This window comes from Ambystoma mexicanum, chromosome 2q (genome assembly GCF_040938575.1).
Source record: "Ambystoma mexicanum isolate Mex_15411 chromosome 2q, UKY_AmexF1_1, whole genome shotgun sequence".
In the NCBI taxonomy this organism is placed as follows: Eukaryota; Metazoa; Chordata; class Amphibia; order Caudata; family Ambystomatidae; genus Ambystoma; species Ambystoma mexicanum.
The window spans coordinates 167277027-167421205 of NC_090924.1; positions in this window are offsets into that span (position 1 = coordinate 167277027).

Consider the following 144179-nt stretch of genomic DNA (forward strand, 5'->3'; position numbering starts at 1 on the left):
TGCCACAGCACACAAACACCTGGCCCTGCCACCCTCATGACAACTCATCAACAAACGCCCTACAGAGACAGTCTCCCTCACAAGTATGACCCCACAACCAGTGCCACCCTGATTGTCTTGAGAATAGAGCATGCATAGACATACCAGCCTGCCATCACCATGTGTCACATGCACCCATGAAGCCGGACCCACCCACCTCAATACAAGTAAAAGAAAAACAACTGCACATAGTGCCAGACTCCCTGCCACTTACCACAACACAAGTTCCACCCTGAGCGCCCTTCACTGACCTGCTTAGGGTACCCACCTGACTTGCATTTGCTGCATCCCACCTGAAAAAAACATTTTGAAATTGCAAAGACATGCAGTGCATGAGCATAAATGTACTGGACATCGATTACAACTCCTCTATGGGACAAGGAAATAGGCATGGATCACCCACTGTCGAAGGATGACAGGGAGCAAGAGGGAGACAGGACACAGAGTGACAAATGCCTAGCACTGGAGTGGAGAGTTTTGATTCTCCTCTGACTTCCAAGATGTGTTCTCTCTTTGGAATGCTTAGGGCAGCACTCAGAGCATTGTTTTGTAAGATTTGAAGTGTATTAGTGATCTGTTTGATCGCTCCTGCATAGAGGGTGTTGCAATAGTCGAGTTTCAACAATATTAAGGCTCTAGCTAGGCTTATGCAGCTTTTGTTGGAGAGGTATGGTTTGCAAGAGTGAATCAGTTTGCATGTGTATGCTGTTGCGGACGACGTGGCATTGACTTGCTTTCTCATGTTCAGGTTGGTTTTGGTCTCTTTAGTCACTTTAATGGTAATACCATCAATCATTGAACACGGAATATTGAGCATTAAGTTTGTTAATATGTACTGGAGCCCCTAGAATTAGGAGTTCTGTCTTCTCGTCATTCAGGCAGAGGCCATGGGCCGCAATCCATGCCTGAATGACTAGGTATATTTTGTTCAGGAGTGCTATATATGCGACATAGTCTCCATAGAGGGGCAGCAGTATCTGGGTGTCATCTACGTAGTTGGTGTAGTTGACACCCAGGTGGTCCAGCCTGTCAAATAGAGGCTTAGCGAATATATTGTACATGGTTGGAGACACCATGAGCCCTGCGGTACTCCACATGTAATTGGGGATGGATCAGCGGCTGCCGACTGAGAGAAAACCCTCACTGACCTATTGTTAAGGAAGGAGCGAATCCAATCGGCAGCTTCTTGAGAGAAGTTAGCCGCAGAGGAAAGGTGCTTGCAAAGGATTGTTTGGTGCACCAGATAGAAGGTGGCCGAAAGGTCTAATAGTAGAAGCAAGGCGCACTGCCTTTTTTTCCTTGAGTACGCCAATTTGCGTTTTCAGATATATCAAAGCTGTTTTGGTACCATGAAGTGGTCTGAAGCCGGATTGTCTTAGTCCTAGGAGGTTGTTGGTCTCGAGATATTGTTGGATTTGGAAGTATGCCGCCTTATCTAGTATTTTAAGAAGGAAAGGGACCATTGTGATAGGACGGTAGTTAGTTGGCATAATTGGGTCTAGTGATGCTTTCTTTAGTAGGGGTAGGACCCAGGTGTCCTTTATGTTTATTGGGACACTGCAAGTACGAAATTAGGCATTTATCAATTTGGTAATGAAAGGAGCCAAGTCTTTGGTGGCTTCTTTAACCATTTGGGCAGGACATATATCATCTTGGCATCATGAAGGCTTGAGTGATGTAATCATTTTTTCCACCTCCACAGTGGAAACCTGTGAGAAACTGAATTTAGGGGGTTGGTTCGTGGGGATTTCCTCTGGTTCCAAGTTAGACTCTGGATTGTTGATGGTGAGTCTTTTGGCTTTGATTTTATTTTGAAGGGTGACAATTTTGTTTGGCAGGGCATTTTGTATGTCCGTACACCATGCTTTGTCCTTTGTGCAGGGATCTTTGGGAGCTATGGGGGTTTCCAGTTCTCTTAGTATCACAAAGAGCTCCTTAGTACTAGAGCTGGCTTTGTTAATCATGTTGTTGTATGTTTCTCCTTTGATCTGTAAAATTTCAGTTTTGTATTTGTTGGATATTTCGCTAAGGTTGAGTTTATTTTCTTTAGAAGGGTGGTTTCTCCATAGAACTTCTAGTTTTCTTTTTTCTGCCTGCATGATTTTTAACTGTGGGGTGAACCACGTGTTAAGGTGAGCTATTGGTTTGCTTTTTCGCATTTTTAGAGGCACAATGTTGTCTAAGGCTAGAGTCATAGTGGAGTTATATAATTCAACTAGCTCAGCTGGGTCTGCTAGTTCTGGATAAGGCATTAAACGTTGGTATGTATGGTACCCTGTGTGAGACTGTCCCGGTAAGTGAGCATGGATCCCAGGGTGCACGCGCAACTCACACAGGGACAACAGATGGATATAAGCTGTGGGCAGTGGACGATGTAAAACATGCATGGGCCCACAATGTGTGCACACACTGTGCACTCACTCACAGTGCCGGATGATATGAACATGTAATGCAAAGAAACAAAAAATATGCAACACATCCTGGTGTAGATAACCTACAGAAACAAATAATGTTTTAACTTTCCTTCATGGTTATTCGCCTGCCATTTATTGCCACGAATTGTGATCGAAATTGAGATGACCTGTAGATTTTTAGGAATATTTTTGAAATATTTAAGGAAATGTTTTAAAATACTCTTAGGCTATATTATTTAACATCATATTTGTTTAAAGGTTATTTTAAACAATTGCACTAGTATCCTGCAAGTGTTACCTGTGTATCTTTTCACAGAAGTGTTGATTACTTGTTTCTGAGTGCGCAAACTAGAAACTGCATCTAACTTGTATTTCTTGTGCATTTAACAGACGACATCAGATGCGTCATATCCGGTATGTCTAAGCCAGTTTCTGCCGGTTCGTGTACAGCAGTTAGGGGAGTTGTTACCTACCGCACGTAGGCTTTTTTGTTCAGTCACTATTGTGGTAAGTGATCTTTAGCTTTGTGCTTAATTTATGACCCGTCTTAATGATTTATTTGAATCTCTGCGTGCGCGTAGACGAAATGTACTTCCGAATAGTTATCGCAATACAAGTTCAAGCATTCAGGCACGGTACTCTACCAGTGAATATACTGGTTCCGTAATGGACTATGGTGCTATTTGGAATACTGGAGTGGTGAAGACTACCCCTGATACCATGCCACGTACTACTGTGAAAAATACTGCACCTGCCCCCGCAATTACTCTGATGGTGACTATTTGCCTTAGTGCCCAGAGTATGTTAGTGTCAGAACCACGTGCCTAACGGGCATGGGGTACTCTTGAACTCGTAGTGAAGAAATGAGTTCTTCCCACCAATGCAATACTCAGTTGTACTTAAGAACAGTGCTGAGCGTTTAATTGGTTAAAAGAGTGATTGACGATGGCTGGACACGCTGGACCCCAAATGGCAGCAAAGAAAACACTGGGTTAGCAACTGGTATAAGGACAGTACTCAGTACCATAAATGACAATCGGTAACCCACCTAACTATAACCAAAATGTCTCCTGGGGTAGCGAGTACGAAATGGCCAGCACTGGAGTCAGATAGTGAATCTATAGTAAACACAACACATCACAGGTAAGCCTAGGAATGGAAATAGAATCGGATAGAAATAACCAGGCAATAATACCCTTTGCTTACCTATGTGTCCAAAAGCAGGACCCCTTTTGTAGCACCAGCACAGCAAGACGTAAACTTGAAAAGCGAATAGTTCCAAATTCCACAATGAAGCAAGAACTCCACCTGTACCGCCGAAACGAGGATGCCTAGATTTAACAAGTGTTGCAGGCAGCCTCTAGTCCAACACAGTAGTTCCAAAGTGCTGCAGGAAGTCTCTAGTCCAGCACAGAAATCAACACCCTATTCCTGCCGGCACGAGTACGCCTAGGAGATGATATTTCCAGCGCAGCTCCTTGTAGATGTGTTTAAACAATGTCCATAAAGCAAGGCATTCCGTAAGCAGTCCAGGTCCTCAAACCACAAACAACAAGAAGAAGTGAAATCACAAGACAAAAGCACAGCCAGTTACGCAGTCCGGGTCGTAGCAGTTCAAGAAGGCTTAGACAGAAGGGCAAGACAAAACGAAGTCCAAAAAACAAGCAAGGGTCAGAACCCAGGAGTTCAGTAGTACATAAGCACTGCTGTTGAAGTCTGAAGAGAAAACAATCAGAAGCGCCGGGGGAATGAGGGGGCATGACTATATCGGCGCTGCTGCGGCATGGGAATCATGTGAGCGGAAAGCAGATGGGAACGTGACTGCAGCCGTGTCAAGTGCCAGCGTCTCCATGGCAACCCCCAATGCCTTCGAAATAGTCCATTGTGCAATCGCCTGTCTGTATGTGAAATTGTTTGTTTAATAGCACAAGGTGAGCGAGGGGAACGTGCCGGCGATTGCAACCTGACAGTACCCTCCCCTAAAGGCGCCTCCAGACCCCGGGAGGCAAGAAAGCGGGACAATAAGGCGGGAGCATGGATGTTGGACTCAGGCTCCCAGGTGCGATCCTCAGGACCGTAACCTTTCCAATCCACCAAGAACAAACGCACTCCACGAGAGAGTTTGGTGTTGAGGATTGCGCTGACCTCATACTCCTCTACCCCTTGTCCTAATAAAGGTGGAGGACGGAGAGGCAGTCTGGTTTGCTCAGTACATGGCTTAACCAAGGAAATATGAAAAACTGGATGTACTTTCCACATCTGAGTCAACTCCAATTTGACCACAAGATGACTAAGTACCTCCTTAATACCATAGGGACCTACAAAGCGAGGCAAGAGGCTCCTACGCCCAGGAATAGGGAGATGCTTGGCTGAAAGCCAGACACGCATACCAGGAGTGTAAAGCGGGGCCAGCCTGCGATGATGATCTGCATATTTCTTCGCCTGTCCCTGGGCATGAGTCAGATGCTCCGTAAAACTGGTACATAGTGAGGATAAATCCCTGATACAGGATCGAACTGCCAGACAATACGAGGATGAGTTAATGTCTAAGGGAAAGAACGAGGGTGTTGTCCATACATGGCATAAAAAGGAGAGACCCCAGTGGAGGAATGAACCAAGTTATTGTAGGCGAACTCTGCCATGGACAGGACTGAGAGCCGGGTCTCCTGATGTTGCAGAATAAGGCATCTCAAGTATTGTTCCATTGTGGCATTTAGTCGCTCAGTTTGTCCATCCGTCTGGGGGTGGTAGGCAGTAGAATACCTCTCATCAATTCCCATCGATTGAGTAAGATGTCTCCAAAAACGGGAGGTAAATTGCACACCCCTATCAGATACTATGATGTCAGGGAGGCCAAAGAAACGGAAAACATTCCGTAAGGACAAATCAGCCAGAATGGGAGCAGAGGGGAGACCCTGACGTGGCAAAAAGAGAGCTAACTTAGTGAAGCTGTCCACCACTACCCAAAATGGTGTCAAAACCTCTAACAAGAGGTAATTCCACTACAAAATCCATTGTGATCATAGCCCAGGGTCGAGCGGGTACGGATCAGGGTTGCAGTAGGCCCATGGGTTAGGCTGGGGAGGTCTCACATAGGGCACAAACAGCGCAAGTTGCAATGTACTGTATTATATCTTTAGACATGGAAGGCCACCAACACCAGCGTTTAAGTAATTCCAATGTCTTTCTAGGGTCAGGGTGTGCTGCCAACAATAAGTTATGACATCAGGACATGGCGATACATCGTGTATTTGAATCTGGTATGTAAATTTTGCCTTGAACATACGGCAAGGACTGGACCACATCCAGATTATAGTGATCCAGCTCTGGAGGACCCCTGAGTACCCACTGTTGGATGGCAGATTTTAAGGAGGGTTGCAACGTAAAACCGCATATAGCACTTGGTTAGGTAGAAGTAGAGTACCGTCTTCCAACCGGGGTTTGGGTTCTCCATGTAACCGAGATAAAGCATTGGAATGCATAAACCCAGGACGGTAAGACAAGACAAAGTTGTACATGGAAAATAACTCATGCCAGCGTGCATGATGTGCTGTGGTGCATTGCAGAGATTGAAGAGCTAGAAGTTTCCTATGGTCAGTGTACACCTGAATTGGGGTTTCCATTCCCAAAAGGTGATGCCTCCAAACCTTAAATGCGTCACGAACCGCCAGAAGTCCACATTCTGTAATGGTATAGTTTACCACATAGGGAGTGAGTTTGCGGGAGTGAAAGGCAACCTGGTGTAAGACCGCGGTCTCCGGACAGGGTTGGGACAAAACCGCCCCTACCGCAACGTTGGATGCATCTGCCTCCACAACAAACAGTTGTTTGACATTAGGGTGTTGTAGCACCGGAGCTGAGGTAAAGGCTTCCTTAAGGACATCAAAAGATCTTTGTGCTTCCGGGTTCCATAGGAAAGGACGCTTGTTACTTGTTAGTGCCGTGAGAGAGGAGCCACAATGTTGGAGAAGTGTCTAATAAAGCGATGATAAAAGTTCTCAAATGCCAGGAAGGACTGCAAGGCTTTCACCATAGCAAGTACTGGCCAGTCCAATACTGCCATGACTTTCGCTTGGCTCATCTGTACACCATGGCTAGTGATGCCATACCTCAAAAACTCCTCTTCAGAAGTATGGAAGGTACACTTCTCTAATTTTGCATATAAGTTGTTATCACGCAATGTTGTAGGACGTCCGTAACATGTTGTACCTGAAGGTCATGAGAAGGGGAATAGATCAGAAAATAATCTAAATAGACGATCAAAAAACGGTCAATCATGTCTCGAAAAATGTCATTGACAAAATGTTGGAATGTGACAGGGGCGTTAAAGAGCCCGAATGGCATAACCAAATACTCAAACAGACCATATTTGGTTTTGAAAGCCATTTTCCATTCATCCCCCTCTCATATTCTCACTAGGTTATATGCCCCCCCGAGGTCCAGTTTACTGAAAATCACTGAGGTTCCCAATTGATCCAAAAGAACAGAAATCAGTGTTAGGGGATATTGGTTCTGCACAGTTATGGTATTGAGTTCCCGATAATTTATACATGGTCTGAGGTCTCCCTCCTTTTTGGGAACAAAAAACAAAGGAGAGGCCGCAGGAGAAATGGAGCGACGGATAAGGCCAGAAGCCAAGGCTTTATCCAAATACTCCTTCAATACTGCATCCTCTTTCACAGTGAGCGAGTATATTTTCACAGAAGGAATCTTCGCTCCCTCCTTGAGATCTATTGGATAATAATATGGGCAATGGGGTGGGAGTTTTTCTGCCTGGCCCTTATCAAAAACATCCTTAAACTCCATATATTGTGGGGGTATGGTGGTATTGAGGACGCCACCGACCACTGAAGAATTTTCCAATAGAGCTTGACATGGGTTATCTGGCACAATGCTTGATGTACTACAATGATCCAGACAATGCGGTGACACAAAAGAAACAGAACCGGTAACCCATTTAACAATAGGGTTGTTGAGTCTAAGCCAGGGTAGGCCTAAAAGGAGGCGAAATTGGGGTGCAGCAATAACATCAAATGAAATAAGTTTGCTATGGAAGCTGTCAACAATCAAGGTTGGAGGCACAGTGGATTTGGTTACTAGCCCGGAAAGAGGTGTAGTGCCATCTACCGCATTGACCACTTCGGGATGTTCTTTGGGTACAAGTGATATTTGCCAATCCTGGACATACTGGCTATCAATATAATTACCAGTTGCTCTGGAATCCAAAACAGCTTCGGTAGACCAGGGCTGTCTTTCCAGGCATGCAATGGTGACTTTAATCGTGAATGGGACAGAGAAACTGGAGCCCTGAACATTAGTGCTTGGCACAGGGGCTCCGTCTATTGCCGGGCATTGGCGTTTCCCGATTTCACTGGTTTCCTGGGACATGAGCGTAAAAATGGTCAGATGAACCACAGTAAAAACATAAGTTGTTTTTCTTTCGGTTCTCTCTTTCTTCTCTGGACAATGGTCCCCTTACCGCCCCTATTTGCATAGGTTCTCCATTCTCAGGGACCAAGCTCGCAAGATTGACTGGAACCGGAGGCAGTGTCCATTTTTCTCCCTTCCTTTCTGATTTCCAAGCATCGATATGGAGAACCAGATCCAAAAAATCAGGAAAAGAGGCTGGTACCACAGTTACCGTGGCTATGGTGTCTTTGAGTGAATCCGAAAGGCCTTGGTAAAACAAAGCCGCCTTCTTTTCATCTGGCCAGTTAGTCTCAGCCACGAGCTGATTAAATTTAGCGAGGTATGTCAATAAGGGGGTATCACCTTGCTGAAGATTTAGTAGCTCTAGGTCGGTGGCTTGAGATTTATATCTGGTGTCAAAGACCCGTGTAAGTGCCTCTATAAGGGCATCGCAATCGAATAACAAATGACTACCCTGTTCCAAAAGGGGATTTGCCCAAACTGCAGCAGTACCACCCTAATTAGACAGGACAAAGGCAGCCTTGGTAGTCGAGTCAGGAAATGATGATGGTCTGCATAAAAAGTTCAGTCTGCATTGGTTTATAAACGTTCTAAAGGTTTTGGGATCGCCCAAGAATCGTTCCGGAGGGGCCAATGGGACCTTTGCTGCCATATAGACAGGTACCGTTTCTGAGCGTGGCTGGGCTCCAGGCGTACCGGAACCGGTTGCCACAGTAACTGGTGGAGGCCCAGTGACACCGGTTCTCAATCCCGCCTGAATGTTATCAATGGGGCGATGAGTGGCGTTGTGAGCTGTCTGCATATCAGCACGCAAATCAGCCACCAACTGAACCAATGTCGCCAAGGGATCACTAGCTTTGTCCATTATAAGGCTTCTGATTCTGTCAGAACCACGTGCCTAACGGGCATGGGGTACTCTTGAACTCGTAGTGAAGAAATGAGTTCTTCCCACCAATGCAATACTCAGTTGTACTTAAGAACTGTGCTGAGCGTTTAATTGGTTGAAAGAGTGATTGACAATGGCTGGACACGCTGGACCCCAAATGGCTGCAAAGAAAACACTGGGTTAGCAACTGGTATAAGGACGGTACTCAGTAACATAAATGACAATCGGTAACCCACCTGACTATAACCAAGATGTCTCCTGGGATAGCGGGTACGAAATGGCCAGCAGTGGAGTCAGATAGCGAATCTATAGTAAGCACAACACATCACAGGTAAGCCTAGGACTGGAAATAGAATCGGATAGAAATAACCAGGCAATAATACCCTTTGCTTACCTATGTGTCCAAAAGCAGGACCCCTTTTGTAGCACCAGCACAGCAAAACGTAAACTTGAAAAGCGAATAGTTCCAAATTCCACAATGAAGCAAGAACTCCACCTGTACCGCCGAAACGAGGATGCCTAGATTTAACAAGTGTTGCAGGCAGCCTCTAGTCCAACACAGTAGTTCCAAAGTGCTGCAGGAAGTCTCTAGTCCAGCACAGAAATCAACACCCTATTCCCGCCGGCACGAGTACGCCTAGGAGATGATATTTCCAGTGCAGCTCCTTGTAGAGGTGTTTAAACAATGTCCATAAAGCAAGGCATTCCGTAAGCAGTCCAGGTCCTCAATCCACAAACAACAAGAAGAAGTGAAATCACAAGACAAAAGCACAGCCAGTTACACAGTCCGGGTCGTAGCAGTTCAAGAAGGCTTAGACAGAAGGGCAAGACAAAACAAAGTCCAAAAAACAAGCAAGGGTCAGAAACCAGGAGTTCAGTAGTACAAAAGCGCTGCTGTTGAAGTCCGAAGAGAAAACAATCAGAAGCTCCGGGGGAAGGAGGGGCGTGACTATATCGGCGTTGCTGCGGCGTGGGAGTCATGTGAGCGGAAAGCAGACGGTAACGTGACTGCAGCCGTGTCAAGTGCCAGCGTCGCCATGGCAACCCCCAATGCCTTCGAAATAGTCCATTGTGCAATCGCCTGCCCGTATGTGAAATTGTTCGTTTAATAGCACCAGGTGAGCGAGGGGAACGTGACGGCGATTGCAACCTGACAGTTAGAACATAATTGTGCACCTGACCCTCTATCTAATATGGTGGCTACTGACTCTATTATTCAGCCTTGTCAATACAGAGCTCCCCCATGTATCCAATCTGCACATTTAAAAATGGCACATTTGAATACTCGTTCTTTAGTTCAGCATAGGGCTGAAGTGGAAGACTATCTAAGAACCTTTGATATACATATCTTGCCTTTAAGTGAAACATGGTTGCATGACGCAGCCAATATGGCAGTGTCTTCTTCTGTCCCACCAAACTATAATATCTTATGAACTGATTGCCTAATACAGAGTGAGGGGGTGGCAAATGGTATTAAGAAAAAATCTTGATGACCATATCCTCAAACCCCAGGCATAGAAGGCTGTGAGAGTCTATTTGTTAAAATAAAGACACATCGCAAAAATTCCATGACTATTAGTGCTATCTACATGCCTCCGAAAGATATGCCTTTCTTTGAAGAGCCATTTGAGTCGAATTTGACAACGTGGCATGGTTGGCTTCTCATTTATCTTTCGCCATTTTCTCTGCTACTGATATATTAGCCCAGAAGAAATTAAAGTCATTAAGTCTGAGACTAAAAAATACTTGGTTCAATGATAACGTCCTCAGATTTACATCAATGAAATGAACATTAGAGAGAGAATTACCCTTGATAATTATAAGAACGCAGTAAATAACTTTAAATTAGTCATTGTGCAAGAAAAATCTAATTATTTAACACCAGAATAGGCAGCGCCAAATCAACAGTGGGCAAATTGTTCAAGGTGTTAAAGGATGTTGAGGGTAAACACTCCGACAACCATGACATCAAGCATGATGCTGCTTGGTGTCAGATGATCCAAGAAGAATGTTCTAGCAAAATCATTGGCCATCAGAAAGCCATTCATATAAAACAACAACTTGGCTTAAATTGAAACATGCAGGAAGCTCGAGCTTTGCCACTGGTAATCCACTACTGGCTGCGTTCAACTTTAAGTAGTGTTTTGAGACACAGATTTTCAATATAGCCACTAATCTGAAACCAACATCCTGCAAGTTTGCACTGATTGTCTCGATAACTTGCGCTACACCCTAGTATTTGAACATTGTGTTAATAGGCCATTCAATGATTTGCACAGTCCAGTGCATCAGTGCTTTTTTATTATTGTGCTCAGTAACAGACGGTACATGTCTCGACTCTAGGTGGTTCTCGAGGCTGTTCAATATACGATCAGAAAAACAGTAAAAAGCATATCAATTCCACACAGTGCATATTGTGTAACAAATACATTCATATTGTACCAAGAAATGTACATTCATTGTGTGAGTTTTACATACCCATGATGGATCAATAGTTGGGGAACATAAACAAAGGAAACAGACATGGGGTAATTCCATTAGCAAAATGTCATATCATTTGACTGTGATATTAATAGTGTTTCACAATCTTATCGTGCCCTTCTTGCTCCTATCACTTGTCCTTAATGATACACCAATTGTGCCGGATAAACCGATACTACTGGGGTGAGTGCCCTAATATCCCCTTATGGTTCCATGCCATTATATTAGTATGTGTGTTAGAAGGTGACAGTATGGAGTAAATTGATATTCCAATAAGGCATGCAGGTGGCCGTAGTTAATTAATTACCCATGATTAAGTGCCGAGTTGTTTAGGGCCACCATTACTTTAAGATTCACGTGATCTATTGATGTTAAGTAAATGTATGGGTCCTTACCAATTCTTGTAATTCACGATTTGTCTCCTTAAATAATGGTCATGTGCTCAGCGTTTGCGATCTTAGCCAGTATCTTTTCTTTACTTTTTTGTGTCACCAAAATATTATACTGGAAAGGCAAATGAAAGAATACATACTATGAGGGCTGTTACCCAAATGGGTAAGTTAGATAAGAGTTGTCATGGATCCCCAAATGTGGCAAAGGATTGCTTACCTATTAGGGTCTTGCAACATTTACATTTGGTCTCTGAGATTCCTTCAGTTAAAGTATATATAGCAATGCTCAATTCCGTACCTGTGGTTATAATATCCAAGTCATTTTGGTTAGAGAAGGTAAATAGTTAATAATTGCCCTGGTTGGGCAGTAGCTCATCAAAATACTCAAAAGACCACTAGTGCCCACAGCACTAGTAAGAGTATCATGGATTCAATTACAAGAAACCCCAAGAAATGGGTCAGTGATCCTAATTCTTACCTTGTTAGGTTTGAAAAATGCATGGCAATAATTCCCACTTCGCGTACGATTTTTCGCGTGCTGCGCCATTTTGGATGAATTGTTTATTTATGCTCATTTGGAGCATGCGACATCATGCATTGGTGTGCGTGGCGTCACCGGCTGTAGCCGTGATTCAGCCTCGGTACCTTGGTAAGTGCTGCAGAGCATTTAGTAAAGGATGTTGTGCTAGTGGATTGCCACTACCAAATGAAAGAGCGCCCCAATAAAGATATTTAAAGTAGTACTATTGTTTGATAATTAATTACATGAACGTGTCATGCTCAATTAGCCAGCAACCAGACACTGATAGTCTGGGCAGGGTCATAGTGATTGGGGGATGGAGTCCCTGAGAAATCAGACCAAACATACACTTTGTGATTAGAGGTTAAGGGAATTCCTTTAAGTGTTGATACTACTGCTGAACACAGATTATTCATTAACGGCCTTAGCGCACTGATTTATAGTTCAAACCCCTACATATATCGCAACATCCTGCAAGGGCGATATATGCCCTGCAGTTATTACTAAGGAATCCATTCTATTTCTCAGTCCATGGATCACTAAAATGGTTAATTTATCGTTTAGCGAAAGTGTGGTTCCATCCTCTCTCAAGGAAGTATGGATAACCCCCCTCTTGAAAAATAGTTCACTGGATCCTACTATGGCTAAGAATCATCGCCCCATCAATAATGTCCCTATTTTGCTCAATATCCTGGACAAAGTCACCTATCTGCAATTCCAAGATTTTCTGGAAAAGAATAAAATCTGATGCATTCACCAGTCTGGATTTAGAGCATCCCATGGGACAGAGACAGCCCTTTTAGACCTTAAGTATACTCTGTCCAGCATAGTGGAAAGGGGTCATCCAGAACTGTTGATGCTCCTGGACCATTCTGCGGCCTTCGACCTGGTCGACCATTCCATTCTGGTTGACAGATTGAAGTGTCAGGTGGGTTGTTCAAAGGGAGCATTGAAGTGGCTTGCCTCCTTTCCTGGGCCTAGAGTCTCCAGAGTAGCAGTAAAGGATGCTCAATCTTCTCCTAGTTTTTGCTGGATTCCTGCAGGGCTCCTGCATTTCACCCTCACTCTTCATAAGGCCTCTGCTAGACTTGTTAGACCATCTGGTTGTCCGTTATACCAACTATGCAGATGATACTGAGGTGATCCTTGAGCTATCTGGTGACCATGCACAGGATTCTGTGATGCACAACAGTGTGTTTTGAGCAATTCAGTCATGAATGCGGTCCAATTCCTTGGCTCTAAATGACAAAAAGACAGTGCTTCTGGTTGTGGCGATGGATCAGCATCTCTCACTCAACTTGATGCCTCCTATGAAAGCTTTAATATTTCTAAAAGACAAATTGTGGTGTCAGACTGTGTAAAAACTGTGGGAGTCTATTTAGATGCAGAATTGAACATGAAGGCCCAGGTGTCTCATATCTGTTCTTCTTGTAGTTTTGGGGTCAGACTGTTGAATAAAATCAGGCCATTTTTTTCGACCCTTGAAAGCAGAGCCATTCTTGCCTCGGTTCTAGTATACATGAGGCTTGATTATTGCAACAACCCGTTGTCTGGTACGACACAGGCTAATCTTCAGTCTCTGCAGACGGCCCACAATGGTGCTGTGCATGCAGTTCTTGGGCTGCGTAGACAATCCCATGTTACAGACTCCAGAAGGACTTTGCCTGTCAAACACATGATCCGACACAAGATCTTGTTGCTTAATTATAAGTGCTGGACACTAACCGCACCTCAACTTGACTAACCAATTGATCATTGATCTTCCTCTTCGGTCGCTTCGGTCTAGCGATGGCTTCAAATTTAAACAGCCTTGATTTAAAGTTGTAAAGCTTGGTGGCAGCAGCTTTAGAGTGCAGGCCTCCAAAGAATTGAATGTGCTTCCACTGCCTGTGAGAGCAGGTAATTCCCTATCTGCTTTTAAGAGTGAGGTTAAAACACATTTATGTAATCAATAATTGAGCTCTAGAGTGCTTTTTGGCTCTCCCTTTTGTCTGTCCTGTGTTGGTTCTTTTTAGTATTTGTGTGCCCTGAGTCCTAAGGGGATGTGGACATAACACGAAGTAAATAATAATAATAATGATGTACATGCACATATCTGTACAACCCTACATGCATCAAGTGTGACAAACCTATCCTGTGGAGTCAATGTACAGAAATGACCAGAACTGTGTCACCAGAGGCAAATAACAAGGGGGTCCTGGTAGGCCCTCTACCAGACAATAGTCCTGGTAACGAGAGCCTTACCCAGAGTCTTTAGCTCACTATCTTTCACTGAGGAGAAATATCCAAAACATATCAGTCTTTGTCCTGCCCTGGGGCAGTCCAGCATCAAAATGCTAGGCAATTCTCCTCTGAACAAAAGTACCAATGGCAACACCAGACACGTGTTTCGGTCTGGTTGGACCTCATCATTAGAGTGGAGCTGTGCCTCTCTACGAATAGTGAGCAAGGGGTCCACGTCTGGATTCCCCTAGTAACTTAGGGTGAGACCCAAAATTACTTAAAATATGCAAATAACAAGGGGATCCTACCTGCCAATACCCCATGGATGCCGGCAGCATTCGCAGGGGCACACTGTGACAAACTCTTCCTTCCCAAACAGAACAACACTCCTACCCACCATGTCCACACAGATGCTGGCAGCATTCACAGAGGTACACAATATCAAACTATCGTCCTCTCCTCAACCCCCACCACATCATCACTCCAGGCCCCTCTCCCAATGCTCAGACTTTCGTTCCAGGGAGACCGCAAATAGCGAGAGCAGCCAATCACACCGGACCAAGAAAAAGAACACTGCAGTTGAATTACAGCCAAGCCTACGGTACGTATACTTTACACCGCGTCTATGGACACAGGCCACAGGCACGGCCACCTATCCGTGCACCCTAGAATGTTGCTAGTACTTTGCTATTCCAGTCTAGCATCACCCATAGCCATCCACACTGAAACCCCTGAAATATTTCAAAACATACCTGACATACCTCAACACCTCTGCCATTAGTATACAGTGACAACCAATGAAAAAAAGATTCAGTCTAGCTGGGCACCCATTGAATCTTCAGCACAAGAACTCTATCCAAAACCACCAAGAGCACCCACCCACATTCCTGAACTCCGGGCTGCTTACTGGAACCTAGCTAGCCCACCTAAATCCTAACCCGACATAAATGCACACACACATCTTTAATTTAAACCCTTAGAACTGTGGGATGTCTTAACCCACTAATCCAAGCCCTGCAACATCACTGTGCATTGCTGGCACCGGAAACATCATAATGGCCGCCGGAAAGCATGCTGCTCGCCAGAAATGACCAGGAAGTGCGCAGTGAAAACCTGAAAAATAGGCCACCATCTACTTTTGCCTATGTCAGTGGTAACACAGGAGACCACTGCCAAAACCCATCCTTTGGCTGCTCACACAGCAAAATCATTGCTAAAGAAACACAGCTGTTTCAAAAATCCTTTTTATTTGGTGTCAAAGGTGCAAAAATCATGGCTCACAAACCACCCAAAAAGATCCAACCTTCTTGTTGGGGGTGGCAACATCATTCTCCTTCAAGAAACTACATAAATATAAGGTCCACAGAAGTGTATTTATATCTGAACAAAGTATACTTTTGAGGAATGCTTGCTGGAAGAAATCTGTCAAAAATGGGTGTAATACAGTTACTCACCTCTACCAGAAGCCGGCGTTTTAAAACCATCTTGTGTAAAGTTGAACATTGATCTCAAACTATGCCAAAGAAAGACTTGCTATCAGAAGCCTAAGAGGTGGATGCAATTTAAAACTATATTCTGAAAGGCTTGAAGTAAGAAATTGTTTAATGTGTGTGTTAAAAATGTGAGTTATATTATAAGAAATGGCAATTTTTAGACATTGGGTTAAGAGTTAAAGTTTCCCTCACTGTGCTTTAAACAGATTCCACCTCCTCCCTGGACAAAGGAGACTTCCCCCTGCCCTTGGCTAAGAGATTGACAGGCTGTTGTGAAAGGGAACTAGGAGGGACACCCTGGCCTGTTGCTCTGAGTGCAGACAAATGAGTCCTTGGGCTGAATAGCAATGCTAATTCGGGTGTGACTGACAACAAACTGCTGGCAGGAAGAAGAACATGTGACCCTCTGAGTCAGCCCAGCTCTAGGGGCGGACCAGACTGGGATGTGGATTTAACATTGGATTAAATATATGTTTAAGGAAAATGCTTCTAAAATATTGTAACAAACTGACAAAAATGTGAAACTTTGAGATTGTTAAAATGAAAAATTCACTCACAGTTAAAGACTAAGCTGGAGTCCGTGCGATGTTCTGAGACCAAACCCTGGAATTATTCATATTGTAGCTACTGTGTTTATGGCAGGAACCTGAAAAATTGTGCCCAGATGGGGTGTACATGCATGGATAAAAACTAATATTGAGAAACCCACTAAAAGCGCGAAAAAGTTGTCATTTCTGAACCAAAGCTTTTAGGAAGATGAGAGTTGAACAGAGATGTGCCTTAATTAATATGTCATGTAATTTATGTAGTATTAACAAGTGGTGCACCTTGTAAATATGTGTTTTATGAAAAATAAGATATGCTGTACAGAGACAAAGAGGAGTGTTTTCTCCTAAGCCATAAAGATGACACAGGATGACACGCTGATCCTTTCTCCAATCAGGGGATAGGAAGTTCCATGACCTATTAGATCCTTAGAGGACAGACAAGGCACACACTTTTCCACTACTCAACTGATCAGCACCCTGCAAGAAGATCCAGACCAGATCCAGACAATATCCAGATAGAGACTCTAGAACCAAACTCTAGAACCTTGAAGCAGACAGGCCTAACCCAAAAGCTGAACCTTTCTCAGAAGGCCTGCAGAACCTTGCAACCTGATTCTAAACCCTAAACTTCCAAGGGGCATCTATAAATCCAACAGCCTGGCTGAGCTGTTTTGCTGTTCTAGCTAAGAACCCTGTACTAGAACCAAGATCCAGACCCGCAGAGCAGCGCTGTAACCCAGAACCCGTCAGATCCAGTCCAAGAGGCCATGCAGACCGCAGTGCCGTGCTGAGTCCAGGGTGCCTGAGACCTGGCCGGTGGCGAGAGAGAATCCCAGCCAAACCCTTGACCAGATATTTGACGGGGCCCACTCCATTCCAAAGCCGTAGGAGTGAGTATCTAGTCTAGAACTGTACATAACCAATCCTCTCAGTTTAAAGTAATCCTATTCCATACATTTCAATCTTTCCAGAACTGCATTACAGAACCTCTGTTGTCTATCTTAAATTCTTCTCTCCTCCACATAATCCTTGATAATTGTAGTAAATCTGTTCTCTCTAAACTTGCTGGGGGAACTGGGATTGAACTGCATTATTGATTGTATTCCTGAAACCTGTGTGCCCTCATTTCCATCTCTTCATATTGCATAGTGGGGGGAGTGAGCAGTCACAGGGGAAAACGTGATTATATTCTCTTTTGATTTAAATCATATCAAGTTTATTTCTGTTACATTCTTTCCCATCATTGCATGTCCTTGAATCATACAAAGTATTCTCTGCTACCCTATTTTCCTATTCCTACTCCTAACTGATTAAAGAGATTGTTGATATTGTAATATTACCCATTGCTGATCGCCGTTCATATTCATAAGTGTGCTATTCAGATATTATTCCTATTCATAAAAGTATGATATATATATTGTTCAATTCTTCAATAAACCTTTTAATTTGCAAAACAACCCTACTTCTTGGCTCAGTGAGGTCGGGGAGATTCAAAGAGAGGGGCGTTATATAAGGGTTCATCATCCAGATTTAAAGAACTTTGACATACAAATATATAAATAAGGGCTTCCATTGGGCATCCCATACTAGGCATTGACTTAGTTGGAGTGCTGGATTGAAGTCACCTACAGATTGTGGGCTTGTAGCAGGACTTCTGGATTAGGTCTACCACTTGTGCAGCTTAATACAGTGTGCTAACTAATAGGATGCATAAATCCTGTTGGGCTACCGCACTGTGTTACGCTGTAAAAGCACCCCTCAAAAGGAAACGGTCTGTTTTGCAAAATAAAATAATAATCTTCTGTAAGTCAGGAAGGAAATCAATTTCCAGAATGACGACTTTGGTAAACATCAAGATAGCTAGAGAGCACCTTTTACATAAGCTATTTGTGAGAGGTGAGTGGACTGAGCAGGACCAGAATGTGTGGTTGCAGGCGATCACACAACAGGTCACTGCAACTTGGTTAGATACCTGGAGAGATCAGGGTCCATTACATGTGGCCCTGAGTGAATTATATATGGCTTCTAAGGCCAAGGATGAGCACAACAAGATTGCCAGGGTAGCGGCATATTTATATTTATCTATGGGAGCAAAACAGGACAAATGTGCTGAAGGCCAAGATCTGGCAAGTAGGCAACTGATGGCATTAGAGAAGGCCCAATCTGATCTGGACTCTTCTGAGCACAGGCTGCAGAGGAGCCAGGAGTCAGAAAACAAAAGTAGGCAGTATCTAGTTAAGATCAATGAAGATATGGGTATCGTGCAACAGGAAAGGGAAGACCAGGATACCAGAATTCTGGCCTTGCAGAAGGAGTACCAAGAAGGTTTGGACTCCCTACTGGAGAGCCAGAAAAAGCTGGAGCAACAACTGGATTTCAATAGGGTATGCGCAGAGCAGGTAGTCACCCTGCAAAGCAACCTGGATAGAGAGAAGGCAGAGTGCAACAAATTATTTCTGAAAGACCTGGCACCCAAAGAGAATTTGAGGAAGAGCGCCAGAAAGCTGGCCCCCTTCAAAGGCAGAGGGACGACCTGGCGGCACAGAGGCAGGCTCTTGCTCAGAAAAGGGATACCTCAGCCCAGGAAGTCTGTCACTTAAAAGTGAAACTGGAAGAAAATCACCTGGCCCTCCAGGGACTGGGTGACCTCCAAAAAGAGCATCAAAATTTGTTAGAGGACACCAGGAGGGTGGAAGATGCTCTGGCAAGAAAGGAGCAGGCCAGTAGGGATGGGACTCAGGAGGTAACCCTCCTGCAGCAAAGACTGGCCCAGTACTCCAAGACAAGCCAGAAAGCACAGAGAGAGAATGAGGCTCGCTGTCAGCACAATGATAAGCTCCAGCGATAGTTAGCCATCCAAGAGAGACTGATAGAGTCTAGTAAGGCCTTGATTGAGGAACTGAAAGCTCAGGCTATTGCACTGCAACAGGGAGCAGGGGCTGATAGAGAGGAGGTTTGCTGGGAAAGGGAAACACCTGAACATAACCTCAGGAGCCCTAGTACCAGAGGCCTCCATCTCTCCCAGTCCCTCGACTCTGCCACCCCCATGTCCCCTGGCACACATGAGCCCAGGGCCACGGGGATGGCAGATTACTATCCAGTCAGAAGTATGGGGCTCATATGCTAGTACCTCCCAGGAATGGATAAGTGGGCATCCGGGTATGGGCACCCAAGTACAGAGCAATTTAGTGGGGAACCCCAGGAGAGTAGTCCCACTAAGGGCATACTAAAGACCTCTGCCCAGCTAGGTCAGTGGGTGGGGTACCCATCAAATCCTGGGAGCAAGGAGGAATCAGAAGACTCCTCTGAGCGTCCCAGGACACAGGAGACTAGGTCCCCACATTATGCCAGCCATTCCCAGGCTCGCAGAATCCGGGAAAACCTGGAAGATCAGATGGGCACCTCTGGGAGCAGTGCCTCTGAGTCAGAGGATGAATGGACCAGGGTTACCCGAACCAAGAAGGCCAATAAGGCAAAAAGGGCCTTGCTTAAGAACAGATTAAGGCAATAAGGAGTGTCATCACGCCTTATCACAAGAACGCCAAGTATTCTGTGTGGAACACTTGGAGCTCTTTGAGCAAATTATGGAGACTTTCCATTTGAAAGACAGCAGTAGCTGCATGCAGTACGTCAAATGGACATTCTCCCCTGAATACTCCAGTTTCTTTGCGGGGCTGGAGGACCAAAATCATGCAAGATGGTCCAACTACAGGGCGGCCATCTTAAAGCACTTTTCTGTTCACAGAAATCCCCAAGAGGCTCGCAAGGCAGCCTACAATTTGCAATGTGGGGAGGATCAGGCCCCACAAGAATTTGTGCAGGAATTGAAGCGTGCCTTTGCGCAGACTACCAAAAGGGTGCGCACGGACAGCAAAGAATTTGTTAACACTTTTTTCCATGCCTTGCCCAAATACATCATGACCCAGCTAGTGAGAGATTTTCATGAGAAAAGGGCACTAGACTGGGTCATTGAGCAGGCCACCCGAATCTATGAGGTGCAGAAGCCCATAGAAAATAAAAATAATGCTCAGAAGAGCCCCAAACCAACCAGCACCCCTGCCGCTGCTAAGGTGGCAGAGGTAAAGGTTGCCCCCATTTTAGATTTGGAGATGGGGGGGCCTAAAAACTTGCTTGCACAGAATAATTCCAAGCCCAGAAGGCCCTCGGGCCAGTCACAGACAGGGAGTCAAGGAGGTAGTCCACCAATGGGATCCCTCACTCCCCAGACTATGTAAGTCCCCGCTACAAGGGGAACCGACCCATCCCGGGTTATGTGTGGACTCCTCCAGCACAAGGGCGAGATCCAACCAACCACCTAACCCAGGGAACTTCCCTCCTAACTTCCCCCAGGAGGGCAGAAATTCCCCAAATCCTGGGCAGAAATTTTTCCCCAGGAACCCACAGAATTTCCAGCCCCAAAATCATCCATCCTTCTTTCCCCACTTTCCTGAGCCCAGACAACCTAATCCGGGAGAGGGGAGGCCAAGGGTGGAGGGGTACCCAAATCTTCCCAACCCAGGGTACTTCCAGAGAAGGGATAGCTACCCTTCCCGGGATCAGCCCAGGGGAGAAAACAGAACCCTGTATCAGCCTGAGCGGGTTTCCCAGCTTGAGCGCCAGGATCTGGGTCGCATCCTGAGGGCTCAGCAGAACCCTCAGATGACCATGCCGGCACAGAATGCCCCAAACTCTGGACCTGGTGCTCCAGAACAATGACGGGGAAGCACCCGGATAACCCACCGGTTCCCAGGGAGGAGGCACAAGGGAAAAGGGGGTGTAAAGCCTTGGAGGAAGCTTCCTTCCCCACTTGTAAACAGCCCCTGGAAACCCAGGAACCGGAAACAAAATCTCCTACCCCTGAAAGCCTGCCACCCAAGGAGCAGAGGGGGGGTAAGAGAAACAAAGGACCCAAACAGATCCATTTTGAGGAGGGGCTCCAGATCTTCCAATATGAAGGAGAGGGATCCCCAGATGATCCTGGGAAAAGGATCTTCTCCTTCAGAGATGTGGGAACTCCTCCCAAAGAAAAATGGGTCCAAAGGGATTCAAATTCAGACTGGGTAGATGTGGGGACTGAGCTAGCGCCACCCATCATCCCATCCCAGAACCAACAGCATCAACATCCCCTTGATCAAACCCATCCTGGTGACTGCCTCCAAAAAGAGGGGGGCGGCCCAGAACCGGAACCAGGGGAACTCAAAACTTCTCCTATCTCCAGTTGCCAACTCTTTCTTTCAGATTCCCAAGGCTCCCCACAGAATTCTGTCCAAATCTCTTCTCTCTCCATGTCCAAAACAAAAAAAATAGCCTACCAGTTGTCCAAAAATGTGCATTATCTCTGCCCCCTTGCGGAGAAGGAGGGAAGATACTATGCCCCGGTTCAAGTACAGGGACAGGGTACAATTTTGGCACTGGTGGACACTGGATCCCAAGCTACCCTTCTGTCAAAAAAGGCCTTTGATGAACTGAATTCAGGAAGGGGGGAGAAATACCAAATTCCTCTCACCTCTCTTCCTGGACAACTTCAGAACTTTGACGGGAAGGAAATTCCCATCGAGGGGACTGCGGATTTGGACATTAAAATTGGGCGACACAAGGTGAAACAGCCGGTCATAGTAGGACTCCAGAGGGCATCCCTTGTTTACTAGGGAATGATCTGCTGAGAAGGTTGTCACCCCTAATAGACTGTGTAAACAAGGACCTCTGGACCCAGACTAGCCGACCCATAAAATTGAAACAGAGTGTCAAACATGTTAGTTTAAACGGCACATGCCACATGGTTGAACAAAAATATGACCAAGTAGAATTTCACTTCCAGAACAACCAAATTCCATATGTGACAGTAATAGCAGTATGACAACAGACTGGTGATGGGGGGTCCTCTCTATTTCTGAAAATCAACCTTCCTTTCAGTTTAAGGTGGTATTCCACACTAGAAGGAAACACTCTGAAATTCTTTAACGATCCACAATCAGACATTCCCACTCCTATAGTCCAGAAAGATGTGAAATCAGCTCAAAGCCTGGCTGATTTTCAGCAAATTGGAGAGCAGTTGTTCATCCAATTCAGTTAAATGAAGGGAAGGACTCTGTTCTCGCCCGAGTATGTGTGAACAACGGTACGAGCTTCATCAGCAAAGCCATGTTCTGCCAACTCCCAAACGATCCAGCCATTCCCACATTTAGACTCATAGACAAATGGGAAATGGATCTGGAAACCCCCAATTCCAAACATCTCCTGCCAAGCAGGTGTATGCTCAAAATCTCCATTGGCAACAAGAGCATAGTCCACAATTGTTGGGTCGTGCGAGACGTCTCTGCCGCCTATTACTTAGGCATTGACATTCTCAATCGCTTTGCCATTAGTTTGGACCTAATAAACTTCAAAGCTTGGTCGTGATTAGCGGATAATCCCATGGGCTTTGATAATCCAGGGAAAGCATTTAGGTCAGCTCAATTGCTGCCTTATGCAGTTGAAATTCTGATTGGAGAGCAAGTCACCATCCCAAAAAGGACTTGATAATTCTCCCTGGAAGTGAAAGTTAAAAGAGGACAGAAATTGAAAAATCCTGATGCTTATTTTCATCTAAATGCTTCTCTCCAACAGCAAGGGTTGGGGGTAAACCCAACACCATTAGTCAATGTAGAACATGACACCATTCCAATACAGGGGGATAACAGTGATTTAAAGAGTATCACTATAGCCGCAGGCACCATTATTGGAATGGCGGTTGATGACTGACATTTTTCCATTGATTTAGGGAATTAACTGTTAGGACCAATCCCCAAGGACTGTTTTGACAGTGACGACAATACAACACCAGACAGGATCTTTACCCGGCATGGGGGGAACTTGCTGGTGTACACTTCCTGCCCTTATGGCAAGGAAGATGTGACTTGTGACTTCAGGAGGGATGAGGTGATTTTTCAGGTCCATGAGGGCTGCCTTTCCCACCTGAAGCCACCAGTCCAAATCAGCAATCTGACCAGGGACTTCTCCACCGAGCTGGAGGAGGCTGCTGAGATAGCAAAACCAGAAGTCTTTCCAAGCTTCAGGCAGATGGTTTATGCCGGTGAGACTCTGGAGCAGAAGCAAAAGTTGAAACAAGTTTTCTTGGATTTTCAGGATCTCTTTGCAGTGGACTCATATGACTGTGGTCGCACGACATCCACATAACAATTCCCACGGACCCTGGTATGACTCCAGTGTTTGTGAAGCAATATCGCTTGCCTCTCGCATCAAAGGAGTCCCTTACTGAAATAATTAAGAACCTGGAGTTCCGTGGGATAATCAATCCAGTCCATAGCACCTTCAATAATCCGGTGCTGGGGATATTGAAGCCAAACGGCCAGTGGAGACTCTGCGCCGACCTTAGGGAGCTCAACAAACGGGTCCATACTTCCCGATGGCCTCTTCCCTACATTGACCAAGGGCTGGTCCAGATCCAGGGGTCACGGGTATTCACTGCAATAGACCTGACCAATGGATACTGGACTGTACCTGTCAGTAGGGAGGACCAATACAAGCTGGCTTTTACCTTTGGGGGCCAGCAGTACAAATGGACCCGGACTCCCTTCAGATACCTCAACTCCGGCAATTAATTCAACATTTTCCTACATAAGGCCATGCCCCACCTGGGTGAAAGGGGTAACCTGGCTTATGTAGATGATGTCCTCATCAAAAGCCCAACTGTGGAGGAACACATAGCGGAGATCCGTTATGTTCTGACACAGTTGAGGGCCGCCGGAGCAAAACTTTCCTTTCAAAAAGCACAGTGGTGTATAACCCGTGTTAATTTCTTGGGGCATGAGATTACTTCTCAGGGTCTCTGTTCCCAGGAAAAGAAAGTGGAAGCACTCCAGAAATTGAAGGACCCCACAACTCTGCGGGAACTAAGGAGCCTCCTTGGACTGACTAATTACACCAAAAAGTTAATTCAGGGCTACGCAGAGATTGCCAGACCCCTGATTCATCTCTTGAAGGGGGGGGTCAAGTGGGAATGGGGTCCAGAACAATCCGAGGCAGTAAGACATTTCAAAAGATGCCTCTCACAAGCGCCTTGCCTAGCTTAGCCTGTCAGAAACAAGGAGTTTTTCTTGGAGACAGGGTTCTCTAACACCTGCTTGACTGCAGTATTATACCAAAAGCATTACAAGGTCAATAACTTAATCTCCTATGCGAGTAAAACTTTATCATCTGTGGAGGAAAAATTCAACGATTGTGAGAAGGCACTCCTAGCAACGGTGTGGGCATTGAAGAATTACCACCCGTTCATGCAGGGGAAACACATCATAGTGGAGACTCCATACCAGACTCTGCAATATCTCCAAAGTGACAGAATCCGGGCCGGAAATGTGAGTAATTCCCGAATTACTTTCTGGATTCTATCAATGCAAGGCTTTCCTGTGGAGGCCAGATATGGCCAAAACAAGATGAGTCCCCTCACGCAAGGTCTGGCTGACTTGCATGATTGTGCCAGAGAAAACTGTCTCGAGGACGAAAGTCTAAAAATCAAGGACACCATGGAGGCATACCTCAATTCCCCACACAAATTCTTTGAAGAAGACAAGTGTGAGGGAATGCCCACTGTCTATGTGGATGGATGCTCTTACCATGTTGACAACAAAGGGGAAAAAGAACTTGTGGCCGGCGTAGGGAATGCATGGGTGAATGAGTCCCCAGAACCCACCGCTGGGTACAAGATTGGTCCCCGAAGTAGTCAAGTGGCAGAGTTGATGGCTGTGCATCAAGACATCCTCACTGCTGTCCAATATCAACTCCACAAACTGGTCGTAATCACAAATTTGGATTATGTACGGAACGCGTTTGTGGAGCACCTGGTAAATTGGAAAACCAGAGGCATGCTATGTGCTAATAACAAACCCTTGAAACATGGGAAGTTAATTCAAAATATTGACGATCTGGTCACCTCAAATGGAATGACCATCTACTGGAAAACGATAAAGTCATTCCAAAGTAGAGGGAACAGACAAAACTGGAAATGACTTAGCTGATCAGCTGGCCAAAACCGGGGCCATCCAAGGGGATCTAATAGAGATCGAGTCCCTGTTGGGGGAAATCCAGGTCACTGCTATCACTAGGTCCCAGACAAATGCTCACAATGATCTTTCAACTGCACAATGGAGTAAGGAGACCCGAGATGCTGATTTGATTACGGCTCAAAAAGGGGATCCAATAATTGGTAAGTTTTATCCAAACATTGAGGACCCTGAGAATTTTCCCCTGACGGATACCGATTACATTGTGAAAGAGGACCTCAGAGTGTTGATGAAATGTCAAAAAATGTTCCGAATCCAAGACGGTTTGTTGGTGAGGAAATCCCTAGCTGGCCATGATCAGTGGGTGGTTCCTACCTCATTCCGAAGCCTGATGTTAAGTCACGCCCATGATGCGGCCACAGCCGGTCATAGGGGGTTTCATACAACACTTGAAATCTTAAGAGAGCTTGCATACTGGCCACACATGGGGCAGGACCTCGACCAATACTTGAAGGGGTGTCTTTTGTGTGCACAATTTCAGCCAACATCCGTCACACACTGTGCGCCTCTCCAAAAGAGGGGGATGACACTGCCATGGTCAGATTTGCAAGTAGATTTCACTGGGCCCGTGATTCGCTCCTCTAGGGGGAATAAGTACATGTTGACCGTGACATGCTTGTTTACTAAATGGGTGGAATGTCTCCCGGCCCCAAACTGCAAGGCAGAAACAGCAGCTGCCTTGATGATCAACCACATCTTTTCGCGTTTTGGTCTACCCCAAAGGATTGAGTCAGACAGAGGTAGCCATTTCACCAGCGAAGTAATGATAAAGATGTGGGAGATACTTGGGGTTAAAAGGAAGGTACATATTGCTTACCGGCAGCCTCTAGTGGTGCAGTAGAAAGATACAACAAAACCATTGTGAGCATATTAAAGAAATTTGTGGCAGATTCTGGGCCAAGTTAGGATATTCGATTACCTCTTCTCCTAATGGCCATCAGATCTACCCCTTCATCTGCAACTAAAATGTCACTGTTTGAGCTGATGACTGGACGCAGGGTGGTGCTTCCCCAGCACCTGCTCTACAGGACCCAAGAGCAGACATTGATCAATGCCTCCACAACTCATGAGTATGTTCAAAATGTAAGAAAACACCTTCAACATGCTTTTGCCTATGCTCAGCAAAATCTAGAAAGATCAGCCGACAGCATGAAGACCCACAATGACTTAAAGACTACCAGAAAGGAATACAATGTAGCAGACCGGGTAAATCTATACAATTTCCAAAGGAACCAGGCCAAACAGCAGAAATTTCTGCCTACCTGGAAGGGACCTTTTGAAATTGTAGACAAGATTTCACCAGTCGCCTACAAGATCTGCATCCCCAAAGGCAGTTTGGCAGAAGGGGAAGACAAGTGGGTCCAAATTAATCAGCTAAAGTGTTGCCATCCTAGGCACACTCTGCAGCAACTGGAGGAGTCTTCTGGAACCCCAGAGGGGGGAACTCCAGATCCATAAATTCCAACCCTAAAATATTCCACATATAATCTATAAAATACAATCATGCAAATGTCTCCTGATTTATAAGATGTATATGTCCGCCCCACTACATTAATAGTGGTGGGGAAATGTCTACAAATATGTTTTTTTGCTTTGTTATCATGGGAGAGAGAGACAAACCATGGAGACTAACCAAGGAGGACGACCCGGGGACTGGGAGCAAAGATCCGAGGGGCCCGGAGTATCGCTCCATACTCCCATCAGGACTGGCGAGGAGAACCGATCGATCCACCCCTGATGGAGGAAAAGATGCTGAACTTTGCCATTTGTGGAATCCGGAGAGATGAGGCTGACATCCCAGTCTTGCGAATTTCCATTGATGGAAGATCAATGGCCATCGCAAGAGGGAGGTTTGTGGGATGTCTTAACCCACTAATCCAAGCCCTGCAACATCACTGCGCATTGCTGGCAGCAGAAACATCATAATGGCCGCCGGAAAGCATGCTGCTCGCCAGAAATCACCAGGAAGTGCGCAGTGAAAACCTGAAAAATAGGCCACTATCTAGTTTTGCCTATGTCAGAGGTAACACAGGAGACCACTGCCAAAACCCATCCTTTGGCTGCTCACAGAGCAAAATCATTGCAAAAGAAACAGAGCTGTTTCAAAAATCCTTTTTATTTGGTGTCAAAGGTGCAAAAATCATGGCTCACAAACCACCCAAAAAGATCCAACCTCCTTGTTGGGGGGGGCAACATCATTCTCCTTCAAGAATCTACATAAATATAAGGTCCACAGAAGTGTATCTATATTTGAACAAAGTATACTTTTGAGGATTGCTTGCTGGAAGAAATCTGTCAAAAATGGGTGTAATACCGATACTCACCTCTACCAGAAGCTTATTTTAATGTATGTGTTAAAAGTATGAGTTATATTATAAGAAAAGACATTTTTTAGACATTGGGTTAAGAGTTAAAGTTTCCCACACTGTGCATCAAACAGATTCCACCTCCTCCCTGAACAAAGGAGACTTCCCCCTGCCCTTTGCTAAGAGATTAACAGGCTGTTGTGAAAGGGAACTAGGAGGGGCACCCTGGCCTGTTGCTCTGAGTGCAGACAAAGGAGTCCTTGGGGTGAATAGCAATACTAATTAGGGTGGGACTGACAACAAACTGCTGGTAGTAAAATGGACATGTGACTCTCTGAGTCAGCCTTGCTCTGGGGGTGGACCAGACTGGGATGTGGATTTAACATTGGATTAAATATATGTTTAAGGAAAATGCTTCTAAAATATTGTAACAAACTGACAAAAATGTGAAACTTTGAGATTGTTAAAATGAAAAATTCACTCACAGTTAAAGACTAAGCTGGAGTCCGTGCGATGTTCTGAGACCAAACCCTGGAATTATTCATATTGTAGCTACTGTGTTTATGCCTGGAACCTGAAAAATTACAGAAATGTGCCCAGATGGGGTGTGCATGCATGGATAAAAATTGGTGCAGAACTAATATTGAGAAACCCACTAAAAGCGTGACAAATGTGTCATTTCTGAATCAAAGCACTTAGGAAGATGAGAGTTGAACAGAAATGTACCTTAATTAATCTGTCATGTAGTATTAACAAGTGGTGCACCTTGTAAATATGTGTTTTATGAAAAATAAGATATACTGTACAGAGACAAACAGGTGTGTTTTCCCCTAAGCCATAAAGATGACACAAGATGACACGCTGATCCTTTCTCCAATCAGGGGATAGGAAGTTCTGTGACCTATTAGATCCTTAGGGGGTTGGGCATTGTAGAATTAGCCTCCCCACCCACTTTGGAAATACATAAATAGGGACTGCTGAGGACATACAAGGCACACACTTTTCCACTACTCAACTGATTTATTGGTGCAGCACCCTGCAAGAAGATCCAGACCAGATCCAGACAATATCCAGACAGAGACTCTAGAACCACACTCTAGAACCCTGAAGCAGACAGGCCTAACACCAAAAAATGAACCTTTCTCAGCAGGCCTGCAGAACCTAGCAACCTGATTCTAACCCCTAAACTTCCAAGGGGCATCTAAAAATACAACATCCTGGCTGAGATGTTTTGCTGTTCTAGCTGTTCTAGCTAAGAACCCTGTGCTAAAACCAAGATCCAGACCTGCAGAGCAGAGCTGAAACCCATAACCCATCAGATCCAGTCCAAGAGGCTGCGCAGACCGCAGTGCCGTGCTGAGTGCCTGAGACTTGTCCGGTGGCGAGAGAGAATCCCAGCCAAACCCATGACCAGATCTTTGATGGGGCCCACTCCATTCCAAAGCCATAGGAGTGAGTATCTAGTCTAGAACTGTACATAACCAATCCTCTTAGTTTAAAGTAATCCTATTCCATGCATTTCAATCTGTCCAGAACTGCATTACAGAACCTCTTTTGTCTATCCAAAATTCTTCTCTCCTCCACATAATCCTTGATAATTGTAGTAATAATCATCTTGGCGCTAATATATATTTTCTGGAGAAAGGCAATTGTCTTGTTCAGATAGAAACCATCCGGAGGCGCCTCTGGATAGGTGGCTGGGCTGTCGTGTAGTTTGAGACCCACACTTCCTAGAACCGAAATGTAACTGTCATTTTGGAGCTAAGATCCTTAGCTTTCCAACAAACCCAAAACATTCCAATTCCCTATAGTTTTTCCGTAATCGCGTTTCACACACGCGGATAATTTGCTGCAAATTGCAATTTAGCTCCATTTCACCACATGTCAAAATAGCTGTTTCTTGTTTTCACCTACTGAAATTCGTTTTCAATCTGATAATCATTCCTGAATCATTGCTAGTGTTGACCTGAACCAATCCAAAGTAACTATCACTTATCCTTAATCTCCTTTACTGAATTAAAATCATTTTAGCATATTTTCCCTTACATTGCAATCATATTCAAGAGCATTTTTGACCTGTTTAAAATCAAATCTGTTCTTTCTAAGCTTGCTGGGGGAACTGGGATTTAACTGCATTCTTGATTGTATTCCTGAAACCTGTGTGCCCTCATTTCCATCTCTTCATGTTGCATAGTGGGGGGGGTGAGTAGTCACAGGGGAAAAAGTGATTATATTCTCTTTTGATTGAAATCATATCAAGTTTATTTCTGTGTTGCATTTTTTCCCATCATTGCATTTCCTTGAATCACACAAAGTATTCTCTGCTACCTTATTCTCCTATTCATACTCCTAACTGATTAAAGCGATTGTTGATATTGTAATATTACCCATTGCTGATCACTGTTCATATTCATAAGTGTGTTATTCAGATATTATTCCTATTCATAAAAGTGTGATATATAAACAAAAACAACCCTACTTCTTGGCTCAGTGAGGTCGGGGAGATTCAAAGAGAGGTGCGTTATAGAAGGGTTCATCATCCAGATTTGAAGAACTTTGACATAAAAATATATAAATAAGGGCTTCCATTGGGAATCCCATACTAGGCATTGACTTAGTTGGAGTGCTAGATTGAAGTCACTTACAGAACCTCCTGCGCCAGGACTGCGATCACTGAGGACGTTCCAAACCCAAACACATTGATGCCATTCAAATGGGGAAAGGGCGTATATACATAACTTATACAATACAATACAATACAATACAATACAATACTTTCATTCATTGCATCAATTGTGAAAGAGCATCCACCAAAACAATGCACCCGCATAGAAGTGTAACTGCACATACACACACATGCATGTGGACAGACACACATCTGCACAGACATTTACTGTGACACGAGGATTACACTCCCAGCTATTAGAAATGTGCTATGCATGCAAAGACCATGGTGACCAATAATAGAGACACAATATGAGGTACAGTGCCCATGCTGTGGCATGATATGATTCCCTCATCACCTCCACCGGAAACTGTACCTCCAAATTCGTAAAAGGAGGGACAGTGCCTAGCAGAAGGAATGGGGGCTAGGTACGTGAAAGGGTGCATGGTGAACCTCCCATGGAGTACAGTCGCCGGAGGAGTCAGGATCACTGCAACAACATGGGACATATCGTTTCAACAGCCATAGTTGACAATCATGTATACAGCACATATGTGCCATGATTTCCTCCACCCATTGTTACCTGCACATGCCATCCTGTCGACCTCAAGGCAGCCATGGCAGTTGACACCACTGTTCATTGCTGCATGTCCACAACTGCAATCATCATGCCTTTGAGAGGGCAACAGCACATCTCAGGAAAAAAAGAAAAGCAAAAGAGTGCACCTCGGAAAGCGATAAAAAACAACACATGCAACCATCCTGGCCGTAGGTATTGAAAAACAAGGAAAAAGTGTCCATGTTGAATCAAGGGGTAACAAAAAAAAGAATCTGACCACACTGGTCATATCTGAATGAAAAAAAAGTCCATCCTTGACTTGGGGAATGGGGGAATCCACCCTGGGGGGGGGGGGCATGGGGAGGGGGCATGTCAATATCCATCTGAGTGGGAAAAAAATAAAAATAAAAATAAATCCCCTCCATGGTCTCATGGACCTCACGACAACAATGGCCCAAGAGGATGGTCTTTGCTGGGACCTCCGTCCTGTAGTTGATATGCAGGTGGTTGGGGTGATGGACCCACACCACGCAGTGCCAATGCCTGGTCTTCATTGGCCAGGGCCAGCCGTGACATGGTTGAATGCACGAGCACAGTAAGGGTGGTGAGGTCTCCATGCCTCACTGATGGGCGCACAGTCTGTATGCGCACTCAACTGTGATGCATTGAGTTGCTCGGACAGTGTCTGCCTGAAGGTATCCATCTGCTCATGTAGCACTGTCCTTGTGTCTGAGAGTTCTTCATGATTGCAGTCCTCAGGACCTGCATCTCACACCTCAAGGCCTCCCTGTGTGCCTGAGCATCTGCATGCAGGGACTCCCACAGACACCTCAGATCAGCCCATCGGCCCTTGATGTTCACCTCCTTGCGCAGTCTGTGGGAGCAGCATGAGGACCGCATGACCTGCAGCTGTGGCTCTACCTGAGCCGCTAGTGGGGTTATGGTCATGGCCTTCTTATCCATGCCCTCCAAAATCTTTTCCAACACATTGCCATGTTGGATGGTGGCACGCAACATCTTCTGCTCCCTCATTGTCTCCCCAACCTGCACACATCCACCACGTGTGCAAGGCCCATGGCAGCCTGATCGAAAGGACCATGTCTGTTGCTATGGTGCCCCTGTCATACCCAGCAGGTCTGCAACCCTCAGTAGGACATAAGCCCCAGAAGCTAACGCCAATTCATGGGAGGGTGGCCTTGCAGCCATAACCACTGCAGACGGGGGGCCCACCACTGACTAGCCTTGTGAAGCCAGCTGCACCGCTGAAGACTCATGGTCCCCAGTCCCCATCTGATATGCCCCTTGGGGCACTCACCATCACCCTCTTTGAGGCATACAGATGTGGTTCAGCATCAAAGTCAGCTGAGACCGAAGAGTTCTCATGGCGTACAAAACCAAGTCCTTCACTGGTGGTCTGACGCACCACACATTCTTCTTCTTCCACCTCCTCCTCCGCATCTGGTGCATCCTCACCTGTAAATGGACAGAGAACGACATTTTGAGTCATGTGCCTCTAGACACAAATGCACATTAGCATCAAAGTGCACTGAAACACTAAATGGCAGTACACGCACACATCATACATTGTGCATTCCCACACTATGAGCTTTAAGCCTTGGATCTATGGCATTTGCTGACTAGTGTCCCACCCCTCCCGCTCCTGTCCATGCCGACAGTGGACACATTGATGTATAAAAGTGGCGTGAACATTCAATGATGGGCCATGCAACTGCCATGTCAGGCATACCAGTGAAAAGTACTGCACATGTGTCATTGTAATGCAGAAAGACATCATATGGCATCAGTCAGCCACCCATATCCACAGACACTAGCACGGTCAACACATGACACACAATTCTGGATTGGAACAGAGAACTGGAGACATTGATGTCCTGGGGAATGATGAGGAAAGAGAAAATGTCTTTGATGAGGTGCAGCTGAAAGTGGGCCTTCTAGCCAAGGTCTGTGATGATAAGAGAGAAGGAGAAAGGATTCGGAGATGAAAACAAGGTCAATTGACCCACACAAGGGTGAGGGGAGTGGGCCCATTGAGTGCGGCCAGAGTGTGGGAGGGAAAGAGGGACAGGGGTCCCAATGCATAGGCTCTCTGTGTCACTGGCAATGAGGCAGATATTGGTAGCAGTACACCATTCCTGTATAGCAAACAGGCAGTCAAGAATGAGAGAGGATGAGGGGAGGGCAGAGGAGTGAGGCTTGGTTGAGAGCTGTACATCATCCGCATTACAATGGCATGGCCCTGTGCTGTTGCCCCAGCTCCAACCATGCTGATGGGAAGGCTTTGTATGTGCAAATGTGGAGCGCATATCACATATCCTGAGACACAGTTGTTGGACATAGTGTTGAAGGTCATACAAGGTCTATGAGTGGCATGTATGTGCAACAATCAATCCCTAAAGCAATACCTCTGGTATAAGTGTCCTCGTTTGTAATGCAGTCCCTGCTTCTGAACATCACCCCATGATGATGGGTCAAAGGTTCATGGCTGTGCATGTTCCGACTACGAACCAGCACCACCTCAAATACCTATCACATTACACATGAAGCAACAGAGCCATCATGCCACATCTGTGTGGGCGATGTAGCTGGCAAGTTTGACCTTACCAGACAGATGACACAGGAATGAGGAAGTGTGCATATATTCAGTTCACAGATAGGCCAAATTCTGTGCAGCTGCACAGCACAATGGTGGCAGTGACAAGGCATGTGCCTGTCAAGTAGCAGCTGGCGAACATATACATGCCTTTGATGTTGGACAGGTGCTTCAAATTTTAATTTTATTTATATATTTATTGTTCACTTGTTAGGCGCTTATACAGGAAGCAAATACTGTTTCAAAGCGCCCACAAGGCAACAGGGAGGGCACAGAGGATGATAGAAAATGAAATTACAACAATGTTAAATAAATAATTAAAAACAACAATATAACAGACAACGGGGAGGGGCAGATGGACCTACAATGCATTGTGAGTGTTCAGAAGAACGTGCAAGTGAAGAGGGGAGAGGGGTACGAGATAAGTGCTTTGGTGCTCATGGAGAGCAGTAGGTGAAGTGCTATGAAGAAAGGTAAGTGCACCCTCCAGTGGTGGAGGGTAATCCGAGGCAAGTGCAGAGGATAGACAGCAGCAGCAATGATAATATGTGGGAGGTCAGCACCCCGAGGATGCATAAGGGCTCTGCACACCAATCAATCTACTTTACGATTAGCAGGGGAGAGAGGGAGGGAAGGAAGAGGTAACGAGGAAGGCCTTGAGGCTTTTCCGGAAGTTAAGAATGTCCTGCTCAAGATGAAGGGGGATGGGGAGGGTGTTCCAAAGAAGGGAGCTCACTGAGGAAAGCAATTGACCACCTGCTCCCTTTACAAGCAAACCGCTTTACACACAAGGAGGTGGTGTCAGAGGAACGTAGGCATCTGGAGGGGAAATATTTAGTCACAAAGAGGTGCAGATAGAATGGTCCCTGGCCCCAGACAGCCTTCTGGATGATGAAGAGGGATTTTAATTGAATCTGTGTTGCGATCAGGAACCAGTGAAGACCTTTTAGGGCAGAAGAGATGCAGTCCCTGGGCTCGAGGCCACAGACAAGTCTTACTACCCTATTCTGGATTAGCTGGAGGGGTCGCAGAGTGGATGAAGGTAGATTAAGGAGGAGGCTATTGCAATATTTTTTTATTTATTTCGTTATTTATTTGTATAGCGCCGAACTGCCCGCAGGCATCGGGGCGCTTACATGGAGACAAGGACGGACGTAAAAAAAACGCAGACATGAGACAGGACAAGACACATAAGATTAGTCGTTAACTGGTTCGAGACGGTCTAGATGGTGGGTTACTTGAAAAGCTCAGTTTTGAGTTTTTTGCGAAAGACCAAAAGGTTGGTCTCCAACCTAAGACATTTCGGCAGTTTGTTCCAGTTAGCTGCCGCTCGGTTAGGGAAAGCTCTGCCCACACCGAGTTCCCTTTTGTGTTTCAGGGGAGTTATACGTCCATTGGCTTCTAATCTTAATGCCCTGGGGGGATTGTAGAGAGTGAGTTTGGACTTCAGATAGGCTTGTGCCTTGCCGTATAGGCTTGTGTGAGTTAGGCACATAGGGCCTGATCACGACCTCGGCGGTAACGCTAACGCTATTAGCGCGACCGCCATAGCCCCCGGTGCTAATAGCGCGGGATCACGAGTTGGGCGGACTTGCAAGTCCCCATTCCCCATTGAGCCCATTCGGGATTGCCCCATTCCCCACTGGGCTCAATGGGGAAAATTTGCGCTCTTACCGCCGGCGGATTTCCCGCCGGCGGTAATAGCGCAAATTTTCAGTGGATTTCCCCCCAGCCAAGAGCTGGGGCAAAATCCGCCGAAGCCCTGATTCTGCGGACCCTTAAATCTGGCAGTAACAGCGCTACCGCCGGATTTAAGGGTTACCGCCGAGGTCGTGATGAGGCCCATAGACTTAAATTGTATGCAATCCTCCATTCTCAGCCAGTGGAGATCCCGTCTAGCTTCACTGATGTGTTCGCTTCTTGCTTTTTTTTTAACCATTCTGTTCGCATTATTTTGGACCAGCAGGAATTTTTGGATGCTTTGCTTGCTTGCTCCTGCCAGGAGTGCGTTTCCATAGTCCAGACGCGACAGGATGGTGGCTCTGGCTATTGTGGCGCAATTCTTCCCGCTCAGCAAGGGTCTAATTGCTTTGAGGAGTCTGATGTAATAGTTACAGTTTTTGCTAACATACATAGCTTGGGCATCTGCATTAAGGGAGGCTTCCAACGTTATGCCAAGCGTTTTAACCTTATCTGCCACTGTAATACAGGTTTCTTTAATTTGGAAAGCCTGATAGTCAGCAGCAAGTTTGGCACGAGCCTGGATGGAGCCAAAGACAATTAATTAGGTCTTATTGCCATTCAGGCACATCCAGGTATTGTCCATCCAATCTTCGATATTTTCGTAGAGTGTGTTTAATGTCATACTATCCTTAGTGTAGTCCCCGCTCAATTCCAGGACCAGCTGAGTATCGTCAGCGTAGTTGGTAGAAAACACCTGTAGCTGTTGTAGTAACTCACATAGGAAACAGATGTACAAGTTGAAGAGCAGTGGGGACAGACTAGCTCCCTGTGGTACCCCACAGAAGATGTTAAATTCAGAGGAGAATTTGTCACCCCATTGTACTCGGGATATTCTGTTTTCGAGGAAGAACGATAACCAACTTATTGCTTCCTTGGAGCAGTTGGCGACCTTCTCAAGTGCTTGCTGTAGGAGCTGATGGTCTAGCAGGTCGAAAGCGGCGCTCAGATCCAAAAGGACTAGTAGGCCAGCTTTTCCCTTGTCCATCATTTCCAGCATTCTGGTCTGTAGGTCCAAAATAGTCAATAGTCAAGCCTAGAAAGAACCAGAGCATGGGTAACATTGAGTCTCTTGGGGAAGGTGAGGAAAGGAAGAATTCCTTTCAGAAAGAAAATCTGAAAGTGAACTTCTTAGCAATGTCCTTAGTATGGAGGAGGAAGGAGAGAGGGGAGTGGAAGATGACTGCAAGGTTTCTGGCTTCCGAAGAGGGAGCAGGGGGAGAACCCATGGAAGAAGGCCAGAGTGAAGGAAAGAAGTCGAGTGTCGGGGTCCCAATAGGGAGGATCTCTGTTGCCGGTATTGAGGCAGAGATTATTAGAAGCACACCAGGCCTCGATGGCTGATAGGCAGTCGGGGATGATGGAGGGTGCAAGGGCGTCTGTAGGAAGTTTGAAAAAGAGTTGCGTCTTGTCACCATAGCACTGGAAGTTGGGGGAGAAGGAGGAAATGAGGCATGCCAGCAGAGTAAGATAGATGTTAAAGAGCCGCGGTGAAGGAATGGAGCCCTGGAGGATGCCACAAGTGGAGAAAGGAGTAGGGGAGGAGAAGGTGCTCAGTATGACTTTGAAAGAGCGGTCATTTAGGAAGGAGGTAAGCCAGTTTAGTGCCCGCTCCAAGATACTAATGGTGTCATGGAGCATTTTTATGAGTATGGAGTGGTTCACTGTGTCAAATGCAGGTGAGAGATCAAGGAGGATGAGGACAACAGGGCAGTTGGAATCAAGGGATGCAAGTAGTTCTTCACAGCAACAAGCACTGACCAATAAGGTTACCATGCTTCAAAAGAAAATTGCGGCCAAGAAAGCCACCCTTAATCAACTGCCAATACCTAACACTAACCCACCCCCACTGGAACCACAAAATACAACTATCCAGTTTAGATTCACCAAAACATCTATCCTGGAGGTGGAGAAAAGTATCCTCTCTCTTAAGCCCTCCAATTGCCAAGGAGACCTATGCCCCGGCACAACTCATAAAAGAAGCCGCCAGAGAACTTTCTCCTTTCATTTCTATGCTCGTGAATGCCTCATTCACTTCAGGCATTGTGCCATCCAATCTGAAACAATCATGGGTACTGCCTCTACTAAAAAAACAATCCCTTGACCCCCTTATCCCTACTAACTACCGCCCGATAACAACAGTCCCCTTCTTGCTAAAAATCCTGGACAAGATAGCATATACCCAAATCCAAACATTTCTAGAACACCATAAGCTCCTAGGTACAAGGCAGTCCGGCTTCCGTCCACGACATGGGACCGAAACCGCTCTCACCGACCTGAAGGCCCAAATTGATGAGTTAAGAGACAAAGGACAAACAGCACTCCTCCTACTTTTGGATCTCTCGGCCACCTTTGACCTTGTAGATCACAAAGTCCTCAGCAACCACCTTAACTCTGCTGCATACTTCTTCAAAGAAGCCATATTATGGGTCGAATCTTTCCTTAATGAAAGGGCCATGAGGATGTTCTCCCCTTCAGATGCAGCAGACCCCATCCCCATCCTGTGCGGCATTCCCTAAGGCTCCTGTGTGTCTCCGACACTATACAACATATTTACTAAGCCCCTTTTTGATGATCTGGACCGTCTGGGTATCACCTACACTAACTATGCAGATGATACCCAGATCCTCCTCCCACTTTCTGGGGATTACAACAAGGATTTGGCCTTGGTAAATAAGGTGTATCTCATCATCCAGGCATGGATGGCAACTCACGGTCTATGCCTGAATGATGACAAAACAGAGCTAATCATTCTGGGTACACACTCCAACCTCAAAAAGCTAGGCCAGGAATACCATGCCTTTGAGATTGATGGTAATATTATCAAGCTGGCCAAGGAAGTGAAGACTCTTGGCTTCTACTTGGATGCCACCCTCTCCTTCAACAAACAGGTGAATTCCCTGGCCTCAGCCACAGCTTACACATGTAAGCTTTTCAGAGCTGGTAAACACGTCATCTCCACTGACAACTGCATGATTATAGCTAGAGCTCTCATCCTATCTAGACTCGATTATTGTAATGCTCTATATATTGGGGCTAACAAATACATCCCACATAGAATACAAATTCTACAAAACAATGCCCTGAGAGCAGCTCTAGGCATCTCTAAACGATCCCATATCTACAAGATAAGGCGGAATAACAACTGGTTGTCAACCCAAGACAAAATCTTATTGAAAGTTGCCTCCCTCACTCACAACGCTCTGAACAATGCGGCTCCTCCATATCTCTCTGATAGATTTATAGAAAGAAGATCATCCAGACCCTCAAGAATCACCTATGCCAACACACTCATCATTCCGAGATTCAAACTGACTAAGGCGGGAGGTTCCAGCTTCCCCGTCCGGGCTGCCCAAGTATGGAACTCACTACCCCAAACCATATGTGCTGAGAAATCCTACCTTAAATTCAGAGCCAATTATATCAACCATCTGAAGCAATAGATCAGCCAGCCAGCGCCCCTTGCCATCCTCCTGCCTTACTAAAGATACAGCCTGTACACTGTAATTTGTTCTGGATTGCACTGCCCTGATGTTACACTACCGGCAATCTCCTGTATATAACCTACTGCATAATGACCTGTATATAATTTACTGTATTACTGCCTTTCCTGTTTTATATTTTTAACATATTGTAAATTGTAATTGTAACTTTTGTAACCCATGTAAACTTTTCATAAACTGTACTGCTGCGCCCTCTTACCCTCGGGTCTGGTGCACATTATAAAAGAATAAAACAAACAAACAAACCAACAGGTGTTCAGAAGAGCAGTTTCCATGCCTATAGATGCTCGGAATCCAGATTAATGGTCAGGGAGACCGCCAACAAGTTCAGTTTGGCAATTAAGTTGCGGCAGTGCCAGCTACTCAAGCAGTTTCGCCAGGAAAGGGGTGATGGAGATGGGGCGATAGTTGGCTGGGCAGGAAGGGTCGGCTGACGGTTTTTTAAGGAGAGGGCGCACAAGGGAGTGCTTGAGGGAGGATTGAAAAGAACCAGTACTAAAGGAGTGGTTACAAAAATTAGCGAGAGCAGGGGCGAGAGAGGAAATGTTGTCCTTGATGGTTTTGGGTGAGCAAGGGGCAACCTGTTTGGAAGAGACATTCATGGAGTTGACAAATCATGTGACTTCTTCCGTAGAGACACAGGCAAAGGAGGAAAAGGAGGAAGGAGGAGGGAGAGAGGTTAGCGGAGGCAAGGGGCAGGGGTGGGTTGGAAGCGTATGTGACAAGGCTGTTCAGTATGTCCTGGGTTTTGGTGGTGAAGTGAGTGGTCAGAGGATACTGCAGACGGGATGACAAGTTCTCTGAAGATTTTGAAGAGGTCAGCTGCATTGTTGGATGCGCCAGATTCTCGTGCCTGAATGTGGACCCTTTTTTGTCATCAATAGAGAGTCTGTTATGCCTTTGGGCCAGCGGCAGGCCAGTTTGTCAAAGGGTGAACCTCAGGTTTTCCACTTCCGTTCTGCAACCCTGCACTTACGTTTCAGGTCTGCAAGTTCTGAGTCATACCAGGTGTTATGCTTGGAAGCAGGTTTCAGGCAGATCCTCATTACTGGGGCAAGGATGTCAAGGGTGTTGGTAATGGAGAGATAGAGGTTGCTGAGAGCAGAGTCGGAGGTAGAGCCTGAATTGGGTGGTCGTGGGCGAATGAAGGTGGAAGTGAAGGCAGCAGCTGACACTCGTTTCATTGGATGGATGTTCGTAAACGAGGTTGGCAGGGCTTTTGGAGGAGTTGTCACAAGGCCATAGGGACCTAGGTGGGAGGAGAGAAGAGACCCAGGTGTTCTTTTCTAATATCACTGGGACGAACAAGAGGAGGATGAAGATTACCAACCGGGAACCACAGACACAGAAACCAGACTCTCCCTTTTCTATAGCAGACTGTCCCATTAACAAAAAGGTCAGGCCTCCCTTTACAACTATGCACACCTGAACCTAATCACCACTCCCATAAAGTATAAAATGCGGAGCAGGAGAGCACACTTTGAGCGAGTTGGGGATGCTGGAAGGTGCAGGAAAGCAGGAGAAAAACCTAGTGAGCTGCAGAGACCCTGGGAGGCCTGGAGGAGGAGAAACCCACCCAAACACTGGCCCTGCTACTTTAGAGGCGACTGCAGTGTGGAGGAGAGAACTGAACCTCTAGAAGGCAAGACCAGGGGCAGTTGGGGTTGCCTGGTGGTACCCACAGCAAAATTGCTCCCCTGGGCCAGGCAGGCGAACCCAGATCTGTGAGGGGCAGGTGGAGAGACCCCTGATTAACAATCTCTTTTAGCACCTGCAGCTCCCAATGCCAGAAAATGCCATTTCAGGGAGCTGTGAAGTGGGAGCGAAATTAGCCCAGTACATTCTGGGACTAGAAGTTCCAAGACTTTTTCTATGAATTGTGAATTTTGAAGGGAGGCTTGAGCCCGGCTGAGGGAAGCCTTCTATGTGAATCATAAATCGTGGAAGGAGGCTTGATCCCAACTGAGGGAAGCCTTTGAGGTGAACTGTGCTGCAAGAGAGAAGGCTCCAGCCCGGCTGAGGGAAGCTTTCATTTGTGAACCTTGAGAACTGGAAAGGAGGTGAACCACATTTGACTGAAAACCTTGCCCAAAAAAGCGGCAGTGGTAAAGTCAACAAAGCCGGTGAGTCGGAAAGACTGATAGCAGACCGGTCTGTGGTAGGAACAAGGTTGCAAGCAGCAGCATTGTATGAAGAAATCTGCAAGAACAGAGTTTAAGGACTATGTGAGGAGTGAGGTGAATGCAATTGAATATCCAAGGAGTGAGTGAACCTTTGGAAACCAAAGTGGATTCCACATACAGAGTGGTCCGGTGCCAGGTGTGTGCTCATTTGAAAGGTCTCTGTTAGGTATCTAACTGAGAGTGTAAAATTGTAAACTGTGAAATTAAAGTGGTCCTGCAATGGGTCAAGCATAGTTAATGGTGAGGGAATAGTGAGGAAAGAGAAAAATCTGGGAAGGTTAGAGGAGTCATGTAGATGAATGTCCATATGGAAAGTGACAGCAGTGTATGGAATTGTGTCAGCAATAAGTGCAGACTGTCCAGAGGCTGAGGTAGATACAGGGGCAGTGCCATTCTCAGCATCTGACACATAGAGCCAGTGGTGGTGGGAGGATTCAGGTGCTAGACTTTGCTCCAAACTGAATAACAGTAGTGGTAGTGGTGATGACAGTGGTAGTGGCAACTGTCACCTGAAGGGCAGCAGTAGTGATGTTGCTGGTAGTTTGAGAAACAGGGTCCCTGATGTCTGAGGTGTAGATGGTGATGGTGGCCACTGGGTCCATTGGCTCTGTGCATATGGAGGTGGTGGCTTCATGCAAGGAGTTGCAGGAGCAGACTTAATTGATGATTTCTGGTGACAGCAAAAACCTCACCTTGCATCCTCTGAGGTGTGAGCGAATGATGGCACTGGGGTGTGTCAAGGGTTTTGACCCATGCTGAATCAATAGACTGGGTAGATGTGGAGATGAGCTGTCGCCGCCCATGATTCTATCCCAGAACACCCTAAATCAATAGACTGGGTAGATGTGGGGATGAGCTGTCGCCGCCCACATTCACGCCAGAATCCAGGAGAACCGCGCAGTTTGCGCACACCAAAATGGTCACCTAATCTGCCACCCACCAGTGCAAAGAAAGATGGTTCTGTTCAAAATCCGTTTTTATTGATGTCAAAAAGTTGCTAAAATCATGGGCACAAGACCACTCTAAAGATACAACCTTCTTGTGGGGGGTTCCACATCACCACCCTACTGTAAGGATGCCATCAAAAGAATGTTAAGCAAGGATCCTATACTATCAAGCAAAAGACCACTCTATTGAAATGCATTAATTGAAGACAGATCCCAAAAATGGGTGCAGTATCAGCTTTGTCCACAAACCGGCGCTAGCGGTCTAAACTCTGACAGGAGAACTGCTACTTCAGAAGCTAATCAGCCTCCTGAGACAGCTGGAAACCTTCAAAGGCTGGCTGGTTAATTAAAACTCTTAACCACCTGCTGTTCCCAGAGACAATCTGATTGCATTAACAGGCCAAGTGGCTGGGAAACCTTCTCACCTCAGAGACCCACACAACAGCCCAGGAGATCACATGGACATGCTAACCAAATGCAGAGTGGCCCCCTGGCCTGCTGACCTCAGCCGACACAGTAGACCCTTGCACTTGAATGGGGTATGTTGATTTTCAGTGTGGACTGTAAACAGAGCCCTGCGTGGGAGAGGAGAGACATGTGGTACTCCCAAGTTTCTGGGTGAAGGGACCCAGACACTTTTGTGGGATCATATTGCAGCAAATATATGTTTAAGTTAAATGCTTCTAAAATATTGTATTAAGCTTACAAAAATGTGCAATTTGGAGAACCTCAATCTTAGAAATGTACCCACAATTCAAGACTTGATTCAACTTTGTACCATGTTCTGAGGCAAAACCCTGCTATTTATTGATATTACGGACACCGGGTTTATGCTAGAAATCTAGTAAATTACTGGAATGTGTGTAGAAGGAGGGTGTACATTTGTGTAATTTTTGATACAGATTTAACATTGGTAAACTAACTAAAAACGAAAATAAGTTGTCATTTTCTAATGCAAGCCCCCAGGAAGATCAGAGTCGGACAAGCAGGGACCATAAGGAATCTGTAATATGTATATGTAATTTCAACAAATTGTGTATCTGGGAAATATGTATTTGGATCAGAAATAGATTGTGTGCACATTGACAAGGGGAGTGTCTTTCTGTAAGGCATAAAGATGACACACAACCCAGCTCCCCAATCAAGGGAGAGAGGAGGACGTGGCCAATGATAGATTGCGAGGGGCCGGCTAGGTTATGTCCATGCACACACCCACTTGTAGAAAACATAAAAAGAGACTGCTGGGACAGGTAGAGGGACTCAATTCCCATTTTCTGCGGAGCATTTTGACAGACAACTCTACATCCTGATTCAGACTTCACATCCAGAAACTCCAAGAACTCTAAACCACAATCTGAGTTCTCTTCAGCAGGCCTCAAAACCAACCAAACTATTCAACAGCCGGGCGAGCTGTTTGAATTCTTTGCCAAGAACTTTTGCAAGAACCTGTAGCAGTATCCAGAAAGCAGTGCTGTATCCGGAACCAGAGAGAACCGGTGCCTGACCAACCCAGAGAGCAGAGCTGACCCAGATAGCCGGGACTTCAGAACCACCCGCCAGAAGTCTCGTTCAACCTGACCGGACTTTGACGGATTATTTCAAAAATATAGTGTGAGTATTCACTGTGCAAAAACAATCTCTTAGTTAAAATAATATAATCCAAACTATTTTAGCCTATTTAGAACTGCCTCCTAGAATCGTGTCATTCTGTCATTTTTAAAACTGAAAACTGTCATCTGTCATTCGGAGCTTTCAAATTTCAAATCCGAAAAACTACCTTTACTAAATCGTCCGTATCTCCAGAACTGTTTGTGCTAGGAGCGAGTTTTAACTGTCATCTTAAAGCTAAGATTCTAAGCTTTCCCTTATATTGCCTCCGTAATTGCGCTCGACGCACGCGACTAAATTTGCCGCGATTTGACATTTCGCTTAATTTCAGCCACGTGTAAAAATATTTGGCCTTGCTTTCCTTTGATGAAATTCGTTTGCAACCTGACAATCATTCATAGAGCATTGCTAAAGTGATCCTGAACTAATACAAAGTAGCTGTCACCCACCCTGAACCTTTAGAGGGAATTAAAATCATTTTAGCATATTTTACACTTCATTGCCACCACATTTAAAAGGATTTTGCCTGTGTTTAAAACTCCTACCTGTTTTCCTCTAAGCTTGCTAGGGGGGAACTGAATTATATTTGAATGCATTCCTGAGAACTGTGTGCTTTTTCTTCCATCTCTTTACATTGCATAAAGGGGGGGGGGTGAATTGCTACCAGGGGGAAAAGTGATTACATTGTCTTTTGTTGAAGTCATATCAAGTTTATTTTCTGTACTGCATTTTCATTCATCATTGCATTGTCCTTGAAGCCATAAAAGCATTCTTAGCTACTTTATCCTCTCTATATCACTTCTAAGCCATCAAGAAGAGTGTACCACTGTAACATTATCCATTGTTGATCACTATTATCTTCACAAGTGTGCTATCAAATATTAATTTATTATAAAAGTGTGATATATATATATATATATATATATATATATATATATATATATATATATATATATATATATTGTTTAATTTTCAAATAAACCTTTTAATTTGCAAAACAAACCTACTTCTTGGCTCAGTGGGGCCAGGGGGATTCTAAGAGAGGGGTGTTATATAAGGGTTGTCATCCAGAGTAAACGAACTGGACATAAAAATAGATCAATAAGGGCTTCCACCAGCATCCCAGACTAGGCATTGACTTAGCTGTAGTGTTGAATTGAAGTCGCTTACAGGTGGAGGTAGGAGACACTATCATGGAGTCTGTGTTTTGCTCATCACCTCCTGCTAAGCTGCCTTGTGTGTCTGAGTGGAGAAAAATAATTTATAAAGAAAAAATGTGTTTGACTTAATTTCATTTAAAGGAATACATTTTATGATTTATGTTCCATAAACCACAACTGGACATTTATACTTATATTGTCCAAAGATATTTAAAACCAAGTGTAAAATGATAAAATATAATAGTGCATTCATCTATTCAGCCCTGCAAAATATTAAATAAGTTCTCATTCTTTAAAACAATAACAACTTCAATGACCCAACATATAACGAAACACATTCCTGTCACATTCACTCTCTGAAATCATAACATATCAATTGTTTCATCTATTCTGAAAAGTATTCATAACATTCAGATTCTTAATAATACAAATATGCATTCATCCAAACCTCAACTTGATTAACATCCAGAAAACCATTGCATGTAAATAGTTTCAAGTGTATATGAATTCCAAATGAATCTATTGCATTAAAGCGATTATAACCATATAGAAATTCCCAAAAATTATCTGCCTTTTTAGAACCATACATTGCAACAATTTCTTTGCAAAGCAATGAGGAGGACTACTTCAGGATCATATATTTCATAACACTGTAGGGTAAGGCCCTAAAACAGTATTAAAAAAAATCCAATGAGCCAAAAACATGCACGCAAGCAAGAAAAACAAACCTTTATTGCATGCAACTGCAGCTGAGAACAATTCACCAATCATTCAACATTACCTCAATAAATGGCGGTTTATATAGTGAGAAGTGGAGTTGATTCTTACACAATGTTTGAAGATGCCTGTAAAATTCACATTCTCTGATTGGACAGTCTTGGTTTTGCTATGGGCGATTCTATATAATACCTAGCCCTATTGGACCATCCTATCTGTTGTTACCATTCTAATGACTACCTCATGGAAAATATCTGATGCTGGGGTCATCCAATTTTACACATTTGTAATTGGACAGTTGACAAGTAAAAATGTTTCAAATACAACATGGTTGCTCATTGGCTATGTCTGTTCGAATGTTCTAGGGTGGGTTCTTCATGCTTAGCCAATGTTATAATGGGGTGAACATAGTGCAGCAACAAAAAACAATACTACACATCCTTTCTCATGGGAAGCAGAGGTTGGCACTGACTTACCGTTTTCACCCTTGTGTTCAATTGCCCGGTAGTATTGCGACTTCTCCTTGGAAACATGTTACCCTTCTCCTTCCTTTCTCATGATGTGTCTACAAGACTTCATGGGGCATGCTTCTTAGCCTCTTGCTATGGAACCATATGCACATATAGTGTATTTGTATATGCATGAAAGTGAATGGCCCTATTACTTACAAATACCTATAATTCAGGGATTGCAAGGAACCAATATGCACTCTTTAATATGCCCCCTATTATGTAAAAGTAATCTTGGTTTCTCTTGGTCCTGAAAACCGGTCTGTTTTTCGGTTGGAGTGCGCACAATGTTCTGTATTTGTAATTCCACTCCTAAGTGGATGTTTTCCTAAAGGGGGCAGTATTTGCCTTCTCCTTGATCAACTTGTCTCGTGCACCCTTATGCTCACTTTCATATTCTCAACAGCTCTGACCTTCATCTTGATAGTTTCTAAAGCACTGGATAGGCATATTACCTATGACATGTTTCATTTACCCCAGGCCTGGGAACCAGCTGTCCTTCTGCTCCTAGCCCATCCCCTGTGAATCACTTACACCCTTGCTCATGTGCTCTTCGCAACACCTGATTAACTCACTGCTCCTCGTCCACAGCCTTGGAGTGAGTTTTGCCTCTCTGTTCTGGCCAATCACATAGCGACTTTAAACCCTGTCCATTGCTGCTGACTTTCCGTGTATGTTTCTCTAGTGTGAGCTGAAACTGGATGCATTTTACTGTGTGGAATAATCCATGTATTTCTGAGGCCTTTTAAAACTAAATGGCCTACAAAACTACCTTTATTCTGAGGCCTACTCTATGTGTTACACACCTAAAGGATCTCAGATGTACTTATGTCAGGTTTTATATTGTCTACCTTTAAATGTTTCTAATGTGTGCTTATATTGCCACTTGAAGTACTTCTTGTGTCTTTGTCCTACTCACTTGTGTGTGCTTGTGTGTATGTCTGGTTAAACCTAATGTTTGCTCACGTTTTGCATCTCTGCCATCATCTTACATGAACTAAATCCTAAGTGTATGTGCATGTGTATTGCTGGATACTGTCTATCTTACGTCCATGAGGGGTCTCGAAAATAAGGCTATTCTCGTGTCAATTTCACCTATTCTTGTGCGTTACGCATGTTGTCTGGGCCTCTGGCCTTCCGTGTGATTTCAGTCTCGTGTTTTATGTGCTTCCTAAGTTTGTATTTTCTCTCACTTTTGGGACTTTGAGCTAATAATATCCTCGAACATGACAATGTAGAGGGCAGATTATTTTTTACTTTTGGTTGTGGTTCAAATATTGTCCAATCTTACTGTTTACACTGCTTGTCATACTGTCAACATTTCTCAAGATTAGGATAATGTAACTTCTACAGAATTTAAAATATAGGTAGGGTTAACTGAATCTCAAGTTATCAACATGAAACTTCTACATATTCCTTAAATAAAAGTCCTTTAACTGTTGTTGGTTGCACCAACCAGCGTAAGCTATTGCAATGTAGGATTATTATTTGTCCTACAATGGTGGAATTATTATATTCATGACTACAGGTGCCAATAATGTCTTCTGAATTTTCATAAATAGATTTCTTCATAAATATATGTATCTTACTTTAATAAAGTTACCTGTTTTTAAGGAAATTATTAAGTATAGTGACATCTTCCAAACAATGATTTTTCAAGAACTCATATGTAATAACCACAACCTAACCTGCTCAAATCTTATATACAGAGCACTATTGAGGATAACAGAATAACTTCATGAATTTACTGTTACACATTGCTACTAGATCCGTAAGATTCTCACCAGAATTGTGTATGGATGCATCATTCATTTTTAACGAACTGAGAAGCCAACTGGAATAACTGACTGCAGCCATGATGAAGACCTTCAAGTGTTGGCTGTTTACACGTCTGAGTTGTCTGATCACATTTGGTACAAATCCTATGAAAAGAATTGATTAACAGACATCCAGCACAATATTTGCTTGAATTTAATTAGCAGTTTGTTTTGAGCGCATTGCGGTCCAGACAAGGTTACATGCATAACTCAGTTGTTTGTGGTCCCAGGGCTAGTACTACACAATGTCCTGGACCTTTTCAGCTTACTTAGCAACGTATTAACAACTTACATTAGCTTGAACCCCAGTATAGCTCCTCTCCAGCGAGTATTGACTTCTCATTAACTCTGAGATTGAGCTCCTTTTTATCCAGGTTCTCTACATTAAATTTTGTGTATGGCATTTTGTGTATGGCGGCCATGTGTACAGTACCACTTTTTGATATTTAAGTATTGATTGTGATATCATGATGCTATGTGCCACATGAATTTAAGGATGTCAGTGCGTCCACACGTTGACATAGTTACACATGTCATCCATCTTCATTTTTTTCTTTTTTTGACTGTGTTGGTGGAATTGCATCATTTGTGTGCATTTTTAAAACAAATTATTTATGCAATTGTGTTTTGTGTAATTACCTCAAATGTTTTTGAAATTCATCACGTTGATAGTCGGTGAATGCTTTTGAAAAACTGTCATAATAGGTAACAAAGAGGCTTCAAAACAGGTGAAAGTTGTAAATTAAAGTGTGAATTACTTTAATAAAATTACTTTAATAAAATGACATTCAATCATTTCATTCAGGCCAGAAATGTTTGTTTTAATTTGAGGATCTAGAGTTATTTTTTTTATACTAAGAAGATTGTTCACACTTTTCTTGTAAAAAGTGAGTGAACAAAAAAGGCAAGAAAAGATGGGTAACCTTTTTAAAGTGAGATATATATATATATATATATATATATATATATATATATATATATATATATATATATATATATATACATATATATATATATATATATATTCAAAACAAAAGGAAAAGATAATTCCACTTTTCCAACGAGGACGGCACTCGAAGCTGGTCAGGACATCAAAGATAATCTTCAAAATAAATCCACCATTCGCCAACAAGGTTACTTATGCCATATCCAGTTTTATTAAGGGCATAACAGAGCTGACGCGTTTCACAACGATCCCGATCATATAAAATGAGTGATTTGCACAGCGTTTAAATACAATCAGAGAAGAAAGTTTCAAACTCTATGGTTTTGCCCAATACAATTAGTCCCTTTTCTCTTTTGACTTTTCCCCAATCCATGTAGATTCTCTCCTGTGTAACTGCAGGGGGCCATTTTAAAGTGTATTTCAAGTCATTCTCGTTATGTTTGATGTGAAAAAGTTTTTTGGTAAGCCGGCAGTTTTTGTTAATGGTGTTAACAGAAATATTGTGACACTGGTGGGCAAAGCACGAAATACTGCGTACTCGGCATCAATATACCTTATTAACTCTCTTACTGGCAAACCAACTCGATTTCCCCATCTTAATGAAAGATAAAATGAATAAGCTTCTGTTTCAAATTCAATTAGAGATCTCTTTTTCTTTAAGCACATTGTCCCGTAAATATAAGAAAATAAAGAGGAAACATAATGATTGAAAGTGCATAGTGCTGTAAACATTGGTTCTAAGTAAAACCAGAAATGTATAAAGTGTATAGTGCCATCATTATTCCTCATATACGGGCAATAGCTTGGTTGTCGATTAACTCATTAATTGTACAAGCAAAAAATATTCTCAATAAAGTGCATAGTGCTGTAAACATTCATTGCCACTGTAGATCAGTGTGCAATATGGGTTGTAATAAAACCAGAATTTGGGGAAATACATGCCGGATTTTAAACGAAAGGGGAAGTATAGAGAGAGAGGGGATAAAAAGAGCTGTGCAATTTTCACTAAAAAGGTCAATACACATACAACAAAATTTATACAATTTACAAAATATTAGAAAATGTTAAAATGAGCTCATGTATCAAAAATATTAAGCAAAGCATTGCCATTGGTGGTGTGCTACAAAAAACTTGTCAGAGTTGAAATGGGAAAGGTGCACCATGTTCCAAGGAAAGTATACAGTTCTTCATCCAGATTGTGTCCTCCTGGTTTTTTGGTCTGAAAGTCCAAAATGCAGCGTGTTTTCATCTGTCGCAGTGCAAGCTCCCGGTTACCACCACGTGGATTGAGTTTAATGTGGTGCACACCAAAAAATCGGAAACTGTCCAACTTGCTCTGGTGTTGATCTCTAAAGTGTACTGCCATAGGGTATGAGGCATCTACGTTCTTTATGGCACGCATATGCTGCAAGATCCTTAATTTCAGCTTGCCAATGGTGCTGCCTTAATACCTACATACCAAAGATTGCATGAGCATACTAAGACATATACCACAAATTCGGTGTTGCATGTGATTTTAGTTTTAATTTCAACATCATGTCCCAGTATCGGATGTATATAACTGGTTTTGTTAAGGGCAAATTGGCAGGCTTTGCATTTGGTGCATTTCAGAAAACCAGTATTTCTCTTACTCAGCCATGTGGGTTCCGCTTGCATTGCATTTTTTTGTGCATTTTTTTGTGCCATGAAACTTGTTACTAATGCGTCTTTGATGGAAATTGACTTTCGGTAGGTTATATTGGCACGTTGCCCCATAAAGGGAGATAGAGCTTCATCGGTTTTCAGGACATGCCAGTGTTTTTGTAATATTTGCCTTATTATTTTAGCATGTGAACCATAGGTGAGTATCAGTCTTACATCATCAGTTTCAGATGGTTGTTCAGGTATTCGATTAGTGGAGAGCAATAGTGGAGAGCAATACTGCTCGATCTAAATTTCGGGCTTTGATATAAGCTCTTTCATATATATATATCAATCTCTTTTGGAAAATTCAAAAGACAATACTGTCACCAACATTACAGGGCCTGCGGTAGTGGCCCTGTGTTATGGTTAAGCTGTTCAACCCATAAGAAGAGCTTTATTTGGGCCGCTTATAACTTTGCCCCCCCTCATGAAACCTTGCAAAGAAAGTATATGGCCTTGTCAAATTGATTCTGCAAAGGTTAGTGAGGTGTTGTTAAGGGGGGAAAATTTATAGGGGATTCCAAAATGTGCGGGTTTTCCCATAGATGCAATGGAAAAAATGTTTTGCTCATACCTACAGCTTAAACCGCTAGACGGATTATCACTGTGGCAGGAGCAGCAGATTGTTCCGAAAGCGTGCTTTTGTAAATTTGGTGTAAAGCCATCCAGTAGTTTTAAAATTAGTGATATCTGGGTTCGGTCCGCAGACACACTTCCCTGTTCGCTCAGCAGATGGGCCTACGATTGGTGTAGAGGATGATGTGATGTCCATGGACATCGGAAGTGTCCGCTGATTGGATGGTGAAAAGCATGAGGTGCGCCATATTTTTGGAAATGCCTGCCATGTTGGATCCGCAGACAGTCGCTAGTGTCCGCGCACAGCGCGGTGAGGGGCAAGACTGGAAAACACATTTTGAGTTATTTGGTGGAGACAGAGCAGTTGGGAAGGGTGGGAGAGTGGAAAAAAGATGATTTGGGGCTATTTTTGTATGTTGAAAAAAGTCAGGCATGTGTCGTAGTTGTCCGTGGACACCACAATATTTTGTGGAGTATGCCGTGAATGGAAAGCTTGGAAAAGACGTTTGGAGTTATTTGATGGCTAACAGAGGGCATAGAAAGGGTGAGGAAGTGGAATTAAGGTAATGTGCAGCTGTTTTTGATAGGTGAAAGGGTTTACCAAGGGTTTGGAAATGCTGCAGTCAATTTCGGTGTACGGTGGTCATGGTGAGTTTTATCAGTTGATGGTGTATGGTACGTGGTTGTTATATAGTTAATTGTATTGTGGTCGTTGTGGCCAGTGTCCAGATTCTGAGGGGCATAGCCGTAGTAATATTTGTATAGTAATTGCTATGGTTGTTTAGTTTTATAGCATTATGATGCTGGAATCTCTGGTTTATATTGAGTGGAAAACACAGAATAATTTCTTAAGCAGGATAGTTTAAAGGCTCTAGAGGCATACAATTTTACATATACATTTTTTCGACCCTCATAAACAGTACATTTTAAGTACTATGTTTGCTTCAACATTGGTGTATGAGACACTGATGTTGTTTTGACATTAAATAATCATTGGGTCATTGGGAAAAAAATCCGTACTGGATTAAAAAAAAAACCTGATTGCAGTTACATGAGTGTAAGGGTGATAGTATGTTTGTTTGACGTATGTTGTGATTAAGGGAATGCGTGAAGTAGTTAGATACCTGTGGGCCTATTCTAACTACATTACAGGTTAGAAGATGACGTATTTGATGTGTTTTGGAATGAAGGGTATTTTTAAAGTAGTTAGATGCCTGTTGGCGTATTATAACTAGATTGACTTTCAAAAGTACTATTGTAGTATTATTGATGTAGTTAGAGACCTACTTGTGTATTCTAACTGTTAATTGTGGTATAGTTTAGAGTCTACATTTGGGTTGAAGGAATATTAAGTAGGCATTTGTTAAATTTGCTGGTAACCTATTTTTGGAGTAACGGAGGGATAGTTACATTCAAACCAAGCACTTATTTTTTTGACGTACGCAGTGCAGTGCCCTGAAGTGGTTTTGGCACTAGTGTGGTATACAACCATTGTTTTCTTTCCAAGAGATACTTGGTTGTGTTGAAGCCTGTAAGTGCACAGTTGTTATTGGTACCATCAGCATTGTACCGTAGAAGCCTTAGTGTGACATGATGGTTATGTGAGTTTATTTGCATGGTGGAATGATTGTCTGAATGTCAAAATGGGCATACTATGCCATGATTTGCATTCTGTAGAAGCTGGTGAAATGGAATGGAATCACAATTTGGTATGGATACATATACAAATCGTTCATTAGGGATGTGTTCTTGTGAAACATGTTTGCAGAGAGTGCATGTATGTTTCCACGCATATGAACTATGGAAGATTTCATTTATAGGGATTTTGTTGGTTTTCAGTACTTGTAGTAAGTACATTAGTAATATTTGTGGATTTTTTCCTGTGTTTGTTAGTGATAAATTGTACCATTACTGCACAGTAGTCCAATTCTTGCCTTATACCTGAGACACTGTAAATGTTGTTAGGATTATTTGTGGAATTTCTGTGAAGGAGAAGCATTTGCAAACACAACTGGTCTGAGCTGAGTAAATATTGTGAACAATTGGTGGCAATTGAAAGAGAAGATTAAACGTCAGATTAGCATAACAATATACTCCATTTGTGTTGCTGAATTTAAATTGACAAGAGAGTTATGTTTGTGTATCTATCAATGGGCCTGCAGATCTTTCTCGAGAAGAGGTGTTTGTGTCTTTCTTTTCTGATGGACATGCAGTTGACTCTGAACTAGAAAGTTTTTTGGTTGCATTGTTTGATGCAGATGGTGTTGGTAGTTGTTTTTAAGAGGGATTGTTGGGAGATCTGCTATAGCTTCTGTTTGTAGTACTTGTCTTTTTAAAGGTTTCATTTTTTGGGGTAGAGGGTACATCTCTAGATCGGGTGTAGTGCCCGTAACTTGTTATATGCCTGGATGCAAGGAATGTCAGCGTTGACTTTCTTTGAATCAAAGTTAACTAGGAATATATCATTCAGTGTATGCAGATGTGAAAGTGCTACATAACTAATGCCTTCTTCAAAGACTGTGCTGCCATTGTCAATCAGTGCTTGATCATGACAGCATATGCAAGAGATAGAGAAAATTGCTCTCTGCATACATACATGTTTTTGAAAAGAAGGAAGCATGCTAATGTCCGGCCAATTTGTTTAACTTCTGCAGGTTTGTCAAATTGGATGCTGACAAACTGAATGTGGTTGTCATGAGGGGATATTTGGAAGCTAACAACTGTACCAATAGCTCCATTGACTAAACCTTATTCTACATCAATGTTATGCTTTAGAATTATTCTGCTGTTTAGACACAAAGTCAATATTTGCTCCAATCCAGCTGTGTTGGAGATTCAGTTTTCTAAGCTATTTAGTTGTGCTGTTGCTTGTTCACACATAGGAAGTGTCATGCTGTGCACTTCTGGTTTGTCTGTGGAGCTGACATGCATTTCTTTTTTCAACGTTGTCTTGTTGATTTGAATACAGCTTGCAATGGTTGGCATTAAGGGCATACATTTTAGATTTTGTTGAGTTAATTGCTCTATGACATCGGGAGCAGATGTGTTTTGTCCACATAGCTCATGGATTAGTATACTATTTAAGATGGATTTTGCATCTCTAGTAAGCAGACCTGTTCTAATGCTTTTTAAAATGTAAGCATAGGGGAGGACTGCAGACTGGTGCATGTTCTGAGTTAGCTCTCTGTAGTATAAATGTTGCCAGAGATTTACATTTCCAATGCTGCCGAGGGTATTGCAGTATTGTTTGTGTCCTAATGTTCTGAAAATAGGTTTACCATTCACTGGTGTTAACTGTAGGAAGTCTCGAAAACAATAACATGTTTTCCTCCAAACAATTCTTCGTAGTTGGTTTTTAGGATGTCTTGAATTCTGAAAAGAATTAAAACCAGGATGAGGTTGGACAGCATGCTTACTTCATCTACCAGGAGCACTTTCATTTGTTTTAGAATTCTGTGTATTTCAGTAGCAGATTCTGCTGATATTTTGTATTGTTCTAATTTGTTTTGGAGTTCTACACGGAGGAGCAGTAGTCAGTGTAAAGTTACACCTCCTCCTCCTATGTTTTATGCAGCTAAACCTGTGGGGGCTGTTACTACAGCCGAAAGGTTATTTGTTATGTTGTGTAGAAATGTGCTGATTATTTTAATTAAGAATGTTTACCAAAAAAATGTCACCACTTACATACAGGCGCAGAGGTTTAGAATGTTTACAGCTACAGATTTTTGTTTCATGTTTAAAACCATGTTCAATTTCTTAAGTGACTTCTCGAAAATGGTGAGTTGTTCATCAATTAGCTGTGATTCCAGCATTGACAAGACTTCCTCAGATTGTTTATATTGATACTTGGTCTTTTCTACCTCAGTCATGGCTAGTTCTGCTTCATTTAGAATGAGTGGTTCTCCAAGTGATTCTTGGCTTCTTGTAAGGGATGGATGACTGCTTACAGGAGTGTCTTTGACTAGTTGAAGTGCAATTTCTTCCTCTTTTTGACTTTCATTGTAGAAAATTTGTTTTTATTGTTTGAAATTGTCATTTGTTATACTGCTTTCATTTGTTTTGAATGCTGCTTCAAATGTGTCATAGTCACCTAATCATTCTTTTTCTTTTCTCCAAATATAAAAAAGTTGTATTTGGGCCATGCAATTCAGATCTTTATGTTGTGGAGATTTAAATGATAACTTTATATGATTAATTAGACTGTGTTTGGTGAGTTTCCCCAGGCTTCCTTCACAAGTTGAGATGGAATATTTGCCAGTTGCGTTATTTGGTGTGACATTGTTTTTGTAGGTTTAGTTTTGAGCAATGTCGTACAGACACATGCTTTTTGAAGCAGGACTTTTGTTTGGGTAGTTTGTGTCAATTCAAGTGTTTTTTTAAAATGTCCTGGCTTTTGGAATCATTTGTGGCAATGGTTTCTATCTCTTGGTAGGATTTTAGTACTCTTTTTCGGGATGAAGCTGGTCCAAGGTTCAGCCAGACAATGTGTTTAGATTTGCCATATAAGACTGTACCTGTTAAACGGTCTGCAGCTTCGTAACACCCGCATTCTCTATGGGAGAGCATCTTTATACCAAAGCTGTAGAATTTTTGTGATCGTTTTTTGTCAGATGATATGTTATCCCAAGGGTCTTTTAGCTCTGTTTTCTCAGCTTTGGTGAGATAGGCTGTGACATATTTTACAACTGTAGTGGAATTGTCTGCAATGTATTGTATGTCTATGTTTGCATTCCATAAGAGGTCAATGATTGCATTGTAATCATTGATGTACTTGGATGCTTTGTCCCTTTTAATATTGTATTTGTTTTTAGGGGATTTACCTTGTATGCTGTTTCTAATGGAAAACATCAAGCTATTTACTTGTCCTTTTTTGCAAACTGGTCCAGGGAAGCCAAAGCGACATTTGGTATAGTTTGTGCCTTTGTTTTTATATCTACATCAGCAGTATTTGCCACATTTATGTTTTTGGAAGTGTAGGACTTGTGTATGTAGGTCACTATCTGTGGTTTCTGAAGGGATGTTGCAGGTAATGTATTTTCATAAACTCTAAAACAGTGGCATTACTATCATGGCCACATTTAAGAGCATCTTTTATCCACACAAATATGTGGATGTGTAATGCTCTTCCGGATTTATATTCTTTTCTCCAAAAGAAGTGTTGCACTTTTCTGAGCGGATGGGTTGTTTTATTGAAGATAAAATGCAGCCTGGCAATGAAGCAATGGTGAAAGTACATTGACACATTGACAGAGTCAAGAGAACAGAGTTTTCCTGATGTTTTTATATCTATTCCATCTTCATGTTGGTTTGTGGTGCGTAAGAAGTCATGCAAGTCATCCCATTAATACTCTGTGCAACTTAAAGGAATGAAACATGTGGCTGGGCCTTAGTTTCCTTAGCATACAACATACATCAGTGGGACATCAGAATCAGTATTCTTTTGTACCACAGATGTTTGTCAAGAGATTTGTGATACTTGACTGCAAAATTTCATCTATGTCTTTTATTCTTTTAAGCAGTTGAGTAGCCGCTATGTTTAAAAATATAGAGCCTATTTTGAATGTGTGTGTGCAACTCCATAACATAGAGTTTCTAGCTCACTTTTGAAGAGTAGGGGGAAAATGTATTCGACATTTTGCCTGAATCTCGGGTCTTCGAAATACATTCTTAAAGAGCGATATTCTGATGCACTAATTTGCATGGACCTTTCATTATATCTTCCTCATATTCCTGTAGGAAAGAGCAGAGGAAAAGAACGTGCTTCTACACTTTTTTCCCTATATGCTCCTTGGGGATCCTTTGGCTTGATGCATTTGATATATTTCTAAAGCATCATTAATTGTGTCGTTGGAGTGTAATGGGTGAATTGTATACTGGTCTAAAATGTTTGCTGCAATAACAAGAGGTACACAGGTACATTGGCCAGTTGCTGGTGAGTCTTGAATAATGTGGGGGGTTTCTCTTATGTTTTCCTCTATGTTTATATCTGTGTAGTATTCATTGTGTTCTTTTAGATATTGTAGGGCTTGAATAACTTTGTGTAAGTCAATTAGTTGCTGCCACATTTTTTGGTCTTTTCTTGGCACACCATTAACTAGTACAATCAAAGATTGATCTATTGGCCGTTGTACTTCTAGAGTTTGTACATTTTCATTTAGATCTAATGGCATATATATGACTTTGCCTCAGGTGCCCTTTAGTAACTCGGGTGGAGGTAATTTGGTTGATTTCGGTTAGAGGCATATTGTAGCTTGAAATGGGTGCACTGTTTGTATTCTAATGCACTCGTACAAGTTAAGCTGTTGGAGAGCTTTGTAAGTTATTATTGATAGCACGTGATGGCATTTGGTTATTGTCAATCTTTGTGTTGCAGTACGTGCAAACTGTTGAGGGGTCACTTATTTTGTATTTAATTTCAGCTGTTGAATATAAAGCTAATTGGAAACATTGGGATTCTTCATTGTCTTCTATTTTGTAAGCTAGATCTACTATTTTTATGCTCTTTTTATTAAATGTTTTGTGACAACAGAAACATATTTGTTCTGGTATTTCAACAGATGTGTTTTGAAACGTAGCTATTTCTTTTTTCTTTGTCTTTATTAGGATATTGGTGTATATGAGGTTTTCGGTAATGTTTTCTATAGGTACAGAATTTTCTAAGTCACCTCCAGTTCCGAAGTATTTACGGTGAATGTGCTCTATTTCTTGAAGCAGTTCTTTGGCTGTTCCATGTAGGAGAATGCTAGAGCAGGAATATTTGCATAGAATAGTCAATGCACAAGATTCTGTATAGTAGAATGGTGTGTTGCTAACATTTTGATGTGGTGGAAAGAGCTTTTGCAAGCAGTTCCTAAAATGCAGTGTAATGAATATCCTCGCAGACCAGGGTGGCTGCACTCTGGACCGGAGTCTATGGTTTGTAATGTTTTAATTTAACTTTTGTCTTTTAGTTTCACATAGTGATTGAGGAATTGTTGTAAAGATTTAATGGATTGTTGGCATACATTGCACGTTGAGCTGCATGTCCCTTTGTACACGGGATGGTTTGTTTGGGTAAAAGGAGCACTTGGTTCAAATTTGTTGCAGATATTTTTTCTATAAGGGTTTCTTTTGCCATAATGGTGTGTCCCACCATTTCATACCATCGACCATTATTGTCTATGGCAATTGTTTTTTGTTTTTCTTTTTTATAAGCTTCTTCATAGAAGTATGGTTCTGTGCTGATTGTGTGAAACCATTCACCATCACAGAATTTTGAAAAGGTCTCCATATTGACATTGTACATGATTAGAAGTATTTGTAATGTATTAATTAATTCAGTTAGTGGTTTTATTCTGTTTAGAATTAACATAAACAATGTTCTCTGTAGTAGAAAAGGGCTATCTATTAGAGCTTTGATGATTAGACTCCTGCGGTAGTTTCAGATGTTTTTATAAGATTGTGAAGAACTCTATGGTGGAACATTTTCGACAACATAATTTTATTGGATTGATTTACTACTTGTAGATAGAGGGTTAGGTTTTTAGTAGGTTTGCTTTTCTTTGTACATCATTTGTTACTTTTAGTTTTTGCAAGAGGGGCGTTACTTTTTTTTAGTCATGACTGGATTAGTTCTGTTGAGTGAGGTTACTAGATCTTTTGTTTGAATGTTTTCTATACGTTGCTTTAGAGGTGGATTATTATATGGTGTAGTATATTCTTTTCTGCTCTATTTTTGCTTTCTTTTCTACAGAGTTGATTTTTGGTAGGCATTTTGTTGTATGTGTTGGGAAAAGAGACATCTTCCATTGGAAAGTAGTGCAATGTGCATGCATGCATGGTTCATGGGTTTGGTTGTGATTGTAGAGATGTATAGAGTGCTGTTTGAGTGTGAGGTGGTATATTAGGTGCGGTTGCTAAGGTTCTGAGAGTAAGAGTCTGCCTAGGTGTGGTAGTGTTGGGTTAGTGATTAAGGAAGTGGTGGTGTGATGGAATCTGTAGGGTGTTTGGGCTGTTTTGAGCAACAGAGTTGGTGTTGCAATGGTGGTGTATAGATTAGAATACTAAGAGTGTGAATGGTGGAATGTAATGGGCTAGAGTGAAAGAAATGTGGTATTGAAAAGAGTAGTCTGGGGTATCCTATAGTGGAACTGTGCTGCTGTAATTATGTACATATACATAGTACATTAATGTACTTACTTTGTTTGATGCGAAGGGAATACATTTGTGTGTTGTTGATTTCAGTGATGTGCTTCTTTGTAATTGTAAAAAAATGTTAGCGGGGATATGTGGTAATGACAAAGTACTTTTCGTGAGCAAGGTTCATATTTATAAAGGAAGGGGGAGTGGTGGGGAAAACAGTTAATACAAATGGTGGACGGTTATAAATTCTTGCTTTTATCAGCATTTTCATGGAAGTTAAGACATGTCTATGTGAATTTATAGAAGCTCTGTAACGTTTTGTAAAAGAGAAGAAAAGTTGATGAGAAAATTTGTAGTATACTTTTAAATGGCAGTTGGTGTGTGGAAGTTTAACATGTTAGGAGTATATACAACATGATGCATTCTAATCTGTAGGTATTTATGTAGTCCTAGATTTTTTGTTTGCATTTTGGGTCCTGTAATTCCACTTTTCCCATTGTGAAAGTTGCAGTAAAAGTCACAGAATGTAGAGAAAAAAGTAAGACTGCATAAGCAGCTGAATATTCGAATGGATTATGTTAGGAATTGTACATGTACTGTCAAAATATTATACTGGTACACACTGAGTGCAAATTACAAATGGTGTACGAATCTATTTTTATCTGCTTTCACTTTCTTTTATGAAAGGTGACACAGTGCTGCTGTGAATGCATATATGCATTTTGTTTACTTTCTTCAAAATGCTTCCCAACAAATATTTTGAAAAGTAGAGCATTTTATATGTTTATTTGAAATATGTGTCACAGTTTTGAATCTTGAAGTTCACTCATGTTTGTTTCTTTGCATTCTGGGATTTGTAGTTTGAGTTTTATAATGGGAGAAGTGGAATTGGAAGTGACAGAATGCAAAGGAAAAAAGAAAGACTTAATAAGCACCTATAGATTGGAATGGGTGATGTTGTGATGTATGCATGTGCTGCCAACATATTAAACTGGCAAACACTAAATGTGACTTAAAAATCTATTTGATCTGTTTTCCCTTTATTTTATGAAATAGTGACACAGTGCTGCTACAAAAGCACCTATGCATGTTTTAACTTTCATCACAATGATTTGTAAATAGAACATTTTGAAGTGCACAGCATTGAAATTGTTTGCTGCTTCATGTGAGCAGGTGATGAATGCTGCAATGCATAGCACTTGCTAGAGTGGTTACAAAAGAGAATATGCTTATTGAGAAGCTTATTGCAGGGAAAGTATCAGGAACCCTCTACATACATATATTTGTGAAAGAGTTGAAGAAATCATTTTTTAAATATAAACATACCTGTACTGTGTTTTGTTAGATACAGATATTTTTGAATCTATTAATAGGACTATTGGACAGTTACACAGTAGTTTTGGATACAAATCCCTTTCATTAACAGGAGATATGTACTCTGAGAGTTCAAGTGTACATTTGAAGTGCTGAAATGAGATGACAGGGTTAGTTGTAGTGGTTGTGGATATGATTGGTGGATGGATGTTTGACTCTTTGAAAGCAGCCAATGAGGAAGTGTTGAGAGCATGGAAGTGGAAAGGGTAGAAGGGATGACCATATGCTACGGGCTTCGCAGACACTGCAGTAGTGCGTGGACAGCACATGCCACATCCGGGTCTTTTGTGATTTCCTGGCATGGAAAGGGGACTGTGGGGATTAGCCAATCAGGTTTGCTGGGTGTTGTGTACAGGAAGAGAGGGTGGCAGGAGTTTAGTTTGCAGGAGTTCTGGGAGCACTGACAATGGCTATGTGTTTGAGAAGGCAGATGGTGTTAATTCTCGGGGACTCTTCAATTCAGTCATTGAAGGTGGATGTTGAAATTTGTGGCATCCTTGGAAATATTGGATTGGTAGAGGTTGAATTTTTGTGGCATGCAGTGTGTGGCTTAAACTGGGCAAGCTTGTTTTCATTCTTTGAGAGTATTGCTCAATTTAAATGTTCAGACATTGGGATTGTGCATTGTAGAGGGGACAGTTTGGGGGTTGTGACTCCAGTGCCTTTGCAGGTTGCCCTGAAGGATTTCTTGAAAGGCCTAATGCAATTGTTTCCTGCTGCTATAATTATTTTTTCTGAAATAGAAAATAGGTCTGAGGCAACCATGGAGATGTCCAACAAACTTTTTCAGTGAACAATGTTTTTAATTTCTTTTCATTTATTTAGTGTATGGTCAATCAGACCTTTACCCTATTAGCATACACAAGTAAACAAATTACAACATTTTCAGTTTGTAAAATTACACTAAAAAACCATTTCATTTACATCATTGATCATAAAACCAATTCTTTAGCAGATAAAACTTGTTCATAAAACAATCAATTGCATCAGTGATAGATAGATAGATAGATAGATAGATAGATAGATAGATAGATAGATAGATAGATAGATAGATAGATAAATAGATAGATAGACAGACAGATAGATAGATAGAGCAGTGCTTTAAAATGCTAACCCAAAGGCAGGTCTGATATACAAACACAAGGTGGCTCACTAGTCCAATTTCCCACCAAGTATGCATCGCCATATGTAAAAGGATCACAATGTAGCCAGATATTTCCCCACCCGCTGCCATATGTGCAGTGCAGCAGCAGTTGCTACCAAAATTGGTCTGAGGTGTGATCCACATAGTTGTGATATCCCTTCTCACAGAGGGGGGCTAACCAATACATTGGGTAATTATATGTCTAGCCGATTCCACTGATGAATTACAGATACAACAAAGTCGGTCACCACGTGCCAATCCAATCCACGCCCCTGTATTCTCGTATACCGGTAGGGTTTTGAGGCATAACGAGGTAAGGAAATGCACCAGTTTTGGCGAGTAGCTTTTTATCAGATAGTCACAAGGTTTATATATGTTCATCCTCTGTGTAGAGTACATATTATATCTTCTTTTGTTAGCTAAGGAGTCAATGGACACCCTACGATCATGGTCCTTCAACTTTCTTTTATAGACCAAGGCATATACTTCTCCCAGTGAAGCTGGGAGTCCCTCCATGCCAATCATCATGCAGTGATTTACAACAAATATTTGAATATTGGCAAACCAGACACTGCGGCCACAGTGTAACATGTGAGACATGATTATATTTGAAGGTCTATTCTTGTCACTAAAGTAAATGGTGCCCCACCACTTGCTAACAGCCAACTGCCAGAGGACATGTAAGGATGGCAAGCTCAATTCTAAGTGCATGCTTCAGCAGCAACTGATTTTGGTAGGCACAGCATCAATCTCAATATTTTTCCCTCCAGTTTAAGCAGCCAAAGAACTGATCCCAGTGGCAACCTCTCCAATGTGTATAGAATCCCAGGTACTACAGAAGATCTATATGCATTAAGTTTAACGTCTATGGAACGGCCCCCCTGCCTATCAATCACGTTTTTTAAAGGCAGCCATTTAGTCCATGCTGAGGCAGTGACCTCCCTCACTTGTTGTGTGCTATTCAGGTTGTGTACTATGTGTATAGCTAAATATTTATAGGCATCAACCTGTTCTAAGATTTGTCCACCCAGTCGCCACCCTGTCGCCATGTAAAACTCTCGCCCCAATATGCTCCCTTCCCTATTGCCATGACCTTTGTCTTCCCTGTATTTAATCACAGGCAATTTGACTCTGCATATTTTAATAAGGCATTAAGCAAGCACTGAAGACCTATGGGAGTGGGATCAAATATGACAGTATTGTCTGCATGTGTAACAATACTTACCTTTTTACCCCTAAGGACGGAGGAAAGTTGAGTACTGCTTCAAGAATTTGGGCAAAATCTTCTGCATACAGATTATATAAAAATGGAGCAAGTACGCAACCCTGCTTGACGCCAACATTAGTATAAAATGGTTTTGTGAGGGAGTCATCCTGTGCTAACCTGACTCACTGCAGTATCCTCATGCAACTGTCTTATAAAATAGAGCACTGATTCATTGAAGACCCAACCTGACAACGTATCCCAGGGTCGACCTCTGTCTACCGTATCAAAGGCTGAGGAATAACCCACACACCACATGTAGAGACTGGTGCCGGGATTTTCGAGTGTATCAGATATCAAAGTAAGGAGCGTTCATATGGCATGTTCAGTACTATACCCTGTCCTAGAACCCATCTGCGTAGGGTTCAATATTTGTTTTGCACATTCCCATGTGGTAAGTAGTACCAACAACAATCAAGAGAAAATCTTGGAGCTAGTGACCTACATGGCTAGTAGTCTGTAGTTATGCGGGTTCTTTTGTAAGTCCCTCAGTCAACAAATTGATTAATCAAGGCAGCTGTATATGCTGCAGGAATGTCATCGTTTAACAATGACAATATAAGTTCTCACGGGGTACATTTTTTTGTCAAGATGGAGTTTACTTCACAGATGTTTGAAATGCAATTTTCCTTTACAAAGATAGGAATGCATTGAAAAGGTTCCTGTAAGGAAATTGTAAAGGAAGATGTAGAGTGTACGGGACTACTGTACATAAAAGCAATACAAAGGAAAAAAATGTGTTGTTAACAAACCCCCAAAAAAGGTTCTTTTTAGAGCCACCACTAAAGATTAAATAACTTAAATTGTGTTTAATTTTCCCCCCGCCCCTTTGAGTGGCCCCAACTTCTGCAGACACTGCGGTAGTCTGCGGAAGTCTATAGCCACATCCAGGTCTTTCAAGGATGCCTGGCATGGAGAGGGGACTGTGAGGATTAGCCAATGAGGTCTTCTGGTTGTGGCTTACAGGAAGAGAGGGTAGTACATGTTTTGATTGTTGTGTGTAAGGAAGATGGATGTGGCTATTGCTAAGAAAAAGCTCACTGTGTGGATGTTGGGAGATTGTTGGATGAATAATTTGAAAAGGTACACTGAGTTGTGTGGCATCTCTGGTATTATTGGTTAGGAGGCAGGGGAGGTTTGGTGGTATACAGTGTCAAGGCTAAACTGGGTGAGTTTACTATCATTTTGCAAGACTATGGCTCACTTTCTATGCCCAGATATTATTGTTGTTCATTGTGGAGGAAATAGTTTGGGCTACATTAATCCACTATATTTGCAGGTTGCATTAAAAGATATGTTCTTAGGTTTAATGGAACTATTTCCATGTGCACAGATTATTTTTTTCACGAATACATCCAAGGGAAGTATGGAGATGCCCAAAAGTGTTTTGTGCACAACTAGAACAAGGTAGGCAGCTTGTTAATAAAGATGTGTGTGCTTTATGAATGGTGTAGGCATGGTATCCTTTGAAAATGAAAACATCAAGTTGGATGGTGCATCTTTTTTTGGAGTGATGGAGTGAATTTTACTGATTTTGGGAATCAGATGTTTCTTGTAAATATTAAAAATGCTGTCAGCCTTTGAGGACTGAACCTCCCCCAACTCCTACTTTTCCTCTTTTTCCTCCTCCTCACCTGATGAATAGTCTTGAATTGAAGATATCTGAGGTCTTCTAGCGCAGTAATCCTTCTCTTTCTTCTTCCTTTCTTTTTTTTCTGGGTAAACGTCTCTCTCACGAAAGGAAGCCACAGTGTATTGCTAATAACAAGCTCTACATGTGGCCCCTCTTCTGAAAAGGACAGAATGGGGAAAAAGCCCGCCGGCCCAAAAAAACACATTAGTAGAATGGCAATAGCAGAGATCAGCCTTGATAATGCTGGATGGAATGTGGTCTCCGATGGACTCCGGAGGAAGTAACTCTTTGGAAGAGTGGAGCGTCCGGAACAGGAGCAAGGTAGGTCAGAAGAGAGTCTATGCTGAGGAAAGTCAGCAGAAACCCTAGCACTGAACTGTAAACCAGAAAGAGAGAGAAACACAGAACGTAAACAACCGCCGAGAGCGCCGGAGAGAGAGATTGAGCCCTGAAGGAAGACAAGAAATTAGAGGAAGAAACAGCCCCGAGCAGGTAGCAGAGAACACAGAGGGGAGCGGCCCCAAGGAGGCAGCAGCAAAGAGGGAAAGCAGAAAAAGTTTAGAGAAAGAACTAGCGTACAGCAACCGGAAAAACACAGCCGCGAGAGAGCTGACCGAAGTGGGTTGCAACGCACTGTGAACAGGGAGGGTATGGCTGATAAGCCTCCTTGTACACAGTTCTAGGAAGACTAGACCGCTGAAAGCGACATCAGGAAAGGCGATGGGATGCCTCAATGGCGGCCTGCCAGCCACGATCGGTACCACAGAGTCCAAGGAAGGCGGCGCATGACAAATGCATTGACAATGTGTATGTGAAAAAGATGTATAGTGCATAGGAAAACATTTGTAAGTAGTTTTAGGAATTAAAAATCAGAAAAGCAAAAAAAATAAAAACTGAAAAAAACTGCTCTTTTAAGAGCCACCATTGTACAATAAATTGTTTAAATTAAGTGTAAACCTCCCACTCCATCTAATTGGATGATCTTTCTGTGGACACCGTGATAATCCACAGACGGCACTTGTCACATCCAGGTGTTTTAAGGTTGCCTGGCATGGAAAGGGGACTGCGGAGACCCGGACAGTCATGGGTGTACCCTGACATCAGGGGATCAGCCACTCAGGTTTCCTGGGTGTGGTGAACATGAAGAGAGGGTAGCAGGAGTTGTGTTAGTAGGAGTTGTGAGAGGATTGACAATGACCATGGCAATGTCTATCAACAGGCAGAGTGTTTGGATTGGGACTCTTGGGTCCATTGGTTGAAGGTGCATGCTGAGCATTGTGGAATAGCCAGAAATGTTGGATTCACTGAATTAGAAGTGTTCTGGTATGGAGTGCAAGACATGAAGTGGGTGCACTTGCTTCCATTTTGTAGAAATATGGTTGAATTGAAACATTCAGACATTATTAGTATTCATTGTGGCGGGAATAGTCTGGGGAACGTGACTGGAATTTCTTTGCAGTTTGCAATGAAGGGGACATTAGGAAAGTTGAAGGACATGTTCCCTAATGCAAAAATAATGTTTTCACTCTTTGCCAAGAGACAGATGTGGATGAGTTTCAGTTCATTTGGTCCGCAAATGGAAAAAGCGAGGTGCAATGTCAATAAACCTGTGTGTGCTTTTGTTCAAGATGTTGGCATAACATAACATCGGTTCATAATGAGAATATTAAATTTATAGGGCCAACATTTTTCATCGAGATGGAGTCCATCTAACTGATGTGGGTGATCAGATTTTTGTGGAAAAAATTCAAAATGCTTTGAAGCAGATTTGATCAAAGTGAGAAGAAATAATTGCATTCAGTGAAATGTTTTCTTAGTTCATTTTGTAAAATCAAAAACATGATTTTTCACATACTGTAAAAGTTCTTTGAAATCATTAAAAACTTCATCTAATTTGTTGGACAAGTTCATGATTTGATTATTTACAGTTGGGGATTGGGCTTCCGTCTGTGATTCTGGGGATTGGGTCTAAATAAACTGGGGTGTGGTTACTTCATGAAAACTATGTGCTGTAAGAAAAATAGAAATTATTATTTTAGTAAAGTGTGTACAAAATACATTATTTGTTTACATTAAAATATCTATTGTATACCATTGGAGATGTTATCCTTGCTCATTTCTTCTTTTGGGAAGTTCTCCTCTAAACATTCAAGTCTGCTTGCCATTTCTGTGAGAAAAAAAGTGCTTCTGTCTTATAGACACATGTTGATAAAATGAATGCTAATAATAGAGAAATACATACAATGCACTTACTATTTAATGAGAACGTATTGTCCAATAAGAACCTGGTGTTTCTCAATCTGTATGCAGAGTTGTAGTGATGAGATTATATGAAGTGAGAGTTATGGTTTGTGATTGGTGCATTCCATTGTAATGGGTGTTAAATAAATAAATAATTAGTATTTTTTAACGTGTTTGGACAAAAATGTATATTTGCATGTTGTAGTTGTGATTTTATGTACATCTATTTGTTGGTTGCTGGGTACATCTTTGTTTGGTTCTCCCCTATGATTCTGAGCCTTGTAAATGCCGCCCGATGTCCACAGACTCCATATCTGACAAATTTGGGGGACAGCATGTAATATAAGGAACTTGTAGCAGATTAAAAGTGCACTAGTAAAAACCCATGAAATTCACTGAAAAAACTTTTTTCAAGGAACGTTATGGTTAAGTTGCACTAACAAAAAACCATGAAATTCAGTGAATAAACTTTGTTAAAGGGACTTTATGGTTACAAGTAAAACTGAAAAACCCTTGAAATTTGTCAGTTATGGTACGCTTGGCAACCATAACTCACACCACCTCCATGCACTGCTAAGACTAACACCCAGGACATCAAAGATGACATCACAAGTTTTTTTCAGTGAATATATATAGATATAGATATATAAATGCATATGTATATATTCAATCATACGACCATTGTAGCAAGGATACATTACAATAATTGATGATAGTTGTTACAACTTATATTGAGAACAGTTAAAGGACTAAGGTTAGCATTTAATACATTAATGAAAATTAGAAGTTTTTCTGTTGAAATTTTGAAATTCAGCTAACCATACCAATATTTAAATTCTGGAGTAGTTACATAATTATAATCTTCAGAAACGTTGACAGTATAATGAGCAGTGTAAATAATATAATTAGACAATATTTCAACCACAAACAAAAATTCAAAACTAATCTTAGTACACAATTGATATGTTGGAGGATGTTAACAGATCAATTTATTGAAACATGGCAAAAGGACTTACTAAGACAGGCCAGTATATGGAAAGATGATCTGATAAACCTGACATATTATTACAAGAATTTACTTTAGGAGTACAATTTTAAGATATTAGGACTAATGGGCAAACCTCCATAATATATGGTATTATAAATAATATGATACTGAAGAAGACCTAATCGCATTGTAAAGAAATTGTCAATATGCATAAGTCAAAACATGTCTATCTTTTTTTTAGAATTTGTATACGTTTATCATCACTTTAATAGAATAGATGTCTTTGCAATGCATCGGGTCACAGCTCCTCGAATCCCCCACCCATCGATTCCCATCCACTGAATCCTGCTGATCAAAATCACTCTCCATTGGTCCCACCAGCCAAATCCTTTTTTGTGCCCCCATATCAATCCCCATTTCGCCCCATTAATAGTAAAATTCCCAACCATTGCCCCATTCACCCACTCCCACTATCTGTGCACTGAATGGGGGTCTCTCCCACCCATGAACATATGCTGAGACCCAGGTTGCCCAATGTCTTGTGATCCACTCCCCCACTTCACCCAACATGGCCACAAAACCAACTACCCACCTCATCCCACAATCCCCTATCCACTCTGCCCATTCCCAATCCCCTTGATCACCTCACCACAAAGTGAACACTGGCTATAGAAAGTAGACAACACTTTCACTGATGCTGTGTTTGCTGTCAGGAAACTACTTTGGTCCCGACACTTGGGCAAAACTAAAACTCATTTACGGGCTAGGTTTCCTATCCATAGCTCCCCCTCTCGTTTGCACTCTCAGGTAACTATGCCAAGTACTTCTAACTCCATGAACATCCGCCGTTTAGCAGTTAAACGGCGTTGGAAGTTGCCACTGAAATGAGGTCCTTCCACGTTCATTCAATCACGTGTCTTTTCACGTTAAGCCTTGTTTCACCCTGTCACATGATTCATGGTTCCTACTTATTCCCTGCCCGTCCTGAAATCACTGATTCTGAATTTGTTTTCTACGTCCATTGAAACTTTGTTTGGAACTGCTTTCTTGGTTACCTACCCCGCTATGCCCCACGGAACCTTCTTGTCCTGCTCTTTGTCTGTCTGTTCTTGAAATCCAGTTTAGAACCTTCAAACGTTTTTTGACCCGCTACACCTGCTGATTCTGTACTTCTTTCTGCCCGCACGGATACTGACCGGGAACTCTTGACCATTCTTCTTGCTCACTCAGCGCACTGTTCATGCACTACCTTACCTTGTGACTGTCTTCATCAAAGGGAGATAGGAGGTTATCGGACTTTGGCCCAAAGGTATGGAACCAACTACCATTGACTATCCGTTCTTGTCCATCATTGAAAAGCTTTAGAAAAGCACTAAAAACCTTTCTATTTAAGTGAACCTGGGTGATCTATATCACAGTCGCTACATGTTGATCAAGGTACAAACCATAGTTAACATCTGCGCCCGAATGCAGTTCATTCTGCCTGGTGCACGTAATAAATATTCAAAATCAAAATCAAAAATCAAAAATCGCGTGTACCTGGACTGCCTTCAGGAAATACAATAGGCGTCCTCGTGCCGACGGGTGTTAGGATGAGCATTTCTTCGCTGTACTGGAACTTAGACTGCTTCCTGGGAACTCTGCTAGGCGTCCTCGTGCCGGCGGGTGTTAGGTGGATTTTCTTCACTTCAATCGACCCGGGACTGCCTTCTGGAACTTGCTCGGCGTCCTCGTGCCGGCAGGTGATAGGAGGATCATTTCTTCACCTCATTGGTACAAGGACTGTGTAACAGAGGGTAGGTCTTCCCATCTTCCATTCCTCTCAGAGCCTACTCCAATCTGCAGAACCCCCACCCTTGGACATATGGTAAGAGGTGTTGTCTTGTTTTTTTCATTCTGCTAATCTCCTTGGTTGATTCAACCCATTTATTATACTGTTATCCATTTCAGAGGATACGCCTGTTCCTTATCATCAGGAACATAGACCTTAGTACTGGAACATTACCTGCTAACCCCAAAGGTACTATTTCCTTGACATTGCCCTGTCATTTCTTCATGTGAATACGTTGGTATTAATCTTGACCTTCCTTTACAGGTCAGCGGTATCCTGTGGCGTCCATCCATCTTTGGGTCAATTAACCCCTCAGGTAATTGTTTTTTCATCCCTGAACGGTACATTGGCAGAAAGAACTTGTCGGCTACACGACGGGTTCAACTGCCGGAGCAGAACTCCAACCAGGAATCCTTCAGAGTTCTGACAGTTTTCTGTGTTTACTAGTCAGTGGGCAGTGGATTTGGTTGCCCTATTCGTCAAAAATGGATTTACATACAGCTACTGTCACTTGAAAAGTACTTACAGGAATTATTGTGCAATACAGTCAGGCTCATATTGTGTGCCTTGATATCACTGATGTAGGAAAAGGGAGTCTGTGTCTTGCAACCTCGCCCATAGGCATCCCATGAAGTGCATGTTGTTGCATGTGGACAGGTATTTGGTGCTAATTTGGGAAGATGATTTTTGACCTGCTTATGGCTGTGTGGCTGTGTGGACCAGATGTGCTAGTCAGAGAGCATCATGTTTTATGTCTGCATGTGAGTGAGTGGGTGAAGCTATGGTGGTTCGGGCAGGACCGGAGTCCTTACGAACACTCCACGTCAAATGGCGCACAATGTTAAACACCTGTTTCGTACATTTCATACATACATGATTTTGTACGCTGCATGTCCTAGTCTAATCATTTTAGGTTCTTTGGGCCCTCATTGCTTGGGCCAAGAAATTGCTTGTGACCATTGAGGTTGTGCATTGTGGTCCACTGTCTGCATGATGACAGGGATTGTATGGCTTTCTATTGGATATAGATAATGCCACAGGCAAATTGTCATTCATCTTATCACCATGGTCTGCTTGGCTGCCACTTTTGTTCTCAACGACACTAATGCCCCTCAGAAAAACATGTGAAGGGTAGTGCTGACCGTCTACTCCGATGAGGTCAGCTTGGGAACCCAGTTATGCCTCTTCTTGTGGCTGCTGCCTTCCTGGAGTTGTCTGCCATCATTGTGCAGACCCTGGACTTTAGGTAATTCTTACTTTTGTGTCATTAATGACCCAAAGCACGTTCCCAATTGCCACCACCTTGTCCTGCACCTCATTCGAGGTGGTTGTCTACCATTGGAGTGAGAGTTTCCTGTTCTCAGCCCCAAAGAACTCTTCTAAATGGGCAAAAACAACAAACTCTTCCATGACATTCAGATTTACTGGCATGGATCTTTAGCATCCTGTTCCTCATTTCTGGAACTTTGCTCTTTTCTTTTATACATAACATTCCTCCACCCTCCTTCACCCTTGGATCGCAACATGAAATGGAACATTTCAAAAGGATTAATTTCTTCTACGCTTCCTGTTTTTGTTTTAAAACTACTCCTAGCTTGGAGTAATTTCCCCATATTCTGGAGGAAATACAAAACAGTAATTCAGCGCATTACAATTGGCGATAAGAGTAATGCTGCATAGGTTTGGTTGATTTGCTGAGCGGCAACGTGTAGCATTAAATCCTCATTATGGAATTACTGTAAACAACAGGCCAGTTTCTGCATATCCATGGACTCAAAAGAAGGTGGTAATTCGTCCAGCACTCTGGCCATACATATGTATGAAGGAATTTCCACCATTTGTACTGCAAAACTTGTAATGAGGCCCATAGTCTTTGAGCATATTCTCCAACACCATGCACACCCTTGTTTTTAATTAAATACACATGGAGCTGACAAAATAGGAGGTCCAATGTTGGATATTCTTTTTATGTTATGTATCTGCACTCAGGTGCTCAACTTCAGTCTTGTCCAGGGTGCAATTTCCCCACTCCAAGGCGGGCCTAGCTTTGCCTAGGTTGTACAGCAGTAGGTTGTGTGTGTCTCTCAAAAGCAGGAACCCCAACTATTTTACTTGAAACCTGTTTCCACCTCAATGGGGAGCCATTATAGTTGTACTTGCAAAGCATCATTTCAATGGCCATCATGCTCCACTTATTCCAATTAATCCTATTCACAGAAATTTCACAAACTTCTTAAATGCTCTGGTTGGCTCTGCAGACACCAGACAGTTTCCGAGATTAGCAGTAGCATGTCATCAATAACAAAACCTTATCTACACAGTCAGGCATTGGAATTACTTTGAGGCTAATGTACTCCCTTATTGCAATTACCAATGGGTCTAATGCGATGTCAAAGAGGACAGGCGACCGCCAGCAGCCTTGTCCATTTTGCTAAGGGGACTTGATTTGATAGGACCTAATTTCATTAACCTTTGTTGCTGCACGGAGAGGGCTGTATTTTCATGCAGACGATCTCTCCAGAGAGCTGTATTTTCATGCAGAAGATCTCTCCAGAGGGCTGTATTGTCATGCAGAAGATCTCTCCAGAGGGCTGTATTTTCATGCAGAAGATCTCTCCAGAGGGCTGTATTTTCATGCAGAAGATCTCTCCAGAGGGCTGTATTTTCATGCAGAAGATCTCTCCAGAGGGCTGTATTGTCATGCAGAAGATCTCTCCAGAGGGCTGTATTGTCATGCAGAAGATCTCTCCAGAGGGCTGTATTTTCATGCAGAAGATCTCTCCAGAGGGCTGTATTTTCATGCAGAAGATCTCTCCAGAGGGCTGTATTTTCATGCAGAAGATCTCTCCAGAGGGCTGTATTTTCATGCAGAAGATCTCTCCAGAGGGCTGTATTTTCATGCAGAAGATCTCTCCAAGGGGTATCCTTTCTATGGCAGCAATACTCATCTAGTGACATACACATGCCCATCCTGCACATGACATGTCTGTTTCTCTTTCATTATAAAACATTTCAATAATGGTCCACAGTTAAGTAATCTATGCATTGCGGATAAACTGGTAAAGCAAGCATGGACAAAGCCTATAGTTTGAGCTTGTCTATGTATATTGGACAGGCGTTAGTCAAGCTTTCCACATTTCCAAGTGATTTCATTATATACTCCTGTCATTTGCAAGGGATTGTGAAGCTCTGCTTGGATGTAAAAAAAAAAAACAAAACACGCTCAGAACTGCACTGTGCCCTCAAGTTTTATGCTGTAAGGACACACAAGACTCTTCCGTGCTCCCAAGAGCATGCACTCTACAGATAGCATTCCATGCTGTGAGATTTTGCAACGCCGTACATTGACCATGGAATAGTTCACACAGCATGAACGTTTTGGCATGCTGCATTCGCCCCAGCTCTCTTCCAGGGTGATGACAACAGCTGGCAAATTGGCTAACATTGAAAATGATGATTATTATATGTTTTTTTTTTTTTAACAAGAGTTCCTGTTTAACAGCAGGAATAGCTAGGGTAAATCATGGTCAATTTCTATTTTTTCCACCAGGATAACAACAGACATTAAAACCATGTTCTCATCTCAATAAGCGTAACACTTAATGATTGCACCAGGCATAACAATATGAAAAACAGAAGAAATCCAAAAATGTGCTATATTTATGTGTGAAGCCGCAAACTAGCAATGTTGCTAATGGATATTTGTCTGGAACGTAACATACAGCGGAATCGGGTGACAGTTGCCATGGATTTACTAAACGTTTGGCTGAATCTATGCAAAATCCTTCACTCAAATGGACCAGAAAATCTGTTTTCCCAAAATGCCAGCTCTGCAGAGCGAAAGACGTCTGGCATGAAAATGGTGCAAATCCGGATGAACCCCAGGCAACTGTTAATCCTGCAGCTAATCCACTTTACAAGCCACTCATGCTAAATAAATTGCGACAGGTCTTAGGAAAGCAGCACAGCACCCATTTAGGGCATTAGTTTGAGCGTGTTTTTCATACACTCAGACACACTCATTTCTGTGTCCCGTGTTGACTCACCAGTACATAGGCACTCAGTTCAAGACAGCTTACATCACCTAGAAAGCGGTCACAACGGAAACACTCCTCTACCTTGCAAAGATCTCACCAGTTGAGGAGGACAACTTATCACCTGACGTCACAACATCACCGGAAGAGAAACAAAGGACTGCAAAAAGGAAACATCTCCTCCTACATAGCGTTTATCTGGAACAATGTACCAATGCAGAAAAGACTGGCACCTCCTTCTTATAATGCAGGGTTCCATTGCATCCCAGCTAGCTTTGCACTTTACAAATCCTACACATGCATAAAACATAGAGAGGTGCAGAGTGCAGGCTCACGTTAGGTAACAAGGAATGTAGTGTAGAGTTTTCCAACTGATCTGTGTGAAAATGTCGAATCCATTACTGCTAACCCGAAAATGATTGTTTTATAGCCTATTTGTCCACATGTATATGCGAGTGGGGGAGACCCCATGCAGCCTCTATCCATTCCCCCCACATTTGTTATTAACTTAACCCATCACCCCACATATGTATGTGGTGAAACAGCACTAAAAATTGGTGTTTTGGGCTTTAAAGTGACAGTCTTCGATATTTTTTTAGAAATACCCTTTGCACCACTGTGCTTACACAAAGCAGATACGTAAATTACCTGTAGGTCCTTTAAAAAAAATAAAAAAAGGAAATGCACCATGACGTAAAATGTCCATTCCAAGATGTTCGCCTCTCCTTCACAAATTGTTTTTCAATCTGTTGTTGCCAAAGCAGCATGGGAGGCAACAAACAGTGGGAGTTTCCAAGAAACAATTGTGGTTGTAGTCGGTTCTTGGCTTGGTGGCCTCGCTGCTGCTTTAATTTAAATTACCTGGAGGGATGCCTGAGCAAGGACCGGTGACCCCCTAGCAACAATTGCAGGGGTAGCTGGTCTTACCCTGATGATCCCTGCTACTGCTTTTTGTTTTTAATGAGTGGGGGGGCCACTTGTCCAATTCCCGGCAGCCCCTCAATAAAAATTGTGGGAGAAGCCGGGTCTTGCCTTTGTACCGCCTGCAGTTGCATTAAAAATACAATTAGTGGAAGGTTCTCCAGGGCTAGCAACGGAGAACCCCCAGGAACAATTTTGGGAGTCGCCTTGGTCTTGCCTTGTAGGCCCCCGCAGCTGCATTGCTTCTTTCAACGGGTGGGTTGGAGCTACCAGGGCAAAGTCCAATGATACCTCCAATAAAAATTGCGGGTGTCACCGGGTCTTGCCTTGGTGGCTTATACAGCAACAATTGTGGGGGTTGCCTGGTCTTGCCGTGGCTGCACCGTGGCTGTATTTCTGATAAAACGAACAGGGGAGACACTAGGGCATGGTACCGCGGCCCCCACCCAACGATTGCGGGAGTCACTGGGGCTTGCCCGGATGGCAGCCACAACAACAATTGCGGGGGTCACCAGATTTGTCCTAGCAGTCCTTGCTGCTGCTTTTTCTTTAAATCAGTGGGTAACTGCCAGAGCGATGTCCGGTAACCCCCTCCCAGCAACAATTGAGGGAGTTGCCGGTTCTTGTGGTGGAGTCACCCGCAGCTGCATGTTTCTTTTTAAATGAGTGGGGGGTCATCAGGGAAATGCCCGGTGACTCCTCAGCAACAATTGTGGGAGTAACCAGGTCTGTCCTAGTGGCTCTGAAGCTGCATTTCTTTTTTTAAATGAGCGGGGTAGCATCTAGGGCCAAAGCTCATTGAACCCCCTGCAACATTTTGAGGGGTCAACGGGTCTTGCCCTGGCTGCCGCTACCGTTGCATTGTTTTTTTAATCAAGCAGGTTGGAGCTGCCAGGGTAAAGTCCAGCGACCCCCACAGCAGCAATAGTGGAGGTCGGCAGGTCTGTTGGCCCCCACTGTTTTTTTAACCAACATGAACAGAGTGGACCTGCTAATTGCAGGTCCACTCTTGCCCTGGTGGCCACCGCAGCTATATTTATTTTTAAACACAAGTGGGGTGGAGTCTCCAGGTCAAAGCCTGCCAACCGCTACAGCAGCAATTGCGGATATCGCCAGGTCTTGCCCTGGTGGCTGCAACAACAACAATTGCAAGGGTTGCAGGGTCTTGCCCTACTGGCCCATGCAGCTCAATTTAATTTTTAAACACGGAAGAGTGAGGCCAGTGCAAGGCATGATGACCCCGAAGCAACAATTGCCAGAGTCACTGGGTCTTTCCCTGGCAGCCCCCATAGCTGCATCCTTTTTTTGAATATGCAGAGGCCACCAGGGCAAGGCCCAGCGACCACCCCAGTAACTATTGTGGAGTCGCTGCGTCTTCCCCCTGCAGCGCCTGCAGGTAATTTATTTTAATAAAACTAGTGGGGGAGCATCTACTGAATGAATCACCTGGTCTTGTCCTATTAACTCCCACAACAAAAACTGCTGGGGCCACCGGATTGTGCTCTCGTAGCCCTCACTGCTGATTTTGAGAAAATGAGTGGGGGCTGTGAGAGCAAGGCACGGTGACCCCCCAGCAACACTTGCGGGAGTTACCAGGTCTTGCAGTGGCAGTCCCCGCATTGTTTTTTTTAAGGAGAGGGGGGGGGGCAGCGACCACACAAGCAACAATTGTGGGAGTCACTGGTTCTGACAATGGCAGACCCGTCAGTTGCATTTTATTTTTAAATGAGTGAGGGAGCAACTAGGGGCTAGGCCCCGTAACCTTCACAACCCAGAAACAAATGCATGGGTCACTGGGACTTGCCTTTGCCACCCCTGCAGCCGAATATGTTTTTCAATGATCGGGGATGATCTGACAGAGCAGAGCCTGACAAACCCCTCTACCCCCCAGTAACAATTGCAAGGGTCTCAGGGTCCTGCCCTAGTGGCCCATGCAGCTCAATTTAATTTTTAAACAAGAAGGGTGAGGCCAATGCAAGGCATGGTGACCCCAAAGCAACAATTGCCAGAGTCACTGGGCCCAGCGACCACACCAGTAACAATTGTGGGAATCACTGTGTCTTCCCCTGGCAGCTCCTGCAGGTACATTTTTATTATAAAACTAGTGGGGGGGCAACTAGGGTAAGGCCACGTGATCCGCCCTCCCCCACCCCCCGCAACTACTGAAGGATTCACCTGGTCTTGACCTGAAAAGTCCCACAACAACAACTGCTGGGGTCACCAGATTGTGCTCTCGTAGCCCTCACTGCTGATTTTAAAAAAAATGAGTGGGGGCTGTGAGAGCATGGGGCAACTAAGGGCAAGGCCCCATAACCTCCACACCCAGAAACAAATGCATAGGTCCCTGGGACTTGCCCTTGCAGCCCCTGCAGCTGAATATGTTTTTCAATGATCGGGGATGGTCCGACAGAGCAAAGCCTGGCGAACCCCTCTCCCCTCCAGTAACAATTGCAAGGGTCACAGGGTCTTGCCCTAGTGGACCACTTAGCTGAATTTTCTTTATAAATGAGTGCCGGGGCTGGGGTGGGGGGTGCCTGGGCAAGTCCCAGCAGCCACGCAGCAAACATTTTGGAGTCACTGAGTCTGACCCTGGTGGACTGGCTATTGAACTGTTTTTTTTAAACGAGTGCCAGAGCAACAAGGTGCAAGCCCTGTAACATACCCAACCCAGAAACAAATGCAGGGGTCGCTGGGATGCATCCTGGCAGCCCCCACAGCTGCATTTATTTTTCAAATTAGTGGGGTGAGCTGCCAGGGCAAAGCCTGGCAACCCCCCAACCCTGAGCAGCAATTGTGGTGTTGACTGGATCTTGCCCTGATAGACCCCTTAGCTGCATTTCCTTTAAAAATGAGTAGGGGGGGGGGGACCACAGCTGGTCCTAGCGACTGCCAAGCAACTATAGTGGAAGTCGACTGGTGTTGCTATGATGGTTGCAGCAACAACAATTGCAGGGGTGACCGGGTGTTGCCCCAACGACCCTTGCTGCTGTTTTTTTTAATGAGTGGGGGACTGCCAGGGCAATGCCAGGTGAGCCCCTAGCAACAATTAAGGGAGTCAGAGAGTCTTGGGGTGGCGCCCCCCGTAGCTGCATTTTCTTTCAAACTGAGTGGGGGGGGGCATGCAAGGCCCAGTGACTCCTCATCAATAACTGAGGTAGTCACCGGGTCTGGCCCTGGCAGCCCCCACAGCTGCATTCTTTTATTTTGTCATTATATTTTTTATCAACTGTATCCATAATAACAGTACTAAAAAGGTCCATTACAATACATTCATGACAGTAACGTTTATAGCAACAACAATCACCTCACAGTACATTAAGCATACAATACCCTCCCTGAAATTCTCTTCCTCCCACCCATCAAGTACAGTTGCTTGTGCCAAGTCCTTGACACAATTAGTGCCACAGTTCATTGGTAGAGCCCCAGTGTATCATGTGGCATAATTGATTTAATTTAATTAGTTTAAATAAATCTAATTAAATGAAAATTAAGATTTTTCTATTTGATTTAACTTAGTTCAATATGATCTTGTAAATTCTTGAGACCCATAACTTCCGCCCAGGTCTAATGCCACTGCAATCTACTGGTCCTCTGCCTGTTAGCTCCATCCTTTCGCCCCTTCTGTGTCCTTCCTTGCCGTTTCCCCTGGGCTCCATTTGTTAGGTATCAAGTGGCCTCCATGGCCTCAGCATTCCTGTCCTCCCGTCCCAGGGTTGGGCCCACTCTGTTGACCTACCCTACCCACCTTCCCCCAATGTTTACTTATTCACTTGTCAAACACTAGCAAACACCCTGGCGCTCGGTAAGGAGCTGCTCTGTGTACTACCGTGAAGGTGATAACTGCAACCTTTTAAAAGCACTCTGCTGAACCACAACCCCAACACTGCTAAAAACGTATGAAACAAAACAAACAAAGAACTTGTAACCTCGGCATGGTCGACTGGTCCCTCTACAAACTGCTATCTGTTTTCTCCTAATGAACCCTCAGGTGACGTTTCCAATGATTCTTCCTATCTGCACTCATCCCGATTAGACCTCTCACCTCGTGTCACTCCAAAATTGCTCAGGTGCCCCATAGAAACTTGTCCCAGGTTAACTGGTAGTCGACTTCTCTGTCTCTAGCTCTATGTATAAGCAACTCGTATGAGGCTACTTTGACCATTTCCTGTTCCCAAGCACTCGCTGCTGGAACTAAGTCTGACTACCAGAGCCTTAATATTATCTGTTTTGCTACCATAAGCACTGTAATCAGCCACTTCTCATCCTCCCTGGCAATGTTCGGTTCTTGTGACATGTCCTGCAAGAAAGTATGGGACCAATGGAGGAAGAATCAACTCTTTTCCCATGTGAAATCCTGAAAGTATACACCTCCCAAGATGGCCGCTGCCGTGGGATGTCTAACTAGATGGGAGATTTCAGTCTAGCTGCAGTGAAGCCGATGTCGAAACATCGAACTGCCTTCTACTTCAGGCCTCAATTCATGCAACACCTTGCGTTGCTACTCCTTTTCTCCCAGCATTTTACACTCCGGTCCGCCGCTAGTGGCATCATCGGGTATTCCCCGCTTCGCCGCACTCCTTGCACTCTCTCATTGCCTCTAAGCACATCTCCTCCTCTACTCAGCACCCTTCGCACTGATCCTTCCTTTCCCATCTACCCAGTGCCTCCTGAGTTCTATGCCTCCAGCACTCGCCTTCCTTTCTTTTCTCACCAACATTCACTCTGCTATCCTCGTGCTCCTCGCTTAGCAGCACAGATAATTCTTACAAAGCAGCATATTACTTGACTATTCTGCAGCTTGTCCTCCATGCTGCCACCTGCCTCAGACTTACCTTCCTCAGCACTCTACACGCTACTTCCACAGTACACTCATCTCTACTCACATAAGGAACTCTAGCTACTCACCTACCTCTGATCAAGAGCACACTTCCAGGTTTTTTTTCCCATTCAGAGGGTTTCCCAATTTTGCATATCCTCCTGTATGACTTCAAGAGGATGGACATAGTTGCGGATTTCCTTGGTATCTTCCAACAGAACAGACAACTGATACAGGATAGTGGAAATCGTGATAACTTGATGACATAGCCTCAGATTCCCCTGGGTACTTCATCCTAGAGTCCTCTTTATCACCTCCCACATGCTTGCCCAGTAAACCTGTACTCTTGGGCAGTACCACAGGATGTGCCCCAGGTCCCCCCCACTGTTACCACACCTGCAGCAACTATCATCCTGCGTGAGCTGGGCGGCCCCAAGCCTATATGTGTGTCCAATAGCATCCTTATAATATCTTGTATTGCATTAACTTTAGCCTCTTCTCAAGGTTTTGAAATATGCAGTGGATTTTTTCCTCTGAGAACTGCTCCCCCAAAACCTTCTGCCATCTGTCCATGACCACCTTCCTACTGCTGTTCGTGTATAGCAAGTCTATGATCTCTGTGTAGAACCTGCCCACTAGGCCCTTGCCCCAATTCCACTTCACTAGTAAGCTTGTTATAGGTGAGCTACAGGTCTCCCCGTGGTTTTCTTTAGCGACCTTTTGCATGCAGTGTGTCATCTGGCTGTTCCTCCATTCTTCCTCTGCCCCCAACTTCCATCATCATTAAATGTGGTGCAGCGGCTCACCCTCAGAATGTCCTGCACTTGCTGTATACCCACATCCACCCATATTTTCCACTAGACATGGCCTTCCCCTTTCTTTATCCTACTATTGCACCAGTTCGAAGCCTCTAAGTGCCAATGGCCATCCAGTCTGAGGCAGGTATGGGCCCTTTCCCATGCTAGAATATTTGTGCTGAGTATCGGGTGCACTTTGTCTCTCTCCTCCGCTTCAAACATGACCCCAGGCCCTCCTTCTGGGTGATTTTCTGATCTTATTCCACCAGTGCTGGTTTTTGCGCCTCGCCCTGAAATTATACTGCTACTTGGCACAGCTTCTGGGCCACGTTGTATACATCCATCTGAAGCAGCCTGAGCCCCAATGCTCTCGTTTATGCATATAGCTTTTTGGCTTTCAGAGGTGGTCTCTGGCTCCCCCAAACAAATGTTTTGATACCCTGCATTATTTTCTTCATCAATTTGGCCGGCACTTTCTGGGGTAGCATGCCAAATATGTAGTTCAGCAGCTTCCCCCATGCTGGTTCCACGTTATCCCTTATCATATTTGTCAAGCCTTTGTTTCAGTATATTCCTATGTACTTAAGATGCTCACTCACCCATCACAGCTGGAAGAATGAAGAGAAGATGCCAATCATCCGTATCAGCTCCTTCACCAAGAAACACCGGCACTGGGTCATTTGGAAAAAAGCCGGACCACTGCAGCAAACTCATGCTCTAACCCAAAGCGGTCCATTGTCCTGAACAAATATTCCCACTCCACCCGATTTAATGCTTTCCCAGAGTCGAGCGAAGGCGCTATCCTGGGCTCTGCCCCACCCCCTTCATGCCACAACAAGTGAAACAGCAGTCGGATGTTATCTCTCGCTGATCTGCCTGGGATGAACCCCACTTGTGTCTCGTGTATCAGTTTTGGGATGACTTTCCTCAGCCTCGCCGCTAATACTTTAGCGAAAGCTTTGATGTCTGCATTAAGTAGAGAAATCGGCCAGTAGCTGCTGCAGAACATAGGGTCCCTGTATGATTTGGGGAAAACAGGACTTAATGTCTCATTAAATTCTGTCAGAAGCTCACCCAGTGCCACAGCTTCATTAAATACCTATGCCATCTTGGCGGCCAGTCTAATCCCCCCATCTTGTAAAACTCTATTGGTAGACCATCTACCTTTGTTGACCTCCCGCCGTTCATACTGGTAATACTTTCCCACACTTTTTCTGCTTGTATCGGTCTCCCCAGCAAAAATTGGTCCTCCAGGTCCAGTCGTAGGATTCGTAAGGGATCAAGGAACAGCTGTTCTGATGTCTGCACAGCTCTATAGAAAGTACCAAATTCCTGCAGAATTTCATCAAACTGTGTCAGCTGCCTCCCATTTCCCTTGCTCTGGATCATTATCAATCCCCCCTGTTCCTCCCTTTTCTTAAACTGGGCTGCCAGTTACCACCATGCTTTTTCCAACTGCTCTAAGTTAGAGGCCGGTAGCAGGAAAAGGGAATATTCTGCCTTCGGCTTGCAATAATAATTTTCTTTGTATTTCACCTTCCTTTGGGCCAGTAGAATATCGGCTCTTGGTTCCCTCTCATATTGCTACGTTAGATCTTTCACCTCATTTCTTAGGCCTGCCAGTATCTCCCTATCCCCCCTTTTCTTCCTGGCCCCTTTCTGTAGTAATGTCCACCAGTACTACGCCTTTCCCACGGCCAAAGATGGGCAGCCCACTCCACTGAGCCATCGTTAAGTGCAAAGAAATCCTTTATCATGTCCACTACCTCCCACTTATCGCTCAGGTTCTTCAGGAGGCTAACATTTAGTTGCCATCTTTTGGAGCCTTGGCCCTTTAGCACCATGTCCAAGGCTAGCAGGACTGGTTCATGATCAGATATCCCCCTGGAAGAATCTCCCACCCGTGTCTATTGAGGCATTATTCCCCTTGACACCAGAAAGAAGTCTATCCTTGATTGCGTGCCGTCAACACAAGAGGTAAAGGTGTACTCTCTTGCTGTTGGATTTTCATCAGGGCACGGAGAGGCAGATTAGAGAAGAAGAAAGGAAAAAGAGTGGGTCCATCATACGATGGATACAGTTACTATGAAAACAGAAAGGTCTTTAGTGCTTTTTTGAATGTAGTCAATTTTCCTTCCTGACGCAGCTTTACAGGCGATTTGTTCCATGCCATAGCAGCCTTCACAGGATATGACCGTTCCTTTGCCCTGGTCTTTTGGAACTAGTGCAGGCCAGTCACATAGAGTCCTTTGATCTAGTAATCCTGGTGGAATTCTGGGTGACAATGCACTCATTTAAATATTTAGGTGCATTTCTAAACAGACATTGTAATGATTTTAAATTCTATTCTTGCTTCTACTGGGAGCCAATGTAAGTTCCTTCTATGCATAGATATGTGTTCATGTTTCTTGACATTTTTTATGACTCAAACCGCGTCATTCTGCAGGATCTGAAATCTTTTAGCACATGCTTTGCTGGCTCCCCCCAGCAAAGCATTGCAGTAATCCAACCTTGGCATGTCTATAGCTCTAACCAAGGTGGTGCAATTAATGTTTGAAATGAGGGGTTTCACCAGGCGCAGAAGCCTTAGATAATTTTTTGTTACATTTGCAACTTGGGCATCAGCATTAAGAGATGCTTCAATCATAACACCAAGTGTTTTTTACTTTGTTCACTGTTTTATAGGGTGTTGGTCTATGTAAAAACTTGTGTAGGCCATTCCTAGCTTTTCCCTAGCTTGAGCCGATCCGAAGACAAGAAATTCGGTCTTCTCACTATTGAGACACAACACGTTTTCTGCCATCCACATTTGTTTTTTTTCATATACAGATATAACTAAACTAGCATCTTTTTCATAATCTCCACTCAGCCTAAAAATAAGCTGAGTGTCATCAGCATAACTGGTGAAAGAGAGTCCAATGGAATCTAAAGGATCACATAACGGACGACAAAAAACATTGAAGAGGGAAGAGGACAAGCAAGATATCAGCCCCAATATTATCCGAGAATGAGGCATTTATAAAGCGAGTCATGAAGGGTGCAAAGACGGATGCTCTAAAACAATCTGGAAGGGAGAACGTCAGTTTGACAGATTGTAGGGCGCATTTCTTTAAGGACTTTGTTGAGAGAGTCCACAGTAATGGCTTCGAACGAGAAGGGAAGTATTTTAAAGATTTTGGATTCAGGAACAGCATTTTGGGATGTACATTTTTCCCTATCCTTTTCCCTAATAGCGATGCTACATTGCACTTTACCGACCTTGATATTAAAGGCTTTCTGCACTGCCTCACAGTCTAAAATGTTTTGAGTGAACCGTTTCATAAAGGCTTTAGGTGTTTCTAATGTCCTCATATTCACGAATAGTTTCTTAATATTGTTTGCAGAGCACGAGATTTGGGAGTCAAAAAAGTATTTTTTGAGAAATTCCGTCCGATAACTTTTCTCTAAAACTTTCCATTTCTCCTTGTTCTCTTGAGATTGTGTTTTCGTCCATAACCGCTCTGCCTTCCACTTTTTTTGTTTCAATGAGGCAAGTGAGGGGAGTATCATTTTTTATTACTTTCTCTCTCTCTCTTTCAGGGGTGCTACCTGGTTTGGCATTTTAAAGATGCATTGGGTGGAACTAGACACAAGTGAGAGAGATGAATTTTGGTTTGATGTGGAATCCATCAATTCACTGATGTGTTTCAGCAAGTCATTTGATTTTATTTTATTAACATTTCTGCTTATTAGTTTTTGTAGATTGTGACTCCTGGGAGCAGCTTTTTCCGGTTGCATGGATTAATATGAAGCATTTGTAAATGTAAATTTCTGGCAGCAACCCAATCGAGGGCATTTGCATGTGTATATGTGGGTTTTTACTTAGTATAGAGAAGTCATGGTTATAAAGCAGTTGTTCTAATTCAATTGCTTTTGAGTCGCTGGGATTCCCTAACCATTTATTAAAGTCACTGGGTATGATGGTATAGATTTGAGGTCTATTCAGACCTGCCAAAATGCCCGATATCTCCTTAAGGAACATAGGCATTTTAATAGGCGGGCGGTAGATCAAAATAAGATTTAAACAATCATTAGGAGTGATTATTGCTTTTATATGTATAATTTCACAACTGGAAAATGAAATGGATACCTGAAAAAAATCTATCCCTTGTTTGACTAAGATTGCAACCTCTTCTCCTCTACCACTTTCTCTATGTTGGGCATGGAAAGTGTATCATTCAGGCGTGGCAAGGTTGATGTTTGGCCCACTAGAATCCTTGAGCCAAGACTCGGTCACACACATGACATCTATGTGTTCATCGAGAACATGGTCATGGATGTTAATAGCATGTTTTTCTAGTAGATCTAGTATTTAATAAGCACATCCTAATGGATTGTCCTTCTTTAACCCGATTATCACAAGGGATAATGATAGCTTCCATAGTGAGATCGGGTAGTAACTACCGAAGTGTGGCAAGAACAGTTACTTCTTCAATCTGGATAACATCACCCCTGATACTGAAAGTTTGGAGACTTAGGCAAATGAAAGTTAAAATGGCCCCAAGACTCGTGTAAACAGCGGTTGACTTTCCAGTGAACCATATTGCAAGAGCAAAAGCTCTCCATGTGGATCCTACAGCCTAGGGAGTGCCCGAGCACGCAACACGGCTAGCGTGGACTGGCGCAGGCTGGCACATCCCAGACACGCCAGTGCAGATGTGCCTGCCTGATGAGAAGGCCAGAGGGCGTAACATTTACGATAGTGAGGAGAACTAAGAAAGGTACGTCTTCAGTACACTACCCATATTTTCTGAGTAGACCTAAATCGTGTGTTGCAAGCTGCGTCAGAGAATATGAAAGCAGGACAGCGGAACACAGAGCAGTAAATACCACACAATTGCTTATAGCGCGTAGAAAGCCTTTCAACAGTGTATCCGCAACTACTATCGCCAGATGGGTTAAAGAAGTCATGCATGCAACAGGGATAGATGTGGGGAAGTATGGCACACATTCTGTTCATGGAGCTATAGCATCTAAAGCTTTTAAGACAGGAGTATCCCTTAGAGATATTATGTTAACAGCAGACTGGTCGAATGATAGAACGTTTAGAGAATTTTATTTCAAGCCGACTGAGAGTTTAGAGGTCGCTGTGTTGGGAAGCTTTGAACAAGCATAATGCTTGCCTCCAGTCTTGTCATAGAATGAAGATTACCCCTGCTAACTGCGCAGGTAGTATTAATTCTATTAAAGACTAGGAGGCGAGCCTTAAATTCCCACCCAAGCTATGCATTGCACATGATGTTGGATTATTGCATGTGATAAGAATGTGATGACATTGTCAATACATGGACGCCACCCTGATTTCTCTGCTTTGTATCATCCCTAGGAGAGGAGCAGAAGAACAATTGAAGTAGGAGACTAGCAGAGGTAGTCGCCTGGAGTCGAAGAAGTTCGACATTCGGTTTGGAGTGGTTCAGGTCTTTGCCAGTTGCAGGACTTAGTGTGGAGTTCTCAGAGTGACTTTTTCAGAGCAAGTAAAAGAGAGGAGGAGCTCAGTGACAGGACGTGGTCATAGCTGAGCATGGAGTGAGATGGACTACAGAGACTATGGGGATTGTAGTTTCAAAGGAAGAAAAGTCTGTTCAGACATTTTTCAGTGTTTTGTTATGGTTTTTATGAGTTTGTTGAAACTGCTGAAGAGTAGTAAATTAAAGAAGTTGAAGCATAATGCTCGCCTCCTAGTCTTTAATAGAATTAATACTCCCTGCACAGTTAGCAGGGGTAATCTTCACTGCAGATGTTGCTGGGTCTTGCTCTGGCAGCAACCTCATCTGCACTTTTTTGTAATGAGCAGGGGGGCACCTGGGCATGGCCCAGAGTCCCCACCCAGCAACAATTGGAGCAGTCAGAGTTTCTTGCCCCAACATCCCCTGCAGCTACATTTTTATTTTAAAAGGGTATTTGGGCCTGCAGGGCAAGGCCCATTGAGACCACTTCCCCACCCCCTGCCACAATTGTGGTGGTCGCTGGATCTTGCCCTGGCAGCCTTTCGAGATGCATTTTCTTTTTAAACGAGTGGGGTGGAGACGCCAGGGCAAAGTCCAGGGCCCTCCCTAGCAAGAATTGCGGGGGTCACTTGGTATTGCCCTGGTGGCTCCCACAGTAATAATTGTGGGTGTCACTGGGTCTTGCCCAATAGGCCCCTGCTGCTGCTGAGGCCCAGTGACATCCCCCCAGCCCCATTTGGGGGAGTCACCGGATCTGACCATGGGAGACCCCACAGCTGCATTACAAAAAAATATAGTGGAGATGAGCTGCCAAGGCAAAGCCTGGTGACACCCCCAGCAACAATTGTGATGGTCTACAGGTCTTGCACTGGTGACCCTTGCTGTTGTTTTGTTTTATAAAAAATTAGTAGGTGCTCTCAGAGGAAGGCCCGGTGACCAACAGACAACAATTGCGGGAGTCAATGCATCTTTCCGTGGCAGCCCCTACAGCTGCATTTTTTTAAAATTAGTAGGGGAGCCCGGACAAGGCTTAGCAACCCCCCCCCTAGCAACAATTGTGTGAGTCATCGGGTGTGGCCCTTGAGGCCTCCGCAGCTGCATTTTTTATATACAAGCAAGGGAGCAACTAGGGATACGGCCTCGTGACACACCCCATCAACAATTGCCCAGGTTCTTACACTGGTGGCCCAGGAAGCTGCATTTTTTTTAAAAATAAGAAGGGATAGGCCGCCAGGGCAAAGCCCATTGATCCTCTCTGCAACAATTGAAAACTCACGCTGCTGCTATTTTTTTATTAAATGGGAATGAGGACCATCAGCACCCCCAGAAACTATTACGGATGTCACCTTGTCATGCCCTGGTGGCCCTGCTGCAGCTTTCTTAAATTGAATGTTGGGGCAGGGGAAGCTGGGTCTTGCCCTGATGTCTCCAACAACAAGATGTGTGGGGGTTTTGCCCTGGCGGCCCTTGTTGCTGTTTTTTAAAAAATGGTTTGGAGGTCTGCCAGGTCTGCCAGAGCAAGGCTCAGTGGTCCCCAGCAACAATTGTGGGAGTCGACGGGTCTTGCAGCAAGCGGGCAGTGGCGTCAGGTCAGGGTCTGGTATAAGTCCAGCAACAATTGCAGGAGTCACTGGGTCTGGCCCTGACGGCCCCCGAAGCTGTATTTTTTAAAAAATGAGCAGGCTTGAACCACCAGGATAAAGCCCAGTGACCCACCAGCAACAATTGTGGGAATCGTCGGGTCTTGCGATGGTGGCCTGTGCAGCTGTTATTGTTTTGAAACGATTGGTGGGGCCACCAGGGGAAGTTCTGGTGACTCCCCCAGTAACAATAGCAGTGGTCTGGCAGCCCTGCACATGCATTTTTCTTAAAACGAGCAGGGGAACAACCAGGGGCAAGGCCATGTGACCCCCGTCAAAATGGCAGGGGTTGCTGCATCTTGCCCTGGAAGTCCGAGCAGCTGCATTTTTTTAAATGAGCGGGTAGGGGTTGCCCAGGCAAGGCCTAGCAACAATCGCAGCAGCAATTATGGGAGTCCCTGGTTGTTGCCCTGGAGGCCTCTCCAGCTACATTTTTTAAAAGAAGCAGTTAATGACACCCCCATCAACAATTGCAGGGGTTGCAGGGCCTTGTAGTGGCATCCCCCACAGCTGCATTTTTATAAAAAAAATAAGCATTACAAAGCCTGGTGCCCCCCACCCCCTTGCAACAATTGCAAATGTGTCCTGGCAACTCCCGAAGCTGCTATTTTTTTCATTAATTGGGCATTCTCCCCAGGGCAAGGCCCGGTGACACAGCTAGCAACAATTGCAGATTTGCCCTGGCAACGCCCGCTGCTGCTGTTTTTTTAATTTAATGGCATTCTCGCCAGGGCAAGGCCCGGTGACCCCGCTAGCAACAATTGTGGGTGTCGCCTTGTCTCACTCTGGTGGCACCGCTGCAGCTTTACATTCTAATTGAGTGCTAGGGACACCAGGGCAAGGACTGGCATGTCCCCAACAACAATTGCAAAGAAAGCAGGATCGTGCCCTGGAGGCTCCAGCAACAACAGTTGTGGGTGTTACCTGGGCCCGGATTCATGGAATTATTTGTGTGTAAAATCGGGATTTGCGTGCCATTCTGCCAGCAAATCCTTGTTTGACAAATGGGGATTTGCGGGCAGAATGGCAAATCCCTGTTTTACATGCAAACAATTCCATGAATAAGGGCTCTGGTCTTGCACTGGCAGCCCTTGATGCTGTTGTTTAAAAACGAGTGGGTGGTCTGCCAGAGCAAGGCCCAGTGGCCCCCCAGCAACAATTGTGTGGACGTGTCTTGCCCTGAGAGCAAGGCCCCATCACTCTCCCTATATCATTTGCACGGGTCACAATGTCTTACCCGAGTGGCCCCGCAGCTGCTTTTTTAAATGAAAATGAGTGGGTTTGAGCCATAAGGGAAAAGCCCAGTGACCTTCTTAACAACAATTGCTGGTCTAGCCCCTGTAACTCCTGCTGCTGCTATTTTCTTTTTTTAATGGGCAGTTGGGCCAGCGGGATAAGTCCTGGCGACCACCCCAGCAACAATTACGGGGGGTTGCCTTGGTTTGCCCTGGCAACCTCTGATGCAGATTTCTTAACAGCAACTTTCGGACCAACATGTCCGTGTCGATCCCCCCTAACCCCCACTTCAGAAGGTCTCTGCATGCCTGGCTGTCCTAGTGTCCAGGATCAATTGCCTACTATGTGAACATGTCCAAAATCCTAATTAGTCAAGGGCAACTCAAGGGCAACTCCCCAGTCCATTCTAAATTTCTAGCGATCACCTTGGATGTTATAGGAGATACGTTCCATCGCTATGTGTGTCCATATCCTTTGCAGCCACTCGATCAGTGTTGGTGGGGCTGTCTGTTTCCACTTTTGGCCGATGGCCAGCCAAGCAGCTATTAGCAGGCCCATGAAGTTCCTTTTTTGTGTCTTAGTCATGTTTTTATCTCTGGGGTCCCAGAGGCCTCATAGCCACACCTCGTCCCCCAGGTCCCCTGCTCCGGGGAATATTGATTTCAATAGAGTTTTGACATCTGTCCAGAATTGCTGGATAACCGGGCAGTCCAACCAGATGTGTCTCCAATTCCCCTCTGCCTGCACTCTTTCCAGCACTTGTTAGGGTTGGATTTGTACATAGTGTGCAATCTTTCTGGGGTGTAGTGCCATTGTGAGAGGATCTTCATACACATCTCCCTTGTCTGCACGGATCGCGTCAATTTGGGGCTTGCCCCCCATATGTATTCCCAATGGCTTTTTGGAATATCCCTCCCGAGAGTAGTTTCCCACTTTTTCATGTATAGCCATTTGATTTCTTCAGATTGGGCATTAAGAAGTTTATAGGTGTCTGAGACGAATTTCCTGGTAATGTATGTCTCAAATGGGGTCAGTTTTCTTGTCCCTGCATATTTGATCTGTGGGGAGCTGAGCCAATGACGTAGTTGTTCGTATTTGTATCTGTCCTTGTTGGTGAGGCCGTGCTGCGCCTTGCGGTCTTCAAAGGGTCTAATCTCCTGGGTCTGGTACATATCGCACATCTTCGTGCAGCTTGCCACTTCCCATTTTTGATATGCACCGTTCCTCATACCCAGTTGGAATTCAGTGTTTTTAAACATTGGCATAAAGGGAGCCAGATCTATGGTCAATGTCTCTTTTTGGGTGGCACTGTCCCATATTGCTAGCGCTGTTTGCAGTACCTCACTTATTTGTACGTTCAGGTGCCTGTGCTCTTTTTTTATCCAGAGCATGTGGCGCAGTCGGGTCATGGCCACCGCTCTGTCTTGGGCTATCCACAGTTTCTGGGAGGAGTTCGGTATCCACTCTTTCGAGATCCATAGTTGTGCTGCCTCGTAGTATTTACGGAAGTGGGGGAGGGCACAGCCTCCGCTCATTCTCTGAGCCGTTAAGACTGCACTGGACACCCTGGGTGTCTTGTTTCTCCAGACATACGACATTATTGCTTTGGATAGTTTTTTAAAGTAGGCGGTTGGGACTCTGATCAGCAGTGCCTAAAATAAGTACATGATTCTGGGCAGTATTGTCATTTTTATTGCAGTGATCCGGCCCCCCAAGGATGTTGAGAGGGGTTCCACTTCTCTATGTTCCTCTTGATTTTACCTAGATGTTGGGGATAGTTCTCTTCATATAATTTGTCTATGCGGTCGGTCAGATTGACTCCCAGGTTCTTGACCCCGTTGGGTGCCACGCTCATTTGGAGAGACCTTGCTTTCATCTGGATAGTCTCTCTGTGTCCCGCAAGTATGAGTATTTCCGATTTCTGCCTGTTTATTTTTAGCCCCGATATAGCTCCAAAGGTCTCTTTCTCCTGAAGGAGGATCGGCAGTGACTTCACCGGGTCTCCCAGGGCCATCAGAATATCATCCGCATATGCTGCTATTTAGTGGGTGGTCCCCCCCATGTCGATGACTTTTATATCTGTTTTGTCTCTTATTCGTGTCAGGAGGGGTTCAAGGAATATCACGTACAGGAGTTGCGAGAGGGGGCAGCCCTGTTTTGTCCCCCTCTCTACCCTGACTTTTTCTGAAAGCTCCCTGTTTACTGCTATCTTTGCGGTGGGCGAGCTGTAATTTGCCCGTATCATGTTTATATAGTTCTCCCCCATGCCAATCTTCCTCAGGATGCAAAATAACATTGACCACTCCACGCGGTCAAACGCTTTTTCTGCATCGAGCGTCACTAGAACTGCAAGTGTGTGTGTAATTCCTACTTTCTCTATCAGGTCTGTTATTCTCATGATGTTGTGGAGGGTCTGTCTGTTGGGGACGAATCCCGATTGGTCCAGGTGAATCAGTTTGGGGAGCACCTTTGAAAGACAGTTGAGGAGTATTTTGGTGAACAGTTTTGCATTTAAGTTTATTAGAGCAATTGGCTGGTATGAGCTAAGAAGTGTCAGGTCTTTCCCTTGCTTTGGGAACACCACTATCTTGGCCTCGTTCATAGACTGTGTGATGGTGCCTTTTTCTTTAAATGTGTTAAAGAGTTCAGTGAGGATGGGGGCTAAATCGTATTTATATAATTAGTAGAATTGTGCTGTATAGCCATCCGGGCATGGGGCTTTGTTGTTGGGAAGGTCCCGGATTGCTCTGATTACTTTCTCGTCTGTGATTGGGTTGACTAGCTGTTGTTTCTCCTCATTCGCGATCATTGGGAGGGATATCCCGTCCAGATACGTATCCTGCTCCCCCTCTTTGGGGCAGTCCGAGGTGTATAAGTGTTTGTAGAAGTTCTTAAAGATGTTCCCCATTTCCATCGTCTGTGACTCTGTTTGGTCTTGCTCATCCTCCAGTGCTTTAACTGTTTCTGTTGCTTCCCTTTTAACTGCCTGGATAGGAATTTTTTCGGCTTTGTTCGCTCTTATGTAATACCAGTGTTTCAGGTGTAATAGGCTCCTCTTCAACTGGAGAGTTGTTTCTTGCAAAGTATTCTATTATGTTCTCTTTAATTGTGTTTCGAGTGACGGGGTCCTACAGAATCTCCACCAGGAGATTCCACCTCCATAGGGCCATGCGATGGCGAGACCGGCGGATATCCACCCAGAGTGGGGCGTGATCAGAGAGGGACCTTGCTCCTATCTCAGCGTGATCTACCTTCCCGAGGAGACCCAGAGATAGTCAATTCTTGATCTGGAGTTGTGGACATGCGAGAAATGTGTAAACCCCTGGGCCTGACCCAGTGCCCCTCTCCAAACATCTTCCAATGCTAGATTTCCCATTTTCAGTCTTAGGGCCTTCGATGGTGTTCCCTGGCCTGGTAGTCTGAAGCTTGAGCGATCTAGATCCGGGTCCCAAGCAATGTTGAGGTCCCCCTCCCCCCAGCACAACTTCCGCTTTAGCAAATATTGCTAATTTGTCCAGGCAGTCTCTGAGAAAGCCACCTTGGCCTGTGTTTGGGGCATAGATAGTTGCCAGCATTAGGGGGTACTAATTGATGTGTGTGTTTAGGAATAGGAAACTCCCCTGCTTATCTGCTTAGATGTTTTGAATTTGTAGGTGTATGGACTTATGAAATGCGATCAAGACGCCCGCTCTTTTCACCTGCTCGTTGGCTTGGAAAATTTGATTGTACCCCTTCAGCTGGAGCCTCCCATTGTCTTGCCGCTTTATATGGGTTTCCTGGAGCATTATGATATCATATTTCCCTTTTTGTAGAAGGTGCTCCACTTTTTTTCCTTTTTACCGGGGAGTTCAATCCCAAGACGTTGTAGGTTAGTATTTTTAGACCCGTTCTTTCATGTTGTGGGTGTTCACTGCCGGCTGCCTTTGGACACTTAAATGCTGGATATGTGACCTTCTTTTCCTCCCTCTACCCCCCTTCCTCCCTCCCCAGTTTTTGCAACCCCCAACTTGCATATTGCCCCCCTGCTCCCTCCCCGTAACTGCCCTGAGGAGGGCACTGGGACCTATGATTGCTCAGGCATGGAGCCTTACGTGCCATGCCCTCAATATACTCAGGGATAACTTTGTGGGAAGTATTAAACCCCACTCGGGTTCCAATTCCGGTGCCCGGGAGGGTCCATCCCCCGGTAGCCTGAATGCTGATTCAAGCATCAATAGAGGTTATGCCGGTCGGGATTGTGGGTGTTGGTCCTAAGTAGGATTTGAAACGCTGTTCGGATTTGCCGTCGGTCTGGTGTGGGCTATTTCTTTTTGCTTGGACGTCTGGATTGTCTGCTGATCATCTTCCATTCCCATGGGGTTCTTCAGCAGGAGCATGCCCTCTTCACAAGTTATTATTCTTTGCTGTTTCCCTTACCATGAGAAGAGCAGGCCGAAAGTAAAGGTCCACTTATACTTGATGTGCTTGGCCGCCAATCCTCTCGTGACTGGGCCCATTTCTCGACATTTCTGCAGCATCGTTTGGCGAGATCTTGGTAGAGTTGAATGTTTTCACCGTTAATTCTAATATGGTCCATTCTCCGAGCTTTTCGTAGTACCTGTTCCTTTTGCGTGTAGGACGATAGGGCCACCAGAACATCACAAGGTCGGGAGCCTGGTTTGCCTGTCCTCTGCAGTCCTACTCCATGTTTTTTTATCCTGATGTTCGACCTCCGGGAGCGGTTTTCTAAGTCCTTGCATTTCATTTCGAGGTTGTGGGCTAAACGGGCTAGACGTTCCTGGGTCTTGGTCCTTTGCTGCGTTTCTTCTTCCAGGTTTTGCACTACTTTCTCGAAGGTATCTGTCCTTTCCCCCAGGTTTGCCACCTCTATATTTAGCTCCTGCACCGCCGTTTTTATTTCGCTTTTCATTGTTTCAAATTGGGTATTCATGGACGCCATAAATTGTGCCTGGAATTCCCCAAACCATGCTTTCATGTCCTCCTTAGTGGCCATTGCTGCGTTGGCGGTATCCGAGTCAGTCTTTGGGGGTCGCTCATCTTGCGTTCTCACTTTTGCCTGTGTCACAGGGTCAATTCCTCAGAGTTGCACTAGGCTAGGTTCCTGTCTTGGATGTGGGGTCAGTGCTGCTGTTAGCTGTTGTTTCACCCTTGTCTTTGACAAGTGTGCCTTCCTTCTGTGATCTGTTAGCTTCTTTGGGGGCTCTTCGGGCCCTCTCTTGTTTTGGCTTACTGAGGGCATATAAGTGGTCTGTTTATTTCGCTGGTAGGGTGGCTGATGATGTGGGGGTAGCTGTCCCAGCGGGGTCTCGCTGATTAGGTACATCTGCGTTATCTTGATCACCCCGACTTGTAGTTCCAGCGCCCCATGGTTGTACTCTGGGTTCTGGCTCCCGTACTGGTGGGTAGTAGGGCGTTGGATGGTTTATCACATTTTCTTCCCTAGTTTCGTGGACCGTTCGCCCCCTGTTGTGCTTGGGGCCGCAAAAGCTTGCTGGCCTTGGGATAAGTAGAGGTTGTGCAGAGGTTGCTCCCTCCTTCCCTGCACCTATCCTCAGGGCTTCGGCCCCTGGGCTGTTTTATTGGGGCCTGTGTTTGGTGGGAGAGTAGTGCTCCTCCTGCTGCTTCGTTACCCGGCCAGTAAAGGGGTAGCCGGTGGGTCCCCAAACATTTACTATCTTGCTGGGGTATGCTTTGTATGTCCTTTCTCACCCCCCCTCTGGGTTGGCGTTGATGTGTAAACTATGGGGACCCCACCGCTCGGAACTCTTCACCTCGAAATTCCACAGGATCCTCTCCGCTTTCTGTGTCCATGCAGCGTGAGATCCAGCCTCCTCCTACTTTCCCTGATGCAGGGAGTTAAGCCAGGGGGTTGCGGTCCTGTTTGTACCCTCCGGCGGTCCGGCTGCCTCAGGGTTCTTGCTCCCCCGCTGCGGACAGCAATACTGAAAGAATGTGTCCGCTTTACAACTTAGCCGGCTGCTGGCCTCAGTGGATGAGGTGGTGGGGGGGGGGGGAGCTGGTGTTGTGATCTTCTGGTGGGTCTATTGTACTTCTGGTCGAGCCAAACTGTGGAGTGCACCCGGAGGGTCGAGGATGGGAGTCTCTTCCTTCTGATGGGCTAGGTTTGGTTGGCTCTGCTGCTCTACCCCCTGTTAGTATGCTCACCGTTGCTGCAGGCCTGTGCAGCCGGGCCTCCCCTCTGATTCACTTGAAAACAGTGTTTGTCCGCCTTGCTCCCCCTTGCTGGGATGTTCACCGGCACTGCAGGACTCTGCCTCCAGATCTTCCTTCTGGTGCGCCGGGTGTTAGTATGGCCCTGCTTCACCCCCTGCTACTGCTGCACCACCAAGGCTGCGGGTCTTGTCTTCAGCCCTGGTTATAACTGGGCCGGACTACCCACTCCTTCTGGTGTGGAGTGGAATGCCCTGCGCACTGGTCTTCCGTTTACCGGCTCCTTCTCCAGGAGTCTCTGATTCCGTCTTCGTGCGGGGTTGCGGCTAGCTAATCGGATGGGCCTGCTGGTCACAGTCTGCGGCCGAGCCCCATCCCCCACATTGCATGCAATAATTCGTCCCTGCAAGGCACCAGGAGCTTCTCCCGGACCCAGCGTTGTGATGGTTTCTGTGCTCTTCTGCCACTCTCCCCTGGACGGATAAGTTGTTTCTGGCCGAAGAATCCGCTTTATTATAACTCTTTGTTGTCGCGGCTCGGGAGGGGAGATGGAGCTCCGCTCACGCATGTCTTCCCCTCACAGCCGCCATCTTGGAATCCGCCACTGCTGTTATTTTTATACATTTCTGGGTGGCTGCCAGAGCAAGCCCCAATGACCCCACAGCAGAAAATGTGGGAGTCACCACATCTTACCCTGGTGGCCCTGCAGCTGCATTTCTTTTTTTAAACCTAGTGGTCGGACCCAGGGCAAGTCCCGGCGACTCCCCAGCAACAATTGTGGGAGTCACCGGGTCTTGCCATGGCAGCCCACGCAGCTGAATTTCTTTCTTAAATGGGTGGGGGAGCAAATCAGGCAGGGCTCGGTGACCCCCATTATCAATTGTGGGGTTCAACTGGTCTTTTAATTATATGATATGATAGTGTATTTATATAGCGCCTATACACAATGTGTTTCAAAGCTCTTATGGTAGCTCCCGCAGCTGTACCTTTTTTAAACAACCAGGAGCCTCCAAGCAATAGTTTGGGTGGGTCACATGCTTTGGACTAGCAGCCACTGATGCTGCTTTGTTTAATTGAAAAAATGCAGCAGCAAGGGCTGCTGGGTCAAACCCTGGCAACCCATTAGCAACATGACCTTTCGAGCACCTGACTATGGGCCACATACAAAAGATTGCATTTTGGAACATATGGAGCCATCCGTGGATTTGTGTTAGGCTGACAATTCCTGATATCCCAATAGGTTCAACACATGCTCACACCACCCACAGAATGCATTTGAACCTGTACTGCAGTTTAGCCAGTGATTGTGGTACACGTCTACACAGTTCTAAAAAATCACTGTTGCTCACCTATCATCGTGGACACTGGAGAGGAATTATTTATTGTAAAGCATTAATGGTAGTTGCTCACATCACCTTTGTTAATATGATATGATATGGCATTTATAACGCGCCTATGCACTCCTGTTTCAAGGCGCGACGAGGCAAGGTACAGGAACAGAGGGAAGACAGAGCCAATGATCTTACTAGTCCAGGTGTGATTCAGATCGCGCAAGTGCAGGGGAAGGGAGAAGGGGAAAAGTGTGGAGTGGGGAGGGGCAGTGCAGTACATGGGATAAATGGAATAAATAAAGCGATAAGTAAAAAGTATGGCTAGCTGGTTGCAAGTGCAAGGCTTAGTGCAGACATCAGGTGTCAAGTGCTGGTAGGGGGACTGTAGGATACAGAAAACAGTCCCCAAGTGTGGGTGTTGCCAGGGAGGCAGGGCAGGTTTGCAACTGGCTGGGGAGGGGACCTGGGCCTGAGATCAGAGGGTAGCCAGGTAACCAGTGCAGTATCTGTCAGGAGTTCAACAGGGGGGAGGAGGAGAGAAATTAGAAGCAAAGAGGAAGGTTTTGAGGGGCTTCCAGAACTGGAGATGGTTCTTCTCAAGTTTCAGCGAGGCAGCGAGGCTGTTGCAGAGGGAGGCCCCAGCTGAAGAAAGAGATCTACCACCAACTCGTTGCTTGGAGAAGTGACTGACCCTGAGGGAGTTGGAGGTGGATGAGCCAAGAGCTCGAGAAGGAAAATACTTAGGAAGAGAGAGTTGAAGATATTGAGGCCCCACACCGCGGAAGGCCTTCTGTAGAATGCAGAGGATTTTGGACTTCATCCTCACAGCCACTGGGAGCCAGTGCAGAGTATAATACATCAGTAAATCAATGCCACTTACTCGGTTGGCGATAAGAATCCCATGGTGATGGATACTTATGGTTACTCAAATTTTCACAAGTCGCCTGAAATGTATTTACTTAATTGGAATCAATGGAGCTTCCCTGGGTTTTTAAACAAGTCACAAATGGGCAATTTTATTGCGCACACGTGCTTGAGCAGCATTTAGTAATGAAACTGGTGGAGGGTCCCCTCCGTGCGCTCTCCACTGACATGGAGCTGTCAGAGTTAAGGGAAGGAGTTATTGATAGCTGTGACTTGCCTTGCTTAGCCATTCTTTATGCAATATATGAACATTTGACCATGAGCATAAAAAAGAGATAATCCCAAAGAAGTCACCAGCAGTAACTCTGACTTTTTAAGGGTACATCTCTCTTACTCATGGCATACTCTTAGATGCAGAAGACTAATTGAGGAGTACGTCAAAGATACTATAAGTAACTTTTTGTGAATCTAATGGTAACTTTGTAACTTCTTGGTGAATTAGACCCTAATTCTCTGTAAATAGCCCACATACTATTGCACCCACACATTTTCCATATGTGACAGGTTAGTTGAATATGTCTTTTGCCTGTCTATGAATGTTTCTGCAATATAAGTTGTGCAAACTTGCTAATTTTTTAGAAGACTACTTACTTTCATACTTAAACTTTTGCTAACAAATGACTTCAGCAACAAATGGGCCTCATTACGAGTTGCCCGGTAAAAACAGGTTCATTACCAGCATGCCGGAATGAGCGGGTCCGTGCTCGTATGAACCCGCTAATAGCAGGTGATTACGAGTGCACGAGCACGCGCGTCCCTCCATGCCGGTAGTGGCAATACTGCCATGCCGCTAAAGGGCCTTCAACTCCCTTATACCGGCAATGCGGGACCCGCCCATAGCGGTACCGCCTCATACCAACCCCTAAATACCGGCATGGTAATACCGTGTTCGTCAAAAAACGGGCCCGGAAATTACGTCATCGCGCAGGAACGGGAAATGGGCCAGCGGACATCTTTAAAAACACAATCCATTGCCATACTCCATAACCATCAGCCGATACTCGGAGAGCACAGTGGAAATCCATAGAGGATGTCAAAGGCTACCAGGAAGACCACCCCCCGGCTGCGTAAACAGCGTTACTCAGACACAGACCTCACCATATTAGCGGCACTCTAGCTGCACATGCAGACACAATACAATCCCATGACAAGAAGCGGGAGGTGCAGCAACAAAAGAGGCAAATCTGGCAGGAAGTAGCCCGCAGGGTATCAGCCGTAGGTCCCACCCCACGCAGTGTGAGGGACTGCAGGAAGCGGTGGGATGACCTCCGGTTGAGGGTAGGCAATATCATGGCCACCAATCGGAGGGAGGCCATGGCCACAGGCGGGGATGCCCACCCCCCTGCCAAATTGATGCCCTGGGAGGAGACGGCCAGCAGATTCATCAGTCCTGAGTCCATCATGGACTGATTATGCGAGATGGAGACGGGTGCGGCATCAACCGCGGAAGGAGGTGAGTGACCCTGCAGATCCCTGTAGGGGAGACCATGAAGTAGCACAAGTTAAGTGGTAGAGAGTCTAGGCAAGGCAATGCATGTCCCAACACCCACATGACCATACCCAAATACAGATGGCGGGCCAAATTCTGCCACACCGAAATGCATGCTGAGTGCCCATCCCTTAACCAACATACAGCCAACACACCTGGAGCTTGCCCATATGATACTTCACACAAACACAAAATCAACGGCATGCCACCTGCTTACATGCCCTCTCTGAATACCCTGCGTGACACACCTGTAAGACATGAAAGCATGATCAAATGAATAATGAACAGCACCGCCACTGCCATGTCACACCATCACTGATGCCCTGCATCTCTTCTACCCCCCCAGGCACTGATGAGGAAGAAGCAACCCAGGAGACAACTGCGAGGGCATCCGCCTCACACCGTAAGAAGAGGGCAACCACCACCACCACCTCTGCTGGAGACAAGCAGGTCACACCCATAGCTGTCCAAGGGGAGTCCCTGGAAGCACCCGCCTCCAGTGGGGAAGAACTTGATGCCAGTGTGGAGCCTGAGGGAGACACCGAGGTGATATGCCCGTCCATCCCGAGCCCCATGCCCACCCCCTCGCCCCAACACCTGCAGTCACCCACCTGCAGTGAAGTTGATCCCTGCCTCCGTGACTGTGACCTACCCCCTCTGAGGAGTCCAGTCCCGAAAATGCACTCCACGTGACTGCACAACCCACCACTCCAGCCCCCTCCAGAACCTTGGAGACACGATTGTCGATGGTGGAGGCCCAACAGGAGGCCATGTTAGACCTACTCCGCCAGTACATAGCGGACGGGGAGGAAACCAGGTGGGGTATTGCCACAGCAATTGCAGGCACCACAGCGGCCATCGAAGCAAACACAGCTGCTGTCAATGCATCGGCTCGGCTAATGAGGGACTGCCTGGGGGCGGTGACACAGGTGCTGACCTCAATGCTGCTTTATATGCAGCGGCCACGGCTTGCAGGAGGTGTGGAACTTGCCAGTGAATCACCTACTACCTCCACACCAGCTTCATCTGTCCCCACCAGCCCAGTGTGCCACACACGTAGGAGGGCAAGGCACACTGAAATGCCGCCTCTGGACAGGAAGAAGTCCCAGAAGTAGTGGGGGGGGACAATGGTAGTGGGACACAAGGTTGGGGGTGAAGGGGTGCATCTTGTGTAGTCTATTGGGGGTGTTGGTGTTTGTTGGGGGGGTCAGGGAGTTTGTTGGAGGGGGTCACAGAGTTTGTTGGGGGAGTCTGGGAGAGGGGAGTGGGCACATTTTTGCTGTTGTAAATAATACACACGTTGTGATAAGAAAAATCCATGGCTGGACATTGTTATTTTTGTGTGCATCCATTTAATGTGGTACGGTGTTCAGTGCCCAACTCCCAACATTCCCTGTGTGCATGTCCACATTGGCCCAGTGTCTGACTGACACAAGTCTTTCATAGTCCCTGTGTTTCAGAAGTATTCGTGAATTAGTGCTTGGCGTACAGCATGGCCATCCCGTGCATCACGTACTGGCAGGGGGGCTACTTCACCTCCGTCTCCATCCTCATCATCCTCAGCCGGCCCATGCATGTCAATGTCAGGTGGCAGTGGTACATTTCTCCAGACGCACATGTTGTGCAGCATGACACAGGCCATGGTGATCTTTGCCACCTTCTCAGGCCTATATAGGAGTGCCCCATCACACCTGCTGAGGCAGCGGAACCGCCCCTTCAACAGGCCAAATGTCTGCTCAATCACAACACGGGTAAGGGTGTGCACACGATTGTACTCCTCCTCATGGCTGTTCTGCGGGTTATGCACAGGGGTGAGTAGCCACGGCCTGAAAGGATATCCTCCATCACCTGCAAGCAGATTCAAATAGGTGTGTGTCACTCTGAACTGCCACATTCAGGGAGCACAGTCATGGCGGCAGCTATTTGGTGAGGCCATGCACATGTCCCTGTAAGCATGAAAAAATATTATCTAGGTGCAATCTATACTGTCATGAAGTGTGGTAGTCTGGATGGCGTTTAATAGATGATGCAGGGTGTAATCATGCATGCTGAGGCAGATATGTTGTGGTAGTGCAACACTGTTTTGACTCCAATTCATGCTGTTCATTATTTACTATGCATGGTCACACTGCCCACATTGCCACACTTGCCATCCTGTTCATTCATGAATTGCTTTCCATCACCATGGTGGCCTGGTTGTGCCTCTTACTTGTTCTCATTGATATGCATTATTTGTGATATGTGGCCCGGTGAAGTGTCATGTACCGTTTGACTGGTTCAGGTCAGGAGTCTTTGGTTCTGCATGCATTCTCCATTCACCGGCTATTCCCACCCAGGTGCAGTATTCCCCCCCCCTTATGCATCCCCACACATCAGTACCCCAAAGCACTGCCATGGGATGGTTGTGCAACTCACCAAGCAGCCAGGCACGTGGTCCGGCATGTCGCTCCATGTGATGGGGTAGCGTGGAATTACCCAGTAACATGGCATCATGTGTTGATCCAGGAAATCGGGCGCAGCAATGGGTGATGATCTTCCTGGAGTCACATACCATTTGCACATTGATGGAGTGGTATTGCTTGCGATTGTGGTACACCGCCTCTATGGCATGGGGGACTACCAATTCCACATGGGTGCAGTCGATGGCACCAACACAATTGGGCATGCCTGCCAGTGCATGGAAGCCTACTTTGGTTTCGGCTATCTCCTGGGCAGTCCGTGGTAGGGATATGTGGGTGCTTGGGTGCTTCAGGAGGGCATCCAGTACTTGGTTCAGCATGCGTGAAAATAGTGGTTGTGAAATGCCATGCAGCTGGCCCACTGTGTGTTGGTAGGTGCCTGTGGCCAGGAAGTGTAGCACAGACACCACCTTTAGTAGTGGGGGGATGGCAGTGCGTATTCCTATGTGGCTGTCAATGTCGTTCTGTATCATGTCCACTATGGTGGTGATGGTGTCACGGTCCAACCAGTACACGTTGTGGATCTGCTCAGGGGTTAGGTTGAATGGGCTGGGTCTGGTGCGAGGGATTGGTTGCTGCCTACGAGGCACTGGTGGCAGCGTTGGTGGTAATTGCTGGCCCTGTCTCACCCTCCTTCTCGTCCTGCGTCTCTTCTGTGCTGCCTGTTGTTGTTTCTGTAGTTGTTGTTGTTGCTGCTGTAGTTGTTGTTGTTGTTGCTGTTGTTGCTGTAGTTGTAGCAGTATAGGCATGTCCTCCAGTGCCATGATTGCAACTGCTAGTGTTAGCATTTTGGTGTAGGAAGGGGTGTGGTGTGTAGGTGTGCTCATTTTGTACTGGGCCACTATACATTGCCTGCACCTGTGGGGGGGGGGGGGGGGTTGTGGTGTGTGGGTGTGCTCAGTTTATACTGGCACAGCCTCCATTGACTCCACCTGTGGGGATTGTGTGTACCTGTGGCAGCTGCCTTGTATCCTTCTTGCTGTTTGCGGGTGGTCTGAGATGCCTGTATGGCCGGCATCGTGCAGGCCGTGATTACCGGCTTTGCGATGCCGGTATTTGCATCTATGCGTGGGTTGGAATTACCCCCTATTACTGACATGCCGGTATTTGCTCCCTGAAGGGGCTCGTGTACGCGCCTATGCCGCTATTAGCGGCACCGTTGTTTAGTGTGCCGCTAATACCGGGTTTGCGGGTCGGAATGCAACGGGACGGTAAACGATGCCGGTATTACCACACCAGCATCGTTTTTGCCTTACCGGCATACCTCGTAATGAGGCCCATGGACATTAATAGTTAGGTGTGACAGTAGAATTTTCTCGTGTTCTATTTTCTTTTTTTTAAGTATGCCACATTAAAATGTGAGTATAACACAGAAGAAAAAAAAATGCAGTCTTGTGTGCAAAAATTAAAATCTGGTCATTGGGAGTGGAGGTAGGGGATGTGGGAAAAGTTATAGGAAAAAAAAATAAGCGGCGGCATGTTTAAGCATACTCTGACCCTCCACAACTGCAGGTCCTATTTTAAACATAAGCAACAACTGAAGTTTTTTTTTTTACTTTCTCATCCCTATTTTAGGAAGCTTTTTATCTTCTTTTTGACATCCAAAAATGGCTCCACTGAAGCACTGCCTGTAACCGCTCCCTTCTTCTAACACAGCATAATTTCTAGTGCTGCCGAGCGTCAATTCATTGGCAAGTGCCGCCATACAAATCACATATGACCTTCCGTTTCGCTTCCGCTTTCTCTCTTCCTCTCCCCTGCTGATGCACCTGACTGCTCCGCGCACTGGTCACCTGGTCACCATCTGAACTTGGGCGCAGGCTCCTGCATGTCTAGATGCCCTTGCACTGCCTCAGGGTTCCCCAGCAATTAAGAGTCTGTATTGGCAACCCTACAGTCTCTCACTTATGAGCCACCCGCTGGCTGCACTTGGGAGTTTACTGCACTTCCCCCTTTTCCTCCCCCTGGCACTTCTCCCCTTTGAACTTCCCTGCACTTGCGTGATCTGAATGACACATGGGCTAGTAATATCGTTATTTTGTCCTTGCTTTATTTCCCCCTCCTCGTCTTGTCGCGCATAGAAACACGTGTGTACAGGCAGTTATAAATGCCACATCCTATCATATATAATAAATATAATTGTTCTTTTTTGACACACTCGTTATGATGTTTTACCTCGGCAACTACCCTATTTTGAAGGAGTAATTTCTGGCCAGTATGCACAATTAAGAGCAATTATGGTATAAACATAACCACTTTACATTTAAAAAGTAATGCTTGGTTCTGGGATATTTCTGCAGTATTTTCTGCAGAATCCGTGCCATTGTTTGAAACGATTAGTGATCATGTTATGGCCACATAGGGACGCAGGAGAGTCCTTGGAGAATCTTTGACCAGGCCAACCAGTGGGATCAGCGAGATGGGCATTTGCTTCATGCAACATCTGGAAAATCTGCTTGGCCCCTTTCAAACCAACTCCGGATCATTTATTGTTGAAAGTACAACTTTTAATAAGGAAGACAAATTACTTGAGGAAGGACTCATTTGGATGTATGAATCACTTGTGTGGAAAATATGCTGTCTGCTTTGAGCAGTCTGTTTTACGTTAGAGGGCCGAAATCGCATAATATGTTTTTTTGTCTATAGAAAAACGGTCGTGTTAAATAGTACATTTCATATCCTTTCTACATATCGTGATGTCAGATCTCACCGTCTGATACAACACAAGACTCGTGAATTCACACTGGCTGGGCCATGACCTTGTGGGGTTGTTTTCCGGGGACCTTGACGTTGAATACGTCACGTGCTGATATTAACCAAAAGATATAAGTGGCCAAACCGTGCGTGATACTAGAAAGTAAAACGCAATGTGATGATGGCTGACCGAGGGAGTGCCCCGGTTATATATTACTTTCCACCTGCCCAGACCAGATGCAAAAACATTACTCAACACACCCAGGCCAGTTGTACGCGTGTGGCTGATGTTAGCTGGTTTTGTTTCCTATTATTGCACCATTTTTTAACAAAATGGTATACTAGCGTTGAGTCTCTTGTGCGGGGTTGCCCACTGCTGGAACTGGCAACTGGTGCCTTAGTTACCGCCGGAAGTAACACGTTCTCCACTACCAAGGCATCTAACGTGGAATAAATGCCCTCAACGGTCAGGCTCATTAGTTGCATTCGCTTGCCACAGATTCTGAACTTGATACACCCGCCAGGTCAGGCCAGCCACCAAACGAATGAATCATTCATTTTAGGTGCTGACGTGACGATAGAAGCAAAAGTCCAAATATGTGCAGGGAAAGAGTTTAAATTTACAGCCAATCTGGTAATACCGCTGGAGCGCGGATTTCCCCCTGAGTCTCACTTTCAGACACGTTGCATCCTTACAAGTTCAATTAGCACATTGGCAAACATTGCATGAATTCAAAAAATAACCTTTAAATGCTTTTTCAAATCAGGTCAAATGTCGAGTTCTTGCGTACACATTGGCCTGGAGCCACACTGCATTGGCAGTAGGGCAATGTTTGACCCAGTACTCAATTATTTTTATTTGTTTATTTATCTGTTTGTTTAAGCCTTTATGTATTGGCATACGTACACCGAAACAAGCTCTTTTGGTCACAAAAGAGCGGACAAGAGGTGATATAGAAGATACACGGTAGGCAGTGAGCCTCTTATAATGAGGAGAGTTCGAGTGGTATGATGACTGGGTTTGAGAAGGGGTATTTTGGACAGATATCGGAAACATTGTGAAGGGCAATCGTAGGACAAGTGTCAGCAGGTAGGCGGTCTAGTCAGCTAAGCATGAGCTGAGACCTCAAACTATTAAGTGCTAGTGTGGTGGGGAAAAGAGAGGGAAGAGTCTGGCTAGAGTTGAGGGAAGGTGAATGGATTAATTGCTCTTAAACAAGAGAACCGTTTCTGTAATCGCACCCCAAGGCCATTTAGTTGTGAGGGGAATTCGATATTATGAAAGAACAATGGGATGTCTACAAGCTAATTTCTTTTTGGTTAGTTGTTTCCACCTCTCAGACGAACTTGGCCAGATAGTTTACAAAAAATCACCCCACTTTGTCTCTGGTCAGGAGTGAGGGGCTAGTCATGTTCCCCCTTGGAATGGTGCTATTGTGGCCCACTCCCCTGAGGTAGGGATAGCCCACATGAAAACCTCCACCACTCTTGGGGCTCAGGGGAACTCAGTCCGCTCCTCACCCCCAAGAAAATAAACCAAGATTGCTGAAATCTGCTGTAAATCTGGCCTGTTTCTGCTGTACTCCTTAGACACTGTGATAACAATTGATTTCAGAGAGCTGGCAGTGCTTGGGAGAGGCCAGGATTTCATAGGCTATGACACCATGCAAAAGAAGTTCTGCCCTCAATCTGCCTGCATTGCCTCCTTGAAACACAGCTGATTTCTCAGTGGGTGGGAGCCTCCACCAGACACCACCAGAGTTCTGCAATAGGAGACCTTCACGTTGCGCTCCGTGGACTCACCATTTCATAGCTCTAGCCAAATGTGCTTTTGCATGTTCTGAATGGGATTTGCGATCTGAAGCAGTAGGTGCGATGGCTGACTCCCAATCGAGTTGTTATGGAAAAGAAAGCTGGTCTCTTCTTGAAAATAATTGCTTTAAATATGGCTCACATTCAACGGTCAAATGCATATGTGATGGTCCACATCTGCGTGACAGAGAGATTGAACATGGGGTTTGTCCTTCCAAAAAATTGACTTGGTTGAAATCCGAATTGTAGAATCTTGATTTTTAATTTTAATCTGAATAGAAAACTGAGTGTATGATAAGATATGATGAGCCATTTGTAACACGCCTGTATACAAGTGTTTCTAGGCACGACAAAACCAGGTAGGGAGAGATAGGGAGTATGTAACAACAATCTTACTAGGTCTTGTGTCATTCAGATTGTGCAAGTGCATGGAGTGGGTGGGGTGCCAGGGTGAAAGGGAAGTCTGATCAGGGCAGCAGATGCTCTGAGTAAGTGCTGCCAGGGGAGCCAGCTATGGGAAGTGCAAAAGGGGAAGGAAGGGGGACTGTAGGGTTGCAGATACAGCCCCTAAGTGACCAGAGGCCCAGAGGAAGTGCAGGTACAAAAGGTCACAGAGGCAGCCTGGTGCTCGTTGAGTTCAGAGGGTAGCCAGGCGGCCAGCTAGTGAGACAGACAGGTGGCCAGCAAGGGAGTGCAAGAGAGAAAGCGGAAGTGAAAACTAAGGTCTTGAGCTGCTTCTGGAACCTGAGGTGGTCCTGTTCGAGTTTGAGAGGGGTAGGGGAACTATTCCATAGTGAGGCCCCTGTGGAAGGAGAGGGATCTACCTCCAGCTCTCTGCCTGGAGAAGCGTCTGACCATCAGAGAGTTAGGGGTAGCTGAGCGAAGGGCACAAGAAGGAAGATGTTTAAGAAGAGAGAGTTGGATGGAATGCAGGCCTTGGGCCGAGACAATGCAGAGGGTCTTGAACTTGATCCTTGCAGCCACCAGGAGCCAGTGGAGAGATTTCAGGGCTATAGAGATATGATCCCTGGGCTTGAGGCAAAGGACACGTCTTGCAGTCCTGTTCTGGATTAGTTGCAGAGGGCAGAGAGTAGAGCAAGGCAGGTTGAGATAGAGGCTGTTGCAGTAGTCCAGCCTAGACAGAACCTGGGCTCTGGAGACGTTGAGCTTCCCGGGGAAAGTGAGAAAAGGAAAAATACATCTGAGGTGGTGCAGCTGATAGTGGGACTTATTCGAGTAGTCCGTGATGTGTGGGGAGAAGGACAGAGTGGAGTTGAAGATGACCCCAAGGTTTGTTGCCTCACATGAAGGCACAGGGAGAGGGCCCAAGTAGGTGAGCCAGAGTGAAAGAGGGAAAGCTGGCTGGAGCAGGGGTCCCAATGAGGAAGATCTCTGTCTTGCTGGCATTGAGGCAGAGATCATTGCATGTGCACCTTTTTTGAATCGCAGATAGACAGTCAGGAATGAGTGAGAGAGGAGAGGAGGCAGAGGGGAGCCTGGAGGAGAGCTGAGTGTCATACACATAACACTGAAAGTTAGAGGAGAAGGTGGAGATGAGGTGGGCCAAAGGGGCCACATAGAGGTTGAGAAAGGACCTCAGTTGGACCTGAGAGGGACGGTCAAGAAGGAAATAAGTCAACCAGTCGAGGTCCTGATCCTTGATGCCCAGGTTCTCATGGAGATGATTGATCAGGATGGTTGACAGTGTCGAAGGCAGAGGAAAGATCAAGTAGGATGAGGACAGAAGGAAAGCTAGAATCAAGATTAATGAGCACCTTTTCATGGGTGTTAAGGAGAGCAGTTTACGTGCCTCAGGCTGCTCTGAAGCTAGACTGATGGTCATGGAGACAACCAACAGATTCACTGAGGAGAGTGAGTTGGGAGATGGCCAGCTTTTCCAAGAGTTTGCCCAAGAAACGAGTGATAGAGATCAGGGAGTAGTTTGCCGGACAGGAAGGATCAGCACATGGTTTCTTCAGGAGGGGATGCACAAGGGAGTGCATAAGGGGGAGAGGAAAGTTCCATTGTCAAAGAATGATTGCAGAAATCGGCCAAGGTTAGAGCAAGCATGTCAATGGGGTCCTTGATGGTTCTGGAGGGGCAGGAGAGCACCTGCTTGAATTTCACTTTCATAGATCGGACTTGTCTAGAAACGACATTAGGAGTGATCAAAGAAAAAGAGGAGAATGGAGGTCGAGAGGGAGAGGCAGCCAGAAGAGGGCCAGCAGAGGTAGAGGTAGAGGGAGCAGAAGAGGAAATAGAGGAGGAGAGAGAGGACAGGATGTCCTGGGTTTTAGTAGTGAAGTGAGAGGCCAGAGCCATGCAGAGGACCTGAGAGGCAACAGGAGAGGTGGAGACATCCATTTAACCGAGGTTCAGTGGAGCTTAAATACTGCTGTGCTAGAAAATCCCAAGATTTGAATCCAGGAAGAAAATCTCACGGAGTACCAACGTTGCTATTTTGCCTAAATTCATGCAAAAGTGATTTGAAATAATGGACGCACTGCATGAATCTATGTGCAACATGAAGGGCAAGATTAGAATATTTGATATTGATATATACATATATATTGAGTTACCAGAATTGCAGTAGATTATATTTGGTGATGCTGGTTTCTTCTTCTTCTTCTTCTTCTTCTTCTTCTTCTTCTTCTTCTTCTTCTTCTTCTTCTTCTTCTTCTTCTTCTTCTTCTTCTTCTTCTTCTTCTTCTTCTTCTTCTTCTTCTTCTTCTCCTTCTTCTTATTATTATTTGTATTGGTTCTAACAGATGATCACAACCAGTGTAGCAGTATACCCGTGCTTGTGACATTGTGACACATTTAGTGCTTGGTACACCTATAAATTGCATTTAGTCACCCAGCATTAGATACCCCACTCACTGTCTATGTATCTTTCTCTCCCTCAATGTGTCTGTCTCTCGCTCTCTCTCCCCCTCTTTGTCTCATTCTCTTCCACTCTCACTCCCTCTATCAAGCTATTTGCTCTTTTTGACTATCTCGTATTGAACTAAACATTTTAACCGTATCCTTCTTTGCCCTCCTTTCTCTCATTATACCTCTCTCGTCCCCACGTCCTGACTCTCTTGCTCCTTCTCTCTCTCTTTTCCTTTCACTCCCCCTTCTAATTCCCCACTTTATCTTTCCCTCCCATTCTCCTTCTTGCTCTCTCTCTCTCGAGGTTGTCCAGATTCTCCCTGCCTCAACCTCTCTCGACCTCTCTACGACACAACTACCACAGCCTGTCCCTCCCTGGGGCTGACAACTCACTCAGCTATAAACCTGGACTACCAAGACTCTCTTACTTCCCTTTCTATTGGTTAATTTCCTCCCTCTGCCTACCCTTTTGTTTTCAATTAAGGCCCTTCACTCGACCGTCTTCCTGTTTCAATTGGTCTTCACTCTATGCTCTCGTCTCAGCACTCACCTACAATGCGGACTCATTTCTTTGACCTTTTGGTGCCTTAGCTATTGCCCTTGGAAGTAAAATTTGGGTTCGTTTGGAAAGTCAAATTTGGGTGTGCTTGGGAAAGTCAAATTTGGGGGTGTTTGGGAAAGTCAAATTTGGGGGTGTTTGAATTTGGGTGTGTTTGGAAAAGTCAAATTTGGGTGTGTTTGGGAAAGTCAAATTTGGGGGTGTTTGGGAAAGTCAAATTTGGATGTGTTTGGGAAAGTCAAATTTGGGTGTGTTTGAATTTGGGTGTGTTTGGGAAAGTCAAATTTGGGTGTGTTTTGCCACCTTGCCCCCGTGAGTGTGCATGTGCTCCCCCATCCACCCCCGGGAGTGTTCTCGTATTGAACTAAACATTTTAACTGTATCCTTCTTTGCCCTCCTTTCTCTCATTCTACCTCTCTCATCCCCACTTCCTGACTCTCTTGCTCCTTCTTTCTCTCTTTTCCTTTTCACTCCCCCTTCTAATTCCCCACTTTATCTTTCCCTCCCATTCTCCTTCTTGCTCTCTCTCTCTCGAAGTTGTCCAGATTCTCCCTGCCGCAACCTCTCTCTACCTCTCTACGACACAACTACCATAGCCTGTCCCTCCCTGGGGCTGACAACTCACTCAGCTATGAACCTGGACTACCAAGACTCTCTTACTTCCCGTTCTATTGGTTAATTTCCTCCCTCTGCCTACCCTTTTGTTTTCACTTAAGGCCCTCACTCTACCGTCCACCTGTTCCAACTGGTCTTCACTCTATGCTCTCGTCTCAGCACTCACCTACAATGCTGACTCATTTCTTTCACGTTTTGGTGCCTTAGCTATTGCCCTTGGAAGTCAAATATGGGTTTGTTTGGAAAGTCAAATTTGGGTGTGCTTGGGAAAGTCAAATTTGGGGGTGTTTGGGAAAGTCAAATTTGGGGGTGTTTGAATTTGGGTGTGTTTGGGAAAGTCAAATTTGGGTGTACTTGGGAAAGTCAAATTTGGGTGTGCTTGGGAAAGTCAAATCTGGGTGTGTTTGGGAAAGTCAAATTTGGGGGTGTTTGGGAAAGTCAAATTTGGGTGTGTTTGAATTTGGGTGTGTTTGGGAAAGTCAAATGTGGGTGTGTTTGGGAAAGTCAAATTTGGGTGTGTTTTGCCACCTTGCCCCCCGTGAGTGTGCATGTGCTCCCCCACCCGCCCCCGTGAGTGTGCTTGAGTCCCCCACTAACCCCCTTACCTGTGATTGTCTTGGTTGCCCCCTACTTCCACTGACCTTTCCCTCCTTCCAGTTTATTTCAGGCACTACCCCAATTGCAGTTAGGCATAGTAATCGTAGCCACCATTCTTTCTCACCCACTTGCCCTCCCCGCCTCCTTTGCTTCCCCTGTCCTGTTAAAGTCTGGCACTACCTCAATTGCCGTCAGGCATAGTAATCGTAGCCGCCTGTCTTTCCCAGCTACCTTTCCATCTCCTTCTCCCTCCCCTATCTGCCTGTTTTTGCAGTCACCTTCCCCTCTCCTCCTCCCCCTCTACCTCCCCTCTGCGCCTGTCTTTGCAGTCACCTTCCCCTCCCCTCCTCCACCCCCCTTTTTATGTCCATTAGCACTTACTCCTATCATTTGTTCCATGATCTCTGATAGCAGCTTGTCTGTCCCACCCTTTCCCTCCTTGTCTTCTCCTCCCTCTCCCCCCAGCACTATTCTGAATCATTGCTTGACCTATTATAATAGTCACTTGTTTTGTTCCTCTCCTCCTCCCTCTTTCCACCCCTCCTCCTCCCCCTCCTCTTGTTATTCATGCACTACATAAATTGTCGTCACGCATAGTAATGTTACTGCTGGTTTTGTCTCGTTCTTTCCTCCCCCTCTTCTCCTTAATTGTTTCCTTGCACTTGCACTATCTGAAATGTCACCAGGCTGATTATGATAGTTATTTTTGACATTCTAAATTGTTTCAAGGACTTGTAGAAATGTAATTGTATTCTCCCATGTTCCCTCCCTCCGTGAAGCGCTTTGAAACACATTGTGTATAGGTGCTATACAAATAAACAATCAATTCAATTCAATCCCTCCCCCCTGAACCTCTATCTCTCTCTCTCTCTCTCTTTTTCTTCCAGCAATCTCCTTTTTTCCTTTCCCACCTCCATCATTGTAAATCTCTCGTAACTGTTGCTCTTTCAGCACATATTTAGCCTTTTGCTCTTTTTTTTTCACTTCCCTTTCACTTCCCATCAACAGCCTTTATTTTTTGTGTGTTGTTAATTGGTTTATTTTTTGACAAAATGATGGCCAATTCCGGGACGCTTTCAGGGGTGTCATTCGGGGATCGCCAGGGGTCGCAGCTGTGACCCCTGATGCCCCCCTTGCTACTCCTGCGGTCTGCCATTTTTTTTTTAAGTAAGCTCCTGGGCTGTGGCCCGCGCCATGTGGCTCTTTGTTTCTGGAGTGGCTGGCTTTCTTGATCAGGCAACTTAAAAAAAACAGGGGGGGGTTCCACAAGTGTAACACTTTGGGCAGTGACACTAAATAAGAAAGAATAGGAATAACAAATAATTGTCATTCTGGAATTCTATACAATAATTGCTAGACTCATTAAAGGTTTCAAGCAATGGAGAGGGCTCGTGTTCCACTGCGCTGACTAACCCTTAATCTAATAAATCACTCATTAGTATAGGTCGGCACTATTAGGCTGCAATAGGCGGGGAAAAGGGAAAGCTTTGAGAACTACGAAGCAATGTGAAATCACAATCAAATAGGTTTCCCAATTACGCAAATGCTAAATAATGCTTAACGAAACTCTAATGATAAAAAGATATTTTTGAACCACTTAAACAGTCTCTTGCAAATGTTTTTAATTTTCAATTGTCAGATAATGGGTAGGCTTAGCTGACACATGTTTCGATCTTTACATTCATGGTCCTCCTCAGGGAAATAATGTACACTGCCAGCTTTCAAGTGGCGATTTCAAACATGCTATTGCCTCCCTTCCTTCCTCCTCACCTGTTTCTTCTGCAGTCTTCTTATGGATCTTTCTTCTTTCTACTGGCGATCCTGTTTGGTAATCACTTTCCTTTCCTTTTTATGAAGTAAATAGGGTCTCTCTCCTCGGGATGCCACTCTGTGGGTAGGAAGGTCCCCAACAGAGTTAACTCCCCTGGAGTAAGAGCCAAATGTACAGGGAAAAGCCTCCAGGCACAAAAACCCTGTGAGTCCAGCTGTGATGGTCTATGATTGTAGATCGAGTCCTTTTGAGTGTGTGTAGAAGCAGGTCTGGCTGATATATATATGACTGAAGAGAACAAGTGAAGTGACTTCCCAGGTCACTCTGATTCCAGAGTGAACACAGCACCAGCAGAAGGAAAGGTAGCTGGCCGGTATCGCCCGATGATCGAAGAGCTCCGGAAGCCGCTGGATCCAGGAATGAAGGGACAGGAGAAAAACAAGAATGAACCAAGCCTATGAAAAAGGTAGGAAACGGAATCCTGTGAAAACGGGTGACAGAAATGTCGGAGGCATGCCAGAAAGGTAAGTAAACAAGAGGAAGCAGAATAGAAGGCAACGCGAACGGGTCCCGTACAACAGAAAAGAGAAAGAGAGCCGCGCGAAGCGGCGGATGGGAGAAAGAAAGAAAGAGGAAACAGAACAGAAGCTAGGGCAAAGACAATGAGGACAGAAGCACAGAGGGCTGAAAGAGAACTTTATCGCAAGCAATAAGGAGAGGGAGCGTGTCTGCACAGGAAGAATCCAAGGTGCAACACGCCGGGGCACTGATGTTGTGAGAGTATAAGCCTGGCGGCGGCCATCTTGGAAAAAACAACTAGACCGTTGCTAAAGGAACGGCAGTAACGTGATGAAATCTTTTAATGGCGCTGCCAGCTTTCCCATAGTTTCCAAGAGGGCATGACAGGTGATCACTAGTTTTCAACAAGTCTTTCAAATTTCGAAATTATGAATCAAAGTTGCTTTGTGCGAGTACTTCAATTATGCAAATCACTGACTTCAAATTAGTCCTAACAACGATTCATTGGCTGTGTGGCACGACACACTGAACACTGTGGAAGAATAATTGGAAGTTTGACCGGATTGGTGACAATGAAGACATGTTGAAGACTAGTGATCGCCACTTGTACATTGGCATTGCGCAATATTAGCACTGAGGAGGACCTTCAAAGAGAAGGTCAAAACACGTGTCGGCTAAGCCCACCCATTGACAAATGAAAATTAAAGACATTTGCAAAGAGACTCATCAAAGCACAAGTCTGCCAGAATCACAGGCACTGGGTACTTGCGATGTCGGTGATTCCAGCAAATCCCATCCTATGGAGTTGAGTTTGCCGGTAAACCTCAGAATTAACATCAGGTTACCGGCAAACCTGTGGTGAGGCCCATAGACTTGATTATAGGTATGAATGTGTGTATGCACGTATACACATATTTATGTGTGTGTTTCTTGTATAACACTTACACCCTGATTCAGAGAGCATCTTCCTATGGGATTGCGCCATTATAAAACGCTTCTGTGAATCCGGGCTTTAGTACTGTTTAAAAGTGAAACATAGAAGAGGAGAAAGGGAGAGGAATTTCAAGGCTGAAAGAAGAGGCAGGAGGATGTTTGGGTGGACTAGACATTTGGGGGGCTGAGAGTGAAAGGCTCTGACAGTGAGTTAGACGTGATGTAATGTTTTATCACCTAGGTATTTGCAATGCATTATATCGCTGTGACTGGGTGGCTTCCTATAGCTAATGGTTGTGGAAGTGCATTGCTGCTAAGGGATGGGTTTCAAGTAGACTGTTGTCTGGCGTAACACGACTAGATATTGTTGCAATTACAATATGAAATAGCTGAATAAAAGACTGATTATGTATGCAGTCGATTTGCTGCAAGCTAGTCGCTCTCATAGCTGCAATCAAATGAGCCATTATTCCCAAGTTTGAATTTTAGCCCGAGCTCAGCAATAGGAATCAAAGATTTCAAGATAATTGTATGGGCAACACGATATTTTTGTTGACGGAGCAGCAAAGCTATAAAGGGTCCATTACTATTGAGACTCCCAAAGATCACAGAACTTAAAAGACAGACGTTGGGCCTCATTACGAGTCGGCCGGAAAATCCGGCATAATTACCGGCATGGTGGGAAGTGCGTGTCTGTGCCCTCGAGAACCCCCTACCAGCGGCCGATCACGAGTGTGCGAGCACGCGCGTCCCCCCATGCCGGTAGTGGAAAAACCGCCATCCCGGTAACGTCCCACTAACCCCCCTATACCGGCATTGTGGCTTGCGTCCACTCCGTAACCGCCTTCAATGAACCCCTAAACATTGGCACGGTAACTCCGGCACGGAATAACCATGTTCGCAAAACCAGACCCGGAAATTACGTCATCGCGCTGGAACGGGAAATGGGCCGGCGGCCATCTTTAAAAACACAATCCATTGCAATCCTCCACAACCAAAACTCCTCCCGTGTCGTAGTGTGTCAGAGGAGCATCATCATGTCCAAGGCCAGCAGGAAATCCACACAGAGGAAGAGGAAGCAGCGTTTCTCGGACGCTGAGCTCACCATGCTCGCCAACACCCTGGAAGAGCATGCGGATGTAATATGCAGCACAGACCTAAAGCATGCGGCCCAAACCCGCAAAAAAGAGGTCTGGCTTGAGGTAGCTCAGAGGGTGACAGCAGTGGGGTGCGCCCCAAGGAGTGTGCGCGACTGCGGGAAGCGGTGGGACGACCTCTGCCTCCGTGTCCGGAGGATCATGTCTGAGAACCGGAGAGCCACAATGGCGACAGGCGGTGGCCCACACTCCCCAGTCCAATTGATGCCATGGGAGGAGACGGCAAGTGGCTTCATTGACCCCGAAACCATTGAGGGGATCGGAGATCAGGAGGTCGGCGCTGCAATCACCACAGAGGAAGGTGAGTGTACCATCACAACCACGTATCACGACACATGACGTGGCCCAACTGGGGAAGTTAGAGTGGGCAAGGTGATGCATCAACATATCCATAGAATAATCATTGTCACTCCCTGCACCACATGAACGCTGAGTGACGACCCCAATCCCAACAGAGGTTCCACATGACCAAACCATGCCCATGCACCCACCACACAGAGACCAAACTAATGCTACCCCACCAGCCATGCATTGATTCCCCACATACCCCCTCAGTACACCTAAAGCAACAAACCAGAAATGAAATGATGGCTGAATGCATGAACATATCCCACCGCAATTCAACATAGCTGCCATTTGACAACATCACTGATAACCTGCATCTCTTCTATCCCCCAGGCACCGATGATGAAGGTGGACCCCTGGACAGGGGTGCGAGCACGTCCAGTGCACGCAAGGGGACAAGGGACACCCCAACACAACCGGCCAAGGAAAAGACACCTGCCAAAGCCAGTGTGCCACGCAAGGCACCAACCCTCCAGGGGATACCTGCACCCACTGCCCAACAACAAAGAACCACAACAGTGGTAGCCCTGCCGCCAGCCAACAGGGACGTTGTGTCCACAGAGGTGGAAGAAGAATCAGACATGATGCCTGGCACACCCACCCCAAGCCACATTGCCAGCCCCCAACCTCTAGCGGAGTCTGAGTGCCTTGATGATCCGTGTCTACATGATTCCGACCTCAGGGAATCAGACAATGCGCTGTTTGAGCACAGTGCCCCGGAGGATGGCTCCGCACAGGCCCCTTTCTCCACTCTGCCTTCCTCCACTCTGCCTTCCTCCACTCTGCCTTCCTCCACTCTGCCTTCCTCCACCCTGCCAGCAACCTGCAGACCTGCGGACGACACCTCATTTGATGCCCGCCTGACAAGTGTCGAGGCCTGGCAGGAGTACATGCTGAAGATCATGCGCCAGCAGGTGGAAGCAGGCAATGAGGACATGAGTGCCATCGAAAGGGCAATAGCAGCCAATACTGCAGCAGTGGAGGCATCCACGCGTGCCTTCCGGGAGTGCATGGGGACACTCACGGAGGCCATCCTTGCAGGTAACGCTCCGATGCAGCGGCCACACCTTCACACAGACAGTCGATTGACAATAGACTCCTCCGCAACTACTAGCCCTACCACCTCGGCGCAATCCAGTCCGGTGCGTCACATAAGGAGGAGCGCACGACAGTCGGCCATGGCATCACCCGACACTAAAGTCCAAAAGAAGTGAATGCACGGACAATGACATTGTGGCAAAACACATTGTGGAAGGGAGCACTGTCCGTTGCACACATGGGGACACTTTGCATCTGTGGGGTGGGAGAGGGAGTTAACAGGGGTGTTTTGAGGGTTTGTGGGGTGGGAGAGGGTGTTTGTTGGGGGATTGTGGGAGGGGGAGTGGGCACAGTTTTGCACTTTCATATAATACACAAGTCTTCTGGAGAGCAATCCATGGCTGGACATTGTTATTTTTGGTGTGCATCCATTTAATGTGTTACGGTGTTCAATGTCCAAATTACAACATTCCCTTTGTGCATGTTCACATTGGCCCAGTGTCTGACTGATAAAAGTCATTCATGGTCCCTGTATCTTAAAAGTATTCGTCAATTAGTGCTTGGCGTACAGCATGGCCGTCCCGTGCATCACGTACTGGCAGGGGTGCTCCTTCACCTCCGTCTCCATCCCCTTCATCCTCACCCAGGCCATGCATGTCAATGTCAGGTGGCAGTGGTACATTCCTTCGGACACACATGTTGTGCAGCATGACACAGGCCATGGTGATCTTTGCCACCCTCTCAGGCCTATATAGGAGTGCCCCACCATACCTGCTTAGGCAGCGGAACCGCGCCTTCAACAGGCCAAAGGCCTGCTCAATCACAACACGGGTACGAGTGTGCACATGATTGTACTCCTCTTCATGGCTGTTCTGCGGGATCCGCACAGGGGTAAGTAGCCATGGCCTCAAGGGATATCCTCCATCACCTGCAAGCAGATACAAATAGGTGTGTGTCACTCTGAACTGACACCTTCAGGGAGCACGGTCAGCAGCTATTAGGTGTGAGCATGCACATGTCCCTGTACGTGTACCAAATAGTCACCAATATGGAATGTATACTGTAAAGAGGTGTGGAACACTGGATGGGGTTGAATAGATGATGCAGGGTGTAATCATGCATGCTGAGGCAGATGTGCTGTGGCAGTGAGACAATGTTTAGCCTCCAATTCATGCTGTATACTCTTTACTATGCATGGTCACACAGGCCGCATTGGCACAGTTGCCATCCTATTCAGTCATGCATTGCTTGCCATCACCATGGTGCCCCGGTTGTGCCTCTTACTTGTTGTCTTCCATTTGCATTATTTGTGATATGTGGCCCAGTGATGTGTCATTTTCCGTTTGGCTGTGTCAGGTGAAGAGTGTTTAGCTCTGCATTCATTCTCCACTCACTGGCTATTGCCACCCAGGTAAACTACCCCCTCCTTTCCCACCCAGGTGTACTATCCCCCCCCTTCTGCATCTGCACACATGAGTACCCCACAGCATGGCCATGGGCCTGTTGTGCAACTCACCGAGCAGCCAGGCATGTGGTCCAGCATGTCGCTCCATGTGACGGGGTAGCCTGGAGTTGCGCAGTACCATGGCATCATGTGTGGATCCAGGAAATCGGGCGCAGCAATGGGTGATGATCTTGCTGGAGTCACATACCATTTGCACATTGATGGAGTGGTATTGCTTGCGATTGCGGTACACCGCCTCTATGGCATGGGGGACTACCAATTCCACATGGGTGCAGTCAATGGCACCGACACAATTGGGCATGCCTGCCAGTGCATGGAAGCCTACTTTGGTTTCGGCTATCTCCTGGGCAGTCCGTGGTAGGGATATGTGGGTGCTTGCGTGCTTCAGGAGGGCATCCAGCACTTGGTTCAGCATGCGTGAGAATAGTGGTTGTGAAATGCCATGCAGCTGGCCCACTGTGTGTTGGTAGGTGCCTGTGGCCAGGAAGTATAGCACAGACACCACCTTCAGTAGTGGGGGGATGGCAGTGCGTATTTGTATGTGGCTGGCAATGTCGTTGTGTATCATGTCCACTATGGTGGTGATGGTGTCACGGTCCAACCGGTACAGGGTGTGGATCTGCTCAGGGGTTAGGTTGAATGGGCTGGGTCTGGTGCGAGGGATTGGTGGCTGCCTACGAGGCACTGGTGGCTGGGCTGGTGGTAATTGCTGGGCCTGTCTCACCCTCCTTCTATTCCTGCGTCTCCTCTGTGCTGCCTGTTCTTGCAGCTGTAGTTGTTGTTGTTGTTGTTGTTGCTGTAGTTGTAGCAGTATAGGCATGTCCTCCAGCGCCATGAATGCAAATGCTAGTGGTAGCATTTTGGTGTAGGAAGGGGTGTGGTGTGTGGATGTGCTCCTTTTGTACTGGGCCACTCTGCATTGCCTACACCTGTCGGGGGGGTGTGTGGGTGTGCTCCTTTTGTACTGGGCCACTCTGCATTGTCTACACCTGTGGGGGGGGGGTGTGGGTGTGCTCCTTTTGTACTGGGCCACTCTGCACTGCCTACACCTGTGGGGGGGGTTGTGGTGTGTGGGTGTGCTCAGTTTATACTGGCACAGCCTCCATTGACTCCACCTGTGGGGATTGTGTGCACCTGTGGCAGCTGCCTTGTATCTTGGCTGCTGTTTGTGGGTGGTCCGCGATGCCTGTTTTTCCGGCATCATGCAGCCCGTTATTTCCGTGTTCGCGATGCCAGTATTTGCATGTTTGCGTGAGTTGTGATTGCCCCCTATTACCGGCATGCCAGTATTTACTACCTGAAGAGGCACGTGTACGTGCCTATGCCGCTATTAACGGCACCGTAGACAACAGTGCCGTTAATGCCAGGTTTGCGGGTCAGAATGCTACGGGACGTTAAATGATGCCGGTATTTACATACCGGCATCATTTTTCCCTTACCGGCATGACTCGTAATGAGGCCCGTTTTGTTAAGGTTCCGGCAGGCTCAGGGACAGACAAGCAATGTGTACAGGCAGGCAGCCGTCTAGGAGCAATATTTATCTGTGCCAATGCACACAGTGGCTTGTTATTTACAGCAGCCACACTCAATACACCCAGCATGCAACGCCGGAACCATGGCTGTACCATGCAGGAAAGATGTGGTTGCTACTGCCAGTGCATGCACATTGGGAACTGGAGTGTCCATGTTGAATTGAGAAATTGAGAATTCCACATGCCAATCTAAAGCACATGGGAAACCAGCTGGAAGATTGCAAGGTTAGACATCCATTCCAGGATCAATGATGGGGCACAGTAATGACAATATGACAATAGGCCTGTACACCCACCGGGAATGAAAAATGCACAACGTATAGCAAGGGTGAGTTAGGCATTCGGAGGTTGACCTTCAAGAAAGTCAATGAAGAGTGCCCATCAAGGCTGTCCTTCGGGTCTGGTAGGTTTCACTCAAGATGACAATGGCAGTTGAATTTTCCTGTTTCTCTGTGAGTGAATATGTTCTAATCAATGTGCTTATCACAGGACAGAGGTTGGCGTAGCATATATACATTTGATAAAATCCAAGGGGAGATGAATTGTGATCACTGGTATTTATTCTCTGCAGTGCTTTACTTTGTGAATACTGGTGGCAGTCTATCTACTGTGTTTACTGCCAAGGAGGAGTGTTTCATGTTAAAACCCTTAACAGCCGCAGAGTGCGTGGAGTCGAGCAGAGTCTAGCATTCTCTGCAGTGCTTTACTTTGTGGATACTGGTGGCAGTCTATCTACTGTGCTTACTACCAAGGAGAAGTGTTTCATCTTAAAACCCTTACCAGGCATGGTCCGCGCAGAGTCAAGCAGAGTCAGGCAGTCTCTACAGTCCCTGCAGCACCAACAGCATCCCAGCATGCCATGACAGGGGTACAATTTGGCCTGATGTGGAGCAGTCCATGCACTCGTCGCCAAGGGAAGCGACATAAAGAAACTCTGTCAAGATCGCTGATGTTGAGCGATACAAATGAGGTGAGCAATTGTGGCATGAGAACGAGTGAAAATGTCATGCTTAACAATGTAAATGTCTCAACTAAATCAGTCACTGATTTTGCCCCTCCCATTCTGGTTGAATGTTTGATGTACACGCTGACTTTAAAAATGCTGATTGTTCCCTTGATTGTACTGCTACACTTCCTATATTGGGAAAGAGCTACCATCAAGCAGAGGGAAACATTGCTGACTGTACTCCTGATTGTATCAATACACTGGCCCTCATTACGACCCTGGCGGAAAGTGACTGACCGGACCGCCACAGCGTAAATAGCGTTTACGCCATTGCACGAAGGAGCAAAGTGCGGCCCATTCCGACCCATCGGGCACGAGCACCACGGCATGGCGGAAGTGCAAAGTCCGCGATGGCGGAAATGACCCCAAAACGGCCCACACCGCCGCCGTACGGCGCCCTAGGTGCAATACCGCCACCCATCACAGCGGACACCGCAGTGTGCGCCTACCGGAAAGTACGGTGACCGGAAATATACGGAAACGGAAGTTAAAACATGGGCCCGGAATGGGAAACATCCCGCCGTACACCTATAAAACCACTAAAACCACACAACCACTAAAATCACTACCCTGAAACACACCCCAACCCGTCATCCACCCTAGCGAAACCAAGAAAAATGGGAAAAGTAGCGAAGAAAGCGTGCGACCACAAGCGGCAGGTCCACTTCTCCCGTGAGGAACTCACTGTGCTAACAGAGACCCTCCAGGAGAATGCTGCCGTCGTCTTCTGCACGCAAATGACCAGGACGGCACTTGCAAACAAGAAGGCCATATGGGCTCTGGTGGCACAGCGGGTAAGTGCGGTGGGGACCGCACCCCGCACCCCACAGCAATGCCGCAAGCGATGGGACGACCTGCGGATACGCGTCCGCAGCATACTCTCTGCCAACCGCAACATTGCCACAGCCACCGGGGGAGGTCCTGAATCACCCATCAAGTTGACCCCCTGGGAAGAAATCTGTGCCTCCACCATCAGAATGGAGAGCATAGAGGGAGTCGGAGGGATGGAGAAAGGAGTGCAGACATCCGAAGATTCAGGTAGGTGGGCCAAATAAAACAATGCCAAATCAACAAAGTCCATCCATGTGAAGTACCATGCGTCCACATAGTGCAACAGAAACACATGTCCAGGAGAACGTCCACACACATCGGCCTGATAGCGCACGTTAAAACCCACAATAAATACATAAATAATTAAAAACCCCTAAAACACGCACTACACGTGCAGCAGGCACACCCTAACTGCAGGCTGCCAAACAACTGCACCCTCACTCCACACACAAATGAAAGCACCTCCAAGGCCCCGACCCAAATCACCCTCAGGTACCACCCCAATGCATGTGATACAATGCCATTCCAATTCCCACAGACCCATCAATAACCCTCGCCCTCCTTTACTCCACCACAGGGTCCGATCCAAACGACGAGCTTCAGGACACCCCTACCAGCACACCTGCAAAGAGGGCCAAGACCAACGGCCAAAGACCCTCCACCTCAGCTGCACGCATCAAGACACGGCAGCAGCACAAATCAGGTGGCAGCACAGAGGAGGGAACATCAACAGGCACCCCAGCAGCCAGCATGCCCACAACACCACCACCACAGGTCCCCCCAACGGATGCCACAGAATGCACTGCCTCTGGTGGCAGCAGCACCATAGGTGACACCCCATTGATGGCAGCATGCTCCGACACAGAAGACGGGGATGTCGAAGTCAGATCCATCCATGACCTGTCCCAATCCCCCTGTCTGTCCCATCCCGTACAACATGAGGATACCACGCAGGGGCACCCACAAGACGACGACTGGCCATCCCCCACAAGCCCTGTGGCAAGGCAACATGAGGACAACAGCCCCTCTGTGACACCCCCGCAAATGGCCATGGCCCAGCAGAGGCAACAGTCCCTCGACCAGTTAATCGTGCAACAGCAGCAACTGGCCACGCTCCTCAAGGACCATGCCGATGAATGTGGGGGCACTAAGGCAGACATAGAAACATCAACTGAGACACTTAGGGCAGAAATGGAGAGAGGTACAGAGACACTAAGGGCACAAATGGAGAGTAGCACCGAGAGCCTGGGAGTCCAAATGGAGAGATGCACCGAGAGCCTGAGGGGGGAACTGCATGCGACGTCCAAGGACGTATGTGCCGAACTTGCCGCAGTGCGCCGTGTGCTCACTGAGCTCTCGCAAACCCTTAGGGACATGCATGGACGTGAGCAGGCAGAGACATCATCCGTTGCAAGTTCCGTCCAGGGCAGCCCCCAACGTAGATCTGGGAGGAACCTGCGCTCCACAGGCAGGGGTGCCCCTGATACCCGCAGAGGGGGCTTGCAATAGCGACTGGCCACTGACAATGAGCATCTTTGGACACTGGTGTTCGGGGGGGAGGTAGGAGGGTGGAGGGGGTGTGTTGGGCTCACTTGGGTGGCGGGTCGATAGGGTGTACAACATGATATCACATATGCCATAAACAGTGCACGATCAACCAATGAGATGTGTGGACATTGATCTTTGTGTACTAGGCCATCATAGGCGTACAGTCCATATTGTGCATGTCCCAGACACACACAGTGCCACGAGTCCCGTGTCCATGTATCAGCCACCAGGCGTGAGTGCTAGAAGCATACATCAATGAGATGCTGACGAATGTCACGGCCCTCCGGTGCCTCGCAGACTCCATGAGGTGCTGCCACATCCCCACCCTCATCATGACCATATTCAGGTGCTTGCAGTTCTGCGTCAGGGGGCATGGGCACATTTCTACGTACGCACATGTTGTGGAGCATGACACATGCCATCACCATCTTTGCAACCTTCTCATGGCGGTACAGGAGTGCCCCGCCAGACCTGCTGAGGCAGCGGAAACGACCCTTCAGTAGGCCGAATGCCTGTTCAATGACTACACGGGTACGTGAGTGGGCATGGTTGTAGTCCTCCGCATGCTGGTCCCGTGGGTTCCGGACTGGTGTGAGGAGCCATCTCTTCAGTGGATATCCAGCATCACCTGTATGTGGACGAGAAACGTATGATGTGGAATGCCATTGCTACGTACGCACACCCCCCCCCCTTCCTGCCAGGTCATTGCCGAATCACATAGCCCACATTATCATGCATGTAATGAGACTCACCGAGTAGCCAGGATCTGTTCCCTGCGTGTCGCTCCATGTAGCGTGGTATTGTAGAGTTCCTCAAGACCATAGAATCATGGGTTGATCCAGGGAATCGGGCACAACAATGTGTAATGATCCTGTTGGAGTCACACACCATTTGTACATTCAGAGAATGAAATTGTTTTCGGTTGCGGTACTGGGCCTCCATGGCATGTGGGACGACCAATTCCACATGGGTGCAGTCGATGGCACCAATGCAACCCGGTATGCCGGCAAGTGCATGGAATCCCACTTTTGTGTTGGTAATTTCCTGCTCCGAGCGTGGTAGAGAGATGTAGTCGTCTGCGTGCTGCAGGAGGGCATCGAGCACTTGCAATAGTGTCCGTGAGAACAGTGGCTGAGAAATGCCATGCAACTGTCCGACTGTGTGCTGGTAGGTGCCTGTGGCCAGGAAGTGTAGTACAGACACCACCTTCAGTAGGGGTGGGATGGCGGTTGGGCTATCTATCATGCTGACAAGGTCAGCCTGTGTCATGTCCACAATGGCGGCTATGGTGTCCCGGTCCAGACGGTAGAGGGTGTGGATCTGCTCATCAGTGAGGTTGAACGGATGTGCTCGGAGGCGTGGGATTGCGGGCTGCCTGCGTGGTGGTAGTGGCTGTGCTGGCGGCCCTTGCTGGCCCTGCCTTGGCCTCCGGTAGCATTTCGGTGTGGTTGTGGGAGGAGACTGGCTGTGCAATTTATGTGTTTTCAGGCTGCATGGCCTCCACCTGTGGTGATTAATTCCACCTGTGCAAACTGCTCTCCCCTTTGGCCGAGCACGTCCCGCGCACAACGCTGCAATTCGGGGAATGGCATCTTGCTATTGCAATCATGTATCTGTACCCGATGGCCGTGTAAGATTGGTTGATATGTTCATTCTGCTGTGGTCCCATTGTTTCACATACTATCTGTGCAGTCGCGAACAGACTTGTGAAGGGTCAGTGGAACGTAGTACTCGAGTAACGGTGGGCCCTCATGCATCACTGTACCGAGTTGCAACGACGGGCGGGGCGTCCCATTTGTGGGTGAAGGCAGTTGCCATTTTCACACACAGCCGCACTCGATGGAATAATTAGTGATTTCAAACGGCCACAGATGCCTCTTCGACGTGATGTTGCAAATGAGGAATTCGAAGGGCGGCGCTTTCGGTTTTCAGCTAGCGGCGAGGAAATGCCCACAGGTCTGACTGCAAATATAACGTACTATTGTTCAATGTCCTTGAGACAGGGGCCATGGCGAGGATGCAATGATTGATATGAATAGTTTGGGATGCGCAATAGCGACGTGGGCGATGAGGCCGGACGTTCCCAAATACATGTTACTTCACTACACTGGAATTACGGGCTGGGGCACTGTGGATTTTGCAGGCTGCATAACGCACAGACTCAATGGATATTTCTAATGTTATGTGAGTAAATATTCAGGCGTTTTAATCCCGGGATGAGGGAATGATGAATGGATGCATGGGCAGGTGATTTGATACAGAGTTTGCCATGTACAGGGCTTCTTGGGATCTATCCGCCTCCCCTACGCTATGTGATGCAGGGCTGCCATAGTGGGACCATCGTCTATCTGGCCTTGTTGAGCCCTCCCTGTCTCGACGCGCCCTCAGACACTTGTGTCCATGCACGTTAACATTCCCATCTGATGGATTCTGTTTTGACAGACGCATGCACAGGTACACTCGTTTGTGATGGTGTTTGCACCTCGATATAGATGGTTATGAGTCGCAAGTGGTTTTGGGGTGGTGATGATCCTTTGGAGTGGGCTAGCATGCATATGGCTGTGGATTTAGTGTGATCATTGAAGTGAGTTGTTCGAATGTAGTTCTGATGGGCATTCTGTTCTTTTTCTTTTCTTTTGGTTGACAGGTATCTCCTCCCCTTTTGCCACTGCCATCTGTATGCCACTCCTGCAGATGGGTTTTACTCCCGACACCTGCTGCTTCGTGTTAATCAGTGGAGCAGCATTACGATCTTATGGGACGATCGCCAATGGGCCACATGCCCTTACGCAGTACTGGTGGCTCGGAGCAACATTTCGGCCTTTCAGCTGGACTAGTGCCTCCCCATTGGGACGGCCCTGCGGTTCTGTGCGCTTCCATGTTGCCTTTTCGTACGTGAATGTGGCTCTGTGTACCATGAGGGAACAGGGCGTCACACAAGTAGTGGCTGGTCATTTCTTGCGGATGCAGCCCACAATGGTGAAAAGTGTTTTGGAGTTCATGGCCTGATGGCTGTATGGGCTTGGTGATTTTGATGTGCATTAAATTTCTATTCTGATTTGGCCCGTGTAGCGTTCTTCTTTGCAAGTGATGTGGCATATGCCTATTTGGGGGGCGATGTATTGTGAGGAGATCTGCATTGGGTTCCAGCTTCGGAGTTTAGTTGCGTGGTACTGTACTGGGCGCGTTTGCCTACGAAGCCCGTGAGGTCAGGGATGGGGGCTGCCAATATGACAGTTTGAATGTTGTCATGCTCAGGGGCGGGGGATTGGGTTTTGTGTAACAGATGCCGGTCAGCCAGGTGGACTGGTGGAATGATGTGATTCTCGGAATATTGCTGGTCACAGGTGCCTGTGTTTGCGTGCGTTTCTTGGTGGGGGACTGTGGTCATGTCCATTGGGATGGCTTCTGTATTCGTGCCATCTGTGCCCTGCAGCTCCCATTGGCCCCTCTTGTGATTCTTTTGTTCGTTGGCATGCATGGGTGACTTGTACATTTCAATGGTTGCATTGTGACTTCATTGCACCTACGGGGAGTTGTACTTTGTGGCCAGGGAGCGGTGTACAGGCACTCAGTGGGGCCGTTTACGGTTGATTCGCAATGCCGTACTTCTCACCATGGCGGAATGGTACATTCCGCCATGCTTGATGGCGTTAGGTACATGTCCGCTAGGGTCGGAATTAGCGTACCCTTGCGCCATGGTGGTATTTACGGTTTGGCATGGCGCGCGCGTGCTTGGTGCAGTTAGCGTTGGCGTTCACTACGGTGTCGCTAATGGCTTCGTACTTTGCGGTGACGGGTCATAGTCGCACCGAGCGCTATTCGATGGCGGTATTGCATTTCCGCCATCGTTTTCCGAGTTCCGCAAGGGTCGTAATGAGGGCCACTGTCTATTATGAAAGAGAGTTACCATAAAGTAAATAGAAAAATTGGATGCAAAAGTTTGGTAAGAAACATAATGAATGAATGATCACTAATAAGTGTCGCTCCAGTGATAAACGCTGAACCCAACCAAATAATAACTGAGGCAATAAACACTCTGCTTCCACAACTCTCAGTTAGTCTAGAAATATGTCCAGACAATGATGCAAACAAATCCAAAGTAGAGCTTCAGAAACGTGTACTAAGCGTGTCATCCTACACAGAAGACTTTCGTGCTTTCATGGATGATCTATGTACGCACCCTGAGTCCCCTGAATATCAGACTCTAAATTCAAATAATAAATCACAGTACTTCGTGTATCCATTAGGCACCATCATAGAATAACCACCTAATCTAGAGACAGAGCACTCAATTTTGGCGGCACGGCTATCTCGCGACCGGGCAGAAATAAAAACAACAATCGCTTGTCAAAGAAGATTGAGCAACAGGATATGATAATATCAAAACGCTGATTCAGGAAATTAAAGGAAACAGCCTTGAAAATCATGAATGGATGTCACATGAAATATGAGATACAGTTATGAGCAATCAAGATAATGGATCATTGAGTTGTAATATAGCCCCTAGATCTCCCGAAAACCTGAGAAAAGAGCGTTCTTGCATTGCGGCTCTAACTGACTGGATAAATCCCCAACAACTCCAACAATACATGAATGTATCCATAACAAGAACTTCTACATCTTCTAACTCTCCAGTCAGGGATTCTAACATGGACCAATCTCCTCAGGGACAATACAAACACCAGCCACCGACTACAGATATGTCCCAAATTCAATCAACCATAAAGTCAACTCTAACAATCTCATTGAATCCTTTCACTAAATTGTTTGAAAATATGAATCAGTCTACCAAAGATCAAGTGACTCTTATGGCTATGATCCATACAAAAAGAATATTCCTGGAATCCTCTACTAATGAGGTTCAAAGGAGACTAGATAAAGAAGCACAGCTGATGAATCAGTGGCACGGGAGACTTTATGATCTGGCTCGAGGTGAGACAAAAACACCATGGTGGCTGCCCTATTGATCGAACTCATCGAACACTAACACAAAAAAAAAAAAAAAACAGAACATCTTTGGGAAACACTATTGTAACTGGTCTGCTTGTGGAATCATAACATCCAAGCCTATTGGCAACAAAATAATCTAAAATGGCTAACCATGTAACTACGAAAGAAATAAACACTTCAGAGATAGCCAAAAATAATAGAAATGCTCCACTAACAGAGAAGGAAGACATACTGACTCCTTGTGATTCTAGTACCATAAAATTGGCAAACCATGATCTGATTGAACAGAATATAATAGTGAACATATTGCCTAGACAAGATTCAAGAAAAGAGAATTTGAAAGTTTTTACAATCTTCAAACCTTCTAGTACTCTACAACCTACTACTGAAAATCCAAGTAGTAATCAAACAAAAAAAGGAAAAGTATGCAAGGAAAAATAAAGTGTAAATTAAATGGATCATGAGCAGTTTTAAGAAATGTATCTACTCCACCTAGCGAGACTAACCAATTGGTTGCTTCCAATGAAACAGAAAAAAGAGACAGCATAAAGATAGAGACATCCAAACTGACAGCACACAACTTCTCTGTCAACAAGAGTCCATTAAAGGTTATATGGAGCAGTATACTAAGTCACTGGAAATAGATGAGTCGAGAGATGAAGGTTTTGTTAGACCTGTTGACTTATTCAATAGATGACTAGAAACTTCAAGATGGAACAATATATCTAACGTAAAACTATCCAAATAGTACTTTCAATAGTACAAAATACAAAAGAAACAAGGAGTGCCTTTTCAAACTATGGAAGAAAAAAGAAAAAACCTAATCCAAAAAGTTGTAGTTCCATCAGATTTATTTATTTATTTATTTAGCATTTATTTCAGCGCACAAAAGCATCTAGGTGCTAGTTACAGAAAGTGCTTACATGGAAAAATACAAGGCTGGAAAAGCTTCTCCTCATCTTACTGGGAGCTACATCAGGCATGCACAAGCAGTCAAAATCAGTGGAAAGTACAAGGCTGGAAAAGCTTCTTCTCATTTTACGAGGAGCTACATTAGGCATGCATAAGAGGTCAAAATCTGTGGAAATTACAAGGATCAGAAAGCTTCTCCTCTTCTCACGGGGAACTACGTCAGGCATGCATAAGAGGCCAAAATCAGTGGAGAATACAAGGCTGGAAAAGCTTCTCCTCATTTTACGGGGACCTACATCAGGCATGCATAAGAAGTCAAAATCAGTGGAAAGTACAAGGCTAGAAAAACTTCTAACTTTACGGGGAGCTACATTAGGCATGCATAAGAGGTTAAAATCAATGTAAAGTACAAGGCTGAACAAGCTTCTCCTCATCTTACGGGGAACTACGGTGTGCAGTCAAAATGTCGAAACAAAAGGTCGAAAGACAAAAATTTGGAGAAAAAATGTTGAAAAAAAAAGTTGAATTCCCTTTTTTTTTATTATATATTTATTTTGGGGTCCGGGAATAATAAAAAAAATGGGTAAAACAAAAAAAAAATTAAAAAGGGGGGTTGGGGGGAACCCCCCATTTCGAATAAAAAATGTATTAAAAAAAAGCGACCTTTTCTTTTCAACATTTTTTTTTCAACATTTTTGTTTTTGATTTTTTCACTATGAACCGGGAATTACATCAGGCATGCATAAAAGGTCAAAATCAGAGGACTAAACAGGCTTTTAAGGCTTCACCTCATGTGACAAGGAGCTACAACAGGAAAGCATGAACAGGAGGTAACGGTGGTGAGTAAGTGTTCCAGATGTTGTTGTAGATAATGTGCATTTTGTGTACAATCCGAGGAGGGATATCAGAAAATGCAAAGGTTTATGGCGACAACAAAGTCACATTGCGATAGTTGTAATGGGTGCTGAGTCGGCATGTCACATATAAGTAGGGCACAAGGGAGACATCATGAATTGCAGGTAGGGATGCCGAGGAGGTAAATAGAGTGAGACGAGCATTGCATGTGGAACCCAGATGTAAAAGGGAGCGATAACTATGACAGTGTTTTAGTATGTAATCACATTGAGTGAAGAAGAATGGTAATGAGGAGAGTGAAAAGATAGCATATTTGATACAACAGAGTAGGTGCCCGCTGCAATGGAATGCACTCCTCTTACCGTATGGTTGTGGGGAACTTCAGAGCTTTTGCCAATGTCAGAGGGACAAGGGGGAGAGGAGAAGGTGGTGGCTCTCCTTGCCGCCGTGCATGCCCGTACAAACACAGACAGGCCTGGAGCCTTTCCAGAGGGCGTTCCCCGGCAGAATGAGCCAGCTTCGCCTGCCGGCTGAGTAGAGGCCCATGAAGTGTGCATGGCCCAGCCAATCACAGCAAGCACAAGGAGGCACGCCTCCCATCCGAGACAAGGTGCTGCAAGGGTGACAAAGGCAGCAGCCATCTTGGGCAGGCAATGGGCAACAGGCTTTGGTCTGGATATGTAGGGCACCTGATGGTATGCTGTGCTGCTGCATGGAATCCCCTCGACTCCTTGATTGAATGGAGGAATGGGGCAGGCACAGACAGGCCTGCAGACTTTGTTGAGGACCTTCCCCAGCGGAACAAGCCAGCTATGCCTGAGACTCTACTTCTAGAGACTTGAGCTCTAGAAGTATTCTGACAAAGGAAACATGATCTAAAACGCAAAAACGAACGCCATCTCTCAAATTCTAATACTAAACGAACCACAGTACTGATTGAAAGAATTCTTCCCACTAAAGATGATTTAATACTAAATTGCTTGAATATAATCAAATTAATACATTGCAGCCCTACACTAAATGAGATTTAGTCTGAAGATATACAAATAGTCCAGTTTGTAAATGAACAGCGCTTAGACTGAGTTACATTACATCTAAACTCAAGATTAGTTCAAAAGAATGTATTAGATGCTTAAGCAGATCTGCTGCGATACATTTTAAAAATAACTAGAGAACCGAGATTGCATTCTGATCATGCAAGAAGTTACACCAAACAACAATTGAGGATAAGATATACCCCTGAACGAGCCTGTGATAAAGTTTGTAATGCTTCAACGATAACTTTCAATTAATTACCAGAATTGGAGAATCAGTCAGTGTACGATCCGAAAAATGTATGTCTTGTTTAAAAGTTACATTTAGTAGGTCTAAGACAGCTGCAAGGAATGTGATTGATCTACATGGTAAAGTGTCCCCTCGAGAACAGGAACAAGATTGGTCATGATTCGCAGCATCATTAGTGCCTACACATGCAAAGTAACAGCTAAGGACTGAAGACCGTAGAGCTTTAACCATGGGATCTTGGAACACCAGAGGCTTCCCTCATCTCTTTAACAAAGATGAGATGAACCTGTCCTCGCATGATATTATGTGTTGGCAAGAAACATGGATCTGTGAAAAAATGCTTTGTGAAGTTAAACTGTTTTTTTTTTTAAATCCAGCTCTAAAAGGAGCAAATGGTTCACCTCATTCAGGGTTGTTTACTCTGATAAAAGTAGGTCAAGGCTCAATTGTTACATAGGAGAAGAATCCAAACTGTTTTCTGCAAAGACTAACTCTTGACTGGTCACAACCAACAGGCGCCAAGAAGAAAACAGTAGTGATATTCAATCTATTCTTGAATCTTGCCAAAATAGGAAGACATCAATTTATTGAAGAATTGGTAGATCTGATTAATGACACATATATACAAACATCAAATCCACATATGATACTACGTGGAGACCTTAACATCGAATTCCTAGATGAAGAAGGCAAGAAGATCTGTAACTGCAATCTAACTGCTAGATCAACGCTATGGGCACAAGAAATTAAAGCATGTGACTTATTTATGTTCAATGGACCAATAAAAGGTGACATGCCTGGCAAATTCACATGGTCTCGTAATGACCAGAAAGCCCATCTTGACTATATTTATGTCTCTAGAAACATGAGGAATACGATTGATACTTTGAGAATCAGAACAACAAAAGGTAATGATTACAACTTTTCTAACAATACAATGGAAAAATCCTCAAAAGCGGAATGAAGCTCGACATCTACTTCCTGTACAAATAATTATGGAGGTAATAGACTGAGAATTAACACTGATGATTTTCATACGATTATCAATAAATATTCAATGGAATCAAAGGAAATGAAGGGTAAAGTAGAGTGTTACGGTATACTCTTGGCGTTTAAAGAAAACCATAATATAAAAATCAAAGCCCCTCCTATAAGACTACCAGCATATAATGAAGAACTGATTGAAGTCAGACAGAATAGCGAGCTGATATGCACCAAATTAATAAAAAATGAAGGAGAGATTAGACTCAAACTCAGAAGAAAAAGGAAACAACAATAAAATACAGGATAATATCATCTAATGCCCGTAGATCACAATATGATGCAGAACAAATGTTGAAAACTATCTGCTCGAAAAATTGCAGTGATGTATCTGGCTATTTTGAACAACAATTCACCCATTCAACTAGCAGCTCTTCCCAAAATGGTGACAGCAAAACAATGGTAACAACACTTTACCACATTATTTGCTAGTCCTAAATTGGCTATGTCCCTGGAAAGTGAAGATTCAAGGGGCCCTTGGGCGATTGAATTTGATAAAGATTATTATATTTTAGCATAATCAAAAATCTGAGTTCATCCCGTGTACCTGGGCCCCATGACCTCACAAATGCAATACTGAGAGAAAATCCTGATGAATGGCTGACTTTTGTATGCTCCTGTTTCATGACATTCTAGGAACTATAGAAGTTCCTATGTCTTGGAAAACCGCTCTGATTATTCCCATTTTTAAAAAAAGAGATAGAGAAGAACCAGCTAACTATCGACCAATAGCCCTTTTAAATATCTTGAGAAAGATCTTCGGTACAATTATGCTACAACAATTAAAAAGATGGGCAAATCAATCTGGACTGTTGGATCCAAGACAATTAGGGTTAACTAATGTGAAGTTATTTCTATTAAATTTGCTGAAATTATTAGCGATAAAGTCAACATCTAAAATATATGCAGTTTGTTGATTTAGAACAAGCATTTGACAGTGTTAGTCGAGAGCAACAATGATCAAAAATAAGCTCATGGGGATGTCCCAGAGATTTGATAGCATCAGTAAGAGCCTTATACTCAACAAATTCTATTCAAGTGAGATTAATGAAAGATGGACTCTTTACAGAAATAATTGACACCTTTAGATGGCTAAAACAATAGTGCCCCATAGCTGCTATACGATGTAACATCTATTTGTCAGATATGGGTGAAACCCAAACAACGGTGAGAGCGTTTCCTCCGAAATTATGTTGAACTGAAATCCTGTGATTCCTATGTGCAGACAATCTAGTTGTCTTAGATCAGACAGTAATTGGACCGCAACAAAGACTTCATATCCTCTAAATCTATATGTGGAATAACAATCTGCATCTAAATATCAAAAACCTAAAATAATGATATTGACCAGTGCCCGATGTAGAAATGAAACAAAAGAGAAATGGGAATTCAGTAAACAGAAACTAGAGAAAGAAAAAATCTTTCCTTTACCTGGATATCCTTATAACCTGCAACATAAAATGAAAAGATATGGTTATCTGCATTAAAATCCGAATGTCAATCTTTAGCCTCTCAAGCAGGGCTGGTGAACAAAAAGTATGGCAAGTTCATTATGTTGCCCATACTATCATTCTACAAGCAAAAAAGTTACACCCATTCTTACCCATGGAGCTGCAACTGCTTTAAATCTAGCTTGGCAAGTATCAGATTATCAAGAGGGCCTCTTTTGGAAAAAGGTTCTCAACCTACCATCTAGTCTCACAATATTATTAGTGAGATACGAATGTGGTCTACAATAGCTGCAGTCCATTGTTCTATGGAAATCATTCGCACTTTATCGTAAATGCATTATGTCTGGCACAGTTCCCCCATTCGAAATTCTGCGAAGTTCCTCATATGAAAAAAAAGAAATTCTGTTTGACACGTGGAAAGAGAAGTGCCGAATGTGGATATTCACTTTAGAGCTGAACGAAGAAACACTGATATCTAATCCACAAAAAGTGAAAAACAGTATTCGTATTCGAGATTGGATACATACTCTGCTAAACGATGCTCCTGCAAACTAACATTGCCCTTAGATCAAGAAAGAAGATGAGCAGTTCACTTACCAGCCTACTTATCCAAATGCCCATGCGCAGAACTAAGAGACTTATTCATTAGAATACGTTTAAACACACTCCCAACAAGAGAGGTATTGCGTGTTCGGAGACACATTCCCAAAACCGAGGACTTCTGCCGGTTTTGCAAAAAACAAGAAACTCCTGAGTCCATGAAACATCTACTTTTAGAATGCCAAACATTTTTTACAAATCAGATTAAGTTCTTGACTCCCATCTCTGTAAATTTGAATTCTTTGTCAATTGATGAGTGGTGGATACTATTTCTAATTGGACATAACGTACCATTGATTTTAGCTGGGATGACATTTTTTAAATACAGTTTAAAAGATCCGATTGTTGTCTGATGAATTTGTGAAATTATGACTGAAAGACCATATGTATTCAATTGTAAAATTTGTAGCAAAAAAACTATGAAACTTTTAAATATACTAAATCGTATAAAAAAATAAAGAATAATTCTTGCTTTTGCTCCTCTCGCTGCTGATTACCTCTTTCCATCTATGGGGGGGTATGGATTTCTTTATCATTAGTACATTTATGGTGAGCACTGTGGTCCGCATGCCCTCTGATCATTGAGTGCCTTAGCTCAACAATCCTCACCAGGCTACATGCCACCTCAATTGAACATGGTTCCCCTCGCAAGGATTCAAACTGGCTCAGCCACACACAGTGCACACAATGGGCATCCAGGGTGCACACAAGTGTGTGCAGCATGCACATCTCTCCTTTCAGTGAACAGAATGTGCACATGCAGGGGGTAGGTAGGAGGTGTCATTTTTTGGGTGGGTGGTATAGACAGTGAACCAAACAAGAGTACATAGTGGTCAAGGGAATGGGACAGAAGATGCAGCATCATCCTTGTGGTGTAGCTAGACAAGGTCAGAAGGAGGGCACTGCAAAGGCATGTTAGGGGAGAGTCCCATGATTCCTATAAGAAACAATGTATTCTTACCTTGCTGATCAGCACAGATGGTGTGCTGCGACTATGTACTTTTATTTTGACATGTCGGAAAGGAGCAAGTGGTCAATTTGCTGTAAAATATAGCAATATGTTGACCAGTGTGGTTTTGGGAACAGAAATAATAATAGTAATGTTCTGTTATTCTATGCAATAAAGTTTCTATAGCAATGCCTTCTGCCATTTGTACAGTTTTCTTGGAGCTTCAGGATCTGCATATATGTCTTTCGAGTCTTCGCATGCGGGAGCACCGTGGAATTCCTCAATTTACTTCCTGGATTACCACCCCCAGTGTGTGACACAGACAGGTGGAAATCTAAATAGGGAAAAGGGATAGATCTTTGGCTGTCCATACTCAAGGAGTGTATGGTGCTTTCTGTACTACTGGAGAGTCTAGGTGGCCTGTAACAAAAATAATGTGGCCTTAGTTATACTGTGTAAACTAGCACAATCCCCAACATGATCCCTTCGCTTGAACCCCTATATAACTGTATAGTGGGCAGTTGAAGTGTGGAAAAACATATAGAATTTGGGTAAAACCCTAAACGGCTTTGGCACTGTTGGGCTCCATAGTCTGGCTATGCAGGCTCATTGCTAAAGTCCAAATCCCTGAAATATCTAAGGAGCTGGTTAGAGGTTCTAATTCGAGTACACCAAACCTTGGGGTGAGTGTGGGATGGATTTGAGGACTGTGTTTGTGGCCACCTCATCTGAAGGGCTTGACAACTTTAATAAGTCCACAAGGCTCCCTGGGCTTGCACTGTCCCAATATCCAACAAATTGTTCAATACTTTGAAGAATGGCTTATTCAGTGGTTAACTAGCAGTGCCTGTTTCTTGCAGGTTAAAGTATAACTTTCCAAGAGATTTCTAGCAATGTATTTGTATCTCATTTTTGGAGAAACCCAAGCGGTGACCATCTTACTGTCTTTTCTTGTAGTAGGATAGGAGCCGGAGCTGAAGACAGCTGTCACAGTCTTCATGCAAGATCCAGCGGAGAGTGTGGAAACAGGTAATTGTAATTGCCAATCCTGTACGCAAAGTGGCACTTGAAGTGGGCATAGCCTTTTCTAGGTTTTGCTTCTAGTTGGCTGCAGATTGGGAAATCCGGTGATATCCCAGTTAAGAGCAAGTTTTGGTGGGGTAGGAGGGGCATGGGGAGCAGGCTAAGGTTGCTTTCTTGCATTGCTGTGTGCTGATCTGATAAGATAGGGTCTCTGTCGTATGTACATTTGAGTTATTTTGTGATGAAGCAGTGGTTAATGGGCACTTCTGGTTTCTTATGTAAAGTGGCTGATTGTCTGTAGTGACACAGTGCCATATGAGCTGTGTAGGTGTACCTGCTGAGGAAAATAGTGTGTCTTAGGGACTTTTAGTGCCACATATTTTCAGGTAGTGTACTTTCAATTGTGTAACCTGTGTTGTTTCAGTGGGGGAGTTGTGGATAGAGATTTGGTGTCTGTTATAGTGGGAGGTACAATCATTTTGGGATGCTTATTGTAACCATATAATGCCAAACAGACTACACAATAACTACTGGGGACAACGTATATTTCAGTTTGGAAACACTACATATGGTCACATGTATTTTCTTATATCCGTGCAAAACATCCTTTCACCGGTATTTATGCCTTCTTTCGCCATATTACGTCATGTTAGGCTATGTGATGGCATACCAGGCAACATGTTGAAATGGCACACATTCAGGGCTCACAGTATATAGTCAGTTGCTCTCAGGATTTGAAAGAAGGATTTGATGACCAGGAGCTATGAAAAAGTTCCTGGGTATTGTGCATCACTCAGTAAGCATAATCGACTACTTGGGATCAGGAAGCTAGTATATAGTCACCAAACTTACTTCTGCATGAAATGCACACTAAAAGCATTTGGCCATTCTCTGTGACCCATTATATTTTAAGCATGTTCTATATAAGTCAATGCTTTAGTATACACATTCCCAAACACAGCCTACATACCACATATGCGCATTTCTATTTGACAAGCTGGCTTCGGGAGTCAAATGTAGCTCTTAGTGGCTGTTGCTGGCAGGTTAACCAGGTTCTTCTAGGCTACGTGCAGGCGCTTTATAACATCCAGCCCCTAGCAATTTCAAACTAGGTGCCCGAGACCACCCTTTTGAATGCCCACTGATACCTCAAAGACACTTCAACTGTTCCACCACTCAGTTTTACATGGGATTATGATAGAATGCAGATGGATAAGCACATTGAACTATCAACTGGCAAAGCTGACCATGCACCACATCACAATCACAGCAGTAGTGTAATGGCAAATACCATGAAAGCTGTGTCTTTTGTCTTTAGATCCTAGCATGTCTTTGAACAATATAACGGGCCCAGTGTGTGAATGGTACACATACACGTGGTGTCTTAAAATGACCATATGCTTACTTTAACTATACACTATCTGAAATTCTGAGAAGATCTCACTACTTTTTCCTGTACTATAGAAGGAAAACATTGACAACTGTTTTTTACATTTTCTCTTCTGGAGAATGTCTCCTCCACGGATCAGACATAAGTTCAATTTCCTTTGAATCCCTGCTTTTAAAGCAGATTGGAAGGAGTGTTCCAATTAGTGTCGAATTTGATTGCAGGGGTACACCCTGCAAGTGTAGAACTTTGGGCTTTCAAAGGGCACCTTAGGTAGCAACAGCACTCTTAAAAAAGAAGCATGTAGTTTCCATTTGTTTCGCTGGTGACACATCAGGTATCCCAGGATCAGAGGGGCCATGAACCAGAGGAGCATCTCACGTGAAGGCAAGGACTGTAGGGGGGATGGAGCAGAGGAGCCAAGGACCAGAGGAGAGAGACTGAACAGGGATAGAAGGACTAGAGGGGCAACAGACAGAGGAGTGTGACTCAAAATGGAGCCAAGGAACAGAGAGGCGATTGGCCAGTAGAGCAACTCACCATGCAGTCGAGGACATTTGCTTCTCTTCATTATATACCATTTACTAGACATGTAAGTGCTTAGTAATATCTGTTTCTTTGTTAATCATCTCCTCTACCTCCTTAAGTCCTTTGAACCTGTGAAACACTAACTTTGGCCAACACTTCGATAATTCAACATTCACTTTCACTGTTCACTTTTACTACCTAGACAATCATCTCCCCACCAAGCAATATGTCAAGAATCCTCCTTCTCTACACACTCTGCTCCCTACCATCATAATCTGCCATTATCCAGCTTATTCAAATATTGCAACTGCAGCGACTTTAAAGGCCACAATTTTGAATATTCTGAACCACAAATCATGGTCATCAACGGGGCAGAAACATGATATCGTGAAGCACTGTCTGGCGGTTTCCCCTCGAAGACTTCATGATGGGTCACCGATTCCCAATTGCACACTGCACATGGACCAGGCAGTATTTGGCTCACCAGCATCCACGGTACTTTGATCGGACCTTGTGTGGTGAGAGGACACTCTTTTGACTCATGGCAATAGCCACTCTGCTTCCGAAGGTTGCTCCAGCACCATAAATGCTCTGGTTTTCCTGAATCATTTATTAGCAGTCTTGGTCAGCTGTCATGTAGAACATCTTCCTGGATGGTCATCAGTTGTGAATCCAGGTAATCATCCACCCCTTCACATGCCCCATGCTCGGTCCCACTCGAAATTCATGCCTGCTTCAATCACACTGCTCATCAAGCGTCGGAGAGATTCTCATGTCAATTGCTGATGATGTGCAGCTCCCAGACATGTGATTTACTGCTAGAAAGCTCTGCCCCAGATATGATCCCAGTGTCCTGTTCAAGCCAATCTACTAACCCATCCAAATGTGACCCTTTGTTGATGCCCCACATTTCAAGATCTGTATTTGCCCCAGTCCATGTTTTATCAACTACTTCCCTTTTCTGTCATTGTCCAAATAACTCTTCTTTCTGATTTTCAGTGGGATTTCAGTCCCACTTGTGCAGTTAGGGTAATGTGTAGTGACCTGAACGGCAGATAGGGGCAGAATACATACTCTATATCTATATCCAGTATTACACTTTGACACAGTGTTATACAGACGTTTCTGACTAGACACCTGCATATATTCCATAAATCCCTCAATATCCATCTCTCGCAACTGAAAATGTTGGTTCATGATATGATATGATGTGGCATTTATAACGCACATGTACACAAGTGTTTCTAGGTGCAACAAGACAAGGAGGGGGAAAAAAGGGAGGACAACATAATGATCTTACTAGGCCTTGTGTCATTCAGATCACGCAAGTGCAGGGAAGAGGGGAGAAGTGCCAGGGGGAGGGTAAGGGGGAAGTGCAGTTAACTCAAAAGTGCATCTAGTGGGTGACTCATATGTGCAGAGAGAAGGGGTTGTAGGGTTGCAGATACATACATAGTACATGTTCTATTATCTAAACCACTTGAAACCTGACAATGTGCATCCGTCGAGTTAGAAGATACTTTTACCATCTGAGTATCATTCTTTAAGCTTAATATGGTATGTAAATAGCATTCTATGTGTGTAGGTTGCTTCCTACTCCTTCCTAAAATTTCCTACTCCTTCCTAAAATAACAGTTAGATCCTTCAACTCCCAGAAATTGGGCACTGCAACTTGGTGCATTGGTAAAGATAGTTTGCTGTTTATGATGCCAAGCTCACATTTCCAATAAGATATTGCCATGCTGTCACTACTGTAGCACTAGGCCACTGCTTGTACCATCAAATGAGTTTGGAGATTGTCTTGTTTCTTCTCCTAGTAAAGAGCACAGAATATCAGTAATGAATCCAAGCTGAAACGTGGGAGGGCTCAGAGTATTTATCAACTGTCTCTAAATTGAGATTGGAGTGTTACAGTGGGTTCTTTGGTTTCTGTCTTTAGGACTTTGAGTTAGTCCTCATTACTCACCTAATTTGGAAGAGCCTCATACGGATAAGGAACTACCCCTTCCAGGCACTTGGCAGGCCGTGGTATAAACCCTAACCACATGTTCACCCCACACTTAAATGTGCCATTGAAATCATGGTTATCTCCTTGACAGTGTACATTGTAAAAATTCTTATAGCAGGGTCATCCCCTTTACATCTGAGGAAATGACCACATTTGTCAGATCACTTATTGCTAATACTGTACAATGGTGTCGGGATCAGCTAAAGCTATGTTAGTACATCTCAATGCAAAATGACATGCCGTAGTAAAAACAAGCATTCATCTGCAGGTGTTACCACCCATTTGAAATGACTGTCATGCATTGATGTCGGGTGGCCCTGGACATTCGCCGCTTTAAACAATGGCTCCTTTCACATAGGGGCCAAAGCCATTTTCCCTTGGTGAACTTTTATGAAGACGCTTTTACCTTGTTGTAGTGAATGACCTGGCATGGCTGGCTGTTGTGGCAGAGCTGGTTGGACCGGATTATGAATGAGACAGACAGAAGATTATAAGGTCTTCACATACTCAAGTAATAGTTCATCAGACAGCTTAAAACGATCAGGTACACTTTTCACAGGGGGAGATACTGGTTGCACATAGGTTGCACATTTAGAATCTCATAGGGCCATAGCCTGGTTTTCTTACTTGGGGTTCTTCTAATACTGAATAGAACGAACAGCATATGGCTACTTTAACTGTTCTTCCTGACATAGTTTAGCTACCTTCTTATTAAAAAAACCCGTTCTGTGGTGGTGGGCACAATGTCGGTTATGTTGGATATTTAATGTGGTCAGTACTATCTTGATAATATTAATAACAAAGTGTCTGCCTGACTGCTGTTAATGCACATGGGTATCCCCAATCAAGGTGCACATTTTTCTACCACAATTATTGCTAACGTTATCGCAGCTGTCTTTCTATCAGGGTAGGCTTCCACCCAGCCAGAAAACATGTCTACGACACCAACAAATGCTACAATTGGTTATACTGTGGCAACCGCAAGAAAGCAATCTGCAGTCCTAAACATTGCCCATATGGGGTTGAATATGACCCCTGTCTGATTGGTAAGGTTTTTCCTACATTATTCTGCAAACAAATAATGCATTAAATAACACATTTATAGGAGCAATGCTCCTGGGCCATGGTTTTAAAATCAGGTGCACACCATGAACAGTTCATAAGCATTTTCATCCCAGCTCGAACCACATGTGTCTGACCATGGTACAGTCTAACAATTTGTGACACTAATATTCTGGGATCCACTAACTGAAGTTGCTTGTCTCTCTCTCCTCTTGTAACTGGCAGCCATTCTTAGTCCAATTATCTTTCCTACTCAATGGGATATTTTCCTGCAAATATGTCAGTTCCTCCATCATTTTATACAGTGCTGGTCCAGGAGCAGTTTTGACAGGCATAATATAAGCATCAACCTCCTCCAAAGTGGCTGAAACCTTTACTGTTTTGTCAGCTACGTCATTCCTACAACTAAGTCCATCCAAAGACTGATGCGCAGCAAATTTGATGATGACAATCCATTTAGCATTATAGCATCAAATGAGACAGTTGCATATTGACTATTCTTTACAGGCATTCTGGTTGAGGTCATCAAGCCTCTTTGTTTCCAGAGTTGACCAAAGTCATGTTCCACACAAAAAGTGTAACAGGAATCTGTGCAAATATTGACCGACTGTTGAGCAACCAGTCAGCGGGGCCTAATGATGGCAACCAGCTTAGCTACCTGACACAAGATCACCTTGGACAGTTTTCAGCTCTCTACTACCACCCCACGGGACAAATACTGCATATCCCAGGACCACCATCCCATTCCAGTCCCTAAAACAAGAACCATCCATTGAATATTGTGAGTCTGGGTCTGTCAAAAGTACACCAGAAAGGTCTATTCTGTGTATGACAAGGCAGTTAGTGACAGACACACAGTCATAAGGGGTACAGTTGTGTGGATCTCCCTGTTATGGACTAGGGAGCAGAGAGGATGTGTTCAAAACAGGGCACCTGGTTAGGGTAATATTTGATGCATTTTACAGAAGTAGCTCATATTTACTAGCCTGGGAAACAGACATGTGATTGTTTTTCATGTTTAGTAGTAGAGATCTCACTGCATGTGGGACGGCTACTTGTAAGGGAGATCCTAAATCGAATGGTTTGCTCTGTTCTACAGCTGGCACAGCGGCTGCCTCTAATATGAAGCAGTGTGGCATTCCAGCTATGACTGGGTCTAGTTCCTACTGTAGTGAGCAACTGGTCTATAGTAGATCCCATGTTTTTGGGTAAGTACTGCTAGTGCAATTCTGTTTCTTTCAGAACAGTATATAGCAAATCTATTTATATAGTCTGGCAAGCCCAGGGCTGGTTCTGCAGGCACACCTGATTTTATTTCAATAAAAGTCTCCTCTCAATCCTGTGTCCATTATACGGGTATTGTGGTGAGGTGAGTGTAACATTGGAAAGTTCTAACTATCTTTACATATCCTAAGATTCATTGTCAGCAGTAGACAACTATGCATAAGAACACTCTCATTTGATTAATTGTCTGAGGCTTAGGAGTTTTTTAAATGGTCTCTTTTCATGAGGAAGATATCAGCCAATATCCTTCCATCAAGTCTAATGGAAATCTAATGGAAGGTACAGGTACACAACTGGAGATATTTCTCTGAGGCTGTGTGCCCCTTTTCTGCTAATGCTGTTAGTAGCACTTAGTGTCTTCTTTACAGGCCTCATAAAATGGTGAGGCAATCACCAAATCATCAAAATACTGTACCAGTGCTTAATCTTGTATAGATCTTTCTTGAGCTGTTGTGCAAAGAGGGTGGGGGAGGTATGTATACCTTTGTGGCAAACAGGTCAATCTGTATTGGAACTCTCTATGGGAAAATACAAAAAGTTATTGCTATCCCTGTCTATGGGCACTGAGAAGAAAGCAAACGATAGGTCAACTACAGTGAAGTGTGTTGCCTCCGGTGCTATACAGCACAGTATGGTGGCTAGGTCTGGTACCACTGGAAATTAGGGTATTACCACTATGTTATTGGCCCTTAGACCGCCTTCCCTGGCTTCTTCACTGGCAACATCGGGGTATTACATGTACTGCTACTGGGAACAATAATACCTGTGCTTAGAGGAGATTCAATGACTGGTGTAATGCCTGCTTTGGCCTCAAGTTTTAAAGGGTATTGGGGAATAAGGGGTAACTTCTTGAAAGGATTCATCTTTATTTGTACCAGTTCAGCTTTGTGTATATATCCTAATTCATTATCATGGGTTGCGCAAAAGGAACCAGGTGCCCAATTAATTAGAGCCTGCAAGTCAGTGAACCACAGTCTTTCCTCTTCCTGCCGCTGTTACCCCTGTTCCTCTTTAAGAATTGTCATGATTGCCTCAGCATTGTCTGAGAAAACACAAAAAAATACTGCATCAGAGTGCAGTATATGGTGCACCTCATCTTGCATAACAGACCCCACCCCAATATATTTGCAGGTGACGTAGGGCATGTTAGTCTTTTATGAGCCCTAAGGTAACCATAAAGGGTACAGTAACTAGGTGAATAATTGTAATATTTGAAATCCCCACTGCCTTAACTGTTTTCTTAGATAACGGAATCTGGGGAATAATATTCTTTTCCATTGCAGATCTATATATGCTACTGTCTACTAGACAAGCTACAGATTTCTCATTAACAGACATTGGATAGGCAAACCCTCCTGGTCTACTGGAACGAAAGGAGAATCGAGAGTACCTTCCCACTCCGGTTGTCAGACGATGCTTTGGTCTGTGCTTGGGCCATTGTGGTCCCTGGGAACAAAAGGGTTTATCTTCAGGTTTGGCAATTGAGGAAAAACCCTTGCAGGGTTTATGGCATCTGATTTGTTTCACCCAGCCATATTTTTCGGAAATGTGCGAGCCTCATGTTTCGAGGCTGCCACAGCCTTTGCTGTCTACATTTTCATTGGTGTTTTCAATGGCCCTCCTGTATACAATAATTGCATTGCAAGGATTTTGGCACTGCGTCTCTTGGGGCTGGTTGTGTCTACCACCCTCCCTATGACTATATATCCCGCATTCCCCATGCCCACTGTTGGTCAGGCAGTACCCAGGACCACTGCTGAAAATGTTGTCCCTTTTAAGCCCTTTGTTGGCCTTGGTGCATTTTCTGGCCCCTCTGACCCTCTCACATGCCCCGGTTCCTCAGTCTGCCTCCTTTCTGTGCATTGTTCGGGGCATTCTGTACTAGTTTCTGTAACTGTCCCTGTACTTGTCCCTGTAAACTCTGCAATTTTAGTGTCATTAGCTTGTTCTGAAATGTCTCCTTTTTCAGTTCCTGGCATGTGACACAATGGTTCGCAACTGCCACCAGCTCTGCCTAGGGTTTAGTCTGACAGCCTATACACACGTTCTTAAGAGACTGTACCTTAGGTAAAAGGCTGGAGATGAAACAATTTGATATAGCTTCTTGGGCTGTTTTGTCTGGTTTAGTAATACCTGAATGCTGAGTGTACAGCACCTTCAACCTATCCAGCTTTATTTTGCTTACAGTTTGATTTCTTAGCCCAATTAGTTCTCCTGCGGCACACTTCTGAACAGCTGTCATTATTCTGTCTCTCGCCTGCACCAGGGTGTCTCCTGTGCCTATGTTGAGGGCTGGCCAAGCCGCTCATTCAATCAGTCTCTGCCTCACCTCAGGGGGCATACTAATTCTCATAAACTGATTCTTGTGTGTCCACAAAGGTTTGTAACATCGCAAAACAGTCTGCATTTCTACTAATCTTTGGGACTATTCACAAATATTCAGAAATTCTTTTGCCAATGTTCTATGGTCCCCAGGTGTCGAAGTGACATGAATGGTGATAAGGTTTGGTTGCTGTTGCTTTCCATTCTTGTGACCAGACGGCATTTGTCTGTGGACAGCATGAACAATGTGAGGGCCCCTTCCATACACAGTACCTCTGCTTGCCTCAGACAGTACATGGAAGCAAAATT